The sequence below is a fragment of the Diadema setosum genome, chromosome 6 (assembly GCF_964275005.1).
Source record: "Diadema setosum chromosome 6, eeDiaSeto1, whole genome shotgun sequence".
NCBI lineage: Eukaryota > Metazoa > Echinodermata > Echinoidea > Diadematoida > Diadematidae > Diadema > Diadema setosum.
Window position 1 is genome coordinate 3669671 of NC_092690.1, and position 144179 is coordinate 3813849.

Here is a 144179-nt window from a genome sequence, read left to right on the forward strand (position 1 = left end):
AATTCGATGGCTCAAATGACTGGATTCTTTCAGGCTACATATAATAACACTGACATTTGTTGTAAATTTCTACTACCAATCTGCACTGACTGGTTCTTTTCTAACTTGTCTTCCTGAACTAAAATAAAATAAAACACCTCCTCTCTTTTCCCCAGCACTCTTCGAGATGGCTCCTCAAAAGGAGGAGATAAACTCTCTCACTTTCCCAAGTGGTGTCCAAAACTTAAAACAAGGACTTCGTTTAGGCAGGGGGAAGAAAGTAGCAAGCTATCTACACTGCCGAGGTACAGAGTTATCTCAACCTTGGCGAGAGGCAGGAGAGGAGTGACCACATCACATCAACATCCGACCACAGGGCTGGAGCGAGAACCACTGGCTCGCTGGTGTGCATACCGGTGGTTTTCACTCCGGCAGTGGGAGGAGTATTCACACTCTAATTCTAGTTCCGTCTCCCCCATCACACTTGTATACCTAATAATAACCCTACTTATTTCTGCTGACACCTATAACACACAACTCAATTTCATTAGCGAAAATACAATCCTGTATTATCATATACTGTAACACTTCAAAACTTAAAAAGGAGTATCTAACTTAGAATTGTGTGAGACAGTCATCTATTACTCATCCCTCAACCTGGATTGTCAAATTATGGCACACGGTATCTACACTACACACAATTATAACATTCAACACCAGTCTCAACATATTCCCTCTAGGGACATTCCCCATACGCTGCCTCATGTGGTGTATTAGTCTTCCCGTGTGAAAGTACCCCTAGCCCATCAAACTGTTATCTTTTCCACTGCGTATCTTTCTTTGGAGACCACTGAGGTTTCTTTGTCTTGATGGAGTCTGTTAGAATGAAGTGTACAAACTGACTGACTTTTCTTCACTGCAGTGTCTAATTCTACAGTCTTATATGCCCTGACATTGCAATGCACATTGAGCCACATGCATACCATCCCTACATACACATACACACATAACAACTCGCAATATTTTCTAGAACAATTATTGAACAGGCCCACATTATATACCTTCATGTACGCCTCACATGAGTACTGCAATTTTTTTAATGACAATATACAACACTATACTCTGTAGTTTTAGTTTTACTGAGTTATAGGATAATTTGTGAAACGTATTTGATAACTGACATAATTATCCCGTTTCCTTCATCAGTTTACAGAGTACAATATAACAAAGGACATTATTTTCAGGAGACAATCGCAAGACATGTAAAGCTTTTAAACTGACCAAGTGGTCCATTTTTAAGGCAATTAATCTACTGGCTATTCACAATGAAACCATATTGGTAATGGCCAACTCGGCTGCATTTATCGAATTTGTAGAATTTCTCAGGCTTGCCATTTATGCCTCAACTTTTGTAACCTGCGTAGAGTGCTCTCTTGGAATCCATTCTTTGGTATACCTTCAATAGCATCTACTCAGGATAAAATGTCTACTTCTGATATTAGTTGCTCACTATTCAAATCTTTACCAAATAATTGTAGCAAATATACCATAAAATGTTTGCACTCACCTTAGACGGAGAGAGAGAGATGGCAGACTTCTTGTGGTGAAAAGCAAGTCTTGAATGCTTTCACCCCGCAGAGGAGATAACAACCCCAAAGAAAGTGTTGGACTCTTCCATTCGAAGATGGGGTGCCAGGGTCAATCTCTGGAGGGGTTACCTCTTGCTAATATTTTAGCAATATGTGGGCTTGCCCACACTCTCCCCCCAACTAAGAGGCCCACGCATAAGGTGAAGCAAATTCTTAATCCTTATCTTATTCTACATCTTAATCCTGAAATATTATAATGCTTTTCTAATCCATGTACCATTATCTACGAAATACTAATTATCCCCAGATTTTCATCCCACAGCACAGTCCGATGGTGCATTCCCTTACCAAGGGCAGTTGGTGTAAACATTTATTACTTAAATATGATTTACCACAAAGCGTCCCATGACGGCTGGAATCTAGCTCGCAATGACTCAAACGTCTTTCCCTTTGGGATCTTCCCGACTTAGAGTTCATGTAATAGAGTGGCCATCCCTATTACACGAGGTGGATTTTCCATCCTTCACCAAGACGTTTTGTCACCCGGTAGGATTGCTACCGATACTAGTAACTTCATTTCTCACATTCTCTTCTCCTAAGGTGCCGTCCGGTTGCATAAAACGACTGTTCAGTCTAAAACTTAAATTTGATTGTCCCTGGTACAGTGGTGTCTTAGCAGGCAATCTTACATACAGTGTATATACTTGCATGCCACTAAAATATGCATGCCTTAGATCATCAATTAAAACTTAAAATAATCATAACTATCTAGCGTCCCAGGTCTGTATGGGTGGGGCTGGCCAGGTTTCGGCCAAGCCTTCTCGTCCCTGGGTGTAGGCTTGTTCATACCGAACCGATTCATTTCCTCGTAGGTATGGGGGCGCTGCCATCATACCCCACGGTAGCACTGGACTCTGCTGGAATTGGCATGGCGGCTGCTGTTCTTCCCAATGGGGTGGGACCATCCTCTGCGTTGCGGCAAGGTAGTTCATGGCCCCGTCTGGATGTCCTTGGTGCGGTTGCCCAAGATGTGCATATGTAAACATTGGAGGTGGATGCCTGGCGCGAGGGGGGTTCCTTCGAATTAGTGGAGGGGGACTATTTGCCAGCGTAGCATCAGAATTAATTACCTCAGCTGGCGGTTGTTGGTATTGAGGCATGGCTGGGGGTGTTAGTGGGTTAGTTTGTGGTGAGGTGAATTGAGGGTTTTGAGACACTGAGTGGTGTTGTTGAGGCAGGGACACTGATGGGTTACTCGGTGGTGGAACAAACGGTCTTCGATCTGGTCGGGGTGGCTCCTCCGCAGACGTGGGTACGGTCCGGGGTTGAGGTGGTTCTGGGTTCTGTGGCACAGGACGGGGTCCAGGGTGTCTCTCCTGTGATGGGGTGGTTGAAGGTGGGACTCTCTTTGCGTAAGGTTGTCGCTGGGCAGGTTCGTCGATTAACTGTGTGGAAGTTTCAGGGACAAGCACAACCTCTTCGTCATCCTCCGAGTCCCCATTTTCTAGCCCTTCCTGTCCCTGTGCTAGTGTGTTCCTCGTGTGAGGTTGATGGGGTCGGACAGCATCTCCTCTCTTGGCCGGTCTTGGGTCACTGTTACCCTGCAGGTACTCACATGGGAACAGGAGGTTGCGATGGAGTACTTTGATTCTGTCCGGCTTTTTCTCGGGGTGCACTTCGTACACGGGCATTTCTGGGGACATCCTTCTCTTTACTACGTAGATTTCTTCGTCCCAATGTGACCGAAGTTTCTGGGGACCAGGTCTTTGGTGCAAGTTCCTCACAAGGACTCGGTCACCAGCTTCCAGTGGAAGGGGGCTGAGATTTTTGTCATGAAGGGTTTTCCCCCTCATAGCCCTTGCATTTGAGTTCTTCCTTGCCAGCTCATACGCTTCCGCCATAGCTTCCTTCCACCTCTGAACATAGGTTGAGTGGTCTTTACACGGCTGTGTACTCTTTGGGTTCAACCCAAATACAAGGTCGACAGGGAGTCGGGGAGAGCGACCAAACATGAGGAACGCGGGCGCATAGCCAGTAGCCTCGTTGCGGGTGGAATTGTACGCATGGACCACTTTATTCAGATGTTCCTTCCAGTTTGCCTTCTGCTCTGTGGTCAAAGTCCTCAGCATCGCCAGTAAGGTACGATTAAATCGCTCTGCCTTCCCATTCCCTTGGGGATGGTAGGGGGTGGTGCGGGAGTTCTGTACCCCGGACAATTGTTGCAGGCGATGGAAGAGCTGATTTTCAAACTCCCTGCCCTGGTCGTGGAGGATGCGGCGGGGGAAACCAAACCTCAAGACGAAATCGTTGAAGATGCGGTCTGCTGCAGTCTGACCCGCTTTGTTCCTGGTGGCATACGCTTGGGCGAATCTGGTAAAGTGGTCCACTACCACTAAGATGTACTCGTACCCGCCTTTGCTTGTTTCCAGGTGGAGGAAATCAATGGAAATCAGCTCTAACGGTTCTGTTGTCACGATCGGTATCATCGGTGCTTTGGGTGGATGGGCAGGCTTCTTATTGATCACACAGCTGCATTTGTTTTTGATGTGGTGCTCCACTTCACGCTGCATATGTGGCCAATAGAATCTCTGTCTAGCTAGTTCTAGTACACGGTCAGTTCCAAGATGTCCCATCTTCTCGTGGATTTCCTGGATCGCCCGGCCCCGGAACTTGGTGGGAAGAACTACCTGCATATGCTGTGCCGTTTCCCTACAGAGGATCCCATCCGAGTTGATCTTCATTTGGCTTAACTCTCGGAGGAAGGGTCGCATCTCTTTTGCCGCCCTCTTCCAGGTTGCTGAGGTTGGCATCTCATTTCGCTCCTTCAACTCCCTGACCTGTCCAAGCAAGGGATCACTCTTCTGAGCCTCCACCATGTCTTCTGTGGTCACCTCTTGTATACCTCTCTCACTGGGTTCGGGATCCACTTGGTTGCTGGTGCACACAGAAGCCAACAGGGTCAAGGGTGTCTCTTCTACAGCTTGCAAGATGGCCTTCACCGCGAGACCAGCAGGAGCCTCCTGGGAGCATTTGGTTATGTACCTTTCCATGTCCAAAGGTATCCTGGACAGGGTGTCTGCATCTGTGTTTGACCTTCCTGGGCGGTACTTGATGGTGAAGTTGAAATCGGCCAATTCCGCCACCCATCTCTGACCTGTGGCATTCAGTTTTGCCGAGGACATAACGTATGTGAGGGGGTTGTTGTCTGTGTACACAACAAATGATGGAGCATAGTAGAGATAGTCCCGAAATTTGTCGCACACAGACCACTTCAATGCCAGAAATTCTAGCTTCCCTGAATGGAGGTGGTAGTTAAGCTCAGCTGGCGTCAGTGTCCTTGAAGCATAGGAGATAACCCTGAGTCTACCTTCTTGTCGCTGGTATAAGACTGCTCCAAGACCCTCCTGGGATGCATCTGTGTGAACAATAAATGGCTGTTCATAGTCAGGAAATGCCATCACAGGAGGCTGGACCAGTCGGTCAACCAGGGTTTCGAGGCGCTCTTGATGGAAAGGAGTCCATGTGACTGGGGTGCGAGATGGGACTTGTGCCTTCCTCTTTAATTTGGATTTGGCCTGGGTCGTGGGTGGAGGTTTGGCTTGAGGTACGGACAGCAGGTCATATATTGGCTTGGCAAGTTTGGAGAAATCTGGTATGTACCTCCTGTAGTACCCCAGAAGTCCCATGGTCTTTCGGATGTCGCCTACTGTACTAGGGGTCTTCTCCTTGAGCTGCAAAACTGCCACTGTATCACCTGGGTCAGGTCGATGTCCTTCCGCCGATACTATTCGTCCAAGGTATTTCACTTCCCGTTGAAACAAGTGGCACTTTGCTGCCCTCAATTTCATACCATGCCTCTTTGCAGCTTGGAGCACTTGTTTCAACCTGGTGACATGTTCCTCGAATGTACTACTGTAGACAAGGATGTCGTCCAAATAGGTCACGCAGATCTCGTTGTTCAACCCTTCTAGGCAAGACTCCATACAGCGTTGGAATGCTGCAGGCGCGTTTTTCAAGCCGAATGGAATTCGCACCCATTCATACAGTCCCCAGGGGGTGATGAATGCGGTGAGAGGGCGACTTTCCAGGTCCATGAACCCTTGGTGGTATGCTTTCCCTTGGTCGAGGGTGGAAAACCAGCTGTTACCACCAAGGGTGTCTAGAGTGTCTTGGATCCGCGGGATTGGTTGTCTGTCCACAACAGTCCTTTGATTTAACTGTCGATAGTCGACGCATAGCCTCAAAGTCCCATCTTTCTTCCTTACACAAACGATAGGGGATGAGTAGGGTGACTGGGACTTCGAAATCCATCCGCGACTGATCAAATCCCGCAGGTACTCCTTGACCTCCTTCATCAGCGGGGGTGGGACACCCATATAAGTCTTCTGCACAGGGGTTGGGTCATTCAGAGTGAGGTGCATTTGTAGCGAGGGGATACACCCAAGGTCCTGGTCATTCCTGGCGAATGCATTTGCTTCCTCCACCAGAACCTTCTCCGCTAACTTGCGCTGTGGCTCAGGTAGATGAGAAAGATCCACTGGCGGTATCCAGGTGTCATCCTTGGCTGAGTGTGGTCTGCTGGAGTCTGTCGTAGGGTTGGCTACTGAGGAGACCTTAATGTCTGCTTCTTGGAGAACGTCTGCGGGGAGGATAGTGCGCAGAGGGACTAGTCTTCCTAGATGTGTCCTGCCGGGCAGCAGTATGTCATGGGTTGTGTCATTCGAGACAGGAACAACAAAGGTCATAAGTCTTCCCCCTCGTATGTCCACCGGAGAGCAGTTTGGTGTAAGACCGTCAGGTAGACATGGAGATTCCAAGGGTTCGAAGAAGACGGTTGTTTCTTGAGCCATGGCATTCGGTCTCCTGCATCTAACTAGTATGGTCTGTCCTGCGGGAATAACTTCACCATTGCGGCAAGTGTATGCTTGGCATATTTTGCCATCACTCGGCAAACTGAGCAGTGAAACCAATTGGTTTATTGTTGTCTTCTTGGCATGTGGGAGTAATCTACCCAGTTGTGCCGACTGACCTTTAGCAAGGGCTTCGATGACGTTATACCCAAGGATGGGATGTTCGAGTGTCTCCATCGTCACTAGAAGGGGTACTTGAAGGGATTGAGTAGCTGTTGCGTCCCCAGGCACTTGTAGGCTGAGCTCTACCCATCCACAGTATGGAATAATACTTCCGTTTGCCGCAGACAATTTTAAGGGTTCCCCTTCTATAATTTCTGTCCAGGGACGGTTGGGAACATCCGGCAAATTTCTGTCAAGCCACTCCTTGGAGACTAGGGAAACTTGGGCTCCAGTATCCCATAGTGCTGTGGTAGGTTGTTGGTTGAAGCTGCAAGCTACCAGGCACTTGCGGCCTACCAGACGGACAACTTCCCTCTGTTTTCTGCTGTCTGGTGATGATGAAATGTTGAAGTGGTTTGTTACCTGAGTAGCTGGGGATTGGGACGTTTCGTCTGAACAGGTTACTGGGCGTCCCTCTCCTGTAACCCTTGAGCATTTCCCTGTCCCTGTTGCTTCCTGGCACGGCAACCCCGCAAGTAGTGTTCACTGCTACCACATCGGAAGCAGTGGTCACACGAATTGCCTGTACCAGCCTTCCGGCAGGCAGCACAACCTCTTTCCCTTCGCTGCTGTGCTTTGCTTGGATGGGGCTCGGCACGCAGGTTGCTGAGCTCGGCCTTCACAATGGCCTGGATGCTTGCCGCCAGCTCACTTAGGTTGAGGTTGGTGGCCTTAGCAGAGTTGGTCTTGGATGGGTGTGACTGTTCTTCGGTCCTTACAGCTGTGGCCTCTACACTTGCTGCTCTTACCCCTCTGGGTTTCAGCTTGTGAGCCCGCTCTGCTTCATGCTCGACTGCAGCGGTCAGAAGCTCCAGCAGTTCCTCATCACAGATATCTTCATTCTGTAGATGAGGTCGCATCTCCACCTGTACCGCCTCATTTGCTATACCTGTAGAGATGGACCTCAATGCCATCCGTTGTACTTGGCTGGGGTCATACGTAACCCCAGCTCCTGCTTCCTGGGAGGCGAACAACACCTTCTGTTTTAGGTCCAGGGCCCGTAATACAAAGTCATGGGCGGCTTCCTTATGACCCTGGGAGGCCGTTGAGAGTTCTTGGAAAACTGCCGTGGCATCTTTCTCCCGATAGTGAGCTCTCAGGATTCGTCTCAGATCAGGCAGGGAAAGGTCTGTTCGTCCTTCCAGGTAGGACCTCAATCGTAGCCCAGGACTCACTGCACGTACCACTGCTTCTGTGACTTCCTCTTCAGAGAACCCCTTCCGAATCCCGTGCTCTACCTGCCGAGCCAAGCTGACAAAGGACAACTTGTCCTTCTGGCCAGGCTCTCCCACCTGACCATTGATCCGGAATTCCTTTCTCCATGTTGCTAACATTGGGCCCTTCGCCTCCCCTACGTAAGGTGTCTTCTTCGTTTCCCTCTCCTCCGATGGAGAATTTCCCTGTGTCTCCTCTGGGGACTCTGAATCCTCTGTCTTTGTTGGGCAGGTTTCTGCCTCTGTCTCATTTCCTACCCTCGTCACACTCACCAACAAACTGACCACCTTCACCCACACAGCCTTACCTCCATCATCAGCATCGGCGAGGTCATCGCTATCCAGGTGTCGGCGGACCGCTCGTTGGAGTCCCAGCTTGCCTCTGCCCTCAGCCTTGGCCCTCTCCGTTGTGCTGATACCTATCTCCTCAGCCACGCGTTTCAGGTCCTCTTCACTGGCTAATGCAAGTCGAGCAAGGGCTTCCTTCTGGACCTCGTCGAAGCTCTCCATTTTCCAGTCTACTAATCAGGCCTGCTTCAATGGCGTCAGTAGTCGTATCAGCGCAGCCGCAGTGTCAGGCTTCTTGGGCAATTAAATTGTTGTGGATTACTGCATAGGTGGTTTGCCGGTAATGAGGGTTAGAAACTTCGAACCACCTAGCAGCATCCGGGCAGTGCCTCCAGAATTGTAGCCCACCTCTCGCTCATTCGCACTCGTAGACCTTAGACGGAGAGAGAGAGATGGCAGACTTCTTGTGGTGAAAAGCAAGTCTTGAATCTTTTATTCCGTTAATGACCAAATGAATACTCAAATGATGAAACACAAAACAACTTATAAACAAAATCATGTACGACAATTACGGCTCTATGTCAGCACACCGTGTTTACACAACATCTGCTTAGTGCAACCAGCCTGTAATTACGAATGATAACTGCTCACTCTGTGTGAAACAAAATAACATATGTGATATACTCTCTTATTTGTCTGCCTACCCTATCCCCAGCTGTAAACAACTAAATTGATACCCCCTTCTTGATTTAGCTGTAAAGCGGTTACTCATTAGGTATATGCCTTATAACACAATCTCTCACTGATCCCTTTCCTATCTCTATTACTGATTACATCCCATAGAGCTGTGCGATAAATAAGAATGCAGTTCTATATTATCTCTATATCAATGCCTATAACTCATTGGTGCTACAAATAAACAAATCATAATTAGTCATAGAATTACAACTCACTTAATCTAACTTCAACATTATTCCAATCAATTTATCCTGCCAACTCATTATGTAACTAATTAAAAAATGTTTGTTCTTTTGTCTAAACCATTCTGTTCCAAAACAAATAAAAATCCATATGGAAATAGCCCTTAAACTTATTCCTTCTCACTTCAAAACAATTCGATGGCTCAAATGACTGGATTCTTTCAGGCTACATATAATAACACTGACATTTGTTGTAAATTTCTACTACCAATCTGCACTGACTGGTTCTTTTCTAACTTGTCTTCCTGAACTAAAATAAAATAAAACACCTCCTCTCTTTTCCCCAGCACTCTTCGAGATGGCTCCTCAAAAGGAGGAGATAAACTCTCTCACTTTCCCAAGTGGTGTCCAAAACTTAAAACAAGGACTTCGTTTAGGCAGGGGGAAGAAAGTAGCAAGCTATCTACACTGCCGAGGTACAGAGTTATCTCAACCTTGGCGAGAGGCAGGAGAGGAGTGACCACATCACATCAACATCCGACCACAGGGCTGGAGCGAGAACCACTGGCTCGCTGGTGTGCATACCGGTGGTTTTCACTCCGGCAGTGGGAGGAGTATTCACACTCTAATTCTAGTTCCGTCTCCCCCATCACACTTGTATACCTAATAATAACCCTACTTATTTCTGCTGACACCTATAACACACAACTCAATTTCATTAGCGAAAATACAATCCTGTATTATCATATACTGTAACACGTCAAAACTTAAAAAGGAGTATCTAACTTAGAATTGTGTGAGACAGTCATCTATTACTCATCCCTCAACCTGGATTGTCAAATTATGGCACACGGTATCTACACTACACACAATTATAACATTCAACACCAGTCTCAACATATTCCCTCTAGGGACATTCCCCATACGCTGCCTCATGTGGTGTATTAGTCTTCCCGTGTGAAAGTACCCCTAGCCCATCAAACTGTTATCTTTTCCACTGCGTATCTTTCTTTGGAGACCACTGAGGTTTCTTTGTCTTGATGGAGTCTGTTAGAATGAAGTGTACAAACTGACTGACTTTTCTTCACTGCAGTGTCTAATTCTACAGTCTTATATGCCCTGACATTGCAATGCACATTGAGCCACATGCATACCATCCCTACATACACATACACACATAACAACTCGCAATATTTTCTAGAACAATTATTGAACAGGCCCACATTATATACCTTCATGTACGCCTCACATGAGTACTGCAATTTTTTTAATGACAATATACAACACTATACTCTGTAGTTTTAGTTTTACTGAGTTATAGGATAATTTGTGAAACGTATTTGATAACTGACATAATTATCCCGTTTCCTTCATCAGTTTACAGAGTACAATATAACAAAGGACATTATTTTCAGGAGACAATCGCAAGACATGTAAAGCTTTTAAACTGACCAAGTGGTCCATTTTTAAGGCAATTAATCTACTGGCTATTCACAATGAAACCATATTGGTAATGGCCAACTCGGCTGCATTTATCGAATTTGTAGAATTTCTCAGGCTTGCCATTTATGCCTCAACTTTTGTAACCTGCGTAGAGTGCTCTCTTGGAATCCATTCTTTGGTATACCTTCAATAGCATCTACTCAGGATAAAATGTCTACTTCTGATATTAGTTGCTCACTATTCAAATCTTTACCAAATAATTGTAGCAAATATACCATAAAATGTTTGCACTCACCTTAGACGGAGAGAGAGAGATGGCAGACTTCTTGTGGTGAAAAGCAAGTCTTGAATGCTTTCACCCCGCAGAGGAGATAACAACCCCAAAGAAAGTGTTGGACTCTTCCATTCGAAGATGGGGTGCCAGGGTCAATCTCTGGAGGGGTTACCTCTTGCTAATATTTTAGCAATATGTGGGCTTGCCCACATATATATATATATATATATATACATTTGTATTCAACCTATATGACAAGCTTAAAGGGACTGTACAGTACTGGTTGATGTCGGGATTCATGTTTTGAGCATTCCTAAGTGAGATAATGAGAAACTTCTTATGAAAAATGAAAGAGCATGTAATTTTAAAGAAGGATTCAACGTTTATTTGATGAAAATTGGTTTTCAAATGGCTGAGATATCCACAAAAGTGATAGCAATAAAAGACTACCGACCACGTCTTTTATTGGGATCTCTTTGTTTCACCTTGTTTATGGATATCTCAGCCATTTCAAAACCGATTTCATCAAATAAACCTTTGATACCCCGTAGAATTGCATGTTCTTTGACATCTCATAGAGTGGTTTCTGAATATATCGCAAAACGTTAAAAGCTAAAGCCCCTTTTACACTTTCACGGATTGCCTCACGGATGACCACGGATCGTCATCCGTGATGTTCCGGCATGCAAAACATCGATTTTCCTCTCCATACCGGTGTGAATACGATCCCAACTGGATGTCTACACGGACAGGTACGGAGGCTACACGGACAAGTACGGTGCCTAAGCGGACAGACAAGGAACGAACGCGGACCACAGCGGAAACGATACGGAGCCAACACGGATATCAAGGAAGAGCACGAATGCAAACTGGGTCCCTTCGCGGTCTTTACACGGATGTCCCTAAATGTTGACATATGACATTTACTTTTGCTTTTGATACTTTATCATTCTCGGGCAACATGCCTCCAGAGCTAATAATAAGCACACCAGAAAATCTACAGCAGCCTACATAAGCCTGGGCTTGTCGACATTTTGTCGGAACATTTTGTGGGAACATCATTACATAAACAAAGCAAAACACACACACACACACACACACACACACACACACACACACACAGCAACAACAACAACAACAACAACAAAAGTCTATCAAGGAAATGTGTGTGGGTCACTGAAGCTTCCAGGCTACAATTGTTCGAACAGTATGAGGTGTTGCTGGCTGTACTGATGGGGGAAGATGTGAGCAAATTTCATGGACTTTATGAGCTTGTATTTTTGGCAAAATACACAAATTTTTCATCCCGGATGGAGCCGAGGCTAATACGGACGTCCCGATGTCTTCACGGATGTACCGGAATGAGTACGGAGGCAACACGGAGTAGCCGGTGCATACAAGGAAGGAACACGGCGGCAATACGGAGTAGACGGTGCCAACAAGGAAGAGCTCGTATTGATTTTCTTCCGTGATGTCCGGGATGAAAAATCAAGCAAGCTTAATTTTTCCCGCAGACATGCCGGTAGGTCAAGGATAATGCCGGATGACTTCACGGAGTCAACACGGCCATGCCGGAAAAAGTACGGATGATCCCGGATTGACGATCCGTGGTCATCCGTGATGGTATCCGTGAAAGTGTAAAAGGGGCTTTAATACTCACCTCGACCAGAACTGTACACTCCCTTTAAGGTGATACTCCATAGTATCATCCAGTCAGTTTGTAAATGAGAGAAAATGCCTTACCTAATCGTAATCATATTTGACGTACCTCTCTTCGTTTTGTTATAAAATGTCACTTTTTAAAGACTAGCCATTTGGACAACGTTAGTCTTCACTGGCCCGACATGCTGGTTGTGGTTTGAAGATTGGAAAAGTAGGATGTTAAAGATTAATAATTATTTACGACAATTACATTAAGTAGATGAAAGAGTCCAATGAATGATAACTGTACGCAATTTGATTAGGTCTACATCTTTCAACTTTTTTTTTCACAGAAAATTGTGGATATTTGCTTCTAAAAGGAGTTAAAAAGAAATTTTAATGGATTGTATCCAGAAGAAAGCCGTAGGTACCAATATGCGAAATACAGCCATCAAAAGAGTTACACGTAGCATTATTATTGTAATCATTATTTTTTGTACAAAAAATTGGAATACGATTATTCTTGTAAATGTGAAGGACAGATTCCTACAAAATTAACTCCGGATCTTACCTTTAACTAGAGTTGCTGATGATTATCTTGACAACCATGATATAATTACTTTATTACGAATTTTCATCGTGAAATTTGATTATTACCGGCATTATTTTCACTGCCCAAACAGCCATAGCTTGTAACCCAGTCCCACCCGCCGTGGCAAAGATGAGAGATGTGACCGTGTCTAAAGCCGGCTACAAAGGGGTTGCCATCTACGCCTGCTCCAGTGGCTTCACCCCCAGTGACCCGCCGGTCAGTGTCTGTCAAGCGAACGCTACCTGGAACGAGCCGCGTTTCAAGTGCTTGTGTAAGTTTGTAGAAAATCTTTTATCTAAACCTAATTCAGTTCAATTCATTTATTTTCATTCTTCTTTTTTCCCAATAAAACATAACACTGAATAAATCAGGAATTAAATCATAACCATATACATTCGATTTTACAAAGGATAAATGGATACTAACATCTATGTTTTGTTTGAACTTATGCGATTCAAAATTATTCAAAATACTATGTACCCCTGTAAGCGCTATGTATATTAATTTGTGTTACATTATGTGGAATTGAAATCCCTTCGAATTGAATTGAATTGAATTGAATTGAATTGAATTAAATTAAATTAAATTGAATGTATTTTATGAAAACTTTCCATCGCTGCCTGTAAATAGCTCTGTTGTGAAAGAAACTTTGTTTGAAGCTAATCTGCTTCTGCGGCACTGAATTAAATTGGGAATATGCAAAACAATAATGCAATCATTTTCCGGCAACTCAGTAACTTGACTAAAAATCCTTTTAAACACAAAAAGATAATTGTGAGGTAACCTTTCTATTAAAAAAAAGTTGGTGAAGCATTCAATCTCTTGTTGAAAATAGGAGCAATGCGCCCATTGTGACATTGCTGGATCAGAAAATTGTTACGCGATGTTCCCAACTATATTTGTGAGAATCTTATCGCGTATGCGGTCGAAATGTTATATTCTGGATACTAAGCATTATTCAAGCAGACCATTCAACTATTCTAACGCCTTGATTACCAAGTTTATGTCATCGATGCGTTTGTCCATACTCATTGTAGATGCCTGTCCTAATATCTTGACATTTATTCGTTCCCCTCTCAGCAAGACAAAGTTCCCTATTATCAAGGGCAGCTGCATCGACACCAGGTAGGGAAAATATTAGAGCACTTTTGTTCTTGCTTTATTAAAGTTGTATTTAAAAGCGCCCATAGGGCGGAAATACGTCTGACAACGAGGTATCCAATGGGAAATTCTTTCCAAAGGGGAATTGGGCCGGATGCATAAACGCTAGCAATTGCTTGTGCTAGCCTTTTACTTGAATCCATATGAAAAAAACAAAAAACAAAAAACAAAACAAGCAATCGCTTGCGAGCAAAAGCTTTTGCTAGCAAGTACAGGCAATTGCTTGTTGCCCGCAAGCTTGCTTAGAGACTAATCATTTGCTTAAAACCATATTCATAAAACACACCGTTTGCTTGTTCTTGCTAGCAATTGCTTACGTTTTTCCATCTCTGTGAAATGAGCTTGAGCTTTTGCTTAACTGGGACGCTCCCTTTAAAGTATCGTTTTCATATTCATAAGAGAAAGACCAGACTCGTGCAGGAGTGGTTATATAAAAGAAAATACTAATAAGTAGTGTAAGAAACTTGTTCGTTTCAGCAACGGGAATGTCCAGTGGTTAGCACGCAAAATGTGATGAAAAACAGGTAGGAGTCACGAGTGTCTGACTTCGGTGGAGAGCGTGCAAGGAGACCTCTCTCCGACCTGGCAGAAGATCCGGGCTACTCTGATTCCCCTTAAGGTTTTTAACGATTTTTGTTTGCAATGCCTTATTCTTGTTCTGCAGCCTCAGGACTACTCCAAGGTAGAACACAGATGGCGTAGTAGTAGATTGAGGACTGTACCTTAGGTCCAATTTAAAGGAGATTGAGAGCGATGCAATAATACTGATAATGATGATAATAATAATAATAATAATAATAATTATTATTATTATTATTATTATAATAATAGTTATAACAATAATGGGTGTATAGATTGAATGTGCATGAAAAACATTTTTTTTTTTCATGGAACCCACAGTTTGTCTGACAACTGTGTATCCTCCCTGCCCTAAGTTCGTAAATATTACGAAGTCGTTAGGTAAACCGGGATGATACATGCTGTAAATACGGTTCTACTTTATTAATATCTGTAGTGTAAATGATTATTCCGTAGTACATTATAACTCAAGTGATATTGAGACCTTTGAAAATATTGAGACTGAGACAAAAGAGAAAAAAGACAACAACATCCGTACCGTTCTGTTATTTGGTTAAAATAGTTTATTGTAATGTCGCATAATTTTATGTTGCCCTCCCTGTGTAAAAATCCAAGAGAACGAATGAAATTAATGCACTTTTGACGTACTACCTTAAGCGTTCCAAGTTTTATATATCTTTCTGTTTTTCTTTTCTGTAGTCATTGCAGGAGTCACCGCCGGCTTGCTCCTTCTTCTCTTACTTATCTTGATAGTAATAATCATCATCGTCCGACGCAGGTGAGAAGAAAAACGTGTTGTGGTTGCTGTTGTTCTGTTTCTAACTGAAACTTTCATTCGTAAAATCGATTAAGTTTTGCCATTATATACTTCTTTTTTTTTCTCGAAAAAATGCTTATGTCATTATTCGAAAAAAAAAAATACAAGAAGTATAGATATTGAAAGTTTAGTAAAGGATGTAAAACCGTCCGAAATCCATGTATAATATCCATTTGAAAAACAAGTTTGTCGGTTTTTCTATATTAATATTGGCTCAGAGAAGTACTTCAGATTCATGAGGTAAACGGTGTGACATCAAACAAGATACTCAATTAATTTTGAGCGTTATATGTCCCTTCAGTTAAAAAATTCAATCCCTAAAAACAAACATATCCCCAAACGACAAATTTCTTGACAGGAAATCAAAGAGATCTGACACTGAGACGGATGAAGATGAATCTTCCAGCAAATGTCAGGGATGTTCACCATGTAAATGTGGGTCAGAATGAAGTCACACCTACTCTGACGTCATGAAGATCGAAGAATCATCCAGCCACCATAACTTTATGACGTCATCGGTTTCGTTACCAGCTACCGAGCGACAGATCCATGTGTATATATATATATATATATATATATATATATATTACATTCTAGGATTCACGTTTAGTAATGAGGTTACTTATTTTTTGTGTCTTAATTTGTTATAAGGAACTTGCATGATGATTGTGTCAGAAGAAGAATTTTGTTTAAAAACACAGCAACAACTGGAACATATTATATTTTAGCAACTTATTACAGCTATCGACATACAAAATTGCAACGAGATAATTATATATTATCTATGCTATTAAGCAGTCCCCTCTATTTCGACTGTCTACATCTACTGCTTTTCTTCCTGTTTTAGGCAACGTTAATTAATCCCTAATAAACTTAGTTTACATGTTGTCACCTTCATCATGTAGCAATTCACTTACGGATGTAAATACTTAAACTATTTTGTATTCGTATGATTATGTGTTTATGACTGTGAATTATTTTGTTTTAAATAAACAGTGAAAGATCGAAGGATATGTATACACACAACTCACGTACGCACACGCATACACATGTTACATAATAACACGATTTAGAAATATGTAGTTTATATATCCATGCATGTGTGTTTGTGTGTAAACAAATAATGTTAAAAATATGTTTTATTCATGAAAGTATATTGCTAAAATTCAGTCCTTATGTAATTGTGTATCCGTTGTTCGTCGAGCAGTTACAGAGAAATAAGTTGCACCACTTTATCCCTGCATTCACATTATATTAATAATTATGAAGTATGTTGTCTCTTCACAATTTTGTGTTTATTTTCAAAGATCGAGACAGGAATTTGATTTTTTGTTCCCTGTCATTGTTGGTATGCACACACCATGTTTTAATCTGCTGTTGAGAAATGTCTAGATTACACCTCACTACTTGAATCCTTGTTAGTATTGTACTGATTTTTTTTTTTTTTTTTGCATTTCACTGTTACTCATTTCTGTTCAAAATTGAACTGTTAGTCATAGAGACATCGATTTGTTTTTCTTTAATAAGAAGGATATTGACGCTATTGGCAAGATAAACTTGATCAGTATGGCTCTGTTGATGAAACGTATAAACTGCAATACATTTCAATATTCATATTTTGATTTATGAAGAGCAACAAAATCAATTTGATTGATTTTTTTTTCATCAATTACTTGTTAATTCCTTTATATGTTCTTATTTCTATATCCAACAGATGGGTATTTTATCTGAGCAATTGCTGGTACTAGTATCGTTTTCTTTTAGATCAAAGTAGACAAGAACAAAAACAAAATCGGCCTTGAGCATAGTATATATCAGTATTCCTTGCATGAATCTTGGCAATGGCAAAGTAAGGGTTGAAAGAATGCTGAGGACGCGTGAATTCCTCAAGACATTGATGACACACTTGAAGTGTTGCCTACCTTTAACCGCGACGTTCTAAGTAAATATCATCCTGATATATTAACATCTGAACAGCTTTGAATCATACCAATTGTAAAATTTTGTTTTGTTCATTACTAAGGTGACTCTTTAAGCAAAGAAAATGAAAAAAAAAAACACTTCTCATAAAATTGAATTTCGAATCAACTTACGTATCCATCATTTTACGCACAAGCTTCATCACTATTATTTTAGACCTGTTTCATAAGACGTTAATCACAAAACACGTGACAATGCAATACCTGCAGCTTCATCGCTACAAAAATGGAACTCTATTACCATGAAAAAAAGAAATACTTCCGAAACAACTGAATGTGTCGTTCGTTTCAAAGCCAACAGCCACGTTATCATTAGATAGAGTAAATGGAAAACAAACAATGCATACAAAATATCACACTGTATTTGGACATGTGAAGGATACAAATCTTCGCTGCTTCTCTTGAAAACGCATCCGCTATTGCATTGCTCACAAGGACGTCACATTTTGCTAGTTTCGTTTTTGTGTTTCAGATATATGTAGTCAGTAGTGCAGATGGATTTCCTGGGGCTTCTATGGTTTAATGCACTTGGGTATGTAAGTAAAGAATTGGTAATTCATAATCTGTAATAGAAAAATAAAATTGTATTTGCTATTGAACTTGTGTTTGAATTATTACTACGAATTGACACAATTGCAGTATACTTTGTCCTGAATATTTTATCCTGCCACATGAAACAAAAAAAGAAAAGAAAACGAGAGATAAACTAGAACTCGTGATAGCAAACAGTAATTGTTAAAACGTTGTAACTGATATCTTAATTCTGCGTTCATACACTCTCCCGCACTTGATTATTAATGTTTAAGTAACTCCTTCTCTTCCTATAGTGGGGCAAAGGTTAGGGATAGGATTTTTACCACTGAGAGGGTTCGTGACTAAGGATAAAGGTCAAAATATAATGTATATATATATGTATATATATATATATATATATATATATATATATAAAATGTTTCTATAAACATAATGCAATGTATGTAAGTTTTTGTCAGATTACTCCCTGCAGAACATCGGGTTTGTATTAAAAAATAAAAATCGCCCATTTTCCAATCTAGAAGGCCAAAACTCTGCGAAATGCTTTCTTTTGGACTTTTCTCCCTTTCTCCTTTGGCAGCCAGATGTTATGTACACACACACACACACACATATATATATATATATATATATATATATATATATATATATGAAGAGTTTGTCCGCAAAAACCGATGTCCATTTTTGAAGATTTTGAAGTACGGTCTCTGTTATAAAGTACAAAATAATACCTTTTAAATGATATATTGGTCACTACATATAAAGGTACATTTTTGAAGTTATGGTCAAAAGAAGCAAAATTTTTCTTATTATTCTCCTTATTTGTCTTGACCTATAATCGCAAATATCTCCATTTGGCAAATATGGACTTATCGGTTTTTGCAAACAAACTCTTCATATATCTATATCTATCTATGATATATGAAGAGTTTTGTTGCAAAATGAGCTAAGCGTTATTTTTGATCATTAGAATAAGTCCATCATCAAATAGAGCAAAATCAACCCTTTCCAGAAATGCTTCACTTGTGACAAAACAAGGAAAATTCTAGAATTGATTTTTGTTCATTGTTTTCTCTGTTTTTAGCATCTTTAATCACAACCTATCTCAACATACCTCAACTTAACAAGAATGTACATGATACATTCAGTTTAAGCATTCACGAATCGACGAACATCCGGTTGAAATTCGCTCATAAATGAATACGAGAGGTATGACGATTTTGCAGGAAGTGTGACGTTAAATTTTAACAGACAAGGAAAATGTGAATGACATTACGTTATTAGGGCGAGAGAACGATTTGTGGAATTTTAAGAGAAAGCACATCGAAACTGTCCGATACAATGTCCATAATTCAGGTTTTTCTTCGACCCAACAAAAGTGTATAAACTCCTCAAAATAAGTTCTGCAATCAAAGCTTGATAAATCATGTTTGTCTTATACTCGCATTCTCTTCATTAAATATGACATCATAACAAAGCCTGATTAATTATCTTTAAAACGACACCTCACTTGCTATGATTGGGTGTTCTTGGAATGTGCAAAACAGCTAAGTATGGGGACAGATCAAATGTGAAAAGTCGCAAAAATCTGCTATTGATAATGTGCAGTTTTGATAAAAAGGGCCACTGGATTAAGCAATGCTGAAATGAGAGCACTTAAAAAAACCCTCACATTTCCTAGACATTACATGACTGTTTGGTCACTCTTCGTGTTTAATTTTGATCTGCAGATTCTACTGCAGATTTGAATTCATGGATGAAGCCTGGAACCTAATGGTAATCTCACAATGCATTCTTTTCAAGCTGCACATTCCTTCCCAAATTCGAATTATACTGTTTGACATAACACGTCTGTCTATTTTGCAATATTCCACATTATTGACCTTTCCTCATACTCAGTTGTACTGTGCATTCTAGGAATGTATAATGTAAACCACTGAGTTGTAAAGAGAATTAATCAGGCTTTCTATGATGTCTCATTTAAATAAAATGATGTAGTTTTAAGAGAAATATGTATTTATCAAATGGTTTTTCAAGATTATTTGAAGGGTTTATTTATTGTTGTTGCTGTTTTGTACGCGGTATGCAATTCGTCTATTTACTTACGTTTGCACACAAACCCATCAGAATGACAAGTCATGAATCACATATTCGGGCTCGACCACATATAACATGCATGCGCGTAATGATTCAAAGAATCGAAAAAGAGGGGAATGATGGCATTTATTTGCTTTATGGTATTCACATATTATGTAGCAGCTCTCAATATGCCGCAGGGTGCTACCTCAAATTTCCCACAATACATTACAGAATAGATTCAAACACACAATATATCGCCTATTCACTTGTTGCGAAGACTCAATTAACTATTGCTGCAAACCCCCCCCCCCCCCCCGCCCCGGCGCACCCCCCCCCCTTTTTTTTTCCCTTTTGGAACATTAACAATGGTTAATAATGACACAGCTTAGCCCGGTGTCTATGTCGCACATAGCCACACAAAGTGAAACTTCGGATAAACTTGCTTCCAGTGTGTAAGATGCTTACATACAAATAATAATTACATGCTTACATACGAATAATAATCACATGTTATTACGCGATCAAAAGTTCAATTGACTTTTGGACTTGGTTTATGAAAATGAATAAGATAGTGAACTCTGCTCCCAATTATCAGGTGCTCATTTTAAGAGCAAATATTGATTATGTAAACACACGTTTGAGTTAATGTCCTAATCGCATCCCATATCTAAGACTGCTTTTTTTGTTGGAGTTGCTCTTTGCTCTTTGTTGCTCTTTGTTGCTTCGTTGCACCTTTTCTTCAGACAGTTTCCTCATTGTGTAGAACGTGACACTCTGCTTCTTGTAGACAAAGACTTTTCAAGCCTAAGCATGTTTACCCATGAAATTCAAAGTTTAGGAACGACTCAGGATATACTGTATTATGATAGTAAAAGGAAACAAACATCTTTTTTTCATACTCTTCTTCATTCTTCACAATCTTTTTATAATTCTTCTTCATCACATTTGTCTCCTCCTAATGTTCTCTCCAGCATTTATGAGTCTTCAATTCAATTTCAGTTCAAATGATTTTATTTCCATATAAAGTAATACAAAGCAATATGCATAACGCTTATATGAGTACATAATTTCTTAAGGAATTTTGAATCACATAACTTTAATAAAAACGGATACAATATTGTAATGATTTAAACATCGATTTTTAGATTTTCTTTTTGTTATCTGAACTTTTTCTTCTTCTTCTCCTTCATCTTCTCTTCTTCTTGTTCTACTTCATTTCACCATTGATACCTCTTCACCGTTTAAAGTTAGATGTTCAATAAAACCTTTCGATAATTTACATTGGTAAAAATGCACCTATTTCTCCTGATTTGTTATAAGCGAGATCCGAAGAGCTGCATCGGACTAAACCCATCATCAAGAATTATCTTCATCCTAATAGGTTTGTATTCACCATGCATCATCTAGTACCTTGCGTGTGACAGTATACCTATGCACGGAGGAACCGTTCAAGTTTTGGAGACAGCCTACCTTACCATAGGCAGTGTAAGCTTTTTCATAAAAAAGAAAATTACGTAATTTTTGCCTACACATAATAGATCCTCAGCTTTCTTAAATTTTCGTTTTCCTTTCTCTTTGTGTCGGTACATGACCTTAACCTCTAAAAGGAATGACCCAACAAAAACGGTTTCTACTTACAGCATTGCGTAGAGCAGGATTTGGTACGACTTGCGGATCTAACCGCGTGTTTAATAACCTTCGGTCGACCTTAACGTAAATAGAACGCAGTGTTATCATGAACAAAGATTAATGTTTGCCGTTCTTTTGGAGTGTGCTCACCGAGCGAGAACGATATTTTCCACTTTGCACTTCCTCAAACTGTTGTTACAAGCGGCTGTAGCCATTGCTAGGCTTCCAGTGCTGTAACTCACGTTGTGACGAGAGGAATCACCCTCAGTAGATGTTGGATATTTCGCAAACTATTACTTTTTGCCGAAGGTCATTGCATTATTCTTTCCGATTTAATCAATTCCTTATTTGCTTTGAATGTCACAAGAATGGCACCAACTTGTGACACATGTATTTGCTCAAGAAATGATCGGATTTGTGATGGCGAACTCAATCGTATGTAATCAACGGACGTCAAATGATTCCGGCGATAGAAAGTGAGACTCGTGCTCAACAGTTACATAACATCCTTACATTAATCGTTTACGAAACGGATAAAGATGGGTCGTACCAGGAGGAACATTTCTCTGTCTCTTGGATTGTTTCTGTTTTTAGACGTAATCGGTATGTATCATAAAAGATAATGGCTGGTCACGACTTGAAATTTGAGTGCGTTGCATGCTCAGAATGTGAAATAATGCAGAAATTGTATGTGCTCGGGACGCACATCACAAGCACGTAGAACGCAATATTTGTGCAGCCTACATCCAATGTTCTCTTGCATGAAACAGTTTTAAGCACAAAAATGTGTATCAGGTAGTTTGATGTTGTTGTTTTTTACACATGTTTTTCACATGTTTGAAAACATTTTATTGTGAGCCTGTTGCAAATTCTTGATGATGTTCCATAGCATGTTGCTGGCTTTTGAGATGTTGCACATCAGGTTGAGCATGACGTGTGGACCTTGTGTACCACCCTGATACATTCATATCACCATTAAGCATCAGTTTGTGCATAATCTGTGTGTTTTTGTTTGCGTTGTTTTTATATCAATATTCCAGACATTCCAGACATAAATATACATCACCTCTTCTCCATTGTATGCATTTGTCAAACCAATTGTGTTTCATAACCATTGCGAAAAGTCGGATTTAACCAGTCAAAATAAAACGTCCAATGTTTTCAAACATGTAATAAGATATGTTTATTTGTATGGTGAATACTTAGGGCTACTTCCTGTTGAAAATAGTTTGATTTTGCACAGTTCATGATGTGTTAACCAATGGGTCCTTATGTTTTTAGTTAAAGATAACCTTTTCATGTATAGTCTGCTTTTGTTGTTTCTGTTGTATTCCTCAATGGAAAGGGTTGGGGAGGGGTAGTGGCTCCATGATTGTTTGCATATTCTCTCCTTGTTTGTATTATCATAGTAGATTATTGTTGGAAACACCTATAAAACTGATGAAGACCAGTAGAGTGGATCAAAAACCATAATTATATTTCATATATGATTGCATATATCTATGTATATATATATATATATATATACAAACTTTGTATATATTATGACTATGCACCTCAAAACAAACAAAAAGTCGCCAGACATGAATTTTTAGTTAAGACCATAGTCTGAAAGTGCAGACTTTAAGCTTTAAAATGATGTATAACTCAAATCAAATGGACTCTCCTAACCTATCTAAATATTGGAAGGAAGGCACAAACTCAGGAAAAGTCTGAACTGAGAAAAGAGGCTCTGAAGTACAGTGTCTATTCAAGCGCTTAATCTTTACCAAACCGTGCTGGCTGTGCGATGAATGGGACAAAAAACAGGAAGTAAACCACCAGAGTAACAACAATGAAGGGATTATGACATTGAATTGAAATTTAGCATGCCTCATAAAAACACTTTCTGTCCATAATTAACGCCAACTTTCAAAGCAGTAGCACTATCCTTCCAAAGGTTATATGAGTTGAAAGTGAAGAGTGTGGACAAGGTTTTTCAGAAATGAAAAGCGGATTCTAAAGACACACCTAATCACACTATTCTACCAAAAATGTTTGAAATAAATTGCTTAAAAAATCCCACATTTTCCTGCCTGTTTAATGATATCAAATTTTAGCATATTGTAGAAGAAGACCCGCTCTTTCAGAAAATATGAAAAAGTCAAGTTCGGCTAGGTTGACCGATCTCACTTATTTTCAGTCCTCACGCAAAAATCAGTGTGCGACTTTATGTTCGTTTTGGGGTGCACGGTCACATTGTATAATGCACATCAAAACGAACATAAAGTCGCACACACTGATTTTGCGTGAGGACTGAAAATAAGTGAAATGGGTCAACCTAGCCGAACTTGACTTTTTCATATCTTCTGAAAGATCGCGTCTTCTTTTACATTATGCTCATATTATAAAACGGGCAGGAAGACGTGGTTTTTTGGCAGTTTATCTCGAACATTTTTGGTAGAATAGTGTGATTTAGGTGTGTCTTTAAAATCCCTTTTTCATTTCTGTAAAACCTTGTCCACACTCTTCACTTTCAACTCTAATAACTTTTGAAAGGATAGTGCTACTGCTTTGAAAGTTGGCATTAATTATGGACAGAATGCGTTAATGAGGCTTGCTTAATTTTAGTTTAATCTAATAATCCCTTCATTGTTGTTACTCTGGTGGTTTAATCCCTGTTTTTTTGTCCCATCCATCGCACAGCCAGCATGGTTTGGTAAAGATTAAGCGTTTGAATAGACACTGTACTTCAGAGCCTCTTTTCTCAGTTCACACTTTTCCTGAGTTTGTGCTTTCTTTCCAATATTTAGATATTGAGTTTTACATCATTTTAAAGCTTAGAGTCTGCTCTTACAGAATATGGTCTTAACTAAAAATTCATGTCTGGCAACCTTTTGTTTGTTTTGAGGTGCAAGGTCACATATATATATATATATATATATATATATATATATACATATATATATATATATATAGAGAGAGAGAGAGAGAGTTTGCTTGCAAAAAGCGATAAGTCCATATTTGTCAAATGGAGATATTTGCTATTAAAGGTCAAGAAAAATAAAGAGAATAATAAGAAAAATTTTGGTTCTTTTTAACATTATTTCAAAAACATACCTTTATATGTAGTGACCAATATATCATTTAAAAGGTATTATTTTGTACTTTATGACAGACACCGTACTTCAAAATCTTCAAAAATGGACTTATCTTCATATTATATACATGTGACCCTGCATCACAATACACACAAAAACGTCGCCAGACATGAATTTTTAGTTAAGAGCATAGCTAATTCAGAAAGAACAGACGTTAAGCTTTAAAATGATGTATAACTCAAATCAAATGAGCTCTCCTAACCTATCTTAATACTGGAAAGAAAGCACACACTCCAGAAAAGAAGGAACTGAGAAAACAGACTCTGAAGTACAGGGTCTATAACCGTCTATTCAAGCGTTTAATCTTCACCAAGCCGTGCTACATGTGCGATGAATGGAGCAAACACCAGGATGAAAACCACCGGTTTAGCCACAATGAAGGGATTATTAGATTAAACTGAAACTGAGCATGTTCTATTAGCACATTCTGTCCATGATAAATGCCAACTTTCAAAGCAGTAGCATCATTCTTTCTAAAGTTATTAAAGTTGAAAGTGAAGAGTGTATACAGTATTTTTTTAAGAAGTGAAAGGAGGACTCTAACAACACACCTAATCTTAATATTCTAAGAAAAGTCTTAGAGATAAACTTAAAAAAAAACATACTTTTCTGTTCATTTTATGATACCAAATTTTGGCATAATATAGAAGAAGATTTGCTCCTTCAGAAAGTATAAAAAATCAACATTGAGCAAATTGACCCTTTTCACCTATTTTCAGTCCTCACACCAAATCAGTGCGTGCATATAATTATGTCACCGTGCATCATAAAAGACACAAAACGTCGCATCACTTGACTTTACGTGAGGACTCAATAAAGGTGAAATGGGTCAACCTAGTTAATTTTGAGTTTTCTATATTTTCTGTAAGAGCTCCTTCTTTTTTACATTGTTCTTGAGTTTGGGATCAAAATTGAATGGAGAAGTGGTTTTTCAGCATTTTTTTCTACAACCACCCTTTTTTGGTTGAGAATTGTGATCAGCTTTTTTCTTAGATAAGATGCTACTTTTCATTAATAATGAAAAAAAAAATCCTCTGCACACTCTTCACTTTAAACTCTAACAACTTTTGAAAGGATGCTGCTACTGCTTTGAAAGTTGGCAAACTTGTTGGTCCAGTGGTTTATATCATGTTTTTTTGGTCTCATACATTTCACGGGTAGCACGGCTTAGTATTAACAGACTGAGCGCTTGAATAGACCCTGTAGGTTAGAGCCTCTTTTCTCAGTTCGTAGATTTTCTAGAGTGTGTGCTTTTTATCCAATATTTGTATAGGTTAGTAGAACCCATTTGAATTGAGTTAAACATCAGTAAAGACTGGAGTCTGCTCTTTCAGAATCTACCCTTAACTAAAAAAATCCATGTAGTAAAGGCGAATATTTGTTGGTTTTATGGTGCTGTGTTACGTACTATATATATATATATATATGGGTCAGAAGTTTGAACGATGTAAAATTGAGCCAAAACAAGGCAAAATTTAAAAAATAGGAAATTCTCCAAATTATCCATCTTACCTGAAAGAGTATATCTCAAGCTTTAATATGAACCCAATTATACTAGGATTTTCCCAGAGGAACAAGTTTTTATTCACCGCTGAAGTTTACCATGTCCAGAGCAGCGAACGTCCGTGAGGAATAGTACAGCACATACACTTGAATACCATTTAACATAGTTTGCAAAGATCTGATTCAGTTCAAAATTCTAACGAAATATTTTAAAGGACATGTGTACGTGCTTGCAGAATATTAAGCTTGTACTCTTAACCTGTACGTAATGGTAGACAACTGATGATTTAACTAAATTCGTCGTTTCTGTTGAAATATTGCTCCTCCGCTAAACTCTTTCTCCACTTTCCGCGCATTTTTACAGAAACTCAATATTTTGACCTCTTATTTCACTATTCCATACTTTAATCCTCACTCCCAAATAATAACATACGAAGAGTTTGTTTGCAAAAACCGATAAGTCCATTTTGTCAAATGGAGATATTTGCGATTAAAGGTCAAGAAAAATAAAGAGAATAATAAGAAAATTTTTGCTTCTTTTGACCATAACTTAAAAAATATACCTTTTTATGTAGTGACCAATATATCATTTAAAAGGTATTATTTTGTACTTTATGATAGAGATCGTACTTCAAAATCTTCAAAAATGGACTTATCGGTTTTTGTAAACAAACCCTTCATACCTTTTCAAGATGTATCTGATCTAGGCAGTCTCTATAACCCAACAAACATAGCATAGTTTTCATCACGGAGGTTCGCATGTAGCTCACGGACGTTCGGAACAAACAAGATGTAGCTCTCTTGAGTTGGAAACGCATCCTACTCACAACAAACAGCAATTTCATGTCGAGAACAAACTCCTCTGCAAAATCCTGAATAGATATAACCAATTCTCAATTATATAAGCTTGTTTATCTTCTCATACTGAGGAATCAAAGAAAAAAAATATTCCATCTCTCGTAAATGAACGTACAAACGTACGTGTAATCTCAGTGACGTAGTCCATCCTTGAGAACGAATACATTTATCAAAATTTCGTTATCATGAAGTAAAGATTCAGAACCTAAATTTGTTATCTAAAGTCTACAATGCAAAATTTGCTTATAACGAACATGGTCACAGCTAAAATTACGACAAAGAATTAACATAGAGAGACAACAGAAATGTGCTCCGTTATAGAAATACGAAGTTCAGCTGGGGAGGGCAAACGAATACGTTGGGAAGAAATCCCTCTATGTTTGCTCCATGTGTTACACACTGTTACCGAGGAGAATTTGTATTATTATATTAGTCAGAAATGATAATAGGCTCGATACTGCGAAGTTTCGTCATAACAAGACACAATAAGTCCATATAACTTAGATGGATTTTGTGACTTCGATATTATACAATGTGGTTTGTTATAACAAACATTTTGTAGCGCGTCATTGTGGAGGCTCGTTTTTCATACAGTTTGTCAATACGAAATTGATAGAGTTAAAATAGAGATAAAATTGATGTGTTTTCAAAGTAAGCACAAAAGCACAATCAAATTGACGATATCTCTGTCTCTTTAATGTAACATGAAAAAAAAAATGGAAAGAATTACAAATGAACATTGCTTTTCATTGATGAGTATAAAACAACACCACGTGATGATAAGCGGAGGATTTATTTGTTTTCATCAGACAATAATTGTATACTGCATTATTTTTGTTCGCTTGTGACGGCATTTCGATGAATAAAAAACATAAACAAACAACCAAAAACTTCTCCAAAGGAATTTGGTACAACGGGAGTGCACTGGCAATTCTTTTTTCTGTGTGTTGGAGCTCGATCCCTTCTCTGTTTCTCAGTCATTTCATTCAACTGCTTCCACGTCCTTTTGAAACCTTTCCATTTTTTATTCAACACATGCCCATTACAGACTTCTTCCGTCATTATCCTGCATGTGATTACGTAGCACTTTTCGGATTTGTTTCGGTTTGTTTTGTTTTGTTTCTGTTTTCTGTTTGGTCGCAGCATGTCCAGGCTATTGAGGGAATGAGAGAAATCATCATGAAGAGAAAAATAAGAATGAATTAAGGGTTTATTATCATGACAATTACAGCGAACGTCCGTTATGGAGACCAAAACTGGATGTGTTCTGTTTGAGACGGCAGCTACCATACTCAAAAGATAAACACTTGGCGCATCTGTCACTAAAAAGTGGCACTGATCCTCTCTCTCCTACTATGTAATCCAGTTACTTATTCTACCAACGAACATCCGTGACCAAAACGTTTTCCTTTTGTTATTACAAGTAAATTGAGTGCTGAACATTATTCACTTTTGGGTATGAGCGGCTTGGTGATTTGGTAATATTTTCAACTAATATTAACTTTACGTGCAGTGATACATTTCCTTTCTCGGACAGAACGTCCGTGAGCGAAACTTTCAGAACCTGTAACAGTACAAATTGTATCCATATCCTCATTACAAAGAAATTTAAATGCACAGAAATTACAGATTACGCAAAATTCAATTTTCCTATAACTTTGTTTTCAGTGTTTAGGTGTTTTTGTATAATTAGAGGGAAAACAAGCGTAAAATTGTGAGTAAATTTTCAACTGTTTGTTCATCATGATCACATAACGCCTTTAAAATTCTGAAACTACTGCCCTAAACTCATTGTTTACTTTGTAAAACTTTATTTGTGACTATTGAAGCTAACATTTTTAAAGAATACAGGACACTTTCGGGACAAGTTATCCCTATCGAAGGGATTGCATACGTCACGGACGTTCGCTGGAATTGTCACGGACGTTCGTTCTACTGATAGGGTCATGTTCCAGGACGGATAACTAATTGGCAGAGAGTACCTAGCCTTCCTAGCTCTTTCAAAAAATTGAAAAGGTATTGTCAATGCAAATTATAACAAATTTGACATCCTTACAACATATGTATTGCTCAGAGGGGGATCAGGAGGTGAATTTTCAGAGAAAATATTAATTATTTGCTTGGTTTTCGGTGAATTGCATGGTCCAAAAACTGCGGACAAGCCTCAGTCCGCTCCAAAAATAACATGCAGCTCCTCGGCTAGAGAGCCACAGTTAAAATGCACCTTCGTCATCAAAGCAAGATGGTGTCCCACTCGAAAACGTTTTAATCATCACGGACGTTCGGAGGTTCTTCTAAAAATATAATTTCGGTTCCTATTTGACAAAGGATGGACAGCAACTCAAAGCAAACATATTATCGTGTGGCTAGATCTTAGTTGATTACGACTCAGAACAATATCACAAATAACGTTTAATGGGATACGATCTTTATTAGAAAAGAGCGGAAGCACGTCCGTGACGAAAACTGAGTATAATTTTGCATAAAAGAATGTTACGTCCCATGTACAGCCAGCAGACGTACAATTTTTTTTTTTTTTTTTTTTGCAGGATATGTTCATTAGGTGGAACACCAAATTTTCGTATACATTACAGTTGGGACAACAAAGTAGAATTTGCAGCAGCGATAGAAATAAAAGCATCACGGACGTTCGTCTGTTTAGGACTTTGATATTTCAATTGTTCTCTGTGATTTTATACGTGCTCATAAAGTTCTTATAATTTTGTGGTTCATATCCATGATATGTCAGATCCAGAACATGGTCAGATATTAGATGCCACGTACGCTTAAAAATGTACATCATTAGTTTGAAAAACAATTCTTTTTTTGTGAAAATAGCGTTTTACCGTATTTTTACGCTTTAAGTCCTTGTCAAATGAAAAATATCAGGCAAAAGTAAACCAAACCATATATTTCCTGAAAGGAAATTTACCAATCTTTGAGATGACATGACAAAATCTGGTTTCTAAGGGAAAGAATGTCATAAGGTGCGAAAATTGGCAATTGTACATTGTTCAAAATTATCACCCATAAATTGTATATGCATATCTATATTTAAATTATATGCAAGCATATTATAATCAGCAGCAATCATTATAGTTTGCTGCGCTTCATCTAAATGGAAGAAATGCAATTCCGATACTCAACTAACTTCAACCCAAGTTTATTCTCCTGAAAACTCACCTCAACTCTTATATTAAAATGTTTGTATTGACGTGTAACTTAAGCCCAAATAAGGGGACGAACCGAGTTGGTTTAAGCAGAATGCTACTCGTGCTAGTAGCTACAGGGCCTACTGGAATACGTGGTGTTCCAGCAAACCACCCTTCATCCTTTACGTCAAAATGCACATTTTTAAGCACATACGCTTGAACTGGTAAATTGTGCACGATTTTCCTTAGTCATCCTGACAGGGGAAAGCCAGTCAAAATATAAGTCGGTAAGATAAAACAAAAGTAGAATCTTACGAGTTCAATGGTAAAATTTTGACTCAAATCGGATGCAAAATAAGTAAGTTATGACATTTTGAAATTTTTCCAACGTCTGCAAATTAGTTTTTGTACAGTGGTTAATTAAGCAAATGAGTGAGCAAACCATGTCATAATAATCTTTTTTTTTTTCATTGATTGTGCTAACCATTTACATCTTGTTAGTATCTTCCTGGACTTCTCCAAGGCCTTCAATACAATTAATCATGACATTTTATTCCATAAATTGTCACATTATGGCATAAGGGGGAAGGCCTTGGAGTGGTTCAGGAGTTACCTGCAAAACCGAAAACAATATATATATCTCTGAACGAGAATAACTCAAGTTTTAAATTCATTAAATGTGGCGTCCCTCAGGGTAGTATATTAGGTCCTTTACTTTTTATTGTTTACATCAATGACTTTTGCAGGTCATCTGACACTCTCTCATTAAATTTATACTGTTTGCTAATGACTCAATGTTTTCTTTTCCCATCAAGACCCAGTAACTTTAATTGACACCGTCAACTCTGAATTGAAAAAAGTGACTCAGTGGATAAGAGCTAATAAATCATCACTTAATCTTCAGAAGACTAAATAGGTTATATGCTTTTTAGTAAATCCATAGAAACATTAAGCACAGATCCTATTTTTGATGGTACTCAATTAGAACGTGTATCCTATTCAAAATTCCTTGTTATTACAGTAGCTGATCAACTTTTGTGGAGGCCTCATAATAACATAAGTAAAATAATTTAACGAAATATTGGTATTATCAACAGACTAAAGTTTAACACTCCATCGTCGTCTTTGTAACGTATTTTTCTTTAATATTACCTTATCTTGATTACGGAATTTTAGCATGGGGTAGCGCCCATCAAAATTTATTAGATAAAATATTATCATTACAAAAGAAAGTGCTTCGTATTATTTGTGGGGTTTCGCCACGTTCTCATTCAGATTCATTGTTCATGAAATATAAGATTTTAAAAATTAAAGATTTGTTTCTTTTTCAACTGGGTCAGTTCATGGTAAATCATAACACACATGCTCTTCCCAGTAGTTTTAATTCAATGTTTCCACGAAATCAATCTTTTCATGAATATCCTACTAAGAGGTCTAATGAGTTTCAGTAACCCTTTTTGAGAACCTTATTAGCTCAGAACACATGTATATACATCGGCCCTAAATTTTGGAATTCATTAAGTCCCAAAATAAAGAATTCTTCATCGTTATACATTTTTAAGCGTGATTTGAATTTTTTTCTTGGTTAAACTCTAGCTGAGGTATTTATTTTCATTACCTGTACAGGTTACAGCAAACATAAAGGTCATCATCGGTTATTGAATTCATAATTACGCAGTGAAAACCGACATTACTAGGCAATGAAATATGGCATGCTATTTGCCTAATTTTTTGACACAGCTGCGTGCAGTCACCAGCTGTTCGAAGCACCTCATCAATTCTCTCTTCCGTTTCTCTTGTTCAGCGTGTAAGCATTTTCTCTCTTTTCTCTCCCTCTCTCTCTCCCGCCCCCTCTCTCTCTCTCTTTCTTCCTTTCAATTTCTTCCTTTGATTTTGTTTTTGTCCTATTCCGTTCAATTGTCTCTCCTTAGTTTAGTTTAGTTTAGTCATGTCATGTTTTTGTGTCTCTGTTGTTTGTTCCATTTTGTCTAAATCGTTTTTGTGTAATGTATTTGTAATTGTATGTGAAAGGAAGCATTTTATGGAAGAAATTTTTGAGTGGTCCACAATCTACAAGCACTGATTTTAATGGACCTCTCAGTTCTCTTTTTTCTCCTCAAAATAGAACTTTTTTCCCCATATGTATACATGATTCATCTCTATTAGTTTGTAGTATATCGTTTATCCTTTGCACTTTGTATACTGTAAAATATGCTTATGATGGATGTTTTGATTTACCTTGTGTTATGTTTTGTCGAAAAGAAAATGCGAATGAAATAAATGAATTGAATTGAATTGAATTGAAATGAATACAACCCCCCCCCCGAAATTTCTTTTTTTTTTTCACTGTAGTTTGAAACATGATGTATATTCCTTGTTGAATAACTTCAGAATTGCGATCAGTTACATACACAGGGATTTGAGCCTGTGGCGTAATTGCATTTAAATTAAAAACTGGAAATTTCAAAAAGTAATGTCAAAAGGAAAAAATACATGGCAATTTCTGAGGAGATGGCATGATTATTTCTACCATTTGCATATTCATATTGACAGTTCAAGAATTGTTTTCCGAAAAAATTAGCGAAACTTCAAAATGTCAGATCTTCCTTATTTTTCATCCAACTTCGATCAAATTTATACCATCGGACTCGTAATATTTTACACTGTATCTTTTATCAGATTAATCTATCTTTGGACTGGATTTCCCCTTTAATTATCTGACTGTGACAGATATTTCCCTAGGAAGTTGTAGGATACCCGATCCCGCACCAAACACAATGATGCAGCCTCCACTGAATGAAATCCGTGACACTTCACTGGGTACGTACATCTCTTGGTCCTGCGAGCCTGGTTACATCATGACTGGGGTTGCTGACACTGTAGTCTGGGTCTGTTCCGTCGACGGTCAGTGGATGGGAATCTCCCCGAATTGCAGCGGTGGGTTAAAGTTGTGTCTATAATTGAAGGGGTCGGTGCAATATAGTGCTAACCCACACAATAGTCATTTTGAGATAATCGCTGTTGAATGTTTGGAAAGTCCATACATTGTACATTAATAAAACATGAATACATGCATTCTTTGCCATCTTATTGGTTAAATTCAAATATGATATTTTCACAGAGGTTAGTGTGAAGGGTAAGGATTAAGAAAATGCATGTAACTCAGTTTTGACAAAAGTGTGGGTTAGCACTATATTGCACCGACCCCTTCAATTGAGTATATGAATATAAAAACGACCCAAGTCCAATTTTTGGCCAAATTTAGTTTGACATGGGAAATTGTAGCTTATGCATGGACTCATCTTGTGTATAAATGATAAATCCTAATTACCCCCGGAAGTGCCTGAAATAAATGAGTTAAATCTTATATGAATGTAAACATGAAGGACTTGGGTCGTTCTTACATTCATATTATAGCGCCCTCTCTCGTCCGTCTCTCATCTCTATAGCAGAATATCATGTATATTTTGTTTGTTTTTTTTTTTGTTTTTTATTGTTCCATATTCCACATTTCAAGAAATACATAAAACATAAACATCACAATACAAAAGCTTGGATGAATTTCCAAATACAACTTATAAGACAATAAAACATGTGAAATATGAGGAATCTACATAGAAGCATTGCTTGTAGGGTGTAGATTCCCAGATGCGGATGTGAGATTATTTCTTACTTGGTATATGTAATTAAAGGAATGACAATTTGTGAATTGGAGAAATATAAACGCCAAAAAGTAAAAAGAAAACGAAAAAACAAAGAAAACAAAACAATGTCCGCGGCACAAGACTTCTTGAGAGTTGCGTGATCACCCGAGCGAGGTACAAGTCAGATGCAGTGTACAATAGCAGAGATACAAAATGTGTACAAAGGAAGTTCAGGAGATAATACAGAAATCACGAGCGAGGCACATGTTACATAATCGATAATGTCAGTAATGTGAAGTATGATCAGAGAATGTCGAGGAGGATTGAAGAATAGCTATAGATATGAATTCAGAAAAACTAGGTTAAGTTTATGCTTAAATGAATAAAGAGACTGGGATTGGATTATTTCTCTATCCAACTCATTCCAAAATTTAGGTCCTGTAGTGGTTATTGTTTTTAAAGCAGATACGGTCCGTACAGGAGAAAGATGAAAAGAATCTTTTTGTCTAGTAGGGTAAGAATGAACTTCAGTATTTTTGACGAACATCGAAGAAAACACATCAGGGAGACCACCTGAGTTTAACTGATACATAAATGACCCGATATTGAAATGATATAAATCCTGGATCTTAAGTGTTCTACTGGAAAAGAATAAGACATTATCCGTATAGCTCTTTTCTGTATCAGTAATAAAGAATTGAGTCTAGTTGTACAGCAGTTTCCCCATGCCAGGATTCCATAACCTATATAAGGCAAAAATAGAGTAGAATACAATGAGTGGAGAACATGTTTAGGAAAATACTGTTTTAACTTATACATAACACCTACATTTTTGGATAGTAATTTACGCAATGAATCAACATGAACTTTCCATGTCAACTTACAATCAATATAAAGACCAAGGAATTTTATATATTCCACCTGGTTCAATTCCACGTCGTTAACAACCAACTTACCCGGTAAAATATTGATTATATTGCTAAAAACCATAAATTTTGTCTTGGTCAAATTCAATGACAATTTATTAGCCTGAATCCACTTAGATACTGATTTTAATTCAGTATTGATGGTATTCAGTAAAACATGAGGGTTTCGATTTGAATAAAAAATGCTGGTGTCATCGGCAAAAAGTAGAAAATAGAGCAGAGAGGACGAACTGCGAAAGTCATTCATATAAAGAATAAACAATAAAGGACCTAAAAGGGATCCTTGCGATACCCCACAAGTTATAGGCTGTGAGCTGGACACATGGCCATTCAAACTAACAAATTGAGTTCTTCCAGTAAGGTAACTTCTAAACCACTCCAAGGCCCTTTAACGAATCCCATAGTGATGTAATTTGTACAATAATATTTCATGGTTGATTGTGTCAAAGGCCTTGGAGTAGTCAAGAAAGATACCTACTGTGTGACACTTGGCACCGATCGCTTTGATAATTTTCTCTAGCATGAGTAAAATAGCATGAATTGTGGAATGCTTTTTACGAAATCCAAATTGATTATCATCTATTACATTACAGTCGTTTAAGAATCGGAATACACGTGTGTACACAATCTTTTCAAGTAATTTAGAAAAAGAAGTTAATAACGATATTGGTCGATAATTTCCCAGTTCGTCCTCTCGGCCCTTTTTATATATCGGGATAACTTTAGTGATTTTCATCCTAGTAGGCACTACACCGTTCAGTAATGACAAATTAAATATATGGGCGAGGGGTACAACAATCTCATGTACAACATATTTCAGAAGATAATTAGAAATTCCATCATAACCAGTACTTTTTTTGGCTTTAAGATTATTTACAATGTCAACAATTTCGGATTCTAATACAGGCATAAAAAACAAAGATTGATTATTGCGATGACTTAAATACGTAGAAAACGGTATGTCCGTTTCCGGAATAACATCAGCTGAATTAGATCCAACCTTCACAAAGTATGAGTTAAACGCTTCAGAGATTTCATTATCATCTCTTAACTCGATGTCATTTAAAGAAATCTTATAGATATCGGATTTGTTTCGTTTCTTCTGAAGAACATTATTAATGACTTTCCACGTGGATTTAATGTCCTTCTCATGGAGAAGAAACAGTGAAGAAAAATATTTCTTTTTTGCCTCAGGCAACACAGAAGTAAGAACATTACGATAACTAGTATATTTGCTTTTAGCCGCATCAGTTTTGTGAGACTTGAATATATAAAAAAGCTTATTTTTCCTATTGATAGACCTCAACAAAGATTTCGATATCCAGGGGGATCGTGGTATCTTTTTATAATCTGATCTAGATTGTGATCTTATTGGAAAATGAAAAGAGAAAAGAGGAGCGATCAGATCAACAAACTTATCATATGCATCATTAGGTTCATTCGCATTGAGAACCACTGACCAATCAATATTTAACAGGCTTTCCTTAAATCTTATAATATTTTGTTCAGGCATAACACGAGCTGTAGAATTCATTTCCCAAGTTGCAGGCTTAAAACGATTTAGTATAAATGGACTGGAAGCAAACACTGGGAAATGATCAGACATATCCGAAACTATTATACCTTGATCAGTTGGATAATGAATATTAGTGAATATATTATCAATAATTGTATACGCTGAATCAAATATTCTGGTAGGTTTAGTTATACACGGCGTACAAGCATATGAAAACATAGTGTCCACAAAATCCTGGCAGCAGGGCTTTTCGTGATACTGCAGTAAATCAAGATTGAAATCCCCCATTAAAAAACAATGTTTATTATGCAAAGACTCAGAATTCAATACGGAATTCAATACATCAAAAAAAAAGCAGTATGATTACAGTTTGGTGGTCTATAAATCTCACCAATCAAAATATTCTTTCCAGCTGGTATGTCGATTTCAATAAAAATGCTTTCAAAATCTTCAGTCATATGACATAAATTCTGAATCAAATCAAAATCGAATCCTTTCTGAACATAAAGAGCCACACCCCCTCCATGTTTATTTACTCTATTATTAAACGCAAGAGAATATCCATTCAAATGAATTAGGGGAAATGACACGTCAGACAGCCACGTTTCGCACAAACCTATAACAGAAAAATCCACATTGTGTAAATTCAAAAATGTCTTCAGTTGGTCAAGTTTCTTATACAAACTTCGTATATTGAAATGAAGAATAGAAAAGTTGTTCTCCATCTTGAAAAAATCACGTGTACATATGTCCTGAGGGGAAATATAGTCGGAACCTCTACCTCGCAGCAATGTATCATTCTCATCATAAGACAAGTCAAATTCTGGAGTTTGTTTGTTTAACCTTTTTATAACATGTGAATCAGAGATCTCATTAACATCACCATAATAATGCATATCCATACGACTGGTCATTAAGTCACTGCTCTCTCCATTAGTTACCATAATGGAGGAGTAAACCTTCGGATTTGAAAGACATTCAAGATAGGTGAATCAGGGAAACAGAGCTGAATAAAGTACCTCGCCAGATGAAAGAAAAACGTGTGTGTGTAATTACATAACAACTGGCGTATATGGAATATAACTCGCTCGGGTGACTCACGAATCAAAGAACGACCCAAGTCCATATGAATCAAAGAACGACCCAAGTCCATCACACAAAATGGCCTCTCCACAATTAATGTAAATGTTAATTGTCATAATAATATATGCTCTAAATTGTATATACAATGTTGCCTTCCCATCACAGTTAAATAGAATATTATTGGACAAATAAAAAAAAATATGAAGTTTTTTTTTTTAAGTTTACTTGAAATGGTCATCCATGGACTTTTGTCGTTCTTATATTCATATACTCAACTGTCCCCGTCACTTACTGGATGAACCCCATGTTCGTAAGCACTGTTGTTTTCGGGATTGCTAAAAACGTAATATACTGTCTTTTGCGAGTAAGATTTTCCATCCCTGTATAATGTTTTATGTTTTAATAACAATTGATATGATGGTAAAATTTTAGAAAAGAATTGAGTAAACAAGGTTTGGCTTGCAGATTTTAATTCAGTAAAGCATTGTATCGGTAACCATGTAGTGATACAAGTACAATGTTCCTTGGTAATGAAAAGCATAAATGAATTAAAGATTGAGAGGTTTATGTGTAGGTTTATTGGTGTATTACATTCGTATCTGTAAGATAGGGCCTTAAGCTCTGCTTATGATGACGGTCCCCTGCATTGATTCTTCCTTTGCTCACATACGGATGCCTTACCTATTTCTTGGAATCATATAATCTATGATGCTATTACAGACTAATGTTGTTATGGAATTGAAATTTCTTACATTGATTTGTTTGTTATACACTCCTTTCTTTTGCATATAGGCGCCCTGGTCTGTATCAATTTGTAATCATTTGTTATAGTACTTGGAGAAAATATAAAAATCAAACCAAACCAAACCAAATGAAATGGATAAATGAATGAATGAAGCGACGTATCATAATTTGATTTCTAGTCTATGAAACTCTCCTCCCTCTCGCCATCTCACCATCTGGCTGTCCATGTAGCTGTTACTTTGTCTGTTTCCCTCTCAGCCTCCATCGGATTATCTTCTTCTTTCACTCCATTTTTTTTTTTTCTGCAGCATTAACGTGTCCAAGTCCGCCAGTACCAGCTTTTGCATCCGCCACGCCGGATGACGTTGTCACGGTGAATGAAGGTATTGTTTACACGTGCGATCCGGACTACACCCCCCTGATGTACGGAAGTATAGATAATAGATGCAACGCGGAAGGAATATGGGAAAACACACTACCAGTGTGCCAGAGTAAGTCGCTCTTATCGTTTCTCCCCCCCCTCTCTCTCTCTCCTTTTTCCCCTTCTGTCTCTCTTGTTTGGTATCACTTTCCCCCTTTCCTCCTTTCCATTTCTTCTCTACCCTCATTCCATTAATTTTATTCTATGCCAAGATAAACAAAGCGAAGGTAGACTGAAGAAATGGTAGAGTTTCATTGAAGTCAATACGTATATTGATTAAAAAACAACAACATTATTTTCAAAAGTTTAAGGTTATTCGACCCTGCTACCTGAGAAGTCATGTTATCCCCACAAAAAACATATATTTTTTTTTTAGTAAATAAAAATTTGCGTGCATGAATGAATATATATATATATGTGACCCTGCACCTCAAAACAAACAAAAAGTCGCCAGACATGGATTTTTAGTAAAGACCATATTCTGAAAGCGCAGACTTTAAGCTTTAAAATGATGTATCACTCAAATCAAATGGACTCTCCTAACCTATCTAAATATTGGAAAGAAAGCACAAACTCAGGAAAAGTGTGAATCGAGAAAAGAGGCTCTGAAGTGCAGTGTCTATTCAAGCGCTTAATCTTTACCAAACCGTGCTGGCTGTGCGATGAATGGAACAAAAAAGAGGAAGTAATCCACCCGAGTACCAACAATGAAGGGATTATCAAATTAAAGCGAAACTAAGCATGCCTCATTAGCACATGCTGTCCATAATTAATGCCAACTTTCAAAGCAGTAGCACTATCCTTTCAAAAGTTATTAGAGTTGAAAGTGAAGAGTGTGGAACAAGGTTTTTTTTCAGAAATGAAAAAGGGATTCTAAAGACACACCTAATTACACTATTCTACCAAAAATGTTCGAGATAAACTGCTAAAAAACACACTTTCCTGCCCGTTTTATGATACCAAATTTTAGCATAATGTAAAAGAAGACCCTCTCTTTCAGAGAATATGAAAAAGTCAAGTTCGGCTAGGTTGACCCATTTCACTTATTTTCAGGCCTCACGCAAAATCAATGTGTGCGACTTTATGTTCGTTTTGAGGTGCACGGTCACATATGTATAATATATGTATATCATTTCCCTCTGACTTCATGTTTTGTTTCCATATCCAAATAATACAAAACAACTGCAAAATAGGATAATCCATTTGCACAAGAACGTGAAGTGTCATTCTCTAAAGATCGATATAATACTACAAACGTAGGTTTCATTACAGGCACACTTTCGTCATCATGTTATGGGTATCATTATGGAACTTAAAATCACTGCATGTAAATAAAAAGAAACGTTTCTTCTTAAAATCAATACTGTATTTAGCATATGTGATCTATTGGACAGGAAATCTCTCTCTCTCTCTCTCTGTCTCTATGTTTGCATGTGTATATTATAAGTAATAATATCTATATCTATATATTATAGCAATAATAATGTCACAATTATAGAGGAATGCACTGAATGCCAATTTCCTTGATTTTGATTAAAAATCCGAATTTTCGGGGGCCTCCCCCTTCGTCAGGGATGACAGTGCGAATGAATTTTCACTGTGAAAATTCATTCGTCATTTAATGCATTCCTCTGCCAATACGCGGAGCAACTACAGTATATATATATGAAGGGTTTGTTTGCAAAAACCGATAAGTCCATTTTTGAAGATTTCGAAGTAGGATCTCTGTCATAAAGTACAAAATAATACCTTTTAAATGAGATATTGGTCACTACATATAAAGGTATATTTTTGAAGTTATGGTCAAAAGAAGCAATTTTTTTTTATTATTCTCCTTATTTTTCTTGACCTTTAATCGCAAATATCTCCATTTGGCAAATATGGACTTATCGGTTTTTGCAAACAAACTCTTCATATATTATTATTATTATTATTATTATTATCATTATTACTATTATTATTATTATTATTATCATTATTACTATTATTATTATTATTATTATTATCATTATTACTATTATTATTATTATCATTTTAGGTTGTCCACGTGTTGGCAAGATAAAAAGATTTAAAAAAAAATCTGGAACTTTTAGTTAATGTTCTCTTAATGTTAATGTTAATGTTCTATAATGTTATTATAGAAATTTTTGTAAAGCGCATAGAGACTTCAGTATAACATGCGCTATATAAGCAGAATGTATTATTATTATTATCATTATTATTCTCTCAGTATCAACACTTGAGAAAGAGCGGGTCGCTCGAAAATTTGTGTGCAGAAATAAACCGTCAGTGAATACAGCATGAACTTTGTCCCAGTTTTGTTATATATTTTATATGTATATTATGTAATTGCACGTAGCATAGGCATAATGAATAGATTGAAATATTATCTTCCTTCTTCGGCTTTGATTACGCTTTATTCAAGTTTGGTATTGCCGTACTTGAATTACGGAATTCTTGCTTGGGGGAATACATATTCGACATTGCTAGATAAACTTTTTCTTCTGCAAGAGATGGCGCTCAGAATTGTTTTTAACCTTCGTATCCGAGCACACGCTGACAAGCTTTTCTTTGAACACAAAATTCTGAAAATAAAAGAGTTGTATTTGTTTCAACTTGTTCAATTTATGTTTAATTACAACTGCAACCTTCTACCCAAAATATTTTATTCTTTATTTCACTGTAACAGCCACGTACATAATTATCCCATGAGACAATCTAAAGAATTTCATCTTCCCTTAGTGAGAACTGTACACACTCAAAATACATTTGTTTTACCGGACCCAGATTTTGGAATAGCTTAGATAATGATATAAAAGAATCTGTGAAGTTAATTACATTTAAGTATAAACTCAAAAAATATTTCTTTTCCAAATATACCAGTTAATTCTGTTCAATGAAAAAAAAAAAAAACAACCGTCATGTTTCACCTTTCCTTCAGATTTTGTACGGTGTCCACAGACCTTTTCATTCCTCTCCTTTTCCCTCTCCTTTTCCTTCTCTATTCTTCCCTGCTCCTTTTTCCTCGTTCTTCGTTGTCCAGTATCTGTCTGAGTGCATTTCCTCAAGTTCTGTTATTTCTGTGTTTTGTGTTATTGTTGTTGTTGTCGTCGTTATGTTTTTTTTTGTTTTTTTTTTTTTTGTGGCCGATTGCATATCTTCCTTTCCGTTCAATTTTCCTGGCACACCTGGCCCCATAGTGTCTGTGCCACAAATGTGATATGTTACATAGTTTATACGTTTGCATTCTAAAATCCTAGTAAGTATTGTTCATAGTATCAGCATCATATATCAATGAGTAAAATGTACAATAGTATATAGAAGAATTTAAAATGAATATGTTTTATTGGTATAACAAATTGGTGGTGTTGTTGTTTTATTCCAGTGTTCCACGTCTTACAAGCTTGGCTTTTTAGTGGAACACTGTTTTCCATCATTGTGATTATTTACTATTTTTGTTGCCATGGCAAAGTGCATTGTTTCTTTTTTACGACATCATTCGTGTATATACTTTATATTGTATTGAAACAAATCCTTTATCAGACGAGTGTAAGAGAAATGAAAAAAAAAATTGTATCACTTTGGATTATGTCAACTTTTTCTTTTCTTTTCTTTTTGAGATGGAAATAAATAAACTATTGAATGGAATTGAATATTGAATATACATGTATACATAGGCCTAACTAATGTACATAAAGAGAAAGAGAGAGAGAGAGAGTCAATGAAGTTGAAATTTCGTTACTTTTCGTAATTTCTTTTTTGAATGCTTACTTGCTGTAGGAGATTGCGAGCAGGATGGCTTCGTGCGTCGATACTCTAACCAGACATGTTACAGACGGCGAGAGCAGAGGAATTGGCAAGGCGCATCAGATCGCTGTGCAGGAAACGGAGAAATGTTGGCCACAGTGAAAGACGAAGACACCCAAACCTTTCTAAGCAGTGTTTTAAATGATATAGCTAGTCAGAGTGTATGGATTGGTGCAAGGGAAGGTCGGGACTGGAAGTGGAAACATAGTAAGTACCCCACAGCAAGAAAGAAAGGAAGAAAAAAGAAGAAAAACAAATGGGGAGGGGGACCTCTACGCAAATGTTGCAAAAAATGTATTCATCAAACCGAGGTATCATATCTCGGATCTATGTAAGGCATTTAGTACACCGATATACGCTGAAAAAAGGAAGAAAAAACGTGTATCATTAGTTCATAATATTATTACAGTTCATAATGTCATTATAGTTCATAATATTATTCTGACAAAAAGACCTTAATATACTCAGTATAGCTGGTCGTGCTTAAGGCTGATGAATAATCATACACAGAAAATTTTCTCCATTTTTATTGCATGTGGTATTGTGTCCTCATGTTGCACCGTAAGTCTGAAAATTTATAAGATGATTGATTTAGACTTTAAAATATCACAATGTATTATTTCACATAATCGACATCCGACCACGACCACTCTCTTTGTTAATAATCGAATAGCGATCTTGGTACCATTATAAACTTTACACGATTTTTATGATAGGTATTTCTTGAAAAAAACTTACCTGTGAAGCTATAGATTCTTTTAAAAGGAACTATACTACTCCTTTGCAGTAAAAAAAAAAAAAAAAAAAAATCATCGACAAATGAAAATTCTCACAAGGAACTGGAACATCCCGTTGAGATGATCTTTTACTTAATACGTATTTATTAATTCTATTTTGTTTTGTTTTGTTTGTTTTGTTTTTCTTTTTTGGTTGATCACTGAATGATGATCCTCTCCAAACTGACCCCCCCCCCAAAAAAAAAATGATAGAGTAACAAGTCCTGTTATATTTTCAGGTGATTTGAAAGCCAGATGGAGGGCAAAATTGTTATAACACTTTTTGATATATGTTTTCTGTGGTTTTGTTTATGCATCATGCCTTTTCTAAACATTAATGGAGACCATTCTCTGCTTAATTCAATTTGCCACTTGCCACTTTATCATTCGCGACAATAGAATACAGTGCTGCTTGACGTTTTACTGACAAAATAACTTGATAATGATTCAATCCAATGACTTGATTGTTAATCAGGTGATGAATTCATCAGGACCCTTTTTTGGGAAAAAGCGTTTCCTGATACCGATTCGGGGAGCTGCATCGAACTTTCTTACAATTCTGCATCAGCTGATGCCAGATACATTTGGAGCGCCAGTGCTTGTGACAAGAGGAATGGAATTATATGTCAAAACGGTTGGTGATGTTGAGTAATATTTTCCTTTTTTGTCAATTAAAACTTTGTATTGAAACTGGGTGAGATTTGCAAACAGTCAGCTGAAAAGAGATAAAGGTCTTTTTGGTCATATTCTCTGACAACGCGTCGACAGTGAAATGGAATACGAGAGAGTATTACCTCTTGCATCATAATAGGCATAATTTTACAACGGTTTGAGGAATGTGTTTTTCTCTTCTTTTCCTTTCTTTTCTTTTCTTTTCTTTTCTTTTCTTCCTTTTCTTTCAATCGGGAGGGGGTAGTGGTCATGGTTTACGTCTAATTTTCATTGTAATTATTTTCAATTTCAATTCAATATCAAGTCAATTCAATTCATTTATTTTCATACTTCTCGTACATGAATGTCACATAAAGAAATAATAACACAGGTTCTTTTCCCTTATAAACAATGTGTAAAAAAGAACAATATTCATGGTAATATCACATCAGTTGAAATGATAACTGGTCGAAATCGAATGGGGTTGAACAAAAAAGAAGTATGATGGGACCTACATGAAAGCAAGCTTGTTTGGCTGTAGACCCCGAGTAGTCAGTATTTGTGAAAAAGAAAAGGAGAACGGATAGAAGATAAGACCAGGCGAGTGAATGTTGCCAAATAAGAAAAGCGGGGTATGCCTATGTGATTAATAAGAAGAAGAAGATGAAAAAAAAAAAAAAAACAATACTAAAATGTGAACCATGATTGTGGCAGAGCTAGCATTTGTTTACGGGGTCACAAAGCATGATTTGCTTATGGATTGAATATCTAGCACATGATGTTTGCCCTTAAACTATTGACGGTTATTTTGTTATCACCATTATAGGCAGGCGGTGGGTTGCTAAAACAACCTATGTGATTCGTTTTCTCTCCGCCAGAATTGTCATGCCCTCGAGATGGGGCATCTGTGCAGGTAGATTACCACGGAAGCTGCTATCACTTCCTGAAGCAGGACATGTCTTGGGAAGACGGTTCATATTACTGTAGAACAATAGGAGGGTATTTGGCGGAGATACCTGATGAAAGCACCAACGACCTGTTGAATAGGAAAGCGCTCGAGTTGAAAGAGAACCTAGGCAATGACTTCTCATGGTGGATTGGCGGTTATGACTCCGACTCCGACGCCGAAAAGTCATGGTTTTGGATAGACAGTAAGAGAAATTACTCCCTAGTGCTTAAGTCCATTTAAATGAAAGAGGTAATTTAACGAAGGTCATACAAATGGTACAAAGCTATCATAAGTTTTTTTTTCTATTTTTTGAATCTTTAATATTACCGTTAAACTCTGCGATGATAACAGTATGTTTATCACACATGCATTCGGCCATAGTTATAAGATACAGACTTGCCTGATTTCCTTTTCGTCGTTGGTCTCAAACAGCACAACGAATGTGTACCGTTTAAAAGAATGAAGGAACATAAATGCCAAACACCTCACCATCAACTTTCTGATTCCGTTATCGTGTACTGTGTGAATGTTTGAATGCCGAAACAGGATTTTTTTTTTTTTTTTAACACAGTACTATATTCATTTCTTCAATCATTAGGGTAGTCTGTTCTCAGGTAATGTTTGCTTAGCTCTTGATTTTTATTTATTTACTTTTTTTAAGAGCATTCTACCGTCATGGCATATTCCTCATAATTATTGCTGTATGATAATTTTGCACCAAAACAAAAAACAAAAAACGTCGAGAAAATATTAACTGGAATGAAATTAGTTAAGAAATTGGATGAACAAGCTAGATGTAGTGCACGGATTGACTTTGGGGTTATCATTCTGTTTAGCAGTCCCGCAACCCCCCCCCCCCCCCATCCCTGAAGCGCCAGGACTTGACGTACTGCATGGAGTTCTCTTATCTATGTTCTTATTTCGTTGTTCGAAGATACCAGACTCGACTACCAATCATGGAAACCAGGAGCGGAGCTGAGTAAGGTGTGCGTGGAAATGGAAAGATCAAACACGAACCACTACTTGTGGAATGATAAGCGTTGCAACGCAAGGATACGCACTCTGTGTCAAATTGGTAAGCGTTGAATAAACCTGATAAAAGCGTGCACGCATACACACAAACATGCATTGCACACACACGGACACAGACACTGAAGCCTCTACACCCAGATAAGTACAGAAAACAAATCAACAAATTGAAACAGAACAGGAAACCCCACCCTCAAAAAAAAAAATTAATAATGAATAAATAACTAACAAGTGTTTTGAGAGCAATTTCAACAGTTGACATAATACTTCTGTCTTTTTTATCTGACTCTCTCTCTCTTTCTCTCTCTCTTTGATCTCCTCATTCTATCATCTTTTAAACAACCATTCATCTTCTTTTCTTTCCAAGGCATGGCAGCATGTGGAGACCCGGGGGAACCGTTGCACGGGCGGCGTACGCCAGACGACAGGACGACTTTCGCTGTCGGTGCTACGATGGAATTTGAATGTTACGACGGCTACGAACTGGTTGGACCTAAAGTAACCAATTGCAGCACTGACGGTACTTGGGACAGTGTAAAACCTTCCTGTCAAGGTAAGTGAAAGTGCATCACCACCTTATACCCATGTGACTACAATAATATACTTACTCTCTAAAAAAAAAAAAAAAAATCGAGTGAAAATATTCACTCTTAAAGGAGTGAATACAAAAAAGAGTGAATTTAGAGTGAAATTAGAGTGAATTTTGAGTGAAAATGTTCATTTTCACTCATTTTGGAGTGACCTCAGGGATCACTCGAAGATTTAGGAGTGATCCCTGAGGTCACTCCAAAACGAGTGAACATAACCATATCGTAACAATCGTTGTTGTTATTTTATGGAAAGAGGCTTTTTAATTCGTTAATTGATGACCATTTATACTCGTCTGACGATAACTAACTACAGTGTACGTAAGTTTTGCGTTCCATTCTTTTTTTCAGGATCTGATAAGGACCAGTAAGTTAGCAGCTACAATGTATATCCCTGACCTATATTAGGTCATTTGACCATAAGAACCCAACATCAATCCTATCAATCAATTACGATTTATGATTCTTTTTTTTTTTGGGGGGGGGGGTTGCAGTCCTGAGAGCTTTATGCTTCACCTCGTCTCCTTCCAAAACTTATTGGGAAATGATCTAACATTATAGGCGAAAATTAGAATCCTTCAACTCTTTTTGTTTCTGTTAGATAATCAATTCATTGGAACGGTAATTATATACTGTACTAATCAAAGCGAGTTTAACTGCTATCATTTACGATAATGTATACTTGAATTTCAACATTAAACTTTTCAAATGTCATAGCAATGATGTGATTTCATTCTTTTGCTCAGCAGGCAGGAGTGACACGTAGAGTTCTTGAAACTTCCTTCTTGATTCGTTGTTCGTTTATTAATATTTGGATATTGTGGTATTACTTGATTGAGTGACATACGATTAAATAAAAGAACAAAACATACTATAAGCACAATAATTTCTTTAACGTATTACTACACCATCGTAATGGAAGTTTACATAGGCGACGGTCACAAGTCAGAGCGGCGACCGACCGATTTGTAGCCTGCTCGGTCGCTGCTGAAATTCTGGCACCGCTCAGAGAATAATGCTGAGCAGGGTGTAAAACCGTAGCGATGGCCGAGCAGTGCCCTGTCGATTTCCCGTCGGTCGCCGATCGATTTTCAGTAAAATTTTGGCGAAATATGGGGATCTGCAACGCGCAGAGTCCGAGCAGTCACCGAGCGATGCCCCATCGGCAACTGGACGATCTCCCACCGGCCACCGGCCACCGGCCGATTTTTACGAAATCACTCTGCGACCGACGGGTGATCGATAGGTCATCCACCGGTGGCCCGTAGGCATACTGACGGCCCCCCGCCGGTCTCTGCCGGAAATTTCTCACGACCTACCTGTGTTTATTAATGTACCTGTGGGATTTGTGATGTGCTAATTAATTTATTAATTAAGATAAAACTCGAGGCAAAAGATCTAAGAGTTAAATTATCAACTAACAAACCTCAGCTATGTGATAAAACATATAACTACAAATTAGGAAATAAAACAAAAGCGAGGAACACCCAAGATGGAGCAAAGATTAGAATAGATTAGTTTTTTTCCAAAATATCTTGTTTGCTTCTATATTTCACAGTATCTTTCTATTCCTATCTCTTGTCATTCATTTCTTCCTCGATCAATAGGCCTTTAATGAATAAAAAGGCAACCAAACCATATTTTACTACGTCAACATATCAACACTAACTTTAATCTTTCATCTCTTTTGCCCCAAAGTGGTTGCCTCTGACTTCCATGTCCCTCATGTTGGTTGCCGAGATGTTGAGATGCTGAAATGTTGGTTGGGTTTCCTTGCCTCTTAAACCCTCCCCCTGCTTCTTCCAAATTACGCTAGACTATCTTCTCCATCTAGTCCCTGGTTTCCTTCATTGCTTCTGTCACATCTATCTTAACATTTTTAGTCCCTAAATCGCTCGACGGCGACCGCTCGATCTATTTTCTTAGTTCTCTTCTGTGCTGTCGCCGACCGGTCGCTGAGCAGGCTGATTTTGGGGGCTGTTACCGTAGCCATACAAAATATGAATTTATCTATGGTAAATCTTAATAATTTTGCTTCATGAGATTTATCCCTCCGTGTGCTTTCAGGGACGATTGACAAAAAAACAAACAAACAAACAAACAAACAAATAAACAAACAAACAAACACCGGATCCGTTGTGCACACTATGCAATCGTTACGTTTCTGTCACTGGAGCGTTTAAACTGGTGGAAGACAAATAACCATACTACTATATGTAGACATATACCGGATGTCCCCCCAAAAAGCGGAACGGTGGATTTTCAGTACCTTGCGTTCTAAAAGTGATATATTTTTTATATCATTAGAAACAGCATCCTCCCCAAAAGACAATGATACCAAAATCATTAAATTTGGTTCGGTACTTTTTATTCCACGCCAATTTCTGAAAATACAGTCATTTTCAAATTTCGCCGGGTTTTGCGACTTAAGATGAGATAATAATTTGCGTGCGACACGCGATCCATAAGGTGGATATTGTGTAAGCTCGGTGATCCATGTCAACAAAAGATACAGCTTTCACATTGGGCACGGGCCAGGGAAAAAAAAAAACAGTGTGTATGTGTGTGTGTGTGTGTGCGCGCGTGTGTGTCTGTATGTGTGTGTGTGTGTGTGCGCTCCCAATGTGAACACGTTATCTTTTGTTGACATGGATCAACGGGCTTACACAATTCACTGTATGGAACGCGTGTCGCACCCAAATTATTATCTCATAAGTCGCAAAAAAATTGAACATGACTGCATTTACAGAAAGTGGCGTAGAATAAAAAGTAATGAACCAAATTTAATGATTTTGATATCATGGTCTTTTGCGGAAGATGTTCTTTCTAATGATGTCAAAAAATATATCACTTTTGGAACGCAAGGTACTGAAAATCCATCGTTCCGCTTTTTTTTTTTTTTTTGGACACCCGGTATATATATTCATCGTAGATTTTTTTCCAAAAAATAACGAGTATACTATAGTGTAACGATACACTATTCTGGAATGGACGGGGTTTAATGTTTCTGTTAGCAGGACATCGATTGTGGTCAGAGAATTTGATGTTAATGACCGCTTGATATCTATGTTTTTGTAACTGTTACCATAACAGGACTATTTATGCCCCATTTGAGAAGAGCAAATTTTGAAATTCATGTCAACGTTTGGTTGCTCATTTACAGCGGTACATTGTCCTGAGGACGTTCCCAGTGTGCCCAACGGAGCAAACGTCACAATTCTCTCGAATACCTACAGAGGAGTAGCTGTATACACCTGTAGAGAAGGTTTTCTTCCTATTAATTCCCCCACAAGCGTGTGCTTGCAAAATGCCGCGTGGTCTAGCCTCGAGTTTACCTGTGAAGGTGAGTGATGATACCTTGCAGAATATTCAGACATGCTTTCAACAATAAGAGACCTCTCATACGAATGCTTAGGTAACGCACTCTGTTAAAAGCTGCCGTCAATACAGACCAAGCAGATCTAAACACAATAATTGTAAAACTCTATTATATTGTATTATTATAAGTACACATAGATACAAAATAGAAAAGTAACAGCGAAATCCATTTTGAAAGAAAAGTTGAATGATTATTCATCAATGATGCTTGGATATCTTATTGAATCAGAGCAGTTAGTAGAAATGTCCCTTATCTTCTCATGATCAAAATGGAATTTCGAACCGACTAATATTATTAACGTGCTGGCTGCAAACATAAAAAAAAAAAAAATACTAATGGGAGAAAAACAGCCGTATCAACGAGGGGTGGTGTGTTTTGATATACGAAGAGGTATATCCTGATAAAAGAAATCAATCAAACCATAATCATCTTAAAGTGACAGAGTCCTTGGAAGTTAGATTTTCATTGATATGTTAAATATACATAGGAATAAAACATAATACAATTTGTTATAAAAACTCATAACAATGGTATAAGGCCCTGCAGTACCGACCGGCAAACCACATGACAGTTCCTTTTCCAAGAGTTTAATTAATTGAGTGGATTCCAAACGTCATGTTCCAACAGCGATTCCGGGATGCTACAGAGAACCCTGTCTTAATGGAGGGACCTGCAAAGACAAGGAAAGCGGAGCATTTGATTGTCTCTGTGCACCTGGTTTTCAAGGACATACCTGTGAAATCGGTTCGGGTTTTTTGTTTGTTTGTTTGTTTGTTTGTTTTGTTTTGTTTTTGTCCCTCGGTTATGAATAGATTCCGCCTGACGAGTTAAAGTGCTTCGTTCCAGTGACATCAGACTACGGTCGATGTGCATCATTTTACAGCCCGTTTTGTACAGGTTAACAAAATAATGTATAACAGTTAAGGAGTCAAGGAATTAATATCAATGTAAAGAGCTCATGATAATATCTTATCCTTCTCTAACATTCAAGTTTCTGAAAAAAGAAAAGTTCTGAAAAAAGTGGACGCTTTACTAGAGTCTACATTATTATTATTATTATAGTTGTACTGTTAGTAAACACTACTCGTCACTGCTGGTCACCATTTAGAATACTTAGTCGAGTATGGATTTCGTGGAACGGTATGCAATCGATGGGCGTCGATAACTCTGGTAGTTACTTTCGAGAGGAACGTTGACTGTACTATACGAATTGACGAGCAGTGTGCATACGCACCTGATTGGTCGAGGGCCAATCAATTGAACATTCGTTGGAACACGCGAGTTATGATCAGTCTAGAGGGGAGGCGCATTCCGATGTCGTTTGTTTATCATATCGGTAATGTTATTACTGATTAACAAAATGAATGATGTTATCGACGAAATCTTGATGTGGAGGGTTTGAAAACATATACTCTACACTGAAGAAAGCACCGACCATATCATAATTAGAAAGGCTAAGGTTTTTCCTTCTACAAAACAATAGGAACGTAAAGCGCCATAAGATTAAACATTATTTAACTCCATGGACGTCTTTCCACCGTCCACAAATTGTCAGTGCTATCATACCAACTACTGTATTATACTTACTCTGCAGATATGGAACCGCTTATCACCGTGGCATCAACCTTGTCACCAGATGAACCTACAGGAGGCGTAATCACTACCAACTCAGGTACAAACGTACAAAATTAAAGCATAATCTATCATTAAATTCTTTCCGTAACGTTTAGTTTACTCTGAATTACATCCTCTGTTGTGCTAGTATTTGAAAGTAACGATGGACTCCAATGTACATGTACCTGTATATCATAATACTTATATGTAGTATTTATCAGTTATTGAAAAAATGATGATATCGACAACATCTTGGCTTGGAAGGTTTGAAGACATCTCTGTCAATGTCCAAACTGAAGAAAGCACGGGCTAATGAAATAACATATCGCCACTCTGCCTTCCATACATCAATATCAGCAAGACAGTAATGTCACTCGTTCCACAAGTATGCTTTTATCGTCTTTCCAAACACGTACCCTGCAGAAATTGAACCGTCTGTTACCCTGAAATTATCTGTGTCACCTGATGAACCAACAGGAGGCATTATTACAACCGAGTCAGGTATAAATGGACGAAAACAAAATAAAAATGCACGCCGACATTCTGTCCACCACTCCCGTCCATAATTATTATTACACATAATAATACTCGCTTCTGTATCAGCAGTTCCGCACTGATAGCAACGACGTATTCGGTACATAACTGCTTGCACTTTTCAACCATAGTGATTCAGAAGTATAGACTCATTTATTTTCTTTATTCGCTACAGATTTTTCAGTAACCTGAATATTTGCTATCACATCAAAGAGATCATCCTGAGCTACTTGCTTGTATATGCAGTAAATAAGATGAATGATTATTGGAAACGTTAGTTCATGGTGCGTTTGATGTATCTAATCCAGAAAAAGACACACATACATACAAAAGAAAGAAAGAAAGAGAGAGAGAGAGAGAGAGAAGAGAGAGGAGGAGAGGGAGATGGGGAGAAGGGTACTGTGTGTTGTGTCCTTTGTGTGTGTGTATGTAATAATAATATGTTTTAGATGTATACATTGTGTCTGTGTGCAGAACTATGCTTGTCTGTAGGCTATGATATACTCGTTTGTATTATACCCAATGCACTGCTTAATAATCACGCCTTGTCTTAATTTTCCCTGTCCTTTTTATTCATAGAACCTGGACCCACTGAGCCCAGAGTTGCCGGTAAGAAACCTGCATCTAATCACGTCATCAAGAGATTTACGTTATGGATAAACAAAAGTTGAAGTTGATTCAAGTTCGTATTTACTGCATTATCTGTTGTATGATTAGTATAAATCGCAATGTTTCCCGAATTACAGAGTCTCCTTAACAACACTAATAATAAACCTTGGCGACCTGTTTTTAACTCTTTTCGAACCACGAAGATTTTTGTAGGAATTACATTGTTTTCCTTTGAACATACAATCAAAGAGAGAGAGAGAGAGAGAGGGAGAGAGAGAGAGAGAAGGGGAGAGAGAGAGAGAGAGATAACCTCGCAACATGAACTACACAAACAGTTCCTGACTGAGCACGAATATTCCTCCAGTTTCAAAACAGACTGTATGCTTTAAAGGGATCGTATAGTTTTGGTTGGGACCTAACTTCAGGTTTCTAACATTAATTTTTGGGTGATATACAGAGAAACACTTTGTGAAATATGAAAGAGCATGTAATTCCAAGAGGAATTCAAAGTTTATTTGATGGAAATTTGTTTTGAAATAGCCAAGACACGCAATACAGAGCTGTCGGAATAAAACGGTGAGACCATCTTTTATTATGATCGCTTTATTTTACTTTGTTTTGGATGTCCTAACCATTCCCAAACCGATTTTCATCAAATCAACTTTGAAATCCTCTTAAAATGGTAGCTCTGTACTGTTTTATAAGTGTTTTCTTGGTATCTCGCCAAAAAAAAGCCCAATCCTCATCTCCATCAATACTGTACAATCCCTTTTTGAACAATATTGACCAACAATTATCATATTAATGTCGTGTAGATTACTTGTTTTAATACTGTGAAATGACTATTGAAATACGTCTGGAAATATCCTCTGCCTGTGAAGACGACCTTATCCCATCCGAGTCTTCCAAAATAACGTGTGTTATTTTCTTATCATTTCCTTCCCAGCCATTGCGTCGAGTGTGGTTGTTATACTTGTTATCGCTGTCGCCATGGCACTTGTCATCATCCTTTTAATGAGGAGGTAAATGTACAGAATTTGGGGATTTATCATAATAAAGTAAGAAGGCAGAAGGGAGTAGATTATAGGCGGGAAACACGAGGTCATGTACAAACATCTCGTTTGTGTATCGCACATTACCATTGATATGGCGCTCTTTCAGAGGAGACAGTGCCTTATAGGCCCTAATGTAAGACGCCATATTTTATGCTTAGGATTTTAGATGTGTTCAAACAGTAAACTGTGATGATCTAATACCCTTTTAAACCATTATTTTGTTGTTATTGCCTTCAGTAATTTCCCTCACTCAAATATTATTTCCTGTTAAATACAAAAAATAAGGGCTCAAAATTATAGGTATCGGGTATGATCAAAACGTACTCATTATAGTCATTGTTGACATTATAATATCAATATTGTTAATATCATACTGTGATCGTTATCAATGATGTAACGATGATGAACATTGTTACCGCTATTATTACTATCATTACTAATTCTAAATTGAGGTTTTACTCTTGAAATATTCTTTAACCCTATCCCTATAAAGCCCAAGCTATTTTGACCCTTCCCAGGCCCAAGGGGGGGGGGGGGCACATTGTTCCCCTATATAACTTTGTTATTGTTTGATGTTTCATCGTCATATTTGGCACATGGGTAGAGCAACTCATACTCTACATGATCGCATACTTGAAAGTAGTCAAGGTTACCCATAGAGGGCGCTATTTACTAAAATATAAAGAAATACATAGGAAATATGCTAAAAACACGATTTTTCTGTATAATTTCTTTATCCCCAGTCGATTATGTCTCATCATAGACCAATATTTTTCTTATTTGCCACAAATGATGTGCAAGTCACAGCTCCTTATTTGTTAAGGTTGAAATTTCTCAAGGTCACCACATGGGGCGCTATTCATAACAAAATCAAGAAATACATTATGAGACCTGTGATGTATTGTTTGGGCTAGGTACATGCATAGTTATATTTCATATTCCTATAATATTGGAATTTTAAGTTTGCAGATTGATAATGTGATAAACAAATGATATTAGAGGTATAACTTGGGTGAAGGAATCAAAATGACACAAAATATATGGGAAATACTGTTATTTTCAAGTATCTCTGTTATATCTATTGTTTTATGCCATTGTCACAGAAAAACAAAGGAAATAATAAAAAAAAAACATTTCAGGGCCATAATTACTTCACATTTTATTTCTTCAGCAAATTTCAGCCATTTCATACATTATAATATTGTTAATTGGAATTGGAACAGAAAAATACGCAAAATCTGACTGACATGGTTGTCAGTTTATGGTTGCCATGGCAAACAGCAATATCAAATATAGCTAAATTATACATCAAAATGTTAGAATAAGATTTTAGGAAAAGTCACCAAATTTGGTTAAAATTGGATTAAGGGCGAAGGAGTGGTGAATGAAAATCTGGTAGGGGGGCACAATGTGCCCCTCCCCCCTTGGGCCTTATAGGGTTAACAGGCGAGTATTGACCTTAAACTTTTGGCACATCTCTCTCTCTCTCTCTCTCTCTCTCTCTCTCTCAGTGTGTCAAGACAGATAAGATAGCGGTGTTCAAATGTGAGCTTTGTAACACAGAGAAGAGTTTTTTTTTTTTTTTCAGTTTGCAAGCTGTCTCAACTTCCTTTGTCATTAGCGGATCATCGATGTTTAATACAAACCACTTTAGCAATTGGCATAAATATAGGCCTACTCTGTCACCTAACTTCGCAGGCCTAAGTAATACAACCTGTGTTTTAATTTCAGTTCCCTTTCCACTTTTGTTTGTATTTCTCAATTGTATTACCCTTATTTTTTTTTATTAAGTATTGCGTTTTGAATATTTCTCTATGTTGTGAAAAACAAATGGCCATTGCACTGTAACAATCATTGAAATCAATCATTATAAGCATGCTTGCCAGTTCGACTTTGTTAACATAAAGTTGAAAGGGACTAAAAGCAATGTATTAAAAATGCAATATCTGCCTGTTCGCGCTTATTGTAGGTTATTATTCCGCTAACTGCAGCACGTCTGCTTGTTTGTGTTTATACCCTATCATTTACTTCAGTACAAGCTCGTAGCATTTCTGCCTTGGCGTTTACTGCAGTAACTGAAAGATAATGGACAACCAAATGCCCGAACTCGTCGATACGTTTGACTTAAAATTGTATTTTCTAACACTTTTAATTGCTTAAAATGACCTTTCATTTCCTTAACTCTAAAATCATCTTTGTTGTTACCAGAAAGAGGATACGATCTGAGAGACAAAAGAATAACTTTCAGCAAAGCGAATTGCACCACTACGAAACTTCGATGAATAACTACGCGTCAGAAGGGCAGGCAATAGCGCCCTCAGGGGGGCCAACAAAGGGAGGTGTGAACGGCGGATTGCATGCTGGGAAACCCGGGACCGAAGTCCGATCTGCTCTGCACACAGTCCCGCAGAAGGAGACTGATTTGTCGGACTATGTTTACTACCAATACGGCGCCGACACGGGTGAAGAGGACGTTGAGAAGAAAGAGCCACTACCCCGAAATGGCACTAACCACCGGGGCAATGTCCCGGATGTTATACAAAGTGTCCCGATGTCACAGGGTAAAGGACGAAGGGGAGAGGTTGGAGGGGTCAGTAAGATGTATGATGGAGATGATGATGATGCCTACCAAGAAATGGAAGACGAAATGGTGGTCAATGACTTATACAATGCATTACCGGATGACTCTACCGGTCAAATACTGGACCAGAATGGAAGGTTAAACCAGCCCGGCAAGTATTCTTCGAGCGACCCTTCCGCCTACCAAACATGCGACAACGAGCCTGTTGATAACCCGTCTGTTTATCAGACTCTTCGTTTTGACGAACCTGCGCACTCTGATGGGCCGAATCCTGCCAAACGCCGGCAACAGTCTGGGCCAGAGGCCGACGCAAACGCGCAACACGTTTACGAGCTCGAAGGTGCTGTGGAGGATGCGATCGAAGATGACTATGTCAACACGGATTATCACGCTGAACCTGAAGCCATGGTCGCGAATGATCTATACCACAGCGTGGACAATGTCATGTAAGAAGAGAATAAGGGCATGCATGGTTAGTAACGGAAAATACGTAACTCTTTCGAGTGATTGACTCTACTTTGATTTCATAATCCACAGCGTGGAAATTATTGATTAATTGCGACCTGACTCCTGATTCATTGTGTGCTCTATTAGGCCTAATCCATTTAAACAAAATGTGATAAATTTGAAATAATCCAACATACAAAACAAACAAACGTCACTAACGATATCCTTTTTTTTTTGTTACGTTGGTATTTTTCTTTGTTATCCTTCACATTCCCATCTTGCCAAATTTTATTTTGCCTATTGTTGCCTGAAAACTTATTACGGGAACGTTACGAATCTCGGCCACCAAGTTAACTCGAAGAAGGTTTTTGTTTATTTTTTTATCATTTTCAAAGAAGAATATTCTGTAAATTAAAAGAAATAACGTAGACATAGCATCAAAACGCCATAACAAACCGGAATAGTCAAATCTTAATCTTTCTCAGACTGTAGGAATTTGGACAAAGCGTTTGTGGATGTTGTTAACATGTTCGACTTTCTGACTTGAATTCAAGACATGATTTATCATTCCACCAATTCGCCTCAATATTGAGGATTTCTTGGCATTAACTTTGTCATTTTATATAGCCTAAGAAGTAACATCTTTTATGTTTAGGCAGGTGACCGATATGCACAGAGCAACAAACAGTGACAAACCATGTTGCGCACTTAATGCTTGATACGAAATGTAACGATGGGCCCTTGAATACGAATTTTCTCACAGTGGTGCATTCTACGTGATGATGTAATAAGAACGAACTGCTCATAGAATGCTCCAGCCCTATTTAATGTCATTAATAATCAAATTAATTATAGAATATCTCTCCATTAAAAATTCTACGTTCACTAATCACTTTATTCTCATCTGATATTTTAGAATTAAAACAGACAAGGTATGAACCCAATAATTATAAAAACAAGTAAAGCAGAAGATGAATTGTAATAATATAGAAGCGAGAGAGAGACAGAGAGAGGGAGAGAGAGGGAGAGAGGGGGAGAATAAAATCAAACTTAACATGTTTCACATTTATTCTCCTTCTCCTCTCTCTCTCCTATATCAAAAAGGTCATTTCATTTCTTTCCTTTTTGTAATGAGGCAGTCGTCAAATAGGTAAAATGAAATTCAATGAACCATACGACTCCCTAAACATTACAAGAAATATGTAAGGAGATGATACTAAAAACGTCACATACTATTTATTTTCTTTGCATTTCAATAGCTTTAATCTGAAATATATCAAACTGATCCAGATGGATATATCTGTTTTTGCACTATATTGTTTGTGTGCATAATTTTCTACATTGCTTTCTTGGCGTCATTACGATTGGATTGTAATGGAGACTCGTGAGGTTAAACGACTCAACCTTATTAACAGAGTATGAGATTGTATATCAGCATATAAACCTAGCTTATACCCGCTCCTTTGCCGTTTTCACCCCTCTGCACGCACAAGCCCCATAAGCTCGGTCTAATAGTGGTAAAGGCTAAATTATCTTAAAAAAAAAAAAAAAAAGTTGCCTGAGATGTTTGCCACTATAATCATATATTTATCTATTCTCATTTCATCAATATCTCATACAAATATCGCTGCATTATACAGTCCAGAAAGAGGGATAGACAGAGAGGGAGAGAGAGAGGGAGAGAGAGAGAAAGGAAGGAGAGGGAGAGTAGGACATACGTGTAAGATGGATTCATTTCATCCCATCTTTAGAGGATTCTTTTTTTTTTTGCCTGTATCATAATGCTCTATTTTAACTGCTAATTTGTCATAAGCGAAATAAAGTCTGCATTTTGTATTATGATATAATATTATTGCGTTTATTATTGTATTTTGATTTGTATGCAGTTTAGGGATGAATGATTATGATAAATTCAGGAAAATGTGTAAGTCTTCTACTTATTATTATTAGTATTATCATAATCATGATTATGTTTATGATGATGATTATCATTATTATCATCTGAGCGTAAGGAAAACAACAAAAGGGTGCGCCTGAAGGAAGGCAGAGAAGGTAGGCAGAGAGCTTGATCGGAAAATCATCAACCCTTTGAAGACAACTCCCTGGTTACGCCTGGTATACTTGGACCAATGGGCCATTCTCCGATAAAGCGTGCAATTACCGTTGTAGAAATGTCAAAAAATCAACATCAGAGATTTCATTTATTTTTCATCATTTCAGAAGCTTCAATTCCTTAGGAATACAAAACAATCAATGGGTGATTTTTGAGAGCCCATACTTTTCCTAGAAACATGTCCAAACGTAGAGTCCTTTTTTTTTGCATAATCACTATTATTAAAACCAAATTATCAGATACGTTACCAGAGGTATTATCACAAAACTGTTGATTGTCTGCTTATTTCTTGCTTTAAAATGGCAATGATAATGTAAAACTACAAGCTTAAACATCTACAAGCATCGTGGAAACATTTTGGAGTCAGCTTTGATCTAATCTGTAATAAGAATGATCGTAATCTATAAAATGAAGGCTAAATAAAAATCAAGAACATGTACATATTTCGGCTTGAAATATGTTTCCCTAATCTAACTTTTTACCTGCATTTGAATTACAACAATAATCTCATTGATTATGTATGCAACTTTATGAACAAGTATTATACATCTCATAAATAGCAAATTCCAGGTACATGTAACATCTCTGTCAGATTAAATACATTTCGGATCGAAAGAAGAACGGTGTGTGGTAACGCATCTGACGCATCAGACGTTCCGTTAGTATACAATTTTAAACCCAACACCAATCATGCCAATATATTCATTTTAACTTGTAAGAACATCACAATATGATTATTTTAGTTAAAACACCGCACTTCTAAACGTAAAAAAAAAAATTCTCGTCATCGATAGAAGATTAGATCATTCTTCAATAAAACTTTGAGATGTACGTAAAATACGAGTCAAGCAGGCACAATTCTACAATGCTTCTTTTCTGATATAATTCCGAAATTTTGTTATTATGATACACGGAAGACGGTAAGAATGAAATTGGAAAAGATATAAGCAAGTGATAAATATGAATTGAAATTCCTTTGTTCCTGTCTGTAATAAATTAAGTCTGAAGAACCAATAAGCGATGGTAACGTATCTGACAAAGTATTTATGTTTATTGACATAATAAACTACCAATTTACATCAAACCCCGATCACTCAAACATGATTCAAAAACCTGATGCAAAACGTTAGAAATTGTTAGACATCTATTCCTATTGATATTTTCAGAACATAAACCTGCAACGAAGGGAGTGATCTTGACTTCAACCATAATACTAACCCCATTTTATGTAAATAAGATGCAACATTATAATGAAAGGTAATAATGAAAGGTAGACCGTTCATGTATTTGCGTTTGCTGTGAAGTTGAAAAAAAAAAAAGGTGGGTACCAAAACTCAGCCTCTAAAGTCTTTTTATGTTATTGTGGAACATAACACGCACACAGGCACACACACAAACACAGCAAAGCAGAAAGAAAATGAATTTGTACCATGTCTGACGGCACTTTTTGTAAATGCCACAATAAGGGATAGTCCATTTCTGGTTTAGATGAGTATAGGTTTTAACCTTTTGCAAGATAATTGAAATCCACTTACAAGAAATACTTTACAGCATATAACTCTATGAAGAATTAAGTATTTACTTCATGAAAACAGCCCCGAAGTGACTGAGATGTCCAAAATAAAGTACAAGAAAGATGTCCAAATAAAAGGAGATGAGCAACCACATTTTGTTTGAAACTTATTCTTTCACTTTATATTGGACATATCGGCCACTTCAAAACCGATTTTCTTCAAATAAACTCCTAATTCCTCTTAGAACTATCCTTTTAGCAAGTCATAACAAGAGAGCCCGTTGTAAACCGGTTAAATCCGCGCGCAAAAGCGCGGCGCGGATAACCTTTTATTTTGTTGGTAACGTATCTGACATTTTTGATGGTAACGTATCTGACGTGCCGTTACCGTTCTCATACTATTATCTACTAAAATATTCATTTTCTCAAAAAAAAAAATTGTTGCGTGATTAATCATTGCCTAAAGTATTCAAAAGTATCTGAGCTTCGTTTTTATTTACAGCATAACATTTTTCTAAATGAATCAAAGTTTAAGTAACGTATCTGATGTCAGCTTATCGTAACATGAGGCTTCCGCGGCTTCGGATCGGTATATTTATTTTGTAACAAGAGATTCAACGAATAAATCATGGTTCCATGTATGCGTTAGGTTGACTTTGTTTAACACATGAAATTACACTGCCATGCGGCATTTCTTTGATCTTCTCTCAAGAATCTTAAAAAGGGTAACGTATCTGACTGCGATTTGGCGACATGATATAAATCATCTCTTAGAAAAATCTCAAAACATCATATTGTTATGTAATATTGTTTTTCATTCAGGCACTCGAGGGGCAATGTAATGAGGTACAAAAGATTTGATCTGAATGATATGTTAACAAGTAACAACTTCTTATATGAACACTTCCTGTCCTGGCGACATGGGGTTTTTAGGGTTACATCAAACTTCGAATCGTATTTCTAATATTATCTCGGACGTCCCAATAGCTTTATTGGTATTTATTTTACAGGTCCGACCTCTCAGATGAATTTAAGCAAAAAAATTGATTTCTGAGGGACAAAATATCGATTTAAGCTGTATAAACATGCTGGCGACACGAAAATCGCAGTTTTGCACGCTTTATCGGAGAATGGCCCCAATGTCTATGCGAAATGCGTGTTGTAACAAAATCAACTCATCCTCAACGGGTTAAAGTTTCGCATGACATTTATATGCTTCATAGAAAAATATTTTTTCTTCAGGAAATTCCACATGGATATCTCTCCACAAACATCGATCCGCCGAGAACTTCAACACTGTCATTTTCGCAAGAGTCTGAACACGCAACTTATGACGCAGACATTTAAACGACGAAGCTGACTGTCCCTTTTCATAAGCATTAGGCACTGCTAGGAGAAAAACCATTTGACACAATCATCCAAACCATCTTCTTTGTCACGTTTGAATGAAAACATCAATGACATTGAGACATAATTCGAGTATCTCTCACAAAGACGATTTTATTACCGATATACTGCAGCATGCGGAATATGCACATTTCTATTATAAGAAATAAACATATTTGATCAAGAGAATAATTATAATGACACCTAAATGTAGCTTCAATTTTAAATCTACAGACTCAGTCTATAAAACCCTAAGTACGTACATTATATTCTTATTCTACGTAATATACAAATGTTAAATACTAGTAGGCCCTACAATAATTCCCTGCGATAATGAACCACCAATCATTGACAAAGTAAACAAAAACAAAGGTTATGAAATATATCTTTGGGTTACAGATTTGTCCAGGAAAATTGTTGCCCCAACATCTGCTCGAGACGACTGGTGTGAGGCTGGTAAAATTCTCGCAGGAGTCGAGTGGTGTGCTCGCTAACATTAATGTCTGTTTGGTCTTTCCTGTTCTCCTTCTTGGGTGGACATGTTCTCTCGGGCGTCTGTCTGCAGTGGACCATTCTCTTGTCGTTAAAGTAGATGGAGCTGGCCTCGAAGAACTTCGGGAGACCGAGGAACCTTTCCAATCGCCGGAGGTGAGGGAGAGGGTCTCTGTTGAATGCTTTGTTCTCTACGACGAAAAACTGATCGGCGGGAAATGAAACAAGCCATCGCTCAAGGAACAGATCGTACATCCCGCTCGCCACAAGAGCATTGTCGGCGAAAACGATTCCTTCCGGTGAAATGACGGATGATTCTAGCGTATCGTTGATAAAATAGGTCAGGGGTAAACCAGGCGCCAAGGTAACACGCTCTTTCGTTCCGCCTCGCTGTGAGATTACATGACGGTACTCATCTATCACACGCACTACGGGGTCGCTCAACACGACCACAAATTTCATGCCCTTGTATATGTCTCTGAATACTCTGGGGGCGTTCTCTTCGAAGAAGTAATCGGGACTGATGTCCATAGTCAGCTGAAACTTGGAGCTCACAGGCATAGATTTCTTGTACTGCTCAACATCTCCCCCTATACTACTGATTGACAGCGGTTTTGATTTGGGAAAGCTCTGATCCGTCACTAATGCGGGATGACCAGACAGCAAGAAAAATAACTCGGTAGCATCGTCCCTCTTCCCGCCAATAAGTCCGATAACTTGAGGAAGGCGTTTCTCGCAGGCAAGATCTCGCTGGCGGATGAATCCGTCGTCGGCCCCACCGCTGCTCGCTGCCGGACCACAATCGACGAGGGACAAGTTGACGAAGGGGCGTCCGTCCTGCGTGTTCTCGGAATCAGCAATGATCACGGGCAAACTTCGCTCGTCAAGAGTGCGACGCCGCATGGCTTTCGTGTTCAATTGACAGTTGACCTGCGAAGTAACAAAGTAACACAGGAAGACTCCGATGCATATTCCGCATATCAGGAAACGTATAGGCCTCCGTCGATCGACTGCACTCACCATCGTTATCTTGGGGCAGGTAAATTTTTTCATCTGCATTGGAGAAGAAGAAGTTGGAAATTCTCAAAACAGGAAAATGTAGGCATATCAAAAAGTTATGTTTTTCTTTTCGTACTTGTGTTTCATTATTCGACCAAGCCTATGATGAGTCTGAACTGTTTGTTTGTCTTATCTCTGTTTACCATATATTACAATATAGTATGTAATTATATCAGATTATATTACATTATAATCGTATTGTATTCACGCATATTACAACATTTATATACATGTACAAATATGACTTGAAACAAGGCTTGCAAATCATAATGCATCACTGTCATCTATAACGTTCACATCTTTAGGTATCAGCAGATATTTATTCCCGCGGATCAAAAGTCTGCATAGTACATGAAAAACGTGAGAGGAATACATGCACTTACCGATTCTAAACGTCAGGTGTGTTTGACAGACTGAACTGGAATGACTACATTTTAGCTCTTCTTCCAAGTTTTCATCAAGACAAAATCAACACACAAACATCTCTGAGCTAGGGGCATTAAAATCCATCAAAATAGGGACATAAAAAGACAAAACAGGGGCAGGATCTCATGCTCCTTTCAGAGATGGGTATTTGCTTTTTGGCACCAAAATTCAATCAACCAGTGCACATGGAGTGACACAGGAAAGAATAGATGAGTACAACAACTAAATTAAAACCCGAAGCTCAGCAGGCGTGCTTATAATACTGGCAAATACATGTAATGAAAGCCGGCGGCATTTTAAAGCACAAAGCTTACACACCACCACTCCCGAAGATAGTAAAGTGACACGCTTTCGGCTCTTCTATTGTGATGCTGGAGAAGCCGTCTGGAACAATTAACAATGCTTGTGTGGCTCACAGAGTTTGAATCAGCAAGCCTCCGAAAGCTGGTAGAAAATCGGGGTTTACCTCTGTGTGGGACTGCTTGAACAAACCGCTCTGCACACAATACTTGACTTTAGCTTTTGTCCCCGGAAACGAAGCGCAAATTATTACTACAGGCGTCAAACCTCGTGGATCGAAATTTGCCTCCGCGCTCGTCTCTGTCAAAAACATGTCTGAGTCAAATTTCATTGAATAAAGCAGCAAAAGGTAGTAAAGATTGCACAACAAACGAAATCGACATAGCGATCTCCTCGTCCTTCCCTTTGATGCGAGACTTTATTTACTCAAAATGGATGCCGAATTGTGGCATCGCCAATTTTGTGTGTGTGCGTGTGTGTGTGTGTGCGTGCGTGTGCGTGTGCGTGTGTGTGTGTGTGTGTGTGTGTGTGTGAGTGGTTGTATGGCATTCAATAATACCTCAGGAGTGGACCTCAAATATTTATGTGTATGGATATCTGTATATCTGCTGCACAGATTACAAAAAATAATAATAATAATGGGGAAAACGCAATGAGTCAATTGTAGCGCCTGTTGAGCAGTAAAAATGTTTGTTTTCGGGAATGTTGAATGTTAATCTCACTTAGTACACATTGGGAAATCAAGGAATTTGCAATGTACATGTATATTATAGTATGATGCCTGAAAATATCTTGGCTAGGTAAAACAGCACAAAAATAAAGCATAACCAGAGGGTATCAGTGATATGGTGGCTATGAAAAACAGAGGAAACACAAAATATAAACAAAGTATTAGCAACGAAAAGCCAGATCATCTGATTTTTTTTTTCTACAGATGTATGAAGTTTATCACATGGGTGTGTGTTGCTGGGTAAAATTGTGCATACACGCAAAATATAACGTTAATGGAAATTTTTAAGAAAATAAAAGTATGATAAAATATAAGATACATCAACACTTATTAATTTACAACACAGAGCGTCGGTTGAGGTCCTCCACAGACAAAGAGACAGAATTCATTGTGTTACTGTAAAAATGCCTCTTCACGCAATAATGTGAACGGATGGTTAAAATAATTCGACTACTTTTAAAAATTAATTAATAATAGTTAACAATCACTTTGCTTTTTTTATTTTCATTGTTCCACGCCGTATTAAAACATCACAACCTGCTACAGTCACCAGTTGTTCATAATTAATTTTGTTCGCAACTTTACGAACAGCTTTATGAAACACCCCTCCCCCTCCCGAGCCATCAAAATGCACATACCATACAAAGACCAAGCATACAGTAACGACTAGTATTGAGAAATACAAGGATGATTAAAATGGACATACAGAATAATTTATTACAAAACGTCCATGGACGCCTAGCTGTAAAAGTTAGATTACAAAATATTTTTCTTTTTTGTACATTGTACAATGTACCAATTTCTTTTTCTTCAAAATCCAAAAGAAAAATGCACACACGATATCAGCCTTTCGCATCAAGGTTGGATTTTGGCGAGTGGAACAAAACAAATGACTCGACATTCCATCCATTTCACATCGCCATAGATCATAAATTATAGACAATGGCAGTATTGTACATGTATATAAACTTTATTGTGTGTATCCTAATAAGGATAGTATCCCTTTTAGCAAATAATTTATTTTCAATTGCGTGACCATACAAGTGATGATAAAAGAGTTATAAAAAATACTTTCAATTGTGTGACCACACAATTGGCAATGAATTTGTGCTATTGAATTGTTAAAAGATACAAGTGTTGATAAAGGAGTAAAACAAAACAATACAAAAAAAAAAACAAAACCCTATGTTTTCCACCTATTCACACATTGACATTATTGCGTCAATTTTCATTATTTCCTTCAACACCGGAAAATAATCCATAGACTCCATGGACTCAAGCCAAATTGTGCAACATGTTATTGCAATGTACAATTTAAATAACGGTAACAAGGTGATATTTGCATCATATGGATAATTAAAAAAAAAAAGAAGCAAAAAGGCATAGTCAGTAACAGTCACATTTAAACCTCTTTGCTGCATGAAATCAAAATTGTCCACATTTATGAAGAAGTTTACTGCAGAATGACTGAAGGAGCCACCTTCTTGAATATTGTAGCCCTATAATACGATGTATTTTAAAACAAAGAATGTTCTCTAAAAATCTAAACATCATTTTAAGTCAACTGAGATCCTAACCTGGAAGACTGGCATGAACACAAAAAAGGAGATTTCAAGGTGATTATACAATTCAGTCTGTAACATCAAGGTGTGCTGGATAAGAAAATACAATGGAACCTCCTTACATAGAGGCTGGATACAATAACAACAACAACAACAACAGTAGCAGAAGCAGCAACAACAACTATAAGAGTAGCAACAACAACACAACAGCAACAACAATACAACAACAGCAACAACACAACAACAACAGCACCACAGCAGCAATACAATGACAACAGCAGCAACAATACAACACATTCCTCTTGTAATAAGATTTTGCAGGTCCACACTATGCATAGTTCTTTGCCTTTGTACCCTGCTTTGAGAATCCAAATATAAGGAGATTGTCATAAAACAGTCAAATCTGTCTATAGTGGCCATCCACTATAGGACAAAAAAAGTGGTCATTGCAGGTGGGTGGCTGCTATACCCAGGGTCATCATAAACATGGCTTTTCTCTTGGGAGGAATTGTGTTAAGTGGTCGCATAGGGCAGGTGGCCACTATGGATGGCAGTCACTATAGACAGGTTTGACTGTAATGTTTACATGTAAAGTGCTTATAAAAATGAGATTTCCCTGTACAGTATGTGTAATCAAAAACATAGGCCTTCCTACAAGCTACATTCATGGTCAATTGCATACTACTACCCCTTAGTGAAATTTTAAATCACCATTTCTTCCATTTCACAGTTACTGTCCTCCACTGTAATGCTCATGAAGACACTTATGCATTTGTCAGTATAATACTTAAGTTTCAAATACAAGTTCACTATACTGTACATTGTATTTTAACAACACCCCCATCTTACTGTCATGGTAAAATCCACCAACAAAAAGAACAAACAAAAGACAAAATGTGGATCACCTTATCGTATATGGCCACATAATACAGAATAAAATGCATGAACTGTTGTTCAAATGGTGATTGTGCAATGGTAACTAGCATATAATTGCACATACAGTAAACTTCATTATTGACAAATACAACATTTACACTGTACAAAGACATAATAAATAACAGACAATGGTAATACAAAACATGGTCTTGTGTGCACTTTGTTTCTAGGAGGGCATAATGAGAGAGAATAGAAATATGTTTCTCTTTTCAATCCGGCGGGCAGACAAATAAAGAACATTAAAAAATCATTCTCCTATGGACAGTATAACATGCGAATTGAGGGTGCATTTGAATGCACTCCAAAAGCAAACCTAACTGTACTGCACCCGTGCCAGAGGAGCGCTTAAAGGGAAGGTAAACCCAAAGAGCAATGTGGATTGTGTGAAAGCAGCAACATTAGTAGAACACATCAGTGAAAGTTTGAGGAAAATCGGACAATCGAAGCAAAAGTTATGAATTTTTAAAGTTTTGATGTTGGAACGGCTGGATGAGGAGACTACTACAGGATATGACGTATGAGTGTACAAAAATACAAAGAAAATATAAAGGAAATTCAACAAAAATTCACTTTTCTAGAATTATGAAAGAGTACATGGACCAACCGCTTTCAGAAACCAGACGGAATAATTGCTACCCTTAACATATGTCAATATCAAGTTGATGGAATTTGTAATTTTCATGAAAAATGGATTTTTGTAGAATTTTCTTTACATTTTCTTGGTATAGTTGTCCACTCATACGTCATAACCTCTAGTAGTCTCCTCATCCAGCGGTTCCAACACCAAAACTTTAAAAATTCATAACTTTTGCATCGATTGTCCGATTTTCTTCAAACTTTCACTGATGTGTTCTACTATTGTTGCTGCTTTCACTCAATCCACATTGCTCTTGGGGTTTATCTTCCCTTTAACCCTATTCTAACTGGGGGGGGGGGGTCAAATTGACCCCCCCTCGACGTTTCGCGCCATGATTCCGCATCGCGCAAAGATTTTGCCGCGTCGTTTCATGACTTTTTTCATTCGAGTCTCCCGCATATTTTGAGACCAAATTTGCGACGTCCGGGTACACCGTTCTGAAGTTATGCAATGTTTTGCATATGCATGTCAACCCGAAAAATGCTCGAATTCATGATTTCGTGTGCAAATCCAATGCAAACTGTGCTTTTTTTGTTTAATTGCTATAAATTAGATTATTTCAACTTCTAACCATTGAAATAAATCAATTCTAATGTAGATAAGCTTGAAAAAGTGCCTCCAACAAATTTTGGCAAAAAAACAATAGAAAGCAAAAGATCGGAAAAACAATAAAATACATAAGAAATTAACAAAACAATAAAAAACAAAAGAAAATGATTTTGATTGCGCTATTTTTTTTACTAGAAAATTGTTTGATGTGTCTTGAGGAACTCTGACACAAAAATTTAATAATCCTTCAGTCTTTTTGATGGAGTTATAGGTGAAAATATGATTTCATGCGTTAATTTGCATAATTAATTTATTAAAAAAATATGAAATCAAAATTTTTCTATTGTATGACCATGTAATCTTGTAGTTGACATCCAGCTCTATGTTCAGGCAAAATTTTGCGGCGATCGCGCGATCGGCGGCCGAGATCTGAAGGGGGGGTCAAATTGACCCCCCCCCCCCCCCCAGTAAAAACTTGGTCTCAAATAGCCCAGTTAGAATAGGGTTAAACGCTTTCACTTGTAAAGCATGCCATACCAAACTGAACCGGGCCAAATGTGGACCAATTCCCGATGTGCTCCAATACCAAATGTGTACCAAAAGTTTGCATGTGAAGAATGTGCTAATGTGCAAATCTGTTATAATGCAAAGAGTTCATTCTCCTTCTTCGGGATATATGTATGTAGTTCAAGTATGCCAGGTGTAGGACGCCCTCTAGCTACACAATGTGTGACCCTTTTTAAAGATGCCACATGAGGTCTGGTTTCCCAACAGAATGCTCAAACGCTTCAATTCTGACAAAGTACGGTATGTTTCACTTTGGTTTGCTTTTGAGCTCTTAAATGCACCCTGAAACATCTAGACTGGGTATGTCCTTTTCAGGACCTGTTCTGTGACCAATGTTCTGTGAACATGTGTACATCACCAGACATGCCCTAACCATAGAAACCTTCAAAGAATACAATTAAAAATACGAACAATTTTGGCAGTGTACGCATTTCATAATGCCTCACTTAATACTGGTTGTACAAATTCATTCACTCTACTTACTTATGTATAATGAGCAATATCTTGTTTTGACTCAAATAAAGTGAACATTTTCAATTTTCAAAAGTCACATTACACACGGTAGAGTATATGATGCTAAAAAAATAATGCATTGCCAAATTTCAATAAAAACTACCTGCACGGCATTCTTTGACCTGGCATTAATATATCATTTCCCTCTCATATTTCTTACTGTTCTCAAACTGTATACAAGTACTGATGAATTCCTATTCAAGACACAAATTTAACAGAAAAAAAACTAAAGTTGAAAAATAAACAAACTAAAAAAAAACTAAAGTCACCCTACATGATTGACTCAGTGTCAAAAGGAATGATGACAAGACAAAAACATGTTTTGTGCACCTCAAGAAATACATCTGATTAATGATGTATTAGTTTTGTGCTTACTTTAAGCATCACACCAATTTAGTGATATTAATAAGTTTGTTTCTTTAGTCACCTCAATTGGCCATTGTACAGTGCACTCCTGTATAATGAGAATGGTTATAACAGAATTCCATTTACAACAAAATAAAAATTTAGGCTATAAAATCATCTGCTCTATGTTATACGAAAGGTCCTGGGGACTGTTATACGTAACGGGAGACCACTGTATTACTCTTCTCTACAGTTCATTCCAATCGAGCACACATTTCTTTGCATCCCCTTGAAAGCTTTGCATTGAACTGCAATATTAAAGAAGAAATAACAGTATCACAATTGGAAATTAGTAAATTGATTAGACATCTTACATACATGACATGAGAGCATTTTTTCTATTGCAATGAAAGTCCATTCTGTGGGAACATGAAATCAGAAGAAGAAGAAGCTTGCTTTTAACCCATTGAAGATGGACTGATTTTGCTATGACACACATTTTCCATAGACGCCTGCCCGAGTATTCTTGGGGATCGTCCTCAATGGGTTAAGGCAAAGAGTTCCCGCTGGAATTTGGCGAGAAGGCACTCTGCCCATCCACAATCTTGTCTGCATTGTTTGTCACCATGGCAACAATCCGGCCCAGTTTGTGCGAGAGCTGCCCCAGCGTCTCCACAAGGTCGACCATGGGCAGCTTCCTGAGCTCAACAGCGTCACTGCTGTCACGCAACATCTCCCCCTCCCCCATCTGCAGGCCGCCTCTCTCGGGGAATCCCATTGGCTCGTTGGAGTGGGTGGAGCTCACTGCTGTCCCCCTCAGTACCGGGCTGCTCATGATAGAGCGGACAATGTCTGATGACGGGGAACCCGAGTCGCCAGAATCCCTTCGCGCAAGGAAGGGCATGGATTGGACTCGTCGAACAAGCTCCACTTGGTAAAACCTGATGGAATAAAATCATGTTGAATGTACAGCCGCTTAGAAATACAATCACCCTCTTACAATACCATATCTGTTGGATTGCCTTTTATAGTTAACACTGTTATTTCACTTATAGATGACTTATACTTACAATGTATATTATCATTATAAAACATAACATAATTCAATATGATAACTTAACGCTATATACCTTCAATAACAAACATGTACACTTAATAAATCTTTATCCAGTGTTATCAAGGTGTATTGTCACGGCTAGATTAAGTGATGTACAACACTTCTTTACAGGCGGCCTTTGTGTTCATTATTGTTTTTGTCTACCTAACAACGTAATTTCATTCAAATCCTGTAATGTTCACTGGCTAGGACTACCATGGGATCTTTCTGACTGCAAAATTCGACCTTTCCCCAACCCCGATCGTGTGTTTAAACTGATTTTGCTAATAAGTGAAAGCAAGCCAATACTGCATGTTTAAACTTTTCAGATATTCTTTGGTATTACGTACATTGTGGTCTTATTCACCCACAGTATGCTTTCATTGTTAGCCATGCTCTTTTTCCCTGCCATATGTACCCCGGCATCACCAGGAGCCCATTTATATCCATGGGTTGAAAGGGACTTCGTGTACAAAATATTTTGTCCAAGGAAGCAAGCACATTGCAGGACTCAAACTCAGGGCCCTACGATTCAAAGACACAAGTCCTATCGCATACCGGTATACTGCAGTGCCCCAACAAACATAGTCAACAATTAGGCATCGTTAACTCTTTATGTGCCACATTCGCACGTCCGACTCAGTCAACGGCGTGCCAACTTTGCATATTCTGCTCAACAAACAAAGCCGCCAAAACCGATCGATAAATCCCTAATCCTGCGGTACAATCAAAGCGTTTCTCGCGCTTTTGTTCCTCTCACATACGGCTTGCATTCTATGTGCTGATTGACCATCAAGCGGTGTTCCAGACTAAATTTTGCTTGTACATTCTAAGTTTCTGTCACTATTTTACGTGCAAAAGTCATGCCTTTACAGTATTGTAGCAACTGGTAATTCAAAAGAAAAATTGAAAATAGAATTGTCATACATTGTATATGGAAGCAAAGTTTGGCATTCCTCTCTAACTTTGCTCACTATTATGTCCAACTTAACAGAAATTTGTAGAAGTTATACAAATTGGAAAAAAAAAATTCTTTCTCAAAGCATGACTACCTTCGTGTCTCAGAATAAGTTGGCACACAGGGGGTTTCCACCACAGCACATAAAGAGTTAATCAAAACTCTCTGCTACAGTACAAGAGACATAGTGTGATTTCAAGTTTGGTGCTAGTGCAAGTACTAGTGCTATCTCAACATTAGCACCGGCGATAAAACCTAACTTAAAATCAATCGGTGTTGGGAGAATAAAATCAAAATTATGAATTTTTTTGATAGTTGGTGCTGGGCCCAGTGTTGGATGCTGTCTGTTGAACCGAGCTCCACAATTTGTGCTGGCGCTTTACGGGTTTTTTCCATATTGGTCAACACAAGTCCCTATAAGGGACTAATATTTTCGTCATTTCAGGTTTGGTGCTGGTGTTAGCGTTGCCCTGCAAGACCCCACGTTCATGTCTATTGTAGATGCACGTTTGACGTGCAAAATCTATTCTAATGCAGTGGTTGCCCATGTAACAGACACACACACTCTAGACATGCCTACATAAATCTGAGCCTGAGAGCAATATTAAGATCAACGTATTTTTAATAAGGGAAGAAATTTGTGGCATTTCTTCATTATGAGTTTAACACTAAGCAGTCTTGACTACATCTCTGAATATTTGACTATGAGCCATCACTTTTTCCTGCGGACTTCATGGTGGTGCAATGCTAGCACCTAGTGTTGGGGTCAATCATTTTGATCTGTATCACTTCATTAATCTGATCGTCAGTGTTGAAGCTCAATTTAAGGCTGTCATTGGCAGCTAGCAGTTGCACATGGCACGAGCACCGAACTTGAAATCACTCATTGGGTTGAAAAATATCTCGTCCATGGAAGTAAGCACTTTGCAGGACTTGAAATCTGGGCCATATGATTCAAAGGCACAAGTTCTATCGCCTGCCGGTACAGTGCACTCCCGTTACAATGAACACGGTTATAACGAAATTTCGCTATAACGAAGTAAAACTTCTGGTCCCAACCTTTCTAATTTTTAGATACTTCGGAACGATGGACCTTCTTTCATTTTCGGACCTTCGGAAAAGGAACAATATATTTCTACCTGAATTATAAACTATCAGAATAATGAATCTTCGGAACAGCAAAGCTTCAGAGGAACTTAAGTTTGGAATCCCGGGAATGGCTTATACCTTCGTGATAAGGAGCCTTCGGAATAACAAACTTTTGTAATAATGAACCTTTGGAATAGCGAACTGTACTAGTAACAGAACCCTAAAACATCACTTTCTATACATGCATTTTCCAGCTAGGCATGAAAGTACAAACAACTTTAAGCTCTCTTTAAGATGTAATATTTTAACGAAATTGAAAGATAGCATCCCAATTGACATAACTTTAAAGTGTATGATGAGTATTCAACAAACAGCATATGATAGAAGTGTAGTTTGCTTGTTTTTCGTTATATACTGTATTTGTTTGATTATAACGAAATTTCGTTATAACGAAAGAAAACTGCTGGTCGCGAGCATTTCGTTATAACGGGAGCGCACTGTATACGACTAGTGCCCATAATTATATGTGACCGTGCACCTCAAAACGAACATAAAGTCGCACACACTGATTTTGCGTGAGGACTGAAGATACGTGAAATGGGTCAACCTAGCCGAACTTCACTTTTTCATATTTTCTGAAAGAGCGGGTCTTCTTTTACATTATGCTGAAATTTGGGATCATAAAACGGGCAGCAAAGTGTGTTTTTTTAGCAGTTTATCTCGAACATTTTTTGTAGAGTAGTGTGATTAGGTGTTTCTTTAGAATCCCTTTTTCATTTCTGAAAAACCTTGTCCACACTCTTCACCTTCGACTCTAATAACTTTTGAAAGGATAGTGCTACTGCTTTGAAAGTTGGCATTAATTATGGACAGAATGTGTTAATGAGGCATGCTTAATTTCACTTTAATCTGGTTATCCCTTCATTGTTGTTACTCTGGTGGTTTATTTCCTGTTTTTTGTCCCATTCATTGCACAGTCAGCACGGTTTGGTAAAGATTAAGCGCTTGAATAGACACTGTATTTCAGAGCCTCTTTTCTCGGTTCACACTTTTCCTGAGTTTGTGCTTTCTTTCCAATATTTAGATAGGTTAGGAGAGCCCATTTGATTTGAGTTATACATCATTTTAAAGCTTAAAGTCTGCTCTTTCAGAATATGGTCTTAACTAAAAATTCATGTCTGGCGACTTTTTGTTTGTTTTGAGGTGCAGTGTCACATATAGTCAGCATCACCCATCATTCCTCAAAACTTCTCAGGACAACAAAACTCTGCCCACCTGACATTATCATACAGCTGTCTCATGCGATGACAGAGTTTGCTGGTATCCGTTACCATGGAGATGACCTGCTGGTAATTCTTCCGGTCCTCCATCAGGCATCCCTCCACCACACTCCTCAGCTCCTTCTCCTGCAGGAGCTGTGCCTCCATCTGGTCTCTCTTTATCCCATCCTGGAAGAGCAAAATATCATCAACACTCAAAAAACAAAACAAAAACAAAACAAAACAAAAACAAAACAAAACAAAACAAAACAAAACCTTCCTTCCTTCCAAGTTCCATCTCCATCATAACATTAATGAAGGAGATGCTCATGTTGCAAAATCCCATGTTCACTGTGCGAAATACCATGAATACCCACCCACCCCCACTATTATTATTATTATCATTATTATTATTATTATTATTATTATTATTACTATTATTATCATTACTATTATTATTACCATTAGTATTGTTATTGTTATTATGATTATTATTATTATTGAGAAATAAAAAAAAAACCACAAAACAACACTTTTTTGGTATTTCAGAATCTGGTGAGGAATGGGTAACCTAAGTTATGATTTGATTTGTTGCTTAGTTTTTCATGAACAGGCATTGCTTTTTCATCCTTTGCTGAATACAAGTACTTCTCCCTTTCTCTCTCTTTCTTTTTTCTTTTTGATAGTATTATTATTAGAACATTTACCATTGTCTTTTTATTTTCTCTCTGAGGGATACTGCTACTACAGTGCATTCTAATAGCACAATTTAGATCTGAGTTGCAAATGGTTACAAGCCTTCTCAGTAGTTGGACAATGGGAGTACCCATCCTGCTCAAGTGCAGAACAACACTTTCCGCCTATACCTGCATTGATGAAGTAACATTGCAGATTTACATCTCACTACTAATACTACATAGTTTGACCGTCATGAGCCCCAGCTGACCTCTGAGAGTTGAACGGCCATTTCCTGCATAGCAGTCTCCACCCGGTCAGCGTACACCTGCTCCAGGCTGTCCGAGAAGGGTCGGGCCTGGCTGTGCCAGCGGGCGATGGCATTGGTCAGTTTCCGCCTCGGTCCCATCAGCCTGTGTGGAAAACCCAACAAGGGATGAGTAAACCTTTCTGTGCCACAGACTTTGGACAGCATGTACAATGGTATGTGGTTTTTCCCTGCTATAGGCATTCATTCAAAGATTACACTCGCCAAATTTACGAGGTTAGCTTAATATGAGACATACGCAAACCGACATCCCATATGGGATGGGTGCTGCTACAAACAAAAAAATGAAAAATCTACCTGTGACTTAAACTTTTAGTGCTTCTTTTCTTCCACGGACTACATTTAAATCATAAATTTACTTAAGCCACCTTTGAAAATTCAGGCTAAAGGGTTAGGAAAGTCATTCATTCACATACCAGTGTAGGCAGCCCAAACCACATGACAACTCCAAATTATCATGACAATGTCCACTCAAAGTGTTTGCTACTAATATAAAGTATAACATGTACACATATAGGTACTAGTGCATGCAGAGCTGTTTTAAAAGATAATATTAAATAATAAAACAAAGGGATGTGACACTGCATATCGTCGCTGGGGCGACAAGACCTCGTATCTACAAAATGTCAAATGTTCAGGAGAGCCTAAAAACATGGCAGCCAAAGCACTGTGGCGAATGGGATAGCCTTTCCTTTGACATGCCGTGGTGGCTTCATTTTTGGAGTATTAAAGGGTGTGTACAGTTCTGGTCGAGGTGAAGATTTAGCTTTTAACGTTTTGTGAGATATTCAGAAACCACTCTATGAGATGTCAAAGAGCATGCAGTTTTAAGGGGTATCAAAAGTTTATTCGATGAAAATCGGTTTTGAAATGGCTGAGATATCCAAAAACAAGGTGAAACAAAGAGATACTAATAAAGTTGGGGCATGTCGCCTTTTATTATTAGCACTTTATTGGATATCTCAGCCATTTGAAAACCAATTTTCATCAAATAAACGTTGAATCCTTCTTAAAATTACATGCTCTTTCATATTTCATAAGAGGCTTTTCATTATCTCACTTAGGAATGTTCAAAACATGAATCCCTACCTCAACCAGTACTGTACAGTCCCTTTAAACGACAGTCGGGATTTGGACAGGACATCACTTAACCCATTATTTGACCATTAATCCAAAAAAAGTCATTTTCACCAAAATTGCAGATACAAGGTCCTGTCACTCCAGCGACGATATGTTTTTACCAAAGTGTGACAGAAGTCACAACCACACACGTACGCACATCATAAAAATAACGTTTTTGAACCGGAAATTAAAGGGTGTGTACAGTTCTGGTCGAGGTGAGGATTTAGCTTTTAACGTTTTGCGAGATATTCAGAAACCACCCTATGAGATGTCAAAGAGCATGCAGTTCTAAGGGGTATCAAAAGTTTATTCGATGAAAATCGGTTTTGAAATGGCCGAGATATCCAAAAACAAGGTGAAACAAAGAGCTGATAATAAAGTTGTGGCATGTCGCCTTTTATTATTAGCACTTTTTTGGATATCTCGGCCATTTGAAAACCAATTTTCATCAAATAAACGTTGAATCCTTTTTAAAATTACATGTTCTTTCATATTTCATAAGAGGCTTTTCATTATCTCACTTAGGAATGTTCAAAACATGAATCCCCACCTCAACCAGTACTGTACAGTCCCTTTAAGCAATCATGGCCTTTCTTATTCAAAACGATGGAAAGGGGTAATAGAAGTGAACAAGGGTCTTGAAACAGTGGCAGTGGTACTGTTAGAGTACGAAAATGTTACAGACTATTCTCAAAGCAGAAATACTGTAGCAGTAAAATTACCACAACGGGTCAACAAAAGAAAAAAAACAACAATTTGAATGATGAAAGAAGGAAGGAACAAAAAAGAATTAGAAGAAGGTTAATCAGTGAGAATGAGAGTATGAACAGTCAGGGGAAGAAAATAAAATGGAAGTGGAAGGGCAAGAAAGTGGGGGTTACTCAGGGCTTCTCAACATTCCAGTGACCCAGTGGCCTAGCGCCATCTAAAATCAATGTTTTGTCACCATATTTCCAAAAGAGGTTATCTTCTTGTGGCATGACCACGCAACTAAGCTTCAAAGTGAGGATATGCACTTGTACTCTATGAGGCCACCAAAATGTGAACATTTAAGACATATACACTTTGTAAGGGGCTGGAAGAGGCCAACAGAGAAAGAAAGAAAAACGTTAAAGGTATTGTTAAGCACTGGGAATGGTGATTTAAAAAATGTTTGAGTTACCACATTTGATGCATACATTGATGATAAACAGTACCTTTAAAGCAGAAATAATTACCTAATGCCGACCTCCTTGAGGTCGCTGTCTGTGAGGGTCAGGAAGACTCTGAGATCAATTTCTTGCTCCTCAAAGATGTGAAGATACTTGGTCAAGCCCAGGCTGCCAAGGAGCCCTGCTAGGTCAGTGAAGGGATAGCTGGTCACTTTCTCTTCCATGACCTCCGACCCTTCACCCCTGGACAGGTCGGGCTGGAGGGGAGAGACCGTGGAAGTGTACCCTATGGCCGGCTGGGGACCTTGCGGGTGGGGAGGGTGTGGTGGGGCGGGGTCATTGGGGTAGATCTGGAGATTGGCTCCGAGGTTCCATCCTACGTGGAGAGACACCTGCTGCTGTGGACGATCATGGTTCAGGGGGCCAAAGAGATCCTGGTCCGACGACGATGCATCACCGCTCCCATCGATGCTGATCTTGGTGATTTGGGCCGCCAGCTCGTTGGGATCGACGCCCTGGTGCGTGCCGCCGCTCTTTGGTCTGACGTTGGACTCCTCGCTGCCCGGGCTCCCTGCATCGTTGCTGGAAAGACTCGCATCACAGCTGACACCAAGCGCCCCGGCCAATCCCCCAGCTGAGCTACTGCTAAGACTGGAGTTACTGCTGCGTATCGTGAGGGCACCAGACACACAGAATGCTGTATCCTCTGCCCCATCAACATCGTTCCCATTCTGCCCATCATCCTGGAGTTCTATACAAAAGCATCAATAATGACAAATTATTACCCATGACGGGAAATCTATTCATAGCAACAAAATTGATTCATCGTCCCATCAGAACTGGCCGCACATCAATTTGCAAATCATCATGCATTATATCACTGGCATCAAATTCCTTTAGCCTATCATATCTCACCACTGTGATCCTCTGCAAGCTCTGATGACTTTGTTTTCTTTTCTCCCCGTAACTTTGCGAATGCCTCTGGGCCATCCAGAATGCTTGGCCCTTTGACCTTTGAACTACGACCCCTTCCATGGTGATGATGGTGGTGGTGGTGGTGGTGGTGATGAGATGGCCTCGCAGGGCGGAGCTGGAAATTCTCGTCTGATGAGCTGAGGTCAAGATCATCCCCTAGACCTGAGCCAGAAATTGAAGGAATTCAAGATTCAAACCTTATATTTAACCTGCTGAGGATGAGTCTCGAGTATATTTGGGCAAGTGTCTATGGGAAATGCTTGTTGTAGCAAAATCAGCCCGTCTTGAACAGTTTAGCAAACTGAGCCGAGTTAAAAAAAAAAAAAAAAAAAAAAAAAAATCAGGCATCTATGGCGATGAGTAACCGTTTATATTTTGCAACGATCTTGACATTACTGATCTACTTCGGGAGCCTGTAGTGTAGTTCTTTAGGCATTTTCTCTTAATATTGTACATTAAAGGGTGTGTACAGTTCTGGTCGAGGTGAAGATTTAGCTTTTAATGTTTTGTGAGATATTCAGAAACCACTCTATTAGATGTCAAAGAGCATGCGGTTCTAAGGGGTATCAAAAGTTTATTCGGTGAAAATCGGTTTTCAAATGTCAGAGATATCCAAAAACAAGGTGAAACAAAGAGATACTAATAAAGTTGGGGCATGTCGCCTTTTATTATTAGCAATTTTTGGGATATCTCAGCCATTTGAAAACCAATTTTAATCAAATAAATGTTGAATCCTTCTTAAAATTACATGCTCTTTCATATTTCATAAGAGGCTTTTCATTATCTCACTTAGGAATGTTAAAAACATGAATCCCTACCTCAACCAGTACTGTACAGTCCCTTTAAAGAAAAAAAAAAAAAATAGAACACATTGAATTGTTTAGACTTCTAATTGATTTCCGGAAAAACTTCACAAACAGACACAAGCTTCAATCATAAATTATGCAATGTTTCGGCTCATGCAAGCCAGCAGCCAGACGCAGAGCACAGAATCTTTTATCCTTGCATACCTGGTGCTGATCGGACACTAGGGGGCGACATGCATCTATTGTCTATGAGGCTGACTATCTTCATGTGGCCATTCATGAGAGCCAACGAACGAGCTGTGTCACCGCGGTGACTCTGGAGATCAATGTCCACACTAGCCTGCAATGGAAAAATATAACGGATAATGATGTCAGATTACCATCTCAAATTAATCTGCACAAAATGAGTGGATTTGCTCTATGGGAGTACTAAAGTTTACTGCATAAAGTGTGCCATGGTGTAAACCTCCTGTGTACCACATTATTTTTGAGACGACAACACGTGAGCGCTTTCCAAAAACATTCTGTATTTCAAAGCCATGCAACTTCTTTATAGAAATGTTTATGCTAGGTAAGCAGTGTGCAAAACTGTGAAGAAATTCCTGGGCCCCGTCTTATAAAGACTTCAAATCAATCACAAGTCCCCATATCAATTGCAACTTGCATTGCAGCTCACAAGAAACTTGTGATTGATTTGTATCACAAGTCTTTGTAAGACATGCCCCTGGCTTTGCAGTGACGTAAACTTTATGACAGATTTATGACGATTTCCCTCGCAAATTGCCAGTAGCTACAAAACTGCATGGCGTTGATCCATTCCAAACTGAATTCTGAAATCCCCACAGACTTAGTATGCAGGTCACAAGGTCCCCATAAGGAATGGGTTAACCAGGTCTGGGAGGCAGGATTTTTGCACGCACAAATGGCAACAGAGGATTAGAACTTACTTGAAAAATCACGGGTGAAGCTTTCATTGTAATGTGGCATTTGGCAAGTTATCAGTTGGTTTGTGCCGGGTTGTACACGAGTGAGAAAAAAATATGCTCAAATTCACACCACAGAGAGCTACTTGATGCAATGATCCAAGGGGGTGCCATTTTCCTTTGGACACGTCTGTATAGGCTACGTTTCCGTGTAATCTATACCCACTCTGTAACAAGACTAAGGGGAGACGAGAACGGCAAATGCAATTGTTGTCTGAAGGTCTGCACTGCAAATTTAAAGTTTTCTAGTAATCAAATCTCAGAGACTCACATTTCCCAGGAGCAGGTTGACAATAATCTCATGACCTTCGGCAGCTGCCATCATCAATGGTGTGATACCAAGCGAGGGCTCCCTGTAGATTGCAAAAAATAAGTACAGACGATCACAGTGTATACAGCAAACAACACTGCATAGCATGACATACATAATATTGCAGTAGTGTTTTTGCATTTACAAGTGTTTATGACTAACAAGTTTATGATACTTTATTACAATCGAATTTTGAAAAATTACATGGAGGCAAAAGACTTCTTAACTCATTGAGGACAGGTTGATTTTGCTTCATCAGGCATTTCCCATAGACGCTTGCCCGAGTATACTCGGGACTCATCGTCATCAACAACAGGTTAAAGACCCTTTACACATTCTGAATTTTCGACTTGAATAACTTTTGGAAGGATAATGCTTTAAAGGTATGCCCATTAGTCTAAGTTATGAATCAAATATGTCAACAGAGCATACTCAACTTCAGCATAATTTGATTATTCCTTCATTGCTGTTGCTATTAAAAGAATTTTACATCCTGTTTTTTGTCCCATTCATCGCACAGAGCACTGTTTAGTAGAGGTTGTACGCAACTGAATAGAAACTACAACACTTCAGAGTGCCTTTTCCCGGTACACACTTTTCGAGAGTGTGAGAGTGTATGCTTTCTTTCCAATATTTAGATTGGTTAGGAGAGTCCATTTCAGTTCAGTTATACACCGTTTTAAAGCTTTACAGTCTGCTCTTTCAGAATCTGCCAATAACTAAAAATTCATGTCTGGCAACTTTTTGTGGGTTATGTGATGCAGGGTTACATTACAGTTTACTAATTATCATTAGCCTAAAATGTAAGCCACAGTTTGAAGTAGTAGTAATGAAAAACATCGTCAATTTAACCTCATCATAAGCAGGGCTCCACACTAACTTTTTTATTTGGTGGCCCGATGGGGCCACCAAAATCATCAATTTCAAATTTTTGGTGGCCCGAGAGAAAAATTTGGTGGCCCCCCAAAAACAATAAAAAACATTAAAATTCCTGCTTTTTTTTTGATGAGTCAAATATGTAAGTTTTATCATAGTAAGAATTGGAAGCTTGACATATCTTCTCATAAATAAACCTCAACAAACTCGCAACACTCACTCTCAGGCACTCATTCAGTCCTTTTCATCCATCCTTTAAACAAATTTAACTGCTGAATGGCAAGACTAAGTATAGATATTCATTGACAGGCACATGGGTTAACATAGATAAATGACACTTTTCAAAAAATTTTGGTGGCCCAAAGCGGGCCACCAAATTTGCCTTTTTTGAAAATTGGTGGCCCGACCTTCATTTTTGGTGGCCCCGGGCCACCAGGCCACCATTAGTGTCGAGCCCTGTCATAAGCATTATAATGATGATGATTTCAAGGTCATGACACATTTGGTATTTTGATTTATGCATTCATTTGTGCCACTTATTCAAGTTTGTCTCTGAGAAAAGCATACAGGAAAACATTGTCATAACGAGGATGCCAGGATCACCAATATATCTCGCCATAACCGTGAATTCTCTGTACGAGTAATTAGAAAAGAGATTAGCTATATGCAGAAAGGGAATATTGAGACCTCTAAATTCACCTTGTCACAAGCAATTTCTCTTTGAAGGCAGGGTTGTCATAAAGGTTTGATGTTTGTTTGAATAAAGATGCAAGCATATTATATACCAGTACCAGAAATGGTGGTGTATTTACCGCATCAATGTATCAACCCCACCCCCTTTTTTCGGCTGTTTGGGGGAAAAAAAAACAACAGTCCGCCGACAAGCATGCATACTAACATGCAACGAGTGGAGATACTCTTAACATGTTGGTTGAACTGAGTACCGAAATGTTTGGGGGAGAAAATGTGTTAATTTTTGTGCCGCACAAAAAAAAAAAACCCAGAAATATGCAGTAGAATACCTCATGAAAAAGAAGTTATTTCACACATTGAACACTGAACATTTTTTGCACACTTCAAGCAGATATTTAGTATAAAGTACTGGCAGTAATGGCATATGAACTGCACCCCAAATTTCGACCTCAGTGGGGCAATAAGTGCGGTCAATACATCTCTATTTACAGTACTTAGTCATGTGGTTTGCTGCCACTTACGTTGCATTGACCTGTGCATTATTCTCCAGTAAGAAATGAACCATCCTCTGGTGACCAGTGTACGTGGCGTAGAACAGCGCCGTCCAGCCGCGTAGATCGACGACCTCCAACTCTGCTCCTTGCTACATTGTATAATGCACACAATACAAAAAACAAAACAAAACAAACTTCCCAGCTAATGTCTGATATTTTCATCTTTTTTCTTTCAACTGTAGTCAATGCACATCTTTATGTGTTAAAAACACAGTGGTCACTTTCCCTATAAATGTGAACATATAAACAGTAATTGTACAGTTACTTACCCTCGATGCTATGAAAAATACAAGACAAATTGAGATCACACAAAGTACGGATGACTAAATGATAACTTTTATTATATTCCACATACTAAGAATGTTGCAATAGGATTGGTCCAGAGCTGATCACGTGATGAAGTGTAGTTTTGCCCATCACATCACCTGAGAAAAAACGCTTGTTACACTCTATGTTGATAGTCCCTTTTGTTTCGCTAATCTCCACACAGTCCACACAGTCCTAACGCAAGATGAGTACGCACGAAATAAAAGTGCGTTGCACTGTGGACTATCATGTGGCCTAGGCCACTTGATAGTACACAGTACAACGCACTTTTACTTCCGTTCCGCATGGAGCGTGCAGCAAATTCCTTGTTTGTCATCTACACGCACACGTAGTCTAAGCCCTAAGGATACCTAAAGAGAGCTAAAACGGTTTCAGATGTGGAATAAAATGGGAATTTTTAGGACCCTAGATGTGGAATATAAAGTATATAATCAACTTTTAGTTTCAGGTAATGAGACAAACTATCATTTCCTCGGTGATCTGAATGTGTACGCTATCTTTCCTCAGCTGTGCTTTGGAAAGATAGCTACATCCAGATCGCCTCGGAAGTGATAGTTTGTCCCATCACCTTCACCAACGTTGATTATTTGCTTACTAATAATCAACAACAGTGAATCACGCATATGAAATCACATGCATTCAAGACTAACGTTTGGTCTGCAGTAGGCAAAGATTGAATTAACTAACAAATTCAAAGCTTTTGGTGTGTTGCTGGGGCGACAATATCTTGTATTCTGACATTTCGGTGAAAATGACCTTTTTTTAATTAATGGTCAGATAATCAGTTGAGTGATGTCCTGTCCAAATCCTAGCTGTCTTACCCCAAAAATGAAGTTACCATGGCATGTCAAAGGAAAGGCCCTCCATTTAATACAGTGCTTTGGCTGCCATGTTTTTTTTTGTTTTCTTTTTTTCCTCTCTGAACATTTTACATTTTGCAAATACGAGTGTTACCTATTCAAAGCAACATGTTATGATGACCACCATCTGTAGTGATGTACTATAGAATAAAGCTTTCTGCTACAGGAATTCTATATCACTACAGCTGGTGGTCATCACACCTCCACAGTTACAATCATGATATTTTTCTCATCATGATGAAATCAGTACAGAGTGTGCATTTTCTTCAATGCTGCATCAACACACCTTTACTTGCCTACATGAAAAGCATTAGAAAACAAATATCCACATGATAAATTCATGTCAGGAGAACAATAATGTAAACTTGCCATCCCCACATTGCAGCCTGCATGCCTCACCTGCAAAAGGAAGTATGCAACACTCTCATTTCCACAGCTAGCAGCCATCATGAGGGCAGTCGTCCCCTTGTCGGACTTCATGTCGACCTTTGCTCCCGCATCGAGAAGCAAGTTGACGATCGTGTCATGGCCGATGTAGCATGCATACATCAGGGCTGTCCAGCTCCCTCGATTCTGCTTGTTGATGTCAACATCGCCGCTGCAACAATTGATAAAAATGTGACACCTCCATGGAGAAACTTCAACACTTTTAAAGGTGCAGTTTGTGTTCAGATCTACACTGGAGGAGGAGAAAGTTAGAAGTTACTTAACTCTTTATGTGCCACGTTCGTACGTCCGACTCAGTCGACGGCGTGCCAACTTCGCATATTCTGCTCAACAAACAAAGCCGGCAAAACCGATTGATAAATCACTAATCACTGCTAATCCCGAGGCACAATGAAAGCGTTTCTCGTCCTTTTGATCCTCTCTTATATGGCTTGCATTCTATGTGAAGATTCACTATCAAGCGGTATTCCCAACTAGATTTGCTTGTACATTCTAACTTTCTGTCACGGTTTTATGTGCAAAAGTCATGCCTTTACAGTAATATAGCAACTGGTCATTCAAAAGAAAAAATAGATTCGTCATACAATTTATATCGAAACAAAGCTTGGCATTCCTCTTTAACTTTGCCTGCTATTATGCCCATCTTAACAGAAATTTGTAGAAGTTAAACAAATTGGAAAAACAGAATTCTTTCTCAAAGCATGACTACCTTCTGGTCTCAGAATAACGTGGCACACAGGGGGTTTCCACCATGGCACATAAAGAGTTAACCAATTGATGACTATTCCCATGTATACTCGGGCAAATGGCTATGGGAAATGCTGTTGAAGCAAAATGAAACCGTCCTCAATGGGTTAAAATAGACGCTTCTTGAACTCCTTTTTTAGAAAGTACGAACCCAGTATCAGTAGCCATATAAATTTGTTACTAGTCACTGCTCTCCGCTAATCACATATTAATGTTTTGTCCGGACAGTAAATGGTAGCTGTAATCAATTTTCATATCTGTAGACAAGCACATCGTTGGCCCGTTTCATAAAACTTGTCATCAGTGACAAGTTGTCATAGATGTGACAAGCTACTGAAATCCTTGCATCTGATTGGCTGAGAGCACATTTGTCATAGAAATGTGGCAGCTGTCACGGATGACACGTTTTATGAAATGGGTCCCAGATGTGCAAGTGATTGCAACTTCAGGAACTGGCTTCTGCTAACAGTGTTAAGAAAGAGAGAGAGAGAGAGAGAGAGAGAGAGAAAAAAGAATCCATCAGATACACTGCTTAGATCAGGCAGGACACCTACATTGTTTGACAATGCAAGAATGACATGTCTGGCTTTAATAGAAAAACAATTTTGCAATCAATTTTCTCTGGCACAATTTACCAAATATTCACTATGATAAATACTGCCTTATACAATCAAGCCTGCATTAGTGACCACCTGTCTATAAGGGTCACCTGCCATATACAACCACTAAAAATAATTCCCTTCAGAAGAGAAAGCATGTTAAAGACCCTGTCTACAGCGGCCACCTATCCATAAACCTACTACCTTTTTTTTTTTTTTTTTGTTTTTTTTTTTTTTGTTTTTTTTGTTTCTCTTGGGTGGGTGGTTAAAGGGGAAGACTAGTAACTGATCAGTGGGAATCAGTGGAAATGCTGAGAGGTGATTGTTCCAATCCTTGTGGGATTCATTTAAGAGCACATTATATATCTACTGATGTGTGAAAATGATTTGCTTCAGAATGGTCTCATATTCAAGTAATGTGCAGTTTCATGCTTCCAGGTTAGCGTCCCTGGTCAGTGACGGAGCATTAATCTGCACATTACTTGAATATGAGACCGTTCTGAAGCAAATCATTTTCACACAACAATAGATATACAATGAACTCTTGAATGAATCCCATAAGGATTGGAACAATCATCTCCCAGCATTTCCACTGATTCCCACTGATCAGTTACTAGTCTTCCCCTTTAAAGACAGGTCACTGTACAATGTACCTTGTAATGTACTCTCTCACGCAGTCATATTGACCAATTGATGCTGCTGTGTGCAAGTCTAGCGGCACAGGTTCAAAGGTTGCAGTACTGTCCAATGAGCTCCATCCCTTCCACATGGATAGACTCTTGTCCAGGAGTTCCGACTCACTGGCTTCATCGCTGGCTTCATATGGATAGTCCATTCTGGCTCACCACTGACAGACCTGGGGAGTAAAGTGAAAAACTGTATGCAGGGCTGAACACTAACCCATTAATTCTACACATATACGATACAGTGTACTGGTCTAATCAGTTTCTGTCAGACATGGTAGCTACCCAGTTTTTCCATTTTTTTTTACTGATCTGAACCTAAACTTTATTTGTCCTTTTCTTTCTTTCTTTTTGTGACTGACTTTTTTTTTTTCAATTCATTTACAATGTATGTACTTTTTAAAACTAGTCACATGCTGAACTAGTTAATTTGGCAATTCCTGAAAAGTTACTGGTGCAACAGTGATTTTCACCAGACTGGGACCGTCAGACCAGTGACGGTGTTTAGCGTTGCTGTTTCATGCAAACTCCTTGTAACCTCTGCTGTTTGAAGAGCAATCTGTTATCAGATTTCTACACTGCCAAGAATTGAAGAATAATCGCACCATTATAGGAGTTTCAACGCAAACACCTTAAATTCTGATTACGGTATTTCTCTTTTTCCTCTCTTTCTTTTCAATTTAATGCTCCTGCTTTCTGTAATTGCCCTAAACCAAAATATTTACATGGTCATGTGACATAATCTATTAAAAGACATTTATAATTATTATACTAGCTGGGTAGATCTAATACCTATTTCTAATATTTTGTTGTCATCAACTATGACGAGATGGTTGTGAGAAAAGGAAAATCTTGTTGCCATTGAAACCTAATTGTGTTGACAAAATAATGTCATACGTGACAGAGCACATTCAATTCATTAAAAAAACAAACAAACAAACAGCAATGACAGGTTGTACTTTTTCCAAGTTTTTATATGTTACCATGAAGAAGTATTCACTGTCTCATCGACTTGAAATGGATGAGATCTGTCCATGAGAGTGGTAACATACTATAAACAAGCCAGCCTGCAAGACTGCAGATCTGTATTCAGGGCTTCCTACGGTCCATACCCCGATTGACCAAACATTAATAAGAGGAAACCCATTAATATGTCAATCAAATTAAATTGAATTAGGTTACAATTTTTAAATACTCAGTCGAGCATGGCACGGGTCAACACAAATGACACTACCCACACAAACCAGAAATAGCATTGGAGAATAACACTCCAAATGTGACCGCGAATCACAAAGCAAACAAAAAGTCACACCCATTGATTTTAAGTGAGGACTTAAATAGGTCAAATGGGTCAACCGAGTCAATCCTGAGTTTTTCATATTTTCTGAAAGAGCTATCCTTCATCTACACTATTCTTTTGTTTGGGATCATAACATGAACGGGAAACTGTGTTTTCAGCAGTTTTTCTACAACCCTCTTTGGGGGGAGGGAGAGTAGAATGATCAGGTATGTCTTAGAGTAGCCCGACCAGACGCTGTTAATACGCTACGCGAATACAGCGTCTGACCAACGAGCGGGCACCTTCAAAGTGGGGAACCACAACACAACTACAAAACTTATGAAAATTTATACGTTCTTTATAAACAATGTACACGTTACCAAACGTTACTCACCTTAAGTGCATGCTTGTATTACAGAAGGTTCGTAAGTCCATTGAGAGCCCTCGTGATAAGTCCATGGAACCAAAAAATGATACTTTCTGGCGGATTCCCTAACACCGCCGCGGTCATCGTTGCAGAATTCAAAATGGCGCCTTGATCTCTGCGGAAATCTTTTGCGTGCGTGCGATGCGCTGCTTGAGTGTTGGTGTAGCAGCACGGTCGACAGAGCGACCTTTTGAAAGGGCATTCAGATCATGTGACATCCCGAATATTGGAAATGGCCTGGCGTGAAAGACGATGTACCGTTCGTGAACCGTTCACACATGCTGCATATAACCATCAATTTAGGTAAGTTATTGAATCTAAATTTCAATACTCATAGCATAGATATGAAGTCTCATTATCATTTTGTTCGTCAGATGAGTTTGAAGTGGCAAAAAAATGATCTAAAGTATCAAAATTCAATCCGATCGCATGCGATCGTTGGACCCTCTTCGTGTTTGGAGCTTCGTTGGTACAGCCTGTCGCGCTACGTATGTACAGCGGCGACTGGGCTGTGTATAGTTAGTCTTAGAGGAGCCTTTTCATTTCTTAAAATCCTTTGCACACTAGCTACTTCCAAGTCTTATAACTTTTGAAAGCATAAAGCTACTGCTTTTAAAGTTGGCAATTATCATGAACATATAAAACATACTCAATTTCAGTTTTAAGCTGATAATCCCTTCATTGTTGTTGCTCTGGAGTTTACATCCTGTGTTTTGTCCCTTTGTTTTTGTCCCGCATATCTGCCATGGCTTGGTAAGGATTAAGCGCTTGAATAGACCCTGTACTTCAGAGCCTCTTTTCTCAGTTCCCCCACTTTTCCAGAGTGTGTGCTTTCTTTCCAGTAACGTTAGGCCTATTTTAGATAGGTTAAGGGAGTCCATTTGGATTGAGTTATACATCATTTTAAAACTTACAGTCTGCTCTTTCAGAATCTGCCCCTAACTAAAAAATCAATGTCTGGCGATTTGTTGTTGGTTTTGTGGTGCAGGGTCACAAATAGGCCCCTACAGTGAAATAATATTAATGATAGGACCCTAATAATATTATAGTTTTACTTTCCTCACACAACCAACCATGGGCTCTCCCTTGGAATACGCATTGCAGGGCCTGTACAGATATGTGACCCTTCTATAGACTCTTGATAACGTTACAATGTACTACGGAGTAGGCCTAGAATTTAATTCACAATCAAAAAAAAAAGAAAAAAGAAAACGTATAGCGCAATGATCATGATTCATACGTTTGCCGTACGTGAAAAACAACGTGTGGGACTGAGCAATCTTGGCCACACTCTTCACCGAGACAAATTATTCAATTCTTGACGACTCCCTACACTACTCGTAAGTTGAAATCCCTACTCACCAACAGCTAGTCGTTCTGAATTACTTTGCCTGCAAGCACAGCCATGTTCATTTTAGATACCGGCATGGGAGAATGTATAACTCGTCGAATTCACTCCTCTTGCCGCGGGGTCCATTTCTCTAAATTGTAAACAGCGCTGCCCAGCGTTGCTCAGTCATCGATCCCACGATTGCCGACGACCGACGACCAGCCCAAAACTTTCAAAAGCGCACGGTACGCATACGGACCCCGTTTCGGGTGCCGTCCGATGATGATGCAGCAAAGAGTCTAGCAGGTGCAACGAACTATTGTAGTTAGCAGGGAGGTCGCTCCCTGGCAACTTTTGGCAAAAGCACGAAGCGCAAAGGGTACAGTAGTTGAGTCAATTTTCCACATGTCAACAATTAGGCCTAATGTTAATACTAGGAGCCCGATTATTATTTGCTTGTGAAAGAAGACTGGTAAAAGGTTGACATGTACCATTGAATTTTACTAGCACACAGTACTATTAGGCTGTTTTGGAGATGGAGTGATGGGTTTCACTGTTCGTTGGGTTTCAAGGAATACTACAAAAACAAACAAACGAACAAACAAACGCGAAAAAAACAACAACAAATCATGAAAGAAAAACTGTGCTGAGTTGAATGCGTGTTATAAGAAATAATGTTTACTCATAGTTTCCCCTCGATTTTCAACATTTTCCAAATATAATGTAGCAAATAGCATGTGGGCTTATCTATTGCATTATGCGAATTCGTGTTTAGGGCTAATAAGTATTTTGCTAAATGTAAAATATGAAGGGCTTTACTATGACTTATACGATATCACAATGATTAGTCACTATACACACAATATAATATGGCTGAGTATTACACTGTACGTATTTCACAAGAGCTCAAATGCGCTCCACGGTGATTTGACAGGAAATACTATAACTAGAAAACTCAGTAAAACCACATGGAACGACAAAAGAGAAACAAGGAAACAAACAGACAATTACAGACAAATTATCTTAACAAATAAATAAACAAATAAATAAGTATAGATGACAAAAAAGTGTATATCGTAATAATCCTGCTATCAAAATTAATAGAGAATTTCTGTGAAGGTTTTGTAACCGCAGACCTGCTATACATTTATGTACGTCAGATTCCTTATGCAAAAGATGTACATCATTTTTTTTTTAATTGGAAAGCATTCATCAATATATGCGTTATTATTTTGCACACTTAACTGTTAGAATAGCTATTCTAGCAATTTGAAGAAAAAAAAATGTATACAAGGTCCCTTACACATGTGTTTATTTTGGACAATGGCGCTATAATGATCTGTAAACCCGGAATGAGGTGTTTACAGCTAAAATAACGAGATCGTGCATGAACATAAGACGGTCACGAATGGATCGATATCCTGTGCTCAGTGTTCGTTTTTGGTTCTCATACAGATGAGGAAAACATTGCAACATTGGCCAATTACGTCATAAGGGAATGGGAGGGGATTATCTCTAACATACAGTTCATCTGTAATACATAATGTATACTAGGACGGATTGCGATCTGCGTCATGTAAGACAAATCACTGTCAAATTCATGATTTTTCATTTCTCGTTATAATTACCATTATCATCATCATAATCGTTATTGTGCATGTGTAGGCCGTACATTTATGAAGAGTTTTATTGAAAAATGAAGCAAGCGTCATTTATAAACATTTTAAAGTAAGTCCATCATCTGATAGAGCAAAACTAAAACGCTCCAGTAATACCTCAAGAAGTGACATAACAAGGTATATTCTAGAAGTTTTGATTAAGAATATCCTAAATGTGACCGTGCACCTCAAAACGAACATAAAGTCGCACACACTGATTTTGCGTGAGGACTGAAAATAAGTGAAATGGGTCAACCTAGCCGAACTTGACTTTTTCATATTTTCTGTAAGAGCGGGTCTTCTTTTACATTATGCTAAAATTTGGTATCATACAATGGGCAGGAAAGTGTGTTTTTTTAGCAGTTTATCTCGAACATTGGTAGAATTGTGTGATTAGGTGTGTCTTTAGAATCCCTTTTTCATTTCTGAAAAACCTTGTCCACACTCTTCACTTTCAACTCTAATAACTTTGAAAGGATAGTGCTACTGTTTTGAAAGTTGGCATTAATTATGGAAAGTATGTGTTAATGAGGCATGCTTAATTTCAGTTTAATCTGATAATAACTTCATTGTTGTTACTCTGGTGGTTTACTTTCCGTTTTTGTCCCATTCATCGCACAGCCAGCACGGTTTGGTAAAGATTAAGCGCTTGAATAGACATTGTACTTCAGAGCCTCTTTTCTCAGTTCACACTTTTCCTGAGTTTGTGCTTTTTTTTTCCAATATTTAGGTATGTAGGTTAGGAGAGTCCATTTGATTTGAGTTATACATCATTTTAAAGCTTAAAGTCTGCCCTTTCAGAATCTGGTCTTAACTAAGAATTCATGTCTGGCGACTTTTTGTTTGTTTTGAGGTGTAGGGTCACAAATAATTTTATTTTCTTTGCTTTTAATCACGTATATCTCACCTTAAAAAAACGGAGTTAGCTCGTTTCGCAATAAAACTCGTCACAATCATGATACATACTGTAGATGATAAATATAATGCATATTCTTTGCACAGAGAGTTAAATGGGCTTATAGTACAAAATGATTACTACAGTGTACAATCAGATAATTAGCGCCTAGTCGTAAATCGATATGATTTTGAATCACTATGATATCTAAGGAAATTTAATGGATCTTCTTCTTACAATGCAATTAAACTTGTTTCTTTCATCTTCAGACGTCCCAAGCAAAACATAAGGTATACATTTACAATCAAATGATTATTGTTATACTGGCGATATAATGGCATAAAGACACTAATGGTATATATCTCATTAATAATTAAAGAAAAAAAAACGTGTTTTGGTTTTATTTTTTTTTGGGGGGGGGATAATTTCTTTCATTTCCCATGAAAACGGTATCCTCGTTTTTCCAAGCTTCGATTAAAAATGGGTGATTACTATTTACATGCTTAAACGACACTCAAATTCAGATTTGTTTACTGATCTGAAATTAGCATTAATTTGCAATTTAGTTTCCTAATAAACTCCACACTGTGCGATACACGGCAATTAAGCTGTACACTAATTATAATGAAGATTAACACCATAGGAACTAATGAAGATAAGACAGTAATCCATTTAACAATTACAATGATGTCCATAACAACAACAGGACTATAATAATCCGTAATTCCGTATATCACAACAAGCTACCTTGAAATTATTCACATGCGAGAGTAAAACATCCTACAGCCACTAAGACAGTGTAAGAAGAATATGAAATATGTGATAGGCAATTGCGACAATTGAATATACAAAAGTATGTACTAAATACATAATCACCATTAACAACACGTGAGGATATTGATATATTACGTAAGACAATGTTGAATAATATAAACAATTAATCATTAAACAAGCTAGTAGTACTCTCTGTGCATCGAACGTATTATATTTGTGCTCTGCTGAACATTGATACAGATATGCAAGCCTTGATCGTTAACGGGCCGTTAACGATCGCCCCGTCACTGTACAGGCATGCTAACCTGGAAACATTGAACTGCACATTACTTGAATATGAGACTATTCTGGACCGTTTTCGCACAATAATATATATATATTTATATAATTGTACTCTTATATGAATCCCGCAAGGATTGGAACAATCATCCTCCTCATTCCCACTGATTACCTCTGATTAGATACTACCATCCCATTTGAGGACAATAATGACACTGCTGCAGTATACACAGAATCAAATTGTTATGTTTCATTTGTTACGTCCGTGTTGAAACTCTGCTCGAATCTCCCTCTTTATCCCAGTGAGGCCTTTATAACAGAGGTGTGATGTCGGTCATTTAAAACACGACGCTACATTAAAAGGCGGCACTCATCCAACAATATTATATGACATACATTAAAGCAACTATCAGCGTTTATCAATAATGTCACGAAATTTCATGAAAAAAATGTTTTTCATCGTTGTGGACCTCGGTTCAGACTGTTATATCCGCCAAAGATTCATACAAGCTCTCATCCATGTTTCTGACTGACAGGTACTCCTGGAAAGAGTAAAGTGAGCACAGTAAATTGATTATTTTCATCAATATCATGAAGAAATGATAAAGCGTTCAAACTTTTTTTAATTGTGAGAATGACGCATCATAAATTCTTTAACAGTAAAAAAAAAAAAAAAAAAACGTTTTATCTATAAACACTACTTCACTGTGTATAATCAATACGGTCCAAACATGTTTAGTCTAAAATTAATTATTTTCTGTGATCTATTAACCCTTGATATAATGTCAAAAAGAAGGGTTGAAACGTTTCAATCCGGAGAATGACATAATATTACTACATAATATTTTCAGATATATCAAATTTAACACTGTTTCACTGTGTAGAATCAATGCGGTACGACAGAATGTTAATCCTTTTTTTTTTTACCTGATATGTTTTGAAATCAAAACAAGACCGATCAAAAGCACTGCACAAGTAGTTAGCTTGACTTGACATTTTCACATAACTGAACAATGTTTAAAATCCTGTATGACAAATCACTCAAAAGACACAATAGCAGAATTATGCATGGTTTATTGCGTGTTCCTCAGGATTTATCTAGGTATATTTCTGATGTTCTAATGACGACAGAATTGTATTAATCTCGTCAGGTTGAAGTTTTTTTCAGCTTTTTTCTTTCCTTTTGAGGATTGCGCTTTTGGCAAGATGCAACTGCATTCACGAGCAATTCAAACAGGAAGCCAATTGCTAGAATGACACAGAAATTATCATTACATCAACTTTCCGTCATCAAATTATATGTTAGAAATATATGTATTAAATGTTTAAGAAATTATGAATACTATGAGAAGCATCTTACAATATGATGGTTTGCGATTTTCCACGTGTTGGTCCGAACTTTATCATAAGAAGAAGAAGGAGTCTCGGATATACCATTTGTAGTTCCAACGGAATTTTGTTGAATAACAACCTTGGATTTATAAATGGCGTACTCGAGACTGCTTCCTAAGCTTCTTCTTCTTGTATACACACATAAAACGGGTATGATAACTTACATGATAGACTTCCATCATCGGTTCAAGTTTCTGCTGAATGACGTCATAAGAGTATCTCTTTTCCGGTTCCATTTCCCAGCAATTGGTCATTATAGAGTATCTAGGCGAGGAACAGAAGCAAACAACGACAGCTTTTAATGGCGTATATAGGTTTTTGCACTGATCTGTCTTTGTATTATATAAGTGTGCCATTATCAATAAAGTGTCGCATCAAGACTGATTTGGTGCAGGACAGCAGGAATCAATTGGGAAATTTCGTCAAAACACACAGGTAAACACACACAACACACAGGCTGACACACAAAGGCACACACACATCACACATCTACCTGCAAGCAAACTGGAAGTTGAGGTAATTAGGTGATCCGAGTATCCTCTCGGATCACCTTCTGTATCTGTACGGATTCTTTGTTCTTCTTTTTATTTTCCTTTATTTCTAACCAAAATTTGTGCAGCGGTTAGCTCAGAAAGTGCATTGCCTATCAATGTCAAACTTATACCATATATGTATCATGTCCCAAAGACGACAGATCAAGTAAAATCATAGTGATCAGTCGACCGTGACGTCACTATGACGTCATTATATGAAAACACATTTTCATTCATATCTCATTAATGGAATAGAATTTTGCAATGAAATTTACGTCACATACATTTCAAGTTATGCGCATTTTACTCATATTCTCAAAATTCATATTTTCTCTTAAAACGTGCGCGTACGCGCGCGTTGAAATATTTGTATGCTCAAATCGAGCTCAATTTTTTTTTGCATACGTTTCAGACCATTTGGAGCATTTTTTGAAAAATTGAAAAAATTGGACGGACGCGTACGCGCGCGGACATATTCGCACACACAGCTCATGTGCAATGGAAATTTCCCGTTTTTTACACTTATCGGATGCCTAAAATGTCAAGGAATATTTCTACCAAGTTTCAAGTCAATCCGACTCAATATGACGTCATACGGGCCCGTCAAAGTTGAAATTACGCGCGCGCGTCAATGGCGATATACAGTGCAACGATGCCAAAAAAACGCCAATTTTAAATCCGATTTTACTCGTCAGGATGGACGGTGACCCCCCCATTTTCTTTACATATTCTGAAAGCTGATGAGTTGGACATGTTATTTCATGGGTTGGCGATGCTGGCAAAATGATTAAAAGATATCAAATTTCTTAATAAAGTAAAAAAAGTAAATTTTCAAAATGACGTCATCAAATTTCAAGTTCACTCGAGTGTATCTCACTTATCCTTTGCCAATTTACACCCTGATTTCAGTATGTTGTAGCTTATAAAATGATCTTTCATTAAAATAATTACAACATTTTGATTGGATGACGGCATCACCTCGTAAAAATGGATTGAAAGTAATATTGTCAAATTTGACCAGTTTACGTGTTATCTCTATGGAAGAGCAGTTTTTCTGGCAGTGAAAATTGACATGACTCTCTTTTTCGAGCACTAGCTCACTTATGCTTCGGTGAATTTCTCCCAGATTTTTGTATGATGTAGCTGAGACTTTGAGCTATCGTAAGTGTGCCCTCCATTTTTTCATACGATGTCGGCATCACGTCGAAAAACTTGGTTGAAAATGGCACGAGGCTTCGATGCAGCGTCATTTTGCTTAATACACAGATCCTATGGAGAATGAAATAGGTCATTGCGTAGCGCATCCGACTCGTAATCCTAAGGTCCCTGGTTCGAGGCTCACCCCTGCCAATATTTTTTTATTTTTTTTTACGCTTTTTTTCTTCTTTTTCTTTAGTTAATCTTAATCTCCCTTTCCTTACTTTATCTTTTTCTGATTTTTTTTTTTATGCTTCTCCTTCAAATTTCTATAAAATAACATAATTTTTTGTTTATTTTTCTTTCTTTCTACTTTCTGTGCAATAGATGAACAACAACAATGGCTATCAATCCCATATTTTGCACATGTTTAGTACATGTCACGTACATTATTTCATAAAATAACAACTACTTGATCGGACACCATCTTGGGTATGTAAATTAGGGTCAAAGGTCATAAATGTTTCATCCAGTATCTTGGTGAATACATGTCTTATCTTTCCCATATTTTGCACACGCAAAGACCATGTTACAAGAATCATTTCATAAAATAATCACTTTTTGCTTAGACGCCATTTTGGGTGTGCAAAGTGAGGTCAAAGGTCAAATATACTTCATTCTGTATTTCCGTTAGTGTATACGGAATTCGGTACCAAAGATGGCAGGTCTCACTCCCTTTTCTAAATGAGAATCCAAACATCACACGGCCAATGTCCCATCAACACAGATGAAACCTGTATGGTCATGAATATTGGGATCAGGACTCAAATCATTGATTTTCGAAGAGATCGGATCACCTAATTTGTCAGTCTTGACAAATTCCGAGTCTAGTTTACTTACAATTCTTGACCACAGTGAGAAGGGCGTGGCATCTTGTAACCCTTGGTAACCTGCTGCTTGACCATGTCCATTGTCATTTTTGGATAGGGTCTTGCTCCTTGAAAAAACGCAGAAAAGATGGCACAGGAACAGAAATGAGCAAACTTAGCAGTGTTTTGTTTCTCTTTTTTTCATATATATTGTTGCTAAGGAATTTGACACTCCTTCTTCCGATATCGCAGGCTCCTTTACTGGTAGTATAAATCATGTGTCTCAAAGAAATACACACTAAATTGATTATCTCAAGACATTGAACTATTTTGTAAAGTACGGTATTAATGAGGTGGCATTTTTTTCATATGGGTATACACACACACACACACACACACACACGTATTATACAAATAATAAAGAATGTACAATGGTAAAATATTTCATGAGGTGAAAGGAGCAATAATTTCATCTTTCACCGAGTGAATATCCTGTCTATCTCTCGAATTATGCCGTAATAAAATAGGGTAAATAATAAGTATCAAGCAATCAATCAAATAAAAGTAATCTATTCAAGTGTTATATATATATATAGATATATATATGTATATATAATATGTATAAGTATATATATATATATATATATATATGTATATATATATATATATATATATATATAATTGCATTCACATGTATGTCATGTATACCTAGAGTGACGATTTCCCAAAGAAGGATCCCGTAAGACCAAACATCGCTCTCTACCGAGCAATTTTTATTCTGCAGTCCTTCAGGTGACATCCAGCGCGTTGGTTTCTACAAAGAATGATTTGGAATTTAAAATAAATAAATAAATAAATAAATGAGCGCCATATCACATGATTACATGATTTGAATATACACATGAATACGTACCCCCCCCCCCCCCTTCATTCAATGATTTCATATTAATGAGCAAAGGTATTACAGGGATAGGGTGTAGTTTTTAGAGAAGAGACTTCTCAGACTTATACTGTATAGTGATTAAGAAGAGACAATATACATGTATTTGACCTATTCTTTTCTTCAATTTTTCGCAAAAGCTTTTTTGAGTGGATTGAGGCTTCATATGGCATCAAAAGGAGAAATTATGTTTAGTCGGTGTGTGAACTGATGTATTTTACGTCAAAGGCATATTCTTAATCATTTCAGAAAAAAACCAAAACAAACAGACTTATGCCCTTGTTACGTGGGGTATCTGTTCCTTGTAAGCAATCCTGTTCATTATTGTATAAATAGAAGCATAATTCCTTTTATAATGTATGCTTCAATTATAATACTTACACTTTCAGAGGGTGGCGTGGATGACGTCATCCCAAAGTCAGAAATCTTACAGATCCCGTCTTCTGTCATCATTATGTTGTGAGCACACAGGTTTCCATGGATAATCTAAATTTGATATTAAGTTATGAATACCTCGATAGTAAATTTCATAAGTCACAGGCATCAGAGAATGTCATAAACCTATCCTTTTCGCAATGTTGAGAACACACAGACACAAACACATAATAGAGAATGGACAGAAGTCACAGGACATTGTTTCATTCTGTCTGAGCGTATATACTCATTGATACATGGAAGAAAAATAAATGTAGAGGAACTGCTTAAGTGGTTAAAAATTCCAAGAAAAAAAAGTCGAAGGCAATCTAGAGTACATTATAATTATGTGTGTGTTTGTGTGAGTGTGTGTGTGTGTGTGTGTGCGCGCGCGTTTGTGCGTGCCCGCGCGTGCGGGCTTGTTTGTGTGCTTAGACTGAAATTCAAGCAAACCTTGATACCTTGAATCCAGGTTCTGTATTGACAGTATCAAGGATCATATATTGTGAGAGAACAATGAGATGTATAGAATAATCAGCAAACCATGACAAAGATTGGATTGACGCATAGTTATTTAATTGAATATGGTGAAGGAAAAAAAAAATGGTTCTTTAAACGCGACATCCTTAGGATACATAGCATCAACGCGTTAGACGTTAATGCCGGAGACTAGAAGCCAATGGAGAAACACAATGCTCATCAATAGTAGGCCTACACCTCCTCCAGTGTATTCACATTTAAACAAATCAATTACTGTAACCCGTTCCATACTGAATCCTGAAATGTCCATAGACTCAATATGCAGGCCACCAGGTTCCCATACGGAACAGGTTAAGTCCTCCCTGTAGCTTTTTCCGATGACTGCTAAGTTGTCAAGCACGAATTGAATCTGGTCTACAAAGGAATGTTTTAATGGGCATTTCATGGCAGTGATATTATACAGAAAGGAATATGTAACGATGTAAAAAAGAACAGAGCATTAGTATGATACGAAGGCTATCACATAAACTAATCATAAGTAGCTATACATCCTCGAAACCTTAACAGCTCTAGATTTCAAATCTGAATCAGTGGCAGGTGTCTTCAATCTGTTTAATCATTTCAGAAATAATTTGTACATCTGCATTTCTTCCAATTATATCAAATAAATCAAAAATGTTTTTTTTTTTTTTTTATAATTACCTTGTTGGAGGCAAGAAATTCCATTCCGTTTGCTACCTGCCAGGCGTACTTCAGTAACTGGGACTCATCAAAGTATGGCCTAGCTGGCTTGATATTCAAGTATGGGGATTTTGAAGACTGGTTATTAAACTGGAGAAAAGTCAGCAGTGTCCCACCGGAAACGAATTCGTGTACAACGGCTCCTGTATGATATCACAATATTGATTTCTACAGAAGTCAATACAAATGTTTTAGATACTTTCAAAGAAATTTAATAACGTTTTTACTGAAAGAGAAAATTGATATTAATTTGTTTAAAATGTTTCTTTATTTTCAGACCGTATATTCCACCATTTGCATAATGTCCGGAACAGTTTCTGTACAGCAGAAATACAAGCTTAAATATTTTGATGATTAGAAAGGCTGCATAAAACTTGAGAAACGAAACAATCATCATTAATATCTGAAACCCCATGTTAAAAGTATGCTCTGACCAAATACACAGTTTCTCAAGTCAATAATGGAAATATGATTTTAGTTATCACAAATTCGAACATTATCAATTCAAGGACCTTTGTAAGCATACTTTCATGATTATTTGATACACATTATAGTTACAAAGGTCTTCATACTTTTCTTTTTCTATGTACAACTGAATTAATTTACACTTATGCAGTTGGGACTTCAAAAAACATTTTATGACGTCCCCATTAATTCAGTATACTACAGAATGTAAATTTTTCATTACAATGTCCTCGTCAAGCGTCTGCTTATCAAAAAGGTGTCAGCCATTACACACAAAAAAAAATGCACAGAGTAACGACACCTGCTAGTCTTCATTTTCTTATCATTATGAAACGATGCTGTACCTTTAGAGATTAACTTCGTATAAAAAAAAGTCAACTTACTTTTTGTAACATAGATGTATTACACAATGCACACATTAAACTGAAGAGCAGAATATCTTGTAATTCTATGAAAACAGTTCAATAGTGAAAACCTGTGAGCTGTCTCAGGGTTACTGAAGCCACGCCCTGAGTTGCATGGTGTTCACCCTTCCACACGTCGCCAAACTTCCCCTGTCCGATGGAACCCAGCCGAGAAAAGAACGTCAAGTTTTCAGCTGCAATTGCAGCGGTGCTTGGAAGAAGTGGCTGACTTACAACATTACCTGCCAAATTACGGAAAAAAAAAACGCTTTCATTTTTCTGACAACAGTTCACATTTTTGTTTTGTGCGTTTGAGACGTGAAATGAAAAGAAAAGCGACGTCTAGTGATACTTTTCCACCATAACACCTGCTACAAGTTAGGCCGACTTGTACTTGTTTGGTCATTATACCACGCCAAATATCAGAAAGGTCTTATGACGTCATCAAATATATTAAACAATATCCTCTTTCATGACGTTGAACCTGATCTCCTACTTCTCACCTATGTTCAAAATATGGCAATCGCAATCATAGAAACGCACGTACACACAAACAAACACACACACACTAACGCATCCTCCCATGAACACATGCTTTTATATTATTGCTACCAAGAACGGTTGAACTGAATGAAGGGAGTAGATATTTTGTCCAAGGTTTATCTTATACATTCACCTTAAAATAATGATCATATGACTGTGTCCCTGCACTTGTGATTATTACTTTTAGGTGAATGTATACGAGATTCTGACAGAGCAGGCTCTAAGCTTAAAGGGAAGATAAACCCCAAGAGCAATGTGGATTGAGTGAAAGCAGCAACAATAGTAGAACACATCAGTGAAAGTTTGAAGAAAATCGGACAGTCGATGCAAAAGTTATGAATTTTTAAAGTTTTGGTGTTGGAACCGCTGGATGAGGAGACTACTAGAGGTTATGACGTATGAGTGGACAACAATACCAAGAAAATATAAAGAAAATTCTGCAAAAATCAATTTTTCATGAAAATTACAAATTCCATCAACTTGATATTGACATATGTTAAGGGTAGCAATTATTCCCTCCGCTTTCTGAAAGCGGTTGGTCCATTGCTCTTTCATAATTCTAGAAAAGTGAATTTTTGTTGAATTTGCTTTATATTTTCTTTGTATTGTTGTCCACTCATACGTCATATCCTCTAGTAGTCTCCTCATCCAGCCGTTCCAACATCAAAACTTTAAAAATTCATAACTTTTGCATCGATTGTCCGATTTTCCTCAAACTTTCACTGATGTGTTCTGCTAATGTTGCTGCTTTCACTCAATCCACATTGCTCTTTGGGTTTACCTTCCCTTTAACAATGATGTATATCTCAACTGATATTGACTCTCCTATTATTCTATCGAAATATTGAAAGAAAGCACACGCTGGAAAAATGTGAACTGAGAAAAGAGGCTCTGAAGTACATTGTCTATTCAAGCGCTTTATCTTCACCAAACCCAGCTAGTTGTGCGATGAATGGGAGAAAAAAGTAAAGAAAAAAGAAGAAGGTATAAACCACAGGAGCAACAACAATGGAGAGATTATCAGATTGTGCTGACATTACCCTCTATCAACACATTCTTTCCATGATGAATGCCAACTTTCAAAGCAGTAGCTTTATTTCTTCAAAAAGTTTCTAGACTTGAAAGCGAAGAGTGCGCAAACGTTTATCAAGAAATGAAAAGGGGCCTCTATAAAAAAAAAAAAAAAAAGTGCTGGAAATGCACTTTCCCATACATTTTATGAACCTAAACTAAAGAATAGTGCAGAAACAAGGTAGATCTTTCAGAAAATATGAGAAACCCAATATTGACTTGGTTGACCCGTTTCAGGCACCTTTTGGAGCCCTTATGTAAATTCAAGGGGTGCGACTTTTTGTTCGTTTTGTGGTGCACGGTCACATATGTGACCCTGCACCTCAAAACAAACAAAAAGTCGCCAGACATGAATTTTTAGTTAAGACCATATTCTGAAAGAGCAGACTTTAAGCTTTAAAATTATGTATAAGTCAAATCAAATGGACTCTCCTAACCTATCTAAATATTGGAAAAAAAAACGTATTTGTAGATATATTATGTGCACGCACGCGCACAAAAATATGTATTTTATTGATACAATGCCTTTGTCAGGACTGTTTTCTATTTTATCAGCCTTTAGAATTTGCGCTACAAAACGTCCACGTGTTTGCAATGTAACGGTGTACATTAAAGGGATCATAGAGTTTTCTTTGAGACCTAATTTGAGGTTTCTAACATTTTTTTTTTCGTGAGATAATGAGAAACCTCTTATGGAATATGAAAGAGCATGTAATTCCATGAGGAATTCAATGTTTATTTGATGGTGATTGGTTTTGAAACGGCTGAGATAGCCAAAACAGAGTGATTCTAATAAAGTGTGGGACCCACATTGGATCGCTTTGTTTTACTTGTTTTTGGGATGTTTCAGTCATTCCAGACCTGATTTTTATCAAATAAATTTTGAATTCGTCTTAAAGTGGTAAGCTCTGTACTATTTCGTAAGTGTTTTCTTGGCATCTCGCAAAAAGTTAAAAGCCCAATTTTTATCTCCACCAATACTGCGATGCGATAATAGAGTATTAAAGACAGGACTCATTACCACTACTACCTATACGTATTGGATTACCTATGAATATGAATTATGATAACAGGAATCATAATATTAATAATAGTAATAATAATAATAATAATAATAATAATGGTAATAATAATAATAATAATAATAATAATAATAATAATATGACTAATAAAAATAACAATAACACTTTTAATAATGGGTACAATTATCGTTATTGTTGATAATTATTATCATTTTTATTATCATTACTACTACTACTACTTTAGTACTACTAAGATTTGTACAAAAGAAATGAGTCCATGTTATATAACAATTTCTTATACTTACCTTGAGTGAGTGCTGTGCTCTGTTTGTAGAACTGCAGAATATTTACAGTTATGGAAACAGCAAGCAGTACACCCATTATTGACACAGCGGCTATTATGCCAGACATGGGACAATTACAAGGACACGCGTCATCTAGATTGCAAATAAAATGGGAAAACATGATAATACTGCGTCACAATAATCACTAACCATATTGCCTTGAAAGCAGGTTTCCACTGAGGAAAAAACATAAAGGTGGCAAGTTCTATGAGTTTTTCATGACACATTTGCTTAACAGTTGTCAGTCTCGCACTAGCAAAGGTAACCAACCATTCTATCGCTTTTATTCCATCGCTGTGAGTCTCACCTTTTGTTGTGATTATTGTTGAGAATTGTTGAAAATTGCCCTGAGGTAGGGATGTTCGTGATGGTGTTCTGGTACTTGGTCACAATCAGTGATAGCAACAGCATGGAAAGAATGTGTAACGCACACAACAATGTCTGTATAGCACCCATTTCTACCCCGTTGTTACTATTATTACTTATCTCAGTTAAAGACCGTTTTGAATTCAAATTATTTGTGGTCATATTATATAGGTAAATTTATGTACGCAATGTGGTAATAGTCCAAGGTTTGTAAAATGATTATATCCTAAGTCATTCATACAACTTATTTGCTTTAGATCCCGAGTCGACAAAGGCAACTCACTCCCTCTCCACTCAAACAAAATCCCCAGTTTAGTCATGAATTCAGAAAAAAAAATGAATGTTTTCACGGTGAGCATGTGGTGTTCTTATTGCTGAGACCTATATTGTTCTCCCGTTCACTCATGGTTACAAAACCTCTCGAAATCTGTTTCCCACGCGGATTTTATACTTGTAAAAACACATGCTGTATGAATTATGATAATCTTCGTATATAGGAGCTGATCGCTGTACTACCTATTGAACGTGATGTAGTTTTAGTTAAAAGAGAAAAATTCCGGATGACATAAAGTGAACATTATTGTGTCAAATGCACTTTATTTCCTCTTTCCACGGCATGGTGGTTCCACTTTATCTGTAATTACTAGTAGTAGAAAAAGAGCAATTTCCTTACGGCTAGTGTTTGATTTTCATTTTTTTGCAATAATCTCTTCCTTATCGAGACACCCCGGGTGTCCGCTATAAATATGCGCAGAGTGGAGAGTTAAGCGTGATGATAATGTCTTACAACCATCATGAACGCTGCTAATATCATCTATGAATCCACGCTTCCACTCTGAAAAATGGTGATGAGTTAAATAAGTTCACAAGTATTATGGTTGTTTTACAGTTGTTAGTCTCGCACTAGCAAAGGTACAATGTATCTATTCCGTCGCTTTTAAATTTTCATCGCATAGTCCCTTTGGTTATAAGAGTGCAATTGACAATCTTGAGCCCATAGTTATTTTCTCTTTCCAAATAAATTGTAATGGACTTGGGGATACAATTCAAATAAGCAGTAAATATTTGCCTGAAAATACATAGCGACTTTGGTTTTTGCACACAATTTGGATGTTGACTACTGTTCATTAAATATATGTAACCGTGCAACACAAAACCAACAAAAAGAGGATGAAACAGGTCATCCAAGTCAGTCAGAAATGATTAACCCAAACGTGACCACATCAATATTTGACTTGTGGGTTTGAATACAATAATCACACATTCCTATGATTCATAAGAGGTTTCAATAGTACTGGTTATCTTCTCATTTCAAATTTCAGCATTTCCATGATTACTCTTCTCTCCTTTGAAAAAGTAGAACAAGTCATCTTTAAAAGACATGAGCGGTAAATGTGGTAGGCTATTGCAACGTGTATCGTAAAAAGGTAAATTAAACTCCCCCCCCCCTAATGATTGTAGGCCCTATACAACAACATGACATCACCAACCACATTTGAAGAGCATGGTTGCATTGGGTTTGAATTCAAGGCATTCAGTTGATAAGCAATCACGTCATGATATAACTTTCTCTCCTTGTTTCGAGTTTGAAGAGCGTTACACGTCAAAACCGTTGAAATTGACTTCCCATCACAGTGTGACTTGGCAAAGTACCATTCGTTGCATTTTACACGGATATAAATGCTGTATCATTATTGAACCGATTTCACTATCAGCTAAGAGTACGATTTTAAAGGGTAGGAACTTTATGGTTACTATGGAATCTAAGACAAAGTAATTAATGATATAAAGGCCAACAGCTGGCACATTCCTACCTGTTGCAGATTTCGAAGACATCGGAAGCGACGTTGCGCCATTCGACGTCGGTCTGACTGTCGTACCAGCTAAATGAATCGATAATTGCAATTTAATAAGAAAAGAGAGTTTAATGTTTCATGAACTATATTGGTTGTATGCTAAACATTGACAATTCGTTGTGATTTACATACCTGTACAATCATATCATTTATAAAGTACATATTAGTATTTCGGTCCCTCTCATCAGGAATAAATTGAATTTAGTTATTCCATAATTTTGTTAATTAATTGTTCTGTCCAAATATTTTATCATTGCCACATGCATTACACAAACCATAATCCGTATATATGAAGAGCCTGTTTCCAAAAGGCGTAAAATCGATTAACAAATTAGCGCCTTTCGGAAGCAAGCTCTTCATATCAAGAATATGGTTGCAATGCGTTTGAATTAAAGGCATTTAGATGATAAGCATCGGGCCAAGTCTGCCACTTGGGCCTATAATAATGAGCATAGCTCAAAAGATTAAAGTTATAGTTGCAAATGAAGGTATATTTCCCTTTTGTCTTCCAAAATAAGTACAAAATAGTCACTTAAGTATGCACCTGATCGCACCATTACGAGCTAAAAATTGAAAAAGCTCTGTACCGTGGGAGGCCACACTTTAATGTTTCCAGGTTAGCGTGCCTGGTCAGTGATGGGGCATTAATTTGCACATTACTTGAATATGAGACCGTTTTGAAGCAAATAATTTTCACACAACAGTAGATATATAATGTACTCTTAAATGAATCCCACAAGGATTGGAACAATCATCCCTCAGCATCCCCACTGATTCCCACTGATCGGTTACTAGCCATTCCCTTTAATGGGTAGGAACTTTATGGTCACTATGGGATCTAAGACAAAATAATTACTGATAAACTGAGGCCAACGGCTGGCACACTTCTACCTGTTGCAGATTTCGAGGACATCGGAACCGACGTTGCTCCATTCGAGGTCGGTTTGACTGTCGTACCAGCTAAATGAATCGGTCATAAATAAAATTCATGTAGTTACGAGAGTTCAATGTTTAAAGAACTATATTGGTTGTATACTAAACATTGACACTTCATTGTGATTTATATACCTGCACAATTTACAAAGCGCATACTAGTATTTCGGTTCCTCTCATGAGCAATAAAATGAATTTAGTTGCTAAGACAATGCTGTTGATTTGTCTGGCCAAATACTCTATTATTGCCACATTCACACACCCCTTCTGTAAAATGGTTTTAAAATTTTTCATGTTAGAAGCAATATTCATCATGTTCTTATCTTTCTCTTCTAATATCTTGTTAACTCAATTGTTATGTGTTGCGCGTTCCTGAGATTCTCTCCAACTCACGTGTGTCAGTTGTAATACTGGCTGCAACGTTCTTACCCCCTGAAACATAATTATCTTATAGCTGAGGAGTTTCTAAGATAGTTTTCACCAACACAGAAATACTCCGTGTCAAAATCAGGCCTTGGTCTGATGAAGGTCGACGTTGAAGAAACTGGAAAAAAATGTTTTCTGTGACGTTTTTATAGATTTAATTTAATTCTTAAAGGCGTTATTCACAATATTATTTGCAGATGAAAAAAAAAAAAAAAAAAAACCTCAGATGCGACAAATAGTTCTAAAACGGGACCGAAACTACCAATGTAAAATGTTTATAAAATGTTTTCAGGAAAGGAATATATTTGTCTAGAGTGTTTTATATATCCATTGATTTTGTTTTAAAAAATCAATAGGTAAGTACGCCTCTGTTGTCAGGACACCCAAGATAGTATATACACAAATAGTTAATTGGATTCAGTTATGCACTGTAACATCATTGTGTTAGGTTCAGGCGAGCTCATCCGGCAGTAAGGTTAGGTTAATGATATTAAGGAATATGACAAAGTGCTAGGGAAGTCTTGATTATTTTAGTAAGTAGAAATATTTTTTTGTGAGGAGGATTTTAAATGCATACTTTTGTCTGAGCCATACGTTAATTGATTTTAGCAGTTTGTGTATAAGTACTAACGTTAGGAATATTAGGCAGAGAAACATTTTGGTTAGCACATAATTATGACACATTCAGTACGGGTTGCAGTCATAATTTACGTTGGCGAGCGGGAACACGAGCCCGGAACCACGAGCAGCATAGCCAAAAGTTACATGTTTATCTATACTTTATTTTGTATTTGATATTTTCATATCGACACTCCAACTTTGTACCAAAACCAAAACTCGATTATTAAAAACACTGATTTGATTTTACTTGATATGTTTCTATTTGAATGCTTACGTGTCAAAGCAGCAGAGTGAATTAAAAAAAAAAAAAAGGTCGCTCATGTGACAAATCTTGGAGCAAATAATTTCTTGTACAGGGGTCCAACTTTTGTCTCTTTCATATGTCTTTGAAACACAACAACAAATAATAATCATGATAATCAATGCTATAAACCGTCTACAGGCATGGTTTATTGAGGAAATTAGTGATCTCCTTATTTCAGGCTTTATTACAAAATTGTTTTATTATGGTAGATGTTTTGAGATACACCTGACCAAAACATATATATATGATTCAAATTTGATGACTCGAACCTTTTATTTTAATCACTGCTCCAAATGGTAAAACATACGTTTAATATTTTTTTAAACTCTTCACTGTCTAATGTGATGATAATTGAAAAGATAACGCTATTATTATAGAAGTTTGTAGTAATCATGAGTAAAGCGTGCTGATGGAACGTGCCACATTTCAGCTTAATCAGGTAATCCATTCATTGTTGCTATAATGTTTAACATCTAGGATTTTGTTTGAACTCATGAAATTCTTCGGTCAAGATGTTTTTATAGCAAGTTATTGACAAATTATCCTGCATCGACATAAGAGAGATAGTCATATCATGACCGTTGCTGATCAGCTAAATGACTTGAATTCAAACTCATTGCAACCATGCTCTCCAAACTAATACGCGCATGACTTTTGTCATGGCTACTACAACAACAGCGATCAATTCAGTGCTTATTTATGTCGATGTAGGGCAATTCGTCAATCAGTTGCAATCCAAGGTTTTTGTCCCGCTCATTGCAGAGAACACGGCTTGATGAGATGAAATACTTGAATAGACTTTTAGATTAAACGCGGCTTTTATCATTGAAGAAATTTTCCAAAGACTGTAGACTTAGATTATTTCCACTATCTAGAAAATTCATAATGTGTGGATTTGTGCATGATTGTACAGAGACTGCTCGTTCGAAATTTGCCCTTAAACTAAAAATCCAAAGCCTTTTTGTGGGTTTTGTGATGCAAAATCACATATCTGTGACTCTGCATCACAAAACCAACAAAAAGTCACCAGACATGGATTTTTAGTTAAGATTCTGAAAGAACAGACGTTAAATTTTAGAATGACAATTATAACTCAATATAAATACTGGAAAGAAAGCACACACTCTGGAAAGTGTGAACTCAGAAAAGAGGCTCTGAAGTACAAGAATAATGTATTCAAGCGCTTAACCTTTACCAAGCAAGTGTGCTAGGGATTTCAAGAAAAAAAAAAAAAAAAGAGGCCTTTAAAACATACCTTATGTCTTCATCCCACCCCCCCCCCCAAAAAAAAAAGAGAAAAAAATGTAAAAAAAAAAACTGCTGAAAACACACTTTCTCATTCATGTTATGATCCCAAATTAAAGGATAAAGTAGAAGAAGGATAGTTCTTTTAGAAAACATGAAAAACTCACGATTGACTCATTGACAAGGTTGACCTATTTCACCTTTTTGAGCCCTCACGTAAAATCAAGGGGTGAGCCTTTTTTTCTTGTTTTGTGGTGCATGGTCACAAATATTCCCTAAAGTAAGAAGTGATAGCAGACTAAAAAAAAAAGTCCCCAAAAAGAAAAAAAAAAACTGAGAAAAATAATTTGTTTTATTACGTTCTAACTTACAGTGAATATCAAAAGAAGGTATACTCTGTTGCTGGTTAAGGCTGGCCAATAGATGTCCGGTGGTCTTGCATTGAAGTCTCTGTTCATTATTTTCTTTTGTTGGAATGAAGGTGAATGTACTTGTTGTATCACTCAGTTCGGCATTACCGGCATTTGGAGCATTTGTTGTTACTATCCCGCCTGTCTGCTGTACGTCTCCAAGATACCAGTTGATGTCTACGACTGGCCGGCTTCCTACAGCTCTGCAATCTGCCTCGTATATTTCTCCAGCGATCAGAGTAGGATTCAACGTTAGTGATAAATTTGGTCCCACTGTTATAGATTTGAAAGAGAAACACGAATGTTACTTCAGAAGTAAAAAGTAGAAATTACGCGGTGCGTAATATATGTCCCCGCCGGAAGTATCATTTTGTAGCAAAATGTGCAATATAGGTAAAAAATCAAGGTCAAAGGTCAAAGAAGTCAAAGGTCAAAATTCTGTGTAAAAGTTTTGAAGCCCTCACCTAGTGCCATCACATAAAGCAAACGGAATCGAAATCGGGTTAGAAATGGCGAAGGAGTAGCATTTTATAGCAAAATGTACAATATAGGTCAAAAATCAAGGTCGAAGGTCAAAGAAGGCAAAGGTCAAAATTCTGTGTACAAGTTTTGAAGCCCTCACCTAGTGCCATCACACAAGCAAACGGAATCGAAATCGGGTTAGAAATGGCGAAGGAGTAGCATTTTGTAGCAAAATGTACAATATAGGTCAAAAATCAAGGTCAAAGGTCAAAGAAGTCAAAGGTCAAAATTCTGTGTAGAAGTTTTGAAGCCCTCACCTAGTGCCATCATATAAAGCAAACGGAATCGAAATCGGGTTAGAAATGGCGAAGGAGTAGCATTTTGTAGCAAAATGTACAATATAGGTCAAAGGTCAAGGTCAAAGGTCACGACTGAAATTCTGTGTAGAAGTTTCAAAGCTCCCATGTAGTGCTATCATATAAAGCAAACAGAATCAAAATTGGCTCATAAATGACAGAGAAGTAGCAAATTGAAGATTTTGATCACACACGGACGCACACACGGACACACGGACGGATGGACACACGGACGGACGGACGGACGGACGGACACACGGACACACACACGTACGGAGCCCGTTTCATAGTCCCCTGCTCGAACTCGTTTGGCGGGGACAATTACAAGAAGACGCACTCACACACACGCGCGCGCACACACACACACACACACACAAACACACAAACACATACAGCCTAATAAACCATTACCAGAAACTATAGGGTCTATTTTGTCATTAAAATGTCTATACTCAGCGGTAACTTTTTGTTCTTTTTGCCTCGTTAAACACACTTCAATTTGACATTCCTTGTATAATCAATTATGAGAAGAACAGACATTTGAAAAGGATGACCATTGTACACGATATTACTGCTGTCTCTGCATGCTATAAATACGACATAGAAAAGCCACTGAAGACCACACGAAGATTCAGAACGAAGCACCATCCAATGCCGGTATTTTTATTGATTGCTTCCTTGATGGCTGGCAGTCATTCTCTTTAGTCCATGTTATAGTGGGTTACAGCTCGTTATTCCGAAGGTTCGTTATTCCGAAGGCTCTTTATTCCTAAGATTTGTTGTTCTGAAGGTTCATTGTTCCGAATTTCATTTTCGGATTAACCAATCTTCGGAAAAACGAACCTTCGGAATAACGACGCAAATTTTCGGATTAACGAACCCTTTTTCATTTTTGGATTAACGAAACTGTAGATATAGGGAATTTGCGTGTTTCGGATTAACGACCCTTCGTAATAGTGAACCTTCGGAATAACGAACAGCACCCGTTATGGTGCTCCCAACTTTCATTTCTCTGTTTTGGTTGACTATTTCTATGAACGTGCTGTTAATTCTTGTTTTATTTTTTTCTTTCTCTGTTTCTTCCGTTTCGCTGAGGATTCCTTGATCTATCTCAAGAAATCAGGAATTAGACCTACTTTTATAATTATAGGAATCTTCCCTGCTTCGGTAGGAAAACGAGTAATGTATAATGTGTTTGCATCCATGTGTAATTCCATGTTTAGTGAATTCACGTTAAATGAGTAAAAACCCGATGGGGTGTTGTAAAGGCCAATATAGATCAGTCACGTTTGGTCCTTCTTGTAGTGTTATTGTTATCTAGTAGCAAACTCACCCTCAACAGTAACTTGTGCTGCTGGTGCAGGATTCAACACCTCAGAAGACTGACAAATATATCTCCCTTCCTCGGCAATCTGTGTATCTGTGATTGTCAGTGTGGATGAGGCGGCATCATCTGATACACTAAAGTCGTCATATTTTGCCAAAGGAGTTAATTTGTTCCCCCCACTAAACAAAGTGACAGCAGGTTTCACTGAAACATCATGCCAAGTGAAAACTGAAGATGTCCCTCCACTCACTGCACATGTTAGCTGTGTGTTAGTTCCAGCTTCCACTGCTACTGAAGATGGTCCATACAGCGTTTGACAATGTGTCACCGTTATTACCTGCAGGTAAAGAGAGAGAATTATCTTACGTGTTTGTGTTTGTTAGTGAAGGCGTATGGTGGTTATACTGGACAGTGTCCGTGTACATTAAAGAAAAAAAAGCATTAAAGAAAAAAAGCATTACATAGGCCGCTAGGAGTCCTACTATGTGAATTTTCACATTATGTTGTTGGTGTTTAAAATAGAAAAAGAAAAGAAAAGAGAGAAGGCGGGTCGATATTAAAGAAAAATAATAATATGCCCCAGAAAATTATTGATACTGACATAAAATCAGACCATGATAAATCTTACACAACTTAAACATTATTATTAGATATATGATAATCATGTCTTCATGAGGTAGCTCTATCCTAGACATTTTCAAATTACATTGTGATACTTACGCCTTGCAGAATCATCGCTACAACTGTAACATACAGGTGATGTGACATCATTGCTGCTGTATTCTGTTTCAAGAAAAAAAAAAAGAAATACAACAACCAAAAAAAAAAAAAAAAACAGAATGGGAGTGTGTTTCAACGTTTTTTAGTCACCATAACTTTTCATTTGTCACTCAAGTTGCATATCTGCTGTGTAATTATGTTCTTTTTTCTTGTAGGCTGTCCGAAGTACATTGTCGCGGGAAGAAAACAAAAGAAGCACAAGTCTGTATTTGGCTCGTTTTGCAATCGTAGACATTGAAAATATCGAAAGAGTGTAATATATCATAAAGGTGTAGATTTTTCTTATATCGTGTAAAACAGCAAATGCGATGAACCATATGAATATTGTTTTCATTTCATTCGTTATCCTTAATAACTGCAAACATCAACATCAACATTATTACTTTATTTCATTTTATAGGGGTTTATGATTATTAAGTTGATCACAGGACTCAAACACACTTAGACTACATTTTTTTTAATTGTACCAAGCGATATGTGGGATGAAACTGGTTTTAGTGAGGATGTATGGAACTCGTTGAAGTTTAAACAATTGTACGAATATAATGAAAGTATTCGACAATAAACGATCGAACCATACTGTGCCACAGTTGAATACATTTGCCAACGGACTTTTAATCAAGAATGAAAAAAAAAAAAAAAAAAAAAAAAAAACATCGTTTCAATGTGCAGGCAATTCACAATACCACGGGGTTAGAGGGAAAAAATGCTTTCAGGCAGAATCTTTTCATCAAAGTTCATGGAAAGACAATTATATCTTACCGTTGATGACGTCTTTGTTGTTGAAAGTTTTCCCGATGGATAGACCGCCCGCTCTCTCTACGTGTTGCTAAATGAAACGCTCAACGATGAAGCAAGATACACACTGAGGCTCAGTGAGCTGCACCCTACCGATAACAGACCTATACGAAATAACACCCGATAATCCAGTAGTCAAGACATCGCCCTCTCGTGACGATGAACCATATAGGGCATTTTTTTTTTGGGGGGGGGGGGGGGGGAGGCTTCCTGCATGTTATGGGGGGAAAAAAGAAAAAAAGAAATAAAATAAAAACCAGTTACGTCGGTGACGTGCACACATCCTGTTTCTCATTTTTCCAATCTCGAAAAAAAAAGGTGTTTTTTGTTTCTTTATTTTCGAATTTTCTCTTTATCTATCTGTCTATGTATCTCTACCGCCTTCTCATTATCTTTGGAAATTTTCCTGTCTATCAAATTGCATACCATAGGAAAGGAAACTTATCAATTACTCTTTTATATTCTGTGATGAAGTGCTGCACATTATTAAGTCGATTCCATTTATCACGCTGTGGTAGTTCCATAAGGCGCCACATTCATCTCATTTCAACGTGACGGCTCTTCAAGTTAGGATGCACAACTTAATAAAGTTTAATTTCCGTTATTAGGATCGGTTAACCAAATCGTTAAGTTAAGCATTGAGATGGTCGATATTACGATTTTTTTGTGCGTATTCATGTTTTTACTTCGGTTCCTTCAGTCTCATTACAATGTGCCGTTTCTGTAAAGTTTCGAGCAGTGTCGTTGAATATTATGCTGAGTTCATAATTTACAATATTTTCTTATGAAACAATGTGGGATTTATTCCATGTTATTTTCAACAAAAAAAAAAAAAAACAGAATCACGCCTTTAATGAAACAGCTGTGTCAACTTCAGCTGTTATACTTATTTTTATGTGCGAAATCGAGATTAACTTGTGCCAACTGAACAGCCAGGTAGCATATTAATTTTCTTCCCATTATAGATTATATCTTTGAAATTTGTTAACATTCGACGCTGTATTGGCACAGAAAGTTTTAAAGTGCGCAAGGTATATAACATGATACATGCTTAAAACGTCATTTAGACTAAAGGCTCACAAGTCATGTTCGACTCGAGTTCGTTTCACATTTGTTACATAACTGTTTGTGTCACCATTGACATACAGTCTCTACGTTTGAGGTGACATTATTAAAGTTGCTACCTTGTTTAAGAAACAACAAAACAAACATCCTTCGTTGTTTACTCATTTTTCCTACAGATAGACGTCTTTATACGGAGCTTTGGTATGCTAGCCTCTGAAGACTGACAGTAAAGTGTTGAGTAATAGAATTCCTAAATCAAATAGATAGTGTGAGGAATAGAATTAAACGTTCCTACACTGCAAAAAGTCCGGTGTTAAATAGTGAACACCGAGCTGGTGTTAAATTTTCGGTGCTCATTTATGGTGTTAAATTAACACCTCCTGGTGTTATTTCCAAATTTTAAACTGTTTTTTGAAGAGTTTCTTAGTAACTGCACTTCTTGTTGATTTTTAATTTAAACAAGACGATCAAGAATTTTACATTAAAATACTAGATTTTTGATAAAAATATGAAAACAAATGTACACCAAAGTAACACCAGGTGGTGTGGTCTCTTATTGAAGCTGGACGGGTGTTAAACCATTGATATGAACACCAACAAATATCAATTCAACACCATGTGGTGTCATTTTTTAATTAACACCAGTACAGTGTCAAAATAACACCAGGTACAGTGTCAAATTAACACCACGAAGTGTCAGGTGAACACTTTTCAACACCATCACAGTGCATTTTCAACACCTGTGGGTGTGGTCCTTTATTGAAGTTTGACCGGTGTTAGAGTTAACACGTATGGTGTTAAATCTAACACCGATGTGTTTACAGTATACCAAACATTTCATATTCAATTCTCTCGAATTCTGAGCCTTTCCTTTCCAACCCTGTAGAGAAGCCAAAAATATGACTCAGGTGTTCTGGGTGATTGTTTGACAGAATAAGATATCTTCAGGTTGTTCCGCATCATATTGAACAACAATAATTTTGCGTGTGATATTGTTTATTATGATCGGAATGATAAATGAGTTTGTCTGCATCGCATCCAATATTTACATACTGGTCTATTTTGGAGCCTTTCTCTTAAAAAAAGATAGCATGTGTTTCCTTACAAGTGCTTTTGGAACCCCCGGGAATGCTTGGAATTTCATCTTTTTCTTTTTTTATTTGGACTTAACTGCCTTAACCCTTCGCATGCCACATTACTCTTCTGTACATAGGTTTGTGTGTGACATTTAAAATACGTTCGAAAAGAAACATGTGGAACGTATGCAAGTGTATAGTAGGGCCACGTTTGATTAATTTGAAACAAAATTCTAGTTAACTTATTTACAATCGCGTTTCAAATAAAGTAATCTCGGCACGTGTGAATGGCCGGGTAATAGTATCATGAATGGATGGACGTTTAATGTAGGCCCTACATGTTGTTTGCTGGATCAAAAAGACGCGACCCTATTAGCGAGTAAATTTCGTCATTTTTGCATCGAAAATAGGTACTATTTACAACCAATTCATACAAATGAATCAGTTAAAAAACAGAAACACACACACACACAAAATTAAATCAAAAACTTCTGTCATTAGGAATCGCGACATCCATAAAGTAAACGAATTAAAACATTATCAACACAGTAAAGATGTATAACATTTCAATTGAGGAACATTTTAAAGCGAACTGACGTCCGATTTCTGAACGTTTTCTTCTTGCACCATACATTTTAAATGGTGTGTACAGTTGTGGTTGAGTTGAGGATTTAGCATTAAACGTTTAGCGAGATATTCAGAAACATTCTATGAGATGTCAAAGATCATGTAATTCTAAAGGGTTTCAGAAGGTTTATATATGAAAATCAGTTTTGAAATGGCTAATACAAGGCGTGGCCTGTCGCCTTTTATTATCATCACTTTTTTCTTTGGATATCTCAGCCATTTGAAAACCAATTTTCATGATATAAGCGTTGAATCCTTCTAAAAATTCCATGCTCTATCATATTTAATAAGAGGTTTTTAATTATCTCAATTAGGAATGTTCAAAACATTATTATCCCCTTTTCTACCAGTACTGTGCAGTCCCTTTAAAGTAAAGAATAATTGTACAGATGAACAAGTTCTTTTTGATTATTTTTTTAATCTTTAAACAAGATCGTTTTGTTTGTACTGTGCGCAGACAATCAATATTTTACGCCCACACTGCTTTTGATGTATGACTTAAACAGTGTATTTTTGCCAAAATTATTTTGTTTTCAGATATTTCTTGACCTGACCTGTGTAATTCAATTTCTAAGGGTTATTTGATGGAATGATGAATGTACATTGTAATCGTTCTATCAATATCGAATCCAGATTAGCATTCATATAATGTTCCATCTTGAATGTTTGTCCCTTGCAACTGTGTGTCTTATCCAGTTTCAATTCTGCCACACAAAAGTACAAGCAATCAAACAAACAAACGGCAAACATTGAATCAAACACACATGTAGTTTAAACACTTACACAGCATACACTGTATGTGACACTGGATGTGACACCATATGACATTGGATTCGTTGGATATCTGTTTATTTTTACAGCTTTATTTACGTGCTTCTAATAGTTTGTTTATCCAATACAGAACATTCGTCAAAGTGAAAAAACAGTGCAACATTTGGCAATTAAAAGTCACATATAGTTTACCGACATAATGGATAGGACGAGTTTGGAAGTACGTGTAAAACAAATAAGTATCAGATTCACGAACGAGATTATGTATGGCGGTTTTTTTTTTATGTATAAGGAATTCCTTCGTCATTAACTGAAGGTTGAGGTTATAATATTCAGTTAAAAGAGAGTTTCATTGGTCTAAGACACTCTTTTGATCTGACAAGTACGAACACCGAAACAATCGAAATCACGAGTGATGTTGTTATACCAACTTTGTGTATGATAATGTTCATAATTCAGAAATGATACATTTTACCTACTGACTGAGGTGCCTTGCACTTAAATGCATAATAAGCAATTCCGCTACATGGGCTTTTAGTCTGGACTCTGCTAATTGATCTCAGCGCCCCTTATTAAAAGACTAATAACATTGATTTTAATAATGTAAAAGATATCACTTGCTATTCCTTTCTACACGTAGTTTGAAATTAATCAGTGCAAACTTGTTTATTTACCTATTACATACGATATGTGTAGGGATTATTTCAAGAGTTTGTTCGCAAAAACCGATAAGTCCATATTTGCCAAATGGAGATATTCGCGATTAAACGTCAAGAGAAATAAAGAGGACAATAATTTTTTTTTTGCTTCTTTTGACCATAACTTCAAAAATGTTCCTTTTTATATAGTGAACAAATTAAAAGGTATTATTTTGTACTTTATGACAGAGATCGTACTTCAAAATCTTCAAAATGGACTTATTTTGCCAACAAAGTCTTCATTTAAAGTATGGAAAACGACAAAAACAGGACGATATTCATAAACTAGGCGAGTTATATATGTCTGGAAAGCGTAAGTGTCTAGGAATATGAATAATTAATTATCAGAAGGTGAAAGCGTCTGTAGAGCGATGGAGAGATGGTGATTTGAGACCCTTTTTAGACCGCCTGAACCCGACCTGAAGGCGAAATTTTGGTGACCAAAATTATGACGTCACGAAATGAACGAATCAGTCCTGAGCTGATGCGCTGCATGTGCTACGCGGCGCCGTGGTTCAAAGCGTGAATTCCGCATGATGACCTGAGTGCAGCGAGGTGTCTTGTTCACAGAATTAGGCACAAGTGAGTTATAATTTCACTTTATGGATTGAATCCATCTTCCACAGAATTACCATTGAAAAGTATACAGATGACAACCTTTTAACGCTTCTACTTGCGCTGTCGCGCCTCAGTCTCGACTCTCAAACGGCTCTTAAAGTGCTAGGCCTATAGGCACTCTAACTTGGAACCAGAACTCTGACCTACGTAGAGTCTAGTACGTAGGTGCCTTTTCGCAATCACGTAGGCCTAAGTTAGGTGATCTTAGATCAAACGTCAACGGTTAGACGTGCAAGGTTTTACTTTATTCCCTAATATACGAACTTATATTATGGATTCTTACATCTAGATTTGTGTACGTGTGCATGCTAATGACGGTAGCTATTTAGCTGGAGTGAAATTAAGTAAACTTTGTTGGTTGCCCTTCTACTACCTCTTTATGTGCCATGTTCGCACGTCCGACTCAGTCGCCGGGGGTGCCAACTTTGCATAATTTCTGCTCAAACGCACTAATCCGCCTAATCCGATCGATAAACCGCTATATGCAGCGGTACAATGAAAGCGTTTCTCACGCTTCCGTTCCTCTCGCATGTAGCTTGCATTTCATGTAGTGATTGACTATCAACAGGTGTTCTCTATTGGATTTGAGAGTAATTTCTAAGTTTCTGTCATTGTTTTGTGTGCAAAAGCCATGCCTTTTCAGTAATATAACTACTGGTCATGTGAAAGAAAAACAATGATAGATTTGTCATAAAACTCTACTCACTATTTGCCCGAGCCAAACTGAAATCTAAAGAAGTTACATAGACTTGAAAAACAGAATGTTTTCTCAAAGTATGAAACCGTTAGTGTCTCAGAATAATGTGGCACAAAGGGGGTTCCCACCATGGCACACGAAGAGCTTTAGGTCTAACTCTTATACTAGGGCTAACGTTACTGGCAGAGTACGATAAATCCTAAATACAATGAAAATTGGCCCTTTCCGCTATAGAAATGAAGTAACATTAGAACGCTAACATATTAAAAGGCTGGACAATGCCGCAAAAGTTGTAGGCCTGCTTGAAAAGTGAGGTTTACAATTTCGAGTAAGTTAATCAAGCATACGAAACGTACATTCGTGACGTCATATTTTAGGGTTCGAAAAAGACGGCAGTTCCGGAGCGAGAATAGGGGAAATAAATCAGTCAGTTTTAACTCGCGATTTCTCAGTGGTGCGAATATCATTTGATGAGTCCATTAAATATCTGTTTTCCCTCTGCTTTGACACCTTCTTTTGTATGATTTTCTTGATTTTAATGTCTCGTTCACCATACTTTAATATTATTCTTTGGATTCGATTTAAAGAAGTTATGAGATTTAGATACACTTGGTTTGCGGTTCACCATGTATAGTCCTTAGAAGGACTGTTGGAATGACAGGAGAAAGATAGAAAGAAAGGTTGGATGAGAGGAGAGAAATTGAGGAAATTGAGGACGGACAGTCAACTGTCCGAAATGTTGAGTCTCTTCTAACTCTTCCATACTTCCTTGGTTCACAGTCCTTTTCAGGACTACACTCACTCCAGAAAGAATACTCTTACTCAATTTCTCACCTCTTATCCAACCTTTCTTTCTATCTTTCTCCTGTCATTCCAACAGTCCTTCTAAGGACTATACATGGTGAACCGCAAACCAAGTGTATCTAATATACCACACCATGCAAACACCTTCTCTCAAAAACCATCTTATAAGATTTGTTCTAATGGATGTGTGAAATAAAAAGAGAATGTTGATAGTAATACCAATCACCATAACCACACTAATACTCAATGGAATAACACACAAGAATGTCTCTACCAAAGACATAATGAAACTCAGAAATAGTGTGCGTTGATTTCTTTTTCATTCTGTATGTTGCTTCTCTAAATAGTATTCTCGTTTGTCCAAGTTTCGATTTAACAACGGTGATTTCTTCATGCATCACTAGAGCAAAAACTCAAACCTGATATTTAGAGTTGTTTACTGATCAAACCTTTGTAATTTAGTTTACAAAGTACAGTAAATGCATATGGTGCAATACACTACAACTTAATGCGTGCACTAATTATAAGGGAAAAAATATTTAGATAAAGACAGCACAATGACAATAAAACTGTCAGTAACTTTGCAATAATGTCCATAACGATAACAGAGCTATAATAACCGGTATACAAAGTGTTAGTACTTATGACAACAATGCATCAATAAATGACTTATTTACAAGAGTGATAAGTTTTATTATCCGGGTTAGGTTAACATCTATTATAAAATGGGTTCAAAAATGTAGCCAATAGGAAGCGCTGAAATGAGTCACGTGTGCTTTGGTTATTTTAGTCCCATTGCACTGCGTGTTACATCCTATTGCCGATCGTCTGTGCGCGCGGCGGCTCCTTTGAATTGCATGCATACGCGCTGTCAATCCTGTAAACAACTTCTAGTTCGGGCTGCCGGCCGGCCGGCCTTTCTTCCCTTGTGCATAACATGTGTAGCGTACGTATACTCTTATACGTACGTACAGTAGACCAAGCGTTGTGGGACCGGACGCGTACATGGAGTCACTTTGAAGGGCAAATCCAACGATTTAGCAGGTTAATTCTCACGCCGTTTTCAGAGTATGTTGTCTAGTAGGCCTATATGAGGAGTCTATATCAAGTCTTTAAGGTAAAGGGTGCATATTCTATGTAAAATAAGTAAGTTTTCATACGGGAACTTAAGTGTCCGGAAACCCAACCCCCTATCATAATGTGCGGGATTTCCGAGTGCGACGTGCGTACCGTAAATGTTTTGGACGGAACATCTTCGGACATATTGACCCACAAAGGTACGTGAAAAATGCTGTTAGTTTTCGAATTTTCGACCCATTTTATAAAACAAATGATGCACAGGATTATTTCGTGGCGTTAGTGGAGATGCAGCTCACTCTCGGGTATTTACAATGTAGTGCATGTTTCACAATTATAAATACCCTCGAGTGCGCTACGCCTCCACTAACGCCCTCTATCCTGTGCATCATTTGTATAACACTAAACATGTAAATTACTATCTATCAACTCTTTATGTGCCACGTTCGCGCGTTTCTCGCGCTTTTGGTCCTCTCATATACGGCTTGCATTATATGCGGTGAATGACTATCAAGCGGTGTTCCCAACTAGATTTTGCATGTACACTTTAAGTTTCTGTCACTACTTTATGTGCAAAAGTCATTCTTTTACAGTAATGCAGCAACTGCTAATTCAAAAGAAAAAAATGAAAATATAATTGTTATACATTGTATATGGCAGCAAAGTTTGTTATTCCTCTTTAACTTTGCTCACTATTATGTCCAGCTTAACAGAAATTTGTAGAAGTTATACAGATTGGAAAAACAGAATTCTTTCTCTAAGCGTGACTATCTTCGTGTCTCAGAATCAACGTGGCACACAGGGGGGTTTCCACCAGAGCACATAAAAAGTTAAAGAAGGGATACCCATTAATAACATGCGGATATCATGCGAATTCTCAAATAAGAAGACATTTCAGTACGTAAGATACATTCAATATAGCTTACAATCTTTTGCCACCAGGACGACACAACATTACATATAAACAATCAACGTAATAGTAAAAATAATCTTAAGCGCTTGGAATTTTTTTTTTTCTGTGTTGAACATTGCTAATGACACATAAGCCCTTAGGACAATAACGACACTGGAGCATATAAAAATACAGTAAGTAACTGATTCTTTTTGATACGATTGTTTTGAAAAGATGTAAATGCTGCTCTATTCTCCATCTTTCGCTCAGACAGACGTCAGAAGTACTTAAAAATGCAAAGTAGGACAATTAAGACAGGAAGACACACACGTATCCCATTATGCATAGGTATCTGAAGCCACAATTTCCATCTGTCCAAAACAAAAAAGTCTGGAATTTCATAATGATTCTTGATTAAGCTCTAGGCTGTTACATCCGCCACATCGTCATACAATTCCTCGTCCAAGTTCTGAAGTGACAAGTACTCCTGGAAAGAGCAATGTAAGCACATATGATTGGAAATAATTTCATCTCATTGTCGAAAATAATTTTCGGTGTTCTATTAGCCTTTGTCAATCAAATGTTATGAACATATCAAAAAAAAATCAAGAAATGATAAAGTGTTCAAAATGTTTAAGTCATGATAATGACATCATTATTTTATTACATAAATCCTTTCCGAAATAAGGTTCATTTAACACCATTTTATTGTGTTCAATAAATACCGTCCGTCATATCAACTTGTATAATCTCTACACCAGTTATTTCATTTTTTTTTTAATAATTTTTCCCATCATAAGATTAGAATTACAAATGTGCAGGTGCAATATTGAAATGTTTGACAATATTTTTCCCAAGACAAATCACTGAAAAGACACAATAGCAGAATTATGCTGAAATCACGTGCATAACTATGTACAGGTGTTAATTGACACAGTTGTAAATGTTTGTCTGAATTTTACAAAGTATTCCTTTTGTTAGATGTTATAATGACGCCAGTATTCTTTGTCGTGTTCTCATGGGCTGATTTTAACTTCTTTTTCTTCCTGCCTTTTAATTCATTTTGTCCAAGGACAAGCTTAGGACATTTAATTGAACCGGAATTATTATGTTTTGTGTTTTAACAATTAGCTGCATTACTAGTGAAATAAATAGTTCGTCAACTGCTGAATTGAGGCTTTACAAAATCATCATTACATCAATTACCCGTCAGCAAATTTTCAATTTTAATTTCCATTTCAATTTTGGTTTAACTAAAATCATCAAATACAATCCGAAAACTAACCTATTTTGTTTACTTCAAACTTTACAGTAGGGAGACATGAGGAGAAAATAAAAACAAATCAAGCACACACTTTACACAACAACTGATTCATATTGACAACCCCCACCCAATAGAAAAGAATACCAAAAATACCGACAAAACAACTAAATAATGCTATGAACACGATGAGTAATACCTTTCACTCTGTTAGTGAAAGAAATAATATAAATGAAAACAGTATGATAGCTTACGTGATACAATTCCATTGTCAGTTCAAGCTTCTGCTGAATGCCGTCATAAGAGCATCTCTTTGCGGGCTCCATTTCCCAACAGCTGGTCATTATAGAGTATCTAGGACGGGAACAGAAGTTAACAACAAGAGGCTCCATGACTGATCGGTTTCCGCACTGATCTGTCCTTAGTGTCTAATCTCAAAAGTGTCGAATCTAGACAGACTCGGTACAGGACACCAGAAATCTATGAAAATTCTAGTCAACGAACACCAGGTAAAAACATACCAACTCACAAACGCACACACCTAACACCAACACACGCACCTGAGTCAGGGCTCCACACTAACTTTTTTTTTTTCTTGGTGGCCCGATATTGCCACCAAAATCATCAATTTCAAATTTTTTGGTGGCCCAAGAGAAAAATTTGGTGGACCGAAAAAAAAAGAAACCATTAAAAGTCCTGTATTTCTTTTTTTTTTTTTTAAATTAGTCAAATATCTAAGTTTTATCATAGTAAGAATTGCAAGCTGGACATATCTACTCATAAAAAAAACCTCAAGAAACTCGCAACACTTACTCTCAGGCACTCATTCAGTCCTTTTCAATCATTCTTTAAACAAATTTAATTGCTGATTTCCGGCGCAAAAAGTTATGAATTTAACGACATTCTTTTCAAAAAAAAAAAAATTAGTGACCAAAGGCGGGCCACCACATTTGCCTTTTTTTGAAATTTGGTGACCCGACTTTCATTTTGGGTGGCCCCGGGCCACCAGGCCACCGTTAGTGTCAAGCCCTGCCTATTGAAAGTACAAGAGCACACACGCTCAAAGACTCACACACAACATGCAAACGGGCACGCATACAAATAGACACACACATTACATGTATATCGAATCCACTTGAAAACTGGGAGTGAAGGTAAATACTCACAATTCTTGACCACAGTGAGAAGGGCGTGGCATCTTGTAACCCATGGTAACCTGCTGCTCCACCATTTCCATCGTCATTTGGGGATATGGTCTCGCTCCTTGGAAAGATGAAGAGAAGACAGCAGAGGAAAGGAAGATACACGACACGTGCATAATATGTACCAGTTTCTTTTTTCTATGTATTTAGTTGGTATATAAGTTTGGGATAGTAATCTTTCATCGAATTGCGCTGGCTCGTTCACACTCATTGTACCTTACGTGTCTCAAGGGCATACACAGTAATTTGATAATCTCAAGGACTTTGGAACAAAGTAAACAATATGCGTGATTATTCATAATATCGTGTTTTGTTATACACATCATATATAATTATCTATGTGAATTACCAAAATTACATATTGTCGTTTTCTTAGTGTAAATCTTAGTTTATGATTATTGTGGTATTAAACAAAAAAAAAATATATATATATACTTCTTAACCTATTCCCTATATTATGATATCATTTCGTCCTACCAAGAGTGACGATTTCCCAAAGAAGGATTCCATAAGACCAAACATCGCCCTCTAGCGACCAATCTTTATTCTGCATTCCTTCCGGTGACATCCAGCGCGTTGGTTTCTGCAAAAAAAAAAAAAATGATTGAAAAATATAAGCAAATAAAATACAAATTATTGGAATCTCTCATATATTATTGCAGTATCAAGAAACTTTACCACCTTCAGTCTTTCACTTTCACGTTATTAAATAAAGCAAAATACATTTTATAGTGTGATGTTTTTGAGTCAAAATTTCTCGAACTTACTGGTATGTGATTCAAAAGAGAATGGAGAAGGCCTATTTCTGTATATTTTTTTTTTCACACAAGCTTGCTTTTTGAGTGGACTGAGACATCCCAGGATTCATGTTGTGAATTTCATTGCTGGGGAAAATATTTTTTTATAGGGATGTGTATATCATATAGGCAGGGGCGGATCCTGGAATTCCATTAAGAGAGGTGCGCAAAAGTAATTCTGGTGGTACTCTCGGTTTTAATCAAATAAGATTTTGTTTTTTTATATTTGTTTTATTTTTATATTTCAAACACAATTTAAAGGGATAGTACAGTATTGGTGGAGATGAGAATTGGGCTTTAAACTTTTTGCGAGAGAGCAAAAAAACACTTATGATATAGTACACAGGATACCATTTTAAAAGGGATTCAAAGTTCATTTGATGAAAATCGGAATGACTGAAGCATTCAAAAACAAGAAAACAAAGCGATCGCAATAAATTGTGGTTCCCACACTTTATTAGAGTCACTCTTTTTTGTTGTTGATATCTCAGCCATTTCAAAACCAATTTTTTAATCAAATAAACGTTGAATTCCCCAAAAGAATCACATGCTCTTTCATAATTAATACAAGGTTTCTCATTATCTCACCAAAAATGATAGAAACCTGAAATTAGGTCTCGACCAAAACTGTACGATCCCTTTAAAAGGGAAGCGCCTAGTACGCCTCCCACCTGCTCCGCCACTGACAAAGGTATGTATATAATCTTTCAGAAAAGAAAGACTATAATGTCCTTGTAACGTGGTATCTACTCAATTTTAGTAGTCATGTTCAGTTGAGCAATAATTCTGCAAATCTTAGTAATACTTACATTTCCAGCGGGTGACATGATTGACGTCATCCCGTAGTCAGAAATTTTACACATCCTGGGGTCTTCCTTCATCAGAATGTTGTGTGCACAGAGGTTTCCATGGACAATCTTAATGTGATAACAAGTCATACTTTGATAAGAAATATATGAATCACAAGTTTCGGAGAAAGTAGAACGTCATTGACCTATCATTTTCGCAACGATGGCGGAAAGGACACACACACACACACACACACACACACACACACACACAATGGGCTAAAATTACAGGCGTTTTAATGCTCATCGTATCATAATCATATTACGGAAGAAAGTGCGAGAGAACCTATAAGGAAGCATTTGTTTGTGGGGTTACAAATTCCAAAAAAGGAAGTCGCCGGTATATATTTGCATGTGTGTGTGTGTGTGCGTGTGTGTGTGTGTGCGTGTGCGTGTGTTTGTGTGTTTGTGTGTTTACGTGAGTGGGAGTGCTTAAAGGTCCTACAGTATTTACCTTTGGGAGCAGTCATTGACACATGTTCAAAATATCAAAATTGATGCATAATGTGTAAGTCTGATATTTCACAAAACACCCTATCACATGAATTTTTCGCAATAAAGCCTAAGATATTAGCAGAATCAGTGTTTTTGGCAATAAACCGTAACTGTGGACGGTCTTTAAAACTGAAATTCAAGAATACCTTGTAAGCTTGAGTTCAAGAAAAAAAAATATTCGAATCTTGTGAAAAAATTATAAAATGAAGAGTTATCGGACAGTAAAGACAAAGGTTAGATTAATGCAGGGTTATATCATTATTAAACAGGAAAAAAATTGTAATACAGGATCTTTTGGGTACGTCATGTTAGTGCATTGTGACTTCAATGAAGAATGAAGCCTAGACGCCAGTTGAAAAAAAAAAAAGTACATTGCTCATCAAAATGATACATGGTGTCTCTCTCGCAAATTCATACTTACCCCCCGGCCAAATACCGGTTAGTGGTAAGGTCAGAGTAAAGATTAGGGTTAGGATTAGGGTTAGGGTTAGGAGTTTGGTTTAGGGTTAGGGTTAGGGTTAGGGTTGGGTTCAGGATAAGGATTAGGATTAGGGCCAGGGGAAGGGTGCGGGGTACTTGCCTAGGGGGTAATTGCCCTAGACCCCCTATGTGTCATATTTATTTTCTTTATTATGAAAAGTATGGTGAGTTTGTGCGGATTGATTTTCATGGAAAGGGTCAATGAAACCGCCTCTCTTCCGCTAATAGCAAATTTTTTATGCATGTGGTCAAGCACGAATTGAATCAGGTAAACAATAGTAAATAATAATAATAATAATAATAATAATAATAATAATAATAATAATTACAATAGTAATAATAATATTCACACTAATGTTTGCTAATATAAGCTTTGTTTTTTCAGTAGCATTTTCCACTTCAAACTATTTTGTTTTATTATGCCATGCTATCATTGTGCTTTGGTTCATTGTATTTTTTCCCTAGATTGAATTGATTTTGTGTAATCAAATATTTAAATGCCATCATGTTAGTGTTTTCTTGAATTGAAATAGAATTGATTACAAAAATCAAACGACGTTCGCTCTTCATCGTTCTAATTCAATTTGACACGTAAATCACCAGGCCCATTAATTAATGTTTCCCTTGTTTGAAAAAAAACACAAGAAGAGAGAGAGAGAGAGAGAGAGAGAGAGAGAGAGCTACTTTGTTCACTAGTCTCATGGCTGGGCGTACGGTATCTAATTACAAAGTGAAACTGTTTCCTCATAACACAGTTAAGAACGTACATACAATTTTGGCGTCCGCATAAGATAAAAATGAAGAGTTTGTTTGCAAAAACCGATAAGTCCATTTTTGAAGATTTTGAAAATTGGTTTCTGACATAAAGTACAAAATAATGTTTTTAAATGATGTATTGATCACTACATATGCAGGTACATTTTTGAAGTTATGGTCAAAAGAAGCAAGCATTTTCTTATTATTCTCTTTATTTTTCTTGACCTTTAATCGCAAATATCTCCATTTGGCAAATATGGACATATCGGTTTTTGCAAACAAACTCTTCAAATGTACTTTCCATAGGTAATTACCTTGTTGGACTCAAGGAAGTCCATCCCTTTAGCTACCTGCCAGGCGAACATTAGTAACTCAGTCTCATTAAATCGGGGTCTTAAAGGCTTGATGTTAGCGTAGGGAGATTTTGAAGTCTGGTTATTGAATTGAAGAAAAGTCAGCAATGTCCCACCGGAAACAAATTCGTTTACCATAGTACCTGCATGATGGCAGATATTTTCTTCACAGGAATAAATGCATATCGTTCAGTGCTACAAGCATTTCAATATGTCATCATTATAAATAGCGGGGATATATATATATATATATATATATATATATATATATATGTATATCGAAATATGAAAGTTCTGCGTCGGTGCGTAAAGTAGATATCAAGTGTAAAAACAGTCGTATAAACACCGCAGGAGCCAAAAAAATTGGACTGACGTTTCGGTCAAAGACCTTTATCAAAGACCTTTATAAAGACCTTTATCTTTGATAAAGGTCTTAGACCGAAGCATCAGTCCAATTTTTTTTTTTTTTGGCTTCTGCAGTGTTTATACGACTGTTTTTTACACTTGATATATATATATATATATATATATATATATATATATATATATATAATACATAATTATGTAATATGTATATATGAACATTGGTTATGATTTTTACTTTTAACTGAACGGCACCAGATTCCAATATATTAATGTAAAGCGACATTAAATTCATTTTAATTGCCTTTTAGAGATTAAAAAACAAAACAAAGAGGGGGGGGGCACACCATACTAGCATTGGAAGTCAGAATGACGCCATGTCAAATATATATGGCTATGGAAGGGAAAGGTAAGGCATATAATACCCTTCGTAGGTATTTATTCTGCTTCCCAAATGAATCAAAAAAAAAAAAATACACGGGTGTATCAAAAACCTAACCAACACTAACGGAGGAGTATTACAGAATTTCAGTTTATATTACATACACACCAACTTCACAATGAAATATTTAAATTCGTAATATAGTGATTAACCGTAGATTATGATAATAAAATAAAGATATTTTAATCAATAATATGATTGTTGGTGCTTGGAATGTGTTGTCAAACTTGCGTTTAACTCTTTGTGTGCCCCGTTCGAACGTCCGGCTCAGTGGACAGCGTGCCAACTTCGCATATTCTGCTCAACAAACAAAGCCGCCGAAACCGATCGATAAATCTCTAATCGACCGGTACAATGAAAGCGTTTCTCGCGCTTTTCTTCCTCTCACTTACGGCTTGCAGTCTACGTGGTGATTAAACTATCAAGCGGTGTTCCTAACCAGATTTACGTTTACATTCTAAGTTTCTGTCATGGTTTTATGTGCAAAATTCATGCCTTTACAGTAATGTAGCAACTGGCCATTTAAAAGAAATGTTGAAAATACATTTGTCATACTATGTATATCGAAGCAAAGTTTGGCATTCCTCAAACACTTTGCTCACTATTATGTACAGCTAAACAGAAATTTTAAGAAGTTATACAAATTGGAAACACAGAATTCTTTCTCAAAGCATGACTACCTTCGTGTCTCAGAATAACGTGGCACACAGGGGGTTTCAACCATGGCACATAAAGAGTTAACACTATCTCATGCACGAAATAGGAATATTATGAGGGGAAAGGGTAAAGTGGCCTTGTGTAGAGGGTCAAATTCTAGAGGTGACAAAACCTGCCTGTACACATCATTACTGAAACAAAAGATGAGACGGAAAAGACGAGCAACAATTCATATCTATTATCATATTTCATGCCCACCTACTCACATATCCAAACGAGTTTATTTCCATTGACACAATGTATATATATATATATATATATATATATATATATATATATATATATATATATATATAATGAGACCGTGCATACAAAAATAAGAAAAGTCGCACTATTTGATTTTGTTTGAGGACTAAAGAAAGATGAAACAGGTCAATGAAATAAAGTTTTAATTTTCCATATATTCTGCAAGAACTATTCTAATTTATTATTGACTTTTGTATCATAGAATGAAAGGGGAAGTCGATTTCCGCAGTTTTTCTAATACCTTTTGTTCATTTATCTAATCGTAAATATTTGATATACATATAAATACACACACACACACATATATATATATATATCTATAAATATGTATATACATAGTATGTATATATATATATATATATATATATATATATATATCATTGCTAGAGTGGTTTGATTAGGTATGTCTTGGAGGCTCCTTTTTCATTTCTTCAAATTCATTTGCACACGCTTCACACTCAATAACTTTCTTATAACTTTTGTACAAATAATGAATTACTAATTAACAAAATATGTTAATAGAACATGCTCAATTTCAGCTTAATCTAATAATCTCTCCATTGTTGTGGCTACGAAAGTTTACAATTTTTTTTTGTCCCATTCATCGTGCAGCTAGCACAGCTTGGTTAAGGACTAAGCGCCTCAATAGATTGTGTACTTCAGAGCCTCTTTGGCCAGTTCATACTTTTCCAGAGTGTGTGCTTTCTTTCCAATATTCAGACAGGTTTGGAGACTCCATCTGAATTGAGTTGTTCATCATTTCAAAGCTTAGAATCGGCTCTTTCAGAATCAGCCCTTACCTAAAAATTCAGGCCTGGCTACTTTTTGATTGTTTTGTGGTGCAGGGTCACGTTTTTGATAATCATATGCACAAGTTTTACTGCAATAATATTCCATGTTATCGATTACAATAAACAAACATTTTGTTCTTCCGCAATCAACTGAAGTGGTAACTTAAATCTCGAGATTTGTAACATAAACATTTAGGGCATCGAGTGTTCAACGATACATGAGTTTCCCATTAGGCAATTACTATGTATTTATCTCGACTCTTCCTGAGGAGTAGTCTGCGAGTATAGAATAGGAAGGTACTTACACAAAATGTCTGCATCCACATAATTATGTCCTAGTGTAGACATACAAAGCAATGCGTTGTAACAAGCTTAATCTTACAGGACAATGGATGAATACAGTCGTACAAGTCAATGTCATTTTGCCATATGTGTCTTGTTATCTCGTTCCTTGTTTTGACTCCTTTTTTTTGGGGGGGGGGGGTGAGGGGTGCTGAAACATTCGGTGTACTCACGATAATCAGGACAGCATCCAAAACACCTCACAATGTTTGGATGGTTTGGAAGGTTACGTAGATGTGTCACCAAATGCAGAAGGTCTGGACTGTTTTCTGTGAGTGCACAGCAAAGATGAAGATAGGTAAATACCATGATGATTGCATTATGTTACCAAAATCTTCTCTGAAGACTAAGTCAATTAATGTTATCTCAAAGACAATCAGGAGAAATAATATCACATCTAATACAGTGCGTATAAAAAAAAGGAATCCAACTTAGGAGGGCAACTATGTCATGATTGTCAGCTATGGAGAGCACAATGTTGACTGTTTGGAAAAAAAAAAAAAAAACTTTTCCCTATTCCATTGTAACCTAATTATGTTGACAAATGTCGTGCATGACTGAGCTTACGGACTTTAAAGTCCACAATGACAAATTGCACTTTTGTAAGTATTTGTGTTATTGTGAAGGAACAATGCATGTCTCACTGCATGGATGAGATCTGTCTATGAAAGTGGCCAAATTTTCAAAACCAGCCGCCGAGCCTGTACGAATGCAAATTTGTATTTAGCGTTTGTGTTTAGAGTTTCCCTAACATTTTATGGTTCATAACCTTGAACATGGCCACCTGTCCGATAACTTGGTCACTCCCATGGAGGCCAACCCACACGGTCCATTATTTTTTTTTTCTCTGTTCATATTCAACACAAAGCTGGCAGCGACAGACCATGCCTTGACTATAAAGAGAGGAAAATGGATAAGGGTTAAGCCTTTATAGCAGTGACCAAGTTATCGAAACATGGCTATGTTGAAGGTTATGGTATGTAAAAAGGTTTAGCAGAATAAATTCTAAACACGAACCTGCAGTAGAAGTGCAGGCTGACCTAATGATTTGGCCACTTTCATTGACAGATCTCATCCATGCAGTAAGACATGCATTGTTTGTTCACAATACAACGCAAACCTGGAAAAAAAAAACGCAAATTGTCATGGTCGTCTTTAAAGTCCATGTGTCCAGTCATGCATGACATGCGTCAACATAATTTGGTATTATTGGAAAGAGGATAAGTTGTCCTTTCCTCACAACTAACACTGCGCTCTCCATAGCTGACAATTATAAAATAATAGCCCACCAAAGTTGGATTACTTTTAAAGTAATAACCTGTGATCTGCCTCAGGGCTACCGAAGCCACGCCCTGTTTTGTGCGGAGTTCACCCTTCCACACGTCGCCAAAATTCCCCACGCCGATGGAACCAAGTCGAGAAAAGAACGCCAAGGTTTCGGTTCCAATAGCAGGGTTGATTTTTGTAAGTGGTTGGTACACAGCATCGTCTGCCAAAAGTTGAATATATTGATGTTTATAAATTATGTATACGGTATTGAATACACGGTATGTCTATTTTTGAAAAAAAAAAAAATCCTTTCTATTTTATCATCAGCTTTCAATATAAGTAAATCACAACCAGCTGTACATTCATTGTTTTATAATATAACATTATTATACTATAACAAAAACAATCAAAGAAAACTGAATACACTGAAAAAGTTTTTTTCTTTTTTAGAATATGATTTCTAGTGTATATTTTGATCACAAATGAAAAAAAAAATAGAAACAACAGTCGTTTATGAGCATTACAAATTGTGCCTTAGTTTCATTTTGGCATCAAATTACCGAGAAAAAGAATCATAAGGTGTGAAAATGCAACAATCTACCTTTGATTCGGCTTTCAATCATCTCATAAGTGCTGTTTTCGTCGCTTCCTGGTATGACTGTTCTGAATTAAAAAAGGAGAGCAGATTCAGTGAAATTCTAATTGGATTACTTTTAACTTTGACATCGTGATAGGTTATATAAATCTACAGAAAACGCATAAAGGTTACAAACACGCATAATTGGTGCACTGTCAGCAAAACATTTTTGGTCTATTCATGGGGAAACTGGAATAAATGCAAGACAAAGTGAATTGATTGAGTTTTTTCTTACCTTACGTTCTCTTCAGTGTTATTTGGCACTAAAAGAATAAGGAAAGAGGAGAAAGTGATATATTTTGTAGGTTACATACGAAATAAATTCACCAGTTCAATTGGCTTTCGCCACTGTCAATTTCTATATGATTGCTATTACAATAATTTGATATATATGGTTAAATGTATTGAATGTTGGAGTGATTGCAGTGACTTATTTTCGTATTTACCATAGAGGCCCATTTGTGTGTATGCTTGTGTGTGTGTGTGTGTGTGTGTGTATGTATTTCCGCAGAATCAGGGGAAGTTTCAGATTGTCATTATACTACCTTATGTCAAATAATACTATTGTAATGACAAATTGTACGCTTTAAAGGGATGGTAAAGTATTGGTGGAGATGAGAATTCGGCTTTAAACCTTTTGCGAGATACCAAGAAAACACTTATGATATAGTACAGAGCATACCATTTAAAGAGACATTCAGATTTTATTTGATGAAAATCGGGTTTGGAATGACTGAAACTTCCAAAAACAAAGTAAAACAAAGCAATGGCAATAAAGTGTGGGTCCCACATTATAATTTTTGGATATTTCGGCCATTTCAAAACAAATTTTCATCAAATAAACGTTGAATTCCTCATAGAATTACATGCTCTTTCATATTTCATACAAGTTTTCTCATTATCTCACCAAAAGAAAATTTCAGAAACCTGAAATTAGGTCTCAACCATAATTATACGATCCCTTTAAGAACCCTTGTAACAAAAAAAAATCATACAAACCTTTGTGGAAGCCTTTGCAGAACTGCACACTAATCAATGTTATAGAAAGCGCCAGCAGTACACCCATGATTGACAGCGCGGCAACGTAACCAGTAGACACGGTAGAGGGATCTAGAATAAATTATTTTGTCAATTCAAAGTTTATTTCATCTTTCGACAAAGCATATATGTTTCACTTCCTTCGATAACAGAGAATAAGGTAAACAGAAAATTGTGTAATGAAAAGACTGTACAATAATGAGGACCTTATAGTAATTACACATTGTGGTAAAAACGAAACAGAAGTGGTCAAAATGAAATGCATGTATAATTGTTTAAAGTGAAAAAAATGGAGAAACCCACTAAAAAGAAACAGCTTGTAGAGTGTGGGCCCCTCTGAAAAACAAAAAATCGATGAAAAAAAAGAACTGAAGCATCGTAGATTAAAAAAGAAAAGAAAATAGGTAGAAGTCTGGATGCCCACTGAAAATTACCCGTTCCATACGGGAACCCGGTGGCCTGCGCATTAAGTCTATGGGCATTTCCCAATCCAGTATGGAAGTGGTTAACAGATAAATACACTTACTTTCATAGACGTGAACAAACATGAAACAAGACTAGACAACAAAACCACTACTGAAGAAAAGGCTGCACCGGACAAAAAGGGATGGACAAGACTAACAAACAGTACACAAAATAGCTAACAAAAACGCACTACGGAGACAGCAATCTTCGGCAGAAGCATGTCAGGAGAAACAGATGGTAGTTGTGGAGAAAAAAAAGGTAATATTGTAACGCCTAAAAAAGACGACAAGGAAATAGAGGGACGCATGGACAGGAGTAAAGTTACATAGACGGAAATTCAACTCTTAGAAGAGTATTATAACGGCAAATTGAAAAAAAAAAAAAACCAAATATGACCTAACACGTTGATTCCCGTCTAAAGGAAATGACAACTGCAGTCTGCTTAAAATGGTACGGTAATTGTTAAGGTGAGGATTCAGGATTCCTGGATACCTAAAATAAACCAAAGTTAAAGATCATGCAATTTTAACAGGAATTCAAAGTTTATTTGAGAGAAATCGGTTTTGAAATGACCAACATATCCAAAAACAAAGAAAAAAGAAGCAATTCTAAAAAAAGGTGGGCACCACCTTTTCCTAGGATCTTTTTTATTTCTTTCTTTTTGGATATCTCATCCATTTCAATTGTAATCAAATGAATGTTAAACTCTTCTCATAATAAAGGACATGCTCTGTTATGCTTCATACACGCTTTCAAATTATATCACATGATAAAAAAAAAAAGTTTGAAACCTAAAGACACATCACAACCAAAACTGTACATCCCTTTCGATGTACCAAGTCGTGTCCAATGGCAGCTGAATCACCACCACAGAATAAACAGAGATCACGATTGCGTTTTTATACTATAGTATTTTTCTCATTTTCTTAGAAACTTAGTCATTGTAAGCCAAATTCCTTGTTGTCACAAAGACATTTAGATTGAAATCAGGGAAAAAAAAGTGTTTGCTTTGTAAAATAAATATGTATTTGGTCCATACCATATCTTGAAAGATGCACCACAACGAAGGGAGTTGACTACTAGTATTGTGAGAAGAGAACTTCCTGACCTGATCACGTAAAGTGTGCATGGTTGTTTCAATAACATAATTATCTCTTCATTCGAGTTATGAACTTACTGTATTACGTGATGGTACTAAACTCTGAGAAACGGAATTTCCTTTTTCTTCAAGGGATTGTTTTACCTTCGGGAGCATTCTATCATTTGATGTATATGTGTAGCTCAATATATGACAGTGCATCACAAAACGAACAAAAAGTCGCACCCCTTGATTTCACGTGAGGACTAAAAAAAGGTGAGATGGGTAAACCGAGTCAATCTTGAGTTTTTCATATTTTCTGAAAGAGCTATCCTTCTTCTACATTATTCTTTAGTTTGGGATCAAAACTTGAATGGCAAAGTGTGTTTTCAGTAGTTTTTCTACAACCCATTTTTCGGGGGAAATAGAATGGTCAGGTTTGTCTTACCGTCCCCTTTTCATTTCTTGAAATCCTTTACACACTCTTCACTTTCAAGTCTAATAACTTTTGAAAGGACAAGTCTACTGCTTTGAAAGTTGGCAATAATCATGGGTAGAATGTGTTAATAAAACATGCTTAATTTCAGCCTAATCTAATAATTTCTTCATTGTAGTTGCTCCAGTGGTTCACATCCTGTGATTTGTCTCTTTCATTGCACAGCTAGCACGGCTCGGTAAAGATTAAGCGCTTGAATAGACCCTGTACTTCAGAGCCTCTTTTCTCAGTTCACACTTTTCCAGAGTGTGCGCTTTCTTTCTAGAATTTAGATAGGTGAAGGGAGTTTGTTTGTTTGTTCATTTCCATCTAAGAAGACTTAGATTTCCTGATCCTGATCCTGATCATTTTTTTTTACCCTCCAAAAATGATCAGGAATGCAATTCGTAGAGTAAAAGAGAAATCCCGAAGAGATGTCTTCAACCAAACTAAGTTGGAGAAAAACAAGGAACGCCTTCCATTCGTGACCACTTACCACCCTGCTGCCAAATCTTTCGTGAAACAAGACAGGCAAGAATGGCCTACACTGGCTCTCGACCCCTAGTTTAAATAGGGAAACCTGTCGGATATCAACCTCTACACGCCCAGCGTCAGCTCCCAAATCTCAGGAAATTGCTTGTGAACACCAAACTCCCAGCACCTTTACCACCGAGTGGTAACACACCATGTGCTAAGCCTAGGTGCCAAATTTGCAAACACCTTATTATTGACACCAGGGTGAAAATCTCCAACAATGTCACCCTCCGTCCAGAGAGACTTACCTGCGATTCCAGTAATGTTCTGTATTGTCTAATGTGTGCAAAATGCCCTCACGCTGTCTATATTGGTGAGACCAGCACCAAATTCCGGATGCGCTTTAATAATCACAAATCGTCCATCCTGAAAAATCGGAACGACCTTCCCGTTGCCAAACACTTCAACCTCCCCGCCCACTCACTAACGGATGTCAGAGAGTGCATTTTCGGGGGAGGTTACACATCAGCAGAGGAAAGAAAACTCGCCGAGTTACGAGTAATCGTAAAGAGTAAGAGCTTTCAAGGTGAAGGGTTGAACAGGAATTTATCCATTCTAAACGGTTATTCATTGAATATGTCACGACGAGGATTATAAGATATTTTTTTTTTCAAAATATCTTTTTAATTGATAACTGTTTCACTACCACTGTTGTTTAGAGAAATCAGTGGGTTATTCTGTCTGAGGTTATGATGAATTAAAGCGAATATTATGATTTCATGTCTCCATCTTAATAATCAATTTACTCTTACTTTGTATTATTTTCTATAGATGGATTCACACTGTCATCCTATTACTCATTTGTATGATACAATCAATTTCACACTTGTATGTTCAAATCTGTTTAGATTTCAGTGAGTCACTGAACTGTGACTTTTGTAATTGATTATTTCATCTGTTTCTTAACAGGAATTATTATATCGACTTCTTCCTACCGATGATTATTGTATTCTGAGTCATTTAATTGTTTGAGCGCTCTTTAACCTATTTTTGTAACTTATGGTACGTTGATGATTACATATGTCGATATCATAACATGAAACAACTTAATTGCTGGAGCGCTCTTTAACTTATTTTTGTAACCTATGGTACGTTGATGAGTACATATGTCGATATCATAACTTGTGATAATACAAAGTAATTAAACACTATTGTTACGTAATAAACATGTCAATGTCCTCCTCCTTATGCGTGGGGTGCCTTGACTACATTGCGTCTACATGGCAACATCATTGAAAAGGGAACACTCTCATAGCAACCAATTCTGTGTATATGAGAGCGCGCTCTTCATGTTCAATTTATGTTTTGGCATTGACATTCCTCGTCGAGACTCCTGAAGAAGGTGGATGGAAGCCACCGAAAATTTGAATTGCTCAATAAATTCATTCTTTCTTATATATTGGCGAAATATTGCATTACCGGTTTATTCTTCGTTACATTGGAGCCAATACGTGAATTCGCAACATGTTTGCTATTATATATATATATATATATATATATATATATATATATATATATATATATAATAATTTTGTGTTCGTTTTGTAATGAACGGTCATATATATATATATATATGAAGGGTTTGTTTGCAAAAACCGATAAGTCCATTTTTGAAGATTTTGAAATACGATATCTGTCATAAAGTACAAAATAATACCTTTTAAATGATATATTGGTCACTACATATAAAGGTATATTTTTGAAGTTATGATCAAAAGAAGCAAACATTTTCTCATTATTCTCTTTATTTTTCTTGACCTTTAATCGCAAATATCTCCATTTGGCAAATATGGACTTATCGGTTTTTGCAAACAAACTCTTCATATATACATATATTATATTTATATATATACATATACATATATATATATATATATATATATATAAATATATATATATAAATGTATATATGTATATATATGTATAATATATATGTGACCGTGCACCTCAAAACGAACATAAAGTCGCACACACTGATTTTGCGTGAGGACTGAAAATAAGTGAAATGGGTCAACCTCGCCGAACTTGACTTTTTCATATTTTCTGAAAGAGCGGGTCTTCTTTTACATTTTGATAAAATTTGGTATCATAAAACGGGCAGGAAAGTGTGTTTTCTTTAGCAGTTTATCTCGAACATTTTTGGTAGAATAGTGTGATTAGGTGTGTCTTTAGAATCCCTTTTTTTATTTCTGAAAAACCGTGTCCACACTCTTCAATTTCAACTCTAATAACTTTGGAAAGGATAGTGCTACTGCTTTGAAATTTGGCGTTAATTATAGACAGAATGTGTTAATGAGGCATATCTAATTTCAGTTTAATCTGATAATCCCTTCATTGTTGTTACTCTGGTGGTTTACTTCCTGTTTTTTGTCCCATTCATCGCACAGCCAGCACGGTTTGGTAAAGATTAAGCGCTTGAATAGACACTGTACTTCAGAGCCTCTTTTCTCAGTTCACACTTTTCCTGAGTTTGTGCATTCTTTCCAATATTTAGATAGGTTAGGAGAGTCCATTTGATTTGAGTTATACATCATTTTAAAGCTTAAAGTCTGCTCTTTCAGAATATGGTCTTAACGAAAAATTCATGTCTGGCGACTTTTTGTTTGTTTTGAGGTGCAGGGTCACATATGTACTCTCTAAAAAAAGTCGAGTGAAAATTTTCACTCTAAAAAGAATGAATACAAAAAAGAGTGAAGTTCGAGTGAAATTGGAGTGAATTTTGAGTGAAAATGCTCATTTTCACTCATTTTGGAGTGACGTCTGGGATCACTCGAAGATTTTGGAGTGATCCCTGACGTCACTCCAAAATGAGTGAAAATGAGCATTTTCACTCAAAATTCACTCCAATTTCACTCGAAATTCACTCTGTTTTGTATTCACTCTTTTTAGAGTGAAAATTTTCACTCGATTTCTTTTAGAGAGTATACATAATATATATATATATATATATATATACATACATATATGACCGTGCATCACAAAACGAACACAAAATCGCAGCCTTTGTTTTTGCGTGTTAACCTCAAAAAGGTGAAACGGGTCAACCAAGTCAATCTTCAATTTTTCATACTTTCTGCAAGAACTTTTCTTCGTCTTAATTATTCTTAAGTTTGGTGTCATAAAACGAACGGGAAAGTGTGTTTTCAGCAGTTTTTCTATAACCCCTTTTTGTAGAGTAGTGCGATTAGTTACGTCTTTAAAGGTCTCTTTTCATTTCTTTAAAATCCTTTGAACACCCTTTACTTTAAAACTCTAATAGCTTTTGAATAGACAACGGTACCACCTTGAAAGTTGGCAGTTATCATGGACAGAATGTGTGAATTTAGTCGATCGGCTCATGATTCGGCTGAGGGGGATGACAGCGATACCAATTTTGTGATGTCATAAATAGAAGCGCATGTGCACACACCCTGGCATTACTACATACTGAATGAACATTGTGTGTATTTACGTCCACTTGTACCGAAATATGTCACTATTCTTTCCTTGTTTATGTGTTTTCTTCTCTTCCTTCTCCATCTCCCTCTTTTGTTCTTGTTTTTTTTTTTCTCACCTCACCTTTTTTTTTTTATTTTGCGATACGTTGTATATCACTTCCACTCATCTGCAGGTACATTTCTTTCTTTTTTTGAGGGGGGAACCTTGGTAAACGAGCTGCGCTTTTTCAAGGTTCCACGCAACATTACATCTAAACATGAATATAGTTTTTTTTTTGTTATATATACAAAAAAGAAATTACTTCTCCCCACAAGGGGTTTGTGTTACAAGTGAATGGTTTGTGTGAATAAATGGAAATTGAATTGAAAGACACTGATTTTGTGTGAGCACTGAAAATAGGTGAATGGGTCAACCTGGCCGAGCTTGACTTTTTCATATTTTCTGAAAGGGCAGGTCTTCTTCTACACTATGACAAAATTTGGGATCATAGAACGGGCAGGAAAGTGTGTTTTTAAGCAGTTTATCTCGAACATTTTTTTTTAGAATAATGTGATTAGGTGTGTCTTTAGAGTCCCCTTTCCATTGCTTGAAATCCTTAAGACACTCTTCACTTTCAACTCTCATAACTTTTGACAGGATGATGCTACTGCTTGGCAAGTTGCCACTGTATGGACAAAATGTGTTAAAGGGGTCGTATAGTTTTGGTTGAGATCTAATTTCAGGTTTCTAAAATTTTTTGGTGAGAAAATCAGAAATCTCTGATGAAATATGAAAGAGCATGTAATTCTATGACGAATTCAACGTTTATTTGATGAAAATTGGTCTTGAAATGGCTGAGATATCAAACAAGAGCGATTCTACTAAAGTGTGGGACCCATACTTTATCACGATCGCTTTGTTTTACTTTGTTTTTGGATGTTTCAGTCATTCCAAACCCGAATTTTATCAAATAAACTTTGTATTCCTCTTAAAATGGTATGCTCTGTACTATATAATAAGAGTTTTCTTGGTATCTTGCAAAAAGTTAAAAGCCCACTTCTCATCTCCACCAATACTGTACTATCCCTTTAAAAAGGCATGCTCAATTTCAGTTTAATCTGATAATCACTTCACTGTTGTTACTCCAGTGGTTCACATCCTGTTTTTTTTTTTTTTTTTTTTTTTTTTTTGTCCCATTCATCCCACAGCCAGCACGACTTGGTTAAGATTAAGCTCTAGAATAGACACTGTACTTTAGAGCCTCTTTTCTCAGTTCACACTTTTCCTGAGTGTGTGCATTCTTTCCAATATTTAGATAGGTTAGGAGAGTTCATTTGATTTGAGTTGGACATCATTTTAAAGCGTAAAGTCTGCTCTTTTAGAACCTGCTCTTAACTACAATTCCATGTCTGGCGACTGTTTGTTCATTTTGTGATACAGGGTCACATATGAAGATTTTGCTTGCAAAAACCGATAAGTTCATTTTAGAAGATTTGAAGTACGGTCTCTGTCGTAAAGTACAAAATAATACCTTTTAATTGCAACTGATTGACAAATTGCCCTACATCGACGTAAATAAGCACTGAATTGATCAGTGTTTTAGTAGTAGCCATGATAAAAAAAATCATGGGCGTACATACTCGAGCAGGATTCGAACCTACGACCTCCAGGAGGTCGTAGGTTCGAATCCTGCTCGGGTATGTACGCCCATGATTTTTTATCATGGCTACTACTAAAACACTGATCAATTCAGTGCTTATTTACGTCGATGTAGGGCAATTTGTCAATCAGTTGCAATGAAAACATCTCGACGGAAGAAATTCATGAAATTTGAATAATACCTTTTAAATGATATATTGGTCACTACATAAAAGGTACATTTCTTAAAGTTATGGTCAGAAGAAGCAAAAATGTTCTTATCATTCTCGTTATTTTTCTTGACCTTTTAATGCAAATATAATGGACTTGTCGGTTTTTGTGAACAAACTCTTCATTTATATAAATGTAAATATAAATATGTATATATATATACATATATATATATATATATATAAGTATATAAAGTATATATATATATATATATATATATATATATTATATATACGAACGTGTAACTGTACTAAAAGCAACATAAAGGCCGCAATATTGGGCAAGCCTCTAATTGGTATTTACCTAATCTGCGATTGAAATAATGACTTCAAATCAGACTTCTCTACGTTCACGTCTGATATAGAGCGTCATATAAAAATCAGTTGTGTTTCCGGTAACTCGCTTGTAAAATGTAATCTATACACGTACCACCTTCTGGCATTTTACATTAGCATGATTGAAATATGATATATCATTTGAACACAAATTAACAATTGAATGAACATGAAATGAAAGAAATAGACAATCACAAAGCAAGTATTGTATCATTGTAGAATTATCGTATCGCTTGCTCTAAAAAAAAGTATACGTCTGAAAAGTTTGGTACGATATGCTTATTGCATGGTGTTATTACAAGTAATATCCACAATTCAGTTAAATTTGAGGATATTATTTTACAGCCATTATGGTTCAATTACCAAATTTTATTTCATGGTGAGCCTATTATTTCTAGAAATTTGTTTGAATCAAATATAGTTTATCAAATAGTTGAATCAAATATAGTTATATAGTTTATACGATTGCATCCTAAAATCCTAGTAAGTATTGTTTATAGTATCAACATCATTATATCAATTAGTAAAATGTACAATAGTATATAGAAGAATTGAAATGAATATGTCTATTTGGTATAACAAATTGGTGCTGTTGTTGTTTTGTTCCAGTGTTCCACGTTTTACAAGCGTGGCTTTTTTAGTGGAACACTGTTTTCCATCATTGTGATTATTTACTATTTTTGTTGCCATGACAAAGTGCATTGTTTCTTTTTACGACACCATTCGTGTATAATATACTTTATATTGTATTGAAAAAAAAAATCCTTTATCGGACGAGTGTAAGAGAAATGAAAAAAAAATTGTATCACTTTGGATTATGTCAACTTTTTCTTTTCTTTCTTTGTGATGATGGAAATAAATAAACTATTGAATTGAATTGAAAAAAATATGATTTACATAGAAAATATTATGAAACCAAATGGTTCCTTTATGAATTATGACCAATTAATACACAGAAATTTAATCCAGGGTTATTTTTATTTTTTTTCTATAGTATATACAACTCCTCGATAATTCACCATAAAACAAATTATAAATTGTCAAAATGTTGTCTCACTTTTGAATTCTTGTGATCTTCTGCTGAAAAAGTTTCTAAAAGCCAAAAAAGTTTCAAAAGTCTGTTACCAATATTTTGTAAAAAAAAAGAGAAAGAAATAAAACCACACTCCAAGAGACAGACCATCGAGTAAAATGAGAAACTGACTTATTGTTCGACTAACAAGATTCTTTGCTATGGAAGTCTCGTTTTTCTTTAATCTAAAGATCATCGATAGAGAATAGAATTCGGAGTTTTCAATTTAAATTCGTAAAAAGGAAAAAAAAATCGCTTCTCAACATTATATAATTATGTAAAATAGGTATAAGTGATTCTTCCATTCGTAATTTTTGTGAATCTCATCCACAAATGTACTACATGTATTTGTTATCATGCATGTATTTGGTATATAGAGCGGCGTGTGAAAATAAAGTTGAAGAAAAAAAGATCCTATTTCACATCCACTACAAATACACAGACAAGTGGCAAACAATATTAACAACGACAATCCTACCTGCTGGTGATTTTGAAGACACTGTGATCGAGGTTTCCTCTCTGACGCGCTTCATGCCTGTACAATACACACACAAACACACACATTAATCACTACGCAAACATAAACGACAACGGATATTCTACTCTTACCCTCATATTGAAAAGAAGCCAAAAAATTAAATTCTGTGATATTTTCTGTCCGAATACTCTACCAAAATGCCAATATCACATGTTTCACGTTTGTGTGTTTGTTTGCTTGTTTGTTTGTTCATTTCCATCTGAGAGATGGCTGGATAGCCCATATTCAGCTTCGTTTAATAAGCTGGTCTTCCAGGGGGTGCAGTTGTATGTGAGGTGGGACATCTTCACTAGGTTAAACACCCTTCTCTTTGCGATGAATGCATGAAGCGGGATCTTTTATGTGCATGAGTTGTTACTCTCTCATACACGGGACCTACATTTTATGTCCTATCTGAGGGACAGCGTGTTTTGCCTCTTGCTAGAGGGGACGGTATGCTTACATACAACATTGCTCAGTCCAGACTCGGGTTCGAACCCGGACAGCGTGATGGTGAGGCAGACGCGCTACCGACTAAGCCAACTCACCGCCCTTTGCTTAAAGCCCCGGTCACACAACACTCCACGTTTAAATCACGTACAAAAAGTTATGAAAATCTGATGGACGCGGTCGTAAGTGGTAATTCTTTGGTCAATTTTGGCTTGGTCGTGCTTTGTACGGGGTATTGCCGTTGGCGGCTGTTCCACTGCTGA

General features: G+C 37.2%; 6 protein-coding genes across 6 annotated transcripts; 2 read left to right on the forward strand and 4 right to left on the reverse strand.

Moving 5' to 3' along the window:
- The first annotated feature begins 13141 nt into the window (after window positions 1-13141).
- On the forward strand, window positions 13142-47342 carry LOC140230152 (limulus clotting factor C-like). The gene is made up of 7 exons (XM_072310342.1): window positions 13142-13283; window positions 38665-38847; window positions 42558-42791; window positions 44890-45162; window positions 45895-46035; window positions 46357-46542; window positions 47326-47342. The coding sequence occupies exons 1-7, from the start codon at window positions 13142-13144 to the stop codon at window positions 47340-47342; spliced, it is 1176 nt and encodes a 391-aa protein (XP_072166443.1).
- Window positions 47343-49711: 2369 nt separating this feature from the next.
- Window positions 49712-53738, forward strand: LOC140229402 (uncharacterized). Its single transcript, XM_072309655.1, has 5 exons — window positions 49712-49919; window positions 51550-51627; window positions 51993-52070; window positions 52683-52712; window positions 53659-53738. Exons 1-5 carry the CDS (start codon window positions 49712-49714, stop codon window positions 53736-53738), a joined length of 474 nt encoding a protein of 157 aa, XP_072165756.1.
- An 8462-nt stretch (window positions 53739-62200) lies between these two features.
- Window positions 62201-63202, reverse strand: LOC140230154 (heparan sulfate glucosamine 3-O-sulfotransferase 2-like). Its single transcript, XM_072310343.1, has one exon. The coding sequence runs from the start codon at window positions 63200-63202 to the stop codon at window positions 62201-62203; it is 1002 nt and encodes a 333-aa protein (XP_072166444.1).
- A 7268-nt stretch (window positions 63203-70470) lies between these two features.
- On the reverse strand, window positions 70471-86797 carry LOC140229956 (ankyrin repeat and SAM domain-containing protein 3-like). The gene is made up of 10 exons (XM_072310155.1): window positions 86432-86797; window positions 84385-84583; window positions 82766-82887; window positions 80637-80718; window positions 79587-79722; window positions 78517-78738; window positions 77668-78352; window positions 75272-75413; window positions 74342-74514; window positions 70471-70864 (listed from the first exon to the last, which is right to left on the reverse strand). Exons 1-10 carry the CDS (start codon window positions 86611-86613, stop codon window positions 70471-70473), a joined length of 2337 nt encoding a protein of 778 aa, XP_072166256.1. The 5' UTR covers window positions 86614-86797.
- A 6716-nt stretch (window positions 86798-93513) lies between these two features.
- LOC140229979 (tyrosine-protein kinase FRK-like) lies at window positions 93514-99594 on the reverse strand. Its single transcript, XM_072310175.1, has 5 exons — window positions 99571-99594; window positions 97743-97848; window positions 97066-97162; window positions 94660-94759; window positions 93514-93645 (listed from the first exon to the last, which is right to left on the reverse strand). Exons 1-5 carry the CDS (start codon window positions 99592-99594, stop codon window positions 93580-93582), a joined length of 393 nt encoding a protein of 130 aa, XP_072166276.1. The 3' UTR covers window positions 93514-93579.
- A 22494-nt stretch (window positions 99595-122088) lies between these two features.
- Window positions 122089-132652, reverse strand: LOC140230155 (tyrosine kinase receptor Cad96Ca-like). Its single transcript, XM_072310344.1, has 9 exons — window positions 132631-132652; window positions 132079-132249; window positions 130934-131029; window positions 127821-128002; window positions 125737-125844; window positions 124608-124713; window positions 124095-124191; window positions 123183-123282; window positions 122089-122154 (listed from the first exon to the last, which is right to left on the reverse strand). The coding sequence occupies exons 1-9, from the start codon at window positions 132650-132652 to the stop codon at window positions 122089-122091; spliced, it is 948 nt and encodes a 315-aa protein (XP_072166445.1).
- Between the last annotated feature and the right edge of the window lie 11527 nt (window positions 132653-144179).

Bases quoted from the DNA above. Each gene is read 5' to 3' on its own strand.
- LOC140229979 (XM_072310175.1), bottom strand. From the start codon at position 99,594: ATGGAATTTCTTGCCTCCAACAAG. The intron at 97,849-99,570 runs GTAATTATAAAA...CATTCTTTGTAG, and splicing joins AATTTCTTGCCTCCAACAAG to AAACCAACGCGCTGGATGTC. The intron at 97,163-97,742 runs GTATACATGACA...CGTTTTTTCAAG, and splicing joins TTGGGAAATCGTCACTCTAG to GAGCAAGACCCTATCCAAAA.
- LOC140229956 (XM_072310155.1), bottom strand. From the start codon at position 86,613: ATGGACTATCCATATGAAGCCAGCGATGAAGCCAGTGAGTCGGAACTC. The intron at 75,414-77,667 runs GTAATTATTTCT...TTTTCCACACAG, and splicing joins CTCAAGGAGGTCGGCATTAG to GCTGATGGGACCGAGGCGGA. The intron at 70,865-74,341 runs GTGGGCAGAGTT...TTATTCCATCAG, and splicing joins CAGCTGTATGATAATGTCAG to GTTTTACCAAGTGGAGCTTG.
- LOC140230155 (XM_072310344.1), bottom strand. From the start codon at position 132,652: ATGATTGAAAGCCGAATCAAAG. The intron at 131,030-132,078 runs GTTATTACTTTA...GTGCACTCACAG, and splicing joins AGCCCTGAGGCAGATCACAG to AAAACAGTCCAGACCTTCTG. The intron at 125,845-127,820 runs GTAATTACCTAT...TATCACATTAAG, and splicing joins ACTTCCTTGAGTCCAACAAG to ATTGTCCATGGAAACCTCTG.
- LOC140229402 (XM_072309655.1), top strand. From the start codon at position 49,712: ATGTCAACGTTTGGTTGCTCATTTACAGCGGTACATTGTCCTGAGGAC. The intron at 49,920-51,549 runs GTGAGTGATGAT...CTTACTCTGCAG, and splicing joins CCTCGAGTTTACCTGTGAAG to ATATGGAACCGCTTATCACC. The intron at 52,071-52,682 runs GTATAAATGGAC...TTTTATTCATAG, and splicing joins CATTATTACAACCGAGTCAG to AACCTGGACCCACTGAGCCC.
- LOC140230154 (XM_072310343.1), bottom strand. From the start codon at position 63,202: ATGCGGCGTCGCACTCTTGACGAGCGAAGTTTGCCCGTGATCATTGCT.
- LOC140230152 (XM_072310342.1), top strand. From the start codon at position 13,142: ATGAGAGATGTGACCGTGTCTAAAGCCGGCTACAAAGGGGTTGCCATC. The intron at 38,848-42,557 runs GTAAGTCGCTCT...TACTTGCTGTAG, and splicing joins CACACTACCAGTGTGCCAGA to GAGATTGCGAGCAGGATGGC. The intron at 42,792-44,889 runs GTAAGTACCCCA...TCTCTCCGCCAG, and splicing joins GGACTGGAAGTGGAAACATA to AATTGTCATGCCCTCGAGAT.